Source organism: Pagrus pagrus (assembly GCF_965226575.1).
Source record: "Pagrus pagrus genome assembly, chromosome: 2".
Lineage (NCBI taxonomy): Eukaryota > Metazoa > Chordata > Actinopteri > Spariformes > Sparidae > Pagrus > Pagrus pagrus.
In genome coordinates this window covers 13,977,411-14,118,522 of record NC_140186.1, presented here as the reverse complement: position 1 = coordinate 14,118,522, position 141,112 = coordinate 13,977,411, and the positions used below count along the sequence as shown (strand labels likewise).

General features: G+C 38.5%; 13 protein-coding genes and 3 long non-coding RNA genes across 21 annotated transcripts in view; 9 read left to right on the top strand and 7 right to left on the bottom strand.

The window, feature by feature from the left end:
- The window catches only part of LOC311273863 (uncharacterized protein), a 10,409-nt gene extending 7,658 nt beyond the window's left edge, over positions 1–2,751 (top strand). The window contains exons 6-7 of the mRNA XM_084381148.1: positions 665–680; positions 2,416–2,751. Coding sequence (XP_084237274.1) covers positions 665–680; positions 2,416–2,604 — 205 coding nt within the window. The 3' untranslated portion in view covers positions 2,605–2,751. The remainder of the gene's footprint in view (positions 1–664; positions 681–2,415) is intronic.
- Positions 2,752–5,235: 2,484 nt separating this feature from the next.
- LOC311265116 lies at positions 5,236–5,970 on the bottom strand. The gene is made up of 3 exons (XR_014623541.1): positions 5,908–5,970; positions 5,770–5,820; positions 5,236–5,645 (listed from the first exon to the last, which is right to left on the bottom strand). It is a non-coding gene; the product is annotated as an uncharacterized lncRNA (long non-coding RNA).
- Positions 5,971–23,711: 17,741 nt separating this feature from the next.
- LOC311252009 lies at positions 23,712–24,832 on the top strand. The gene is made up of 3 exons (XR_014621479.1): positions 23,712–23,762; positions 24,502–24,588; positions 24,810–24,832. It is a non-coding gene; the product is annotated as an uncharacterized lncRNA (long non-coding RNA).
- Positions 24,833–25,580: 748 nt separating this feature from the next.
- LOC311265051 (uncharacterized protein) lies at positions 25,581–28,131 on the top strand. The gene is made up of 16 exons (XM_084366363.1): positions 25,581–25,614; positions 25,723–25,749; positions 25,874–25,909; positions 26,115–26,144; positions 26,239–26,274; positions 26,380–26,484; positions 26,579–26,599; positions 26,692–26,712; positions 26,836–26,868; positions 26,976–27,002; positions 27,105–27,137; positions 27,221–27,250; positions 27,370–27,405; positions 27,499–27,534; positions 27,863–27,928; positions 28,014–28,131. The coding sequence occupies exons 2-15, from the start codon at positions 25,741–25,743 to the stop codon at positions 27,914–27,916; spliced, it is 507 nt and encodes a 168-aa protein (XP_084222489.1). The 5' UTR covers positions 25,581–25,614; positions 25,723–25,740; the 3' UTR covers positions 27,917–27,928; positions 28,014–28,131.
- A 4,913-nt stretch (positions 28,132–33,044) lies between these two features.
- Positions 33,045–35,006, bottom strand: scpp9 (secretory calcium-binding phosphoprotein 9; the record flags this gene model as incomplete). Its single annotated transcript, XM_084381114.1, has 6 exons — positions 33,045–33,257; positions 33,348–33,398; positions 33,474–33,539; positions 33,654–33,713; positions 33,805–33,879; positions 34,932–35,006. The coding sequence occupies 6 exons, from the start codon at positions 35,004–35,006 to the stop codon at positions 33,189–33,191; spliced, it is 396 nt and encodes a 131-aa protein (XP_084237240.1). The 3' UTR covers positions 33,045–33,188.
- Positions 35,007–35,025: 19 nt separating this feature from the next.
- On the bottom strand, positions 35,026–35,461 carry LOC311270392. Its single transcript, XR_014624255.1, has 3 exons — positions 35,398–35,461; positions 35,263–35,280; positions 35,026–35,177 (listed from the first exon to the last, which is right to left on the bottom strand). It is a non-coding gene; the product is annotated as an uncharacterized lncRNA (long non-coding RNA).
- A 2,744-nt stretch (positions 35,462–38,205) lies between these two features.
- On the bottom strand, positions 38,206–45,060 carry sparcl1 (SPARC-like 1). The gene is made up of 11 exons (XM_084372874.1): positions 44,915–45,060; positions 43,869–43,924; positions 43,650–43,715; positions 42,442–43,563; positions 41,544–41,652; positions 41,073–41,194; positions 40,878–40,998; positions 40,649–40,785; positions 39,915–40,063; positions 39,131–39,279; positions 38,206–38,763 (listed from the first exon to the last, which is right to left on the bottom strand). The coding sequence occupies exons 2-11, from the start codon at positions 43,920–43,922 to the stop codon at positions 38,735–38,737; spliced, it is 2,058 nt and encodes a 685-aa protein (XP_084229000.1). The 5' UTR covers positions 43,923–43,924; positions 44,915–45,060; the 3' UTR covers positions 38,206–38,734.
- Positions 45,061–48,994: 3,934 nt separating this feature from the next.
- scpp1 (secretory calcium-binding phosphoprotein 1) lies at positions 48,995–52,310 on the top strand. The gene is made up of 9 exons (XM_084373223.1): positions 48,995–49,102; positions 49,408–49,462; positions 49,820–49,867; positions 50,189–50,242; positions 50,369–50,395; positions 50,490–50,537; positions 51,276–51,329; positions 51,445–51,504; positions 51,593–52,310. Exons 2-9 carry the CDS (start codon positions 49,409–49,411, stop codon positions 52,091–52,093), a joined length of 846 nt encoding a protein of 281 aa, XP_084229349.1. The 5' UTR covers positions 48,995–49,102; position 49,408; the 3' UTR covers positions 52,094–52,310.
- Positions 52,311–54,008: 1,698 nt separating this feature from the next.
- On the bottom strand, positions 54,009–57,162 carry aptx (aprataxin). Of its 4 annotated transcripts, none has more exons than XM_084377568.1 (7): positions 56,948–57,162; positions 56,193–56,239; positions 55,797–56,084; positions 55,598–55,657; positions 55,267–55,493; positions 54,415–54,518; positions 54,009–54,300 (listed from the first exon to the last, which is right to left on the bottom strand). In XM_084377568.1, the coding sequence occupies exons 1-7, from the start codon at positions 57,075–57,077 to the stop codon at positions 54,146–54,148; spliced, it is 1,011 nt and encodes a 336-aa protein (XP_084233694.1). In that variant the 5' UTR covers positions 57,078–57,162; the 3' UTR covers positions 54,009–54,145. The 4 variants fall into 4 exon arrangements, with proteins under 4 accessions (XP_084233694.1, XP_084233695.1, XP_084233696.1 ...); XM_084377569.1 differs by having other exon boundaries at positions 55,806–56,084; XM_084377570.1 differs by lacking the exon at positions 56,193–56,239 and having other exon boundaries at positions 55,797–55,967.
- A 17-nt stretch (positions 57,163–57,179) lies between these two features.
- On the top strand, positions 57,180–65,125 carry dnaja1 (DnaJ heat shock protein family (Hsp40) member A1). The gene is made up of 9 exons (XM_084377561.1): positions 57,180–57,277; positions 58,974–59,125; positions 59,556–59,748; positions 60,949–61,053; positions 61,308–61,535; positions 61,642–61,756; positions 62,018–62,133; positions 62,736–62,836; positions 63,240–65,125. Exons 2-9 carry the CDS (start codon positions 58,994–58,996, stop codon positions 63,465–63,467), a joined length of 1,218 nt encoding a protein of 405 aa, XP_084233687.1. The 5' UTR covers positions 57,180–57,277; positions 58,974–58,993; the 3' UTR covers positions 63,468–65,125.
- A 1,568-nt stretch (positions 65,126–66,693) lies between these two features.
- Positions 66,694–78,286, bottom strand: LOC311269371 (WD40 repeat-containing protein SMU1-like). The gene is made up of 12 exons (XM_084373489.1): positions 78,170–78,286; positions 75,534–75,744; positions 75,304–75,456; positions 75,102–75,218; positions 73,097–73,219; positions 72,306–72,425; positions 71,998–72,114; positions 71,755–71,882; positions 69,755–69,881; positions 69,496–69,657; positions 68,541–68,693; positions 66,694–68,295 (listed from the first exon to the last, which is right to left on the bottom strand). Exons 1-12 carry the CDS (start codon positions 78,193–78,195, stop codon positions 68,197–68,199), a joined length of 1,536 nt encoding a protein of 511 aa, XP_084229615.1. The 5' UTR covers positions 78,196–78,286; the 3' UTR covers positions 66,694–68,196.
- A 1,738-nt stretch (positions 78,287–80,024) lies between these two features.
- On the top strand, positions 80,025–82,853 carry LOC311264143 (perilipin-2-like). 3 transcript variants are annotated; one of them, XM_084364757.1, is made up of 7 exons: positions 80,025–80,043; positions 80,189–80,219; positions 80,529–80,712; positions 81,386–81,468; positions 81,548–81,785; positions 81,883–82,019; positions 82,429–82,853. In XM_084364757.1, exons 2-7 carry the CDS (start codon positions 80,199–80,201, stop codon positions 82,768–82,770), a joined length of 1,005 nt encoding a protein of 334 aa, XP_084220883.1. In that variant the 5' UTR covers positions 80,025–80,043; positions 80,189–80,198; the 3' UTR covers positions 82,771–82,853. The 3 variants fall into 3 exon arrangements, with proteins under 3 accessions (XP_084220883.1, XP_084220882.1, XP_084220884.1); XM_084364756.1 differs by having other exon boundaries at positions 80,032–80,102; XM_084364758.1 differs by lacking the exon at positions 80,025–80,043 and having other exon boundaries at positions 80,050–80,219; positions 81,883–82,026; positions 82,429–82,659.
- Positions 82,854–83,381: 528 nt separating this feature from the next.
- Positions 83,382–87,998, bottom strand: rps6 (ribosomal protein S6). The gene is made up of 6 exons (XM_084364785.1): positions 87,867–87,998; positions 87,077–87,208; positions 86,306–86,516; positions 85,490–85,636; positions 84,210–84,367; positions 83,382–83,517 (listed from the first exon to the last, which is right to left on the bottom strand). Exons 1-6 carry the CDS (start codon positions 87,870–87,872, stop codon positions 83,422–83,424), a joined length of 750 nt encoding a protein of 249 aa, XP_084220911.1. The 5' UTR covers positions 87,873–87,998; the 3' UTR covers positions 83,382–83,421.
- Positions 87,999–89,840: 1,842 nt separating this feature from the next.
- acer2 (alkaline ceramidase 2) lies at positions 89,841–105,501 on the top strand. Its single transcript, XM_084366782.1, has 6 exons — positions 89,841–90,212; positions 90,583–90,697; positions 94,455–94,596; positions 95,638–95,775; positions 101,609–101,746; positions 102,493–105,501. Exons 1-6 carry the CDS (start codon positions 90,099–90,101, stop codon positions 102,677–102,679), a joined length of 834 nt encoding a protein of 277 aa, XP_084222908.1. The 5' UTR covers positions 89,841–90,098; the 3' UTR covers positions 102,680–105,501.
- A 2,041-nt stretch (positions 105,502–107,542) lies between these two features.
- Positions 107,543–122,967, top strand: LOC311250822 (tetraspanin-5). The gene is made up of 10 exons (XM_084342892.1): positions 107,543–107,989; positions 113,143–113,193; positions 115,547–115,693; positions 115,785–115,955; positions 116,091–116,216; positions 118,408–118,455; positions 119,127–119,243; positions 119,335–119,396; positions 121,109–121,161; positions 121,255–122,967. Exons 1-9 carry the CDS (start codon positions 107,906–107,908, stop codon positions 121,119–121,121), a joined length of 819 nt encoding a protein of 272 aa, XP_084199018.1. The 5' UTR covers positions 107,543–107,905; the 3' UTR covers positions 121,122–121,161; positions 121,255–122,967.
- A 3,962-nt stretch (positions 122,968–126,929) lies between these two features.
- Positions 126,930–140,879, top strand: mttp (microsomal triglyceride transfer protein). The gene is made up of 18 exons (XM_084373543.1): positions 126,930–127,189; positions 128,955–129,142; positions 129,322–129,465; positions 131,590–131,697; positions 131,793–131,909; positions 132,008–132,147; positions 132,232–132,382; positions 133,074–133,231; positions 133,385–133,553; positions 133,926–134,033; positions 134,191–134,403; positions 134,496–134,707; positions 134,842–134,939; positions 135,071–135,192; positions 135,456–135,683; positions 136,456–136,580; positions 139,635–139,805; positions 139,891–140,879. Exons 1-18 carry the CDS (start codon positions 127,129–127,131, stop codon positions 140,036–140,038), a joined length of 2,661 nt encoding a protein of 886 aa, XP_084229669.1. The 5' UTR covers positions 126,930–127,128; the 3' UTR covers positions 140,039–140,879.
- Positions 140,880–141,112: the final 233 nt, after the last annotated feature.

The following is a 141,112-nucleotide window of genomic DNA, read 5'->3' as shown; positions in this document are numbered from 1 at the left end:
AATCAAACAACATGTATGTTGTCTTTCTGTGTCTCTCACTGTTTGTTTTTTTGTTTTGTTTGTTTTTTATTTTGACTTTCTCAGAGACTTCCTTTGTCTTCTGCTAATGCCACTATATTCCTTTTTACATTTATTCCATTCTTGCACCTGTTATTATAAAATGTTATTAACTGTCATGACAAAAAGTAATAATTGCACAGCTTCAAACTTCAAACAACTTGATTTCTTGTCATTAGGACACTGCCACTTTTGTTTTCTTTTAGTGTTCCTTTGTTAATTCAACCCGGAAAAATTTAAATGATGGTGATTTTCATCCTTGTGTGAAATTGAGGTAAGAGACGCATAACCAGAGAAAAAACAACTTTATAGAAACACATTTTAATACAATACCAGAAACAGCTGCTGACAGACTGCAGAAGATCAATGTAGCAATGCAAAAGGTGTAAATAAGTCAGAGACAGATTCAGTCAAAGCATGATGTGTTCATATGAGTATTGATTTAATGGATTTTCATTGTGAACTCTGACAATGTGCCTCAGTAAAAATGAAGTGAATATCTGACTTTTGTAAGCAGCACACACGTTATACATTAAATCAAGCTGAACATATCTGGAGGATAACAACATAAGCTGCTCATTTTTGATTGTATTTTTGTGTCTTTTAGCTCATTGAATTTCCAGGTAGACTTGCAGGATCAGACAGAAAGAGTCGTTACTGTGACACTTATTGAACATTTTTGAAATACATTTATTTCCTGCAGTGGGTTGCTATGGCAGTCCTTGTCTGTGCTTGAACCCCTGAGTGGTATCACCTAACTTTAACTGCCTCGGCTCAGTGGTGGTGTTGTTTCCTTAATCCTCTGGAGTCACGGCTCATTTCAGTTTATTCACCTTTTAAACTGTCCTTACCCCACCTGCATGATATCCTTTGGTCAGAACAAACGCAGTTGTTAGACTGTCCTGTCATTTTTTGTCAATTTAGCAAAGTATAAAGCTGCCAGGACCCAAAACTGAAGATGAAAACTGACACAGGTATTTCATGTGATTAAAAGCTATAGTGTGGGTAATGTATTTTAGAAGCAATCTTTTGTTATATGTAAAAAATCTATTACATTCCAACAGCTATCAATAAATCAATTTATCCATGTATCTGTTCACTTTACTGGAAAATCACTTTTCTACACGGCTTCACTAATGTTTCTCAGACAGATCAAGTTTAAAAAACACAAACATACTGTATTTGTTTTGCATGCTTTGTATTAATAAAGTTTATTGAGCAGATACTACTGAGAATACAGTGGTTTTGATCCACATGTTTAATTTAAATAAACTGATTTATCCGTCTAAAGATTGCAATTTTAGCCTGAAATGGGGACCACAACATAAAAAAACTGCAGCATGGGTGCTGAAATGAGCGGACAGCGTTATTTTACGCCAGAGTAAAATGGAAAAGTTTCAGTATCGGCCCACTTAAAGCACCAACCACAGACTGGTCTGGACATGAATCTGCACCCTGGTGCTACAGTCCTGCACTTTGTACGCAATCCACCCAAGCCACCTCCTTGTGACTCCACGGTACATTTTATCCCCTCAAAGAAACATAATCCAGACAGTGATTAAATTGTTCAGCACACTGTAATTATGAAGACAAAGTAATATGCAAATAATTTCTAGACAGAGTTGTGATCCATGAGAGGAAATATTAAATATGTTGCACCTATTATAATGACCAGCTGTGTCTCTGATCCTGACCTGACCTGCCTATTATTTCACATTAAAATGTGGAGGTGGAAGATTTCCTAATAATAAAATTTTCCCAACAATGCAATATGCTGATGAGATTACAGCTGCTCCTGTAACTGTATATAAGAAAAGCTCAACATTCAGAGCAACACGACAACAACCTCCTCGACCATCTGCGAGACAGTCTGCTGAAGTTCTGAAGATTCGAAGGTAATTATATGAATCTGCTGTTTATTTTCTATGTGAGGTTGATGGAATATAGATTTCACTGATATTCTGGAAGAAGTGTTCATCTGCTCAAGTCTTCATTATTTTCTTTCAACAGGTCTAATCACTGTAACCATGCTGAAGGTAGCACTTGTGCTTGGATGCCTCCTGAGCATCGCTCTGGCTCAGCCTGTAAGTGAAACATTCTCATACTCAATATCAACACTAGTATAAGCAATAGGCAATATCAATCGTGTGACTTGTGGATTTTTTTACAGATGGAGGTAGCACACAAACGATTTGCTCGGTCGGACTCTGACTCTAACTCTAACTCTGACTCCAATGAGGTGAGTGCTTTCTCTATCCACTAGCCTTCAACATTTAGCACACCTGAATGTCAACTACTGTAAAAAATTAGAAACTCCTCTTTGACAACTCACGTTTCTGATTTTCCACCACCACCCAGACTACAACTACAACGACAGCTGCAACAACAACCACTACAACTGCACCAACAACTACAACAGCAGCTGGAGCAACAACCACTACAGCTGCAACAACAACTACAGCTGCAACAACAACTACAGCAGCACCACTGACTCCACAACAGATCCAGTTGATCCAGTTACTTCTTCAGATCCTCCTGCAACAATAAACTACCACAGCATCGCTGCTGCAACTACCAGTGCATCAGCTTCTATTAGTGCTACAAAATGAAATGTGAAATTAACCTCTCGCCAATAAGTGAATGACAACCACTTTTGAATGACGTCTGTTGTTAACATCAGCTTTGTTTGGTGCCAGTTTCACTCCAACTGCTTCTTTCTCTTTTCAAATTTCAACATGTTTTACTATTAATTGTTATAGCTCAAATTAACATGTGGATCATAATCACTGTATTCTCTGCACTATCTGCTTAATAAACTTCATCAATGCAAAACATGGAACAAATGTGTTTTTCTTCGAATCCGTATGTATAATAATAATTAATGAAGCTGTGTCGATAAAAAGGTGATTTTCAAGTGTCAGATAGATAGATAGATAGATAGATAGATAGATAGATAGATAGATAGATAGATAGAATAGAAATATAAAGACATCCACTATTTTTTATTTTGTGTGATTGTGCAGCATTAAAAAACACAAGGTGGAAACATATCATTGTGTAAAATTTGTAAATAGCTTTATTAAGAAAATGTAATAACAGCAGTGAGGGTGGGGAAAGGTTTTGCAGTTTTAATAGAAAACCCTGAAAATGATGAAGTTGGTGGAAGGTTTCTATTCTATAAAACATTTCTTGATTTTTTTCTGTGAACTGCTCCTTTAGAGCTCAGTCAAGAGGAATTTTAGGGTAAATCTGTGTTTAAGATTTGAATCTATGTTAGGTGTATTTTTTACTGTGTTCATTTGCAAAGGATTGTCTATAGATCCCAATTCTTCCCAATCAAACAACATGTATGTTGTCTTTCTGTGTCTCTCACTGTTTGTTTTTCTGTTTTGTTTTGTTTTGTTTTCTATTTTGACTACTTGGAGACTTCCTTTAACATCTGTTTATGTCACTACATTTCTTACATTTATTCCAGTCTTGCACCTGGTATTATAAAATGTTATAAACTATCATGACAAAAAGTAACAATTGCATATAGCTTCAAAGGACACTGCCACTTTTGTTTAGTTTTTTAGAGTTCCTTTGTTAACCCAATACATTTTAATCCATTCCTCGTAGATAGATTCAGGCTGAATTTGTGAGGGCACTCAATCTTTCAGCCCTGTGAGCGTGGTGAGAGAATCAACTCACTGCAATCACGTGTGTGTGGCACTGATTGGCTTTGATTAAGCCCAGGTGTGGGGAGCTTTCATATACCCTGAGTCTCTAGTGCCCTGTGCTGACTCATTATCTCACCTTCAGAGGTAGTGAGAGGTTCACCCTGTGGCTTCTCAAGTTGTCGGTGTATCTATAAACACCACCTCTGAACTTTGTGTGTATTGGCTGTTTCCCAGTGTATGACTTGGGGTGCTGGAGAGTTTGTTGTGACTCCAGCCTTTTGGGTTATCAAAGGTCTCCTGGGCAGCCTTTGCCTCTCATTTCATGTTTTCTGGGTCTCCTGGATAATTTTGGTTTTGAGTCAGATGCTTGGCAGCGGTGGTCTGGTTTTTTTTCGCCTTTCCAATCTATCACTACTGCATTTTGTGGTTATCCCTCTGGGATAACTTTGAGACACCCCTGGGTCCGCACCTGAGTCCCAAACGACCCCCCCACTTTCCTGACAGAATTAAATAACATGAGTGAGGAAACTAAAGATTTTTTTAGTTTTAAAGAAACCACAAAATGAAAGGCAGTTGAAGTTATTCCACAAAACATTTGCTGGATTTGGGTGAACTGTTCCTTGAAAGCTTAGTAGGGAGAAATTGTAGGGTTAATCTGTGTTTAAGATTAAAATCTATGTTAGATTAATCTATGTTAATCTATTTTTTAAGATCATTATTTTTGTATAGTATTTTCAATTGATCCTTTCTCAATCAAGCAAAGTTTATGTTGCCCTCCTATCTCTGTCTATTTGTTTTTTGTTTTGTTCTTTTGTTTGTTTTTTTGGAAATATGACTTTGTGTGGAATGTATTATTTCCTGCAGTGGGTTTCTATGGCAGTCCTTGTCTGTGCTATAACCCCGGTGTGGTATCACCTAACTTTAACTGCCCTGTGCTCAGTGGTGGTGTTGTTTAGCTGATGCATTGGCAGTAGTAGTAGTAGCAGTTGCTGCAGTAGTAGATCATTGCATCTGCCCAAGGCTGGTTACGGATAATGGATGGATTGTTTGTTTGATTTTACGTCATGTATATATCAGTACTTAACAGCAGTTGTTTACCCCCACCTCATGTTCATTTTACCCCCACCTTAGAGAGGGGTCTTGCCACCTTAGGGCAAGTTGTGCCATAGGACCATAGGACTTTTTTTTTGAAACCATAACAAATACATAACTTGTTTTAATTTCCATGGCTACACAACATCCTGAGGTGTGTGTGTGTGTGTGTATATATACAGTAACTATTATTTGAAACAAATACAGATTTTTTCAGTAAAGTCATCAAATGTAATAAGCGGCTCATCTTACACGATTCTGCCCTACATTATATGAAATACTTCATAATAAATGTATTATAGTCAAATGGTTTAGTATCTATCTTGATTTTTAACTATTTATTGTATGATATTGTTTCTCATACATATGGATTTGAAGAAAAACAAACACATTTGTTCCATGTTTTGCATTGATGAAGTTTATTAAGCAGATAGTGCAGAGAATACAGTGGTTTTGATCCACATGTTAATTTGAGCTATAACAATTAGTAATAAAACATGTTGAAATTTGAAAAGAGAAAGAAGCAGTTGGAGTGAAACTGGCACCAAACAAAGCTGATGTTAACAACAGACATCATTCAGAAGTGGTTGTCATTCACTTATTGGCGAGAGGTTATTTTCGTATTTCATTTTGTAGCACTAACAGAAGTTGATGCACTGGTAGTGGCAGCAGTGATGCTGTGGTAGTTTATTGTTGCAGGAGGATCTGAAGAAGTAACTGGATCAACTGGATCTGTTGTGGAGTCAGTGGTGCTGCTGTAGTTGCTGGTGCAGCTGTAGTGGTTGTTGCTCCGGCTGCTGTTGGAGTTGTTGGTGCAGCTGTCATTGTAGTTGAGGTCTGGGTGGTGGTAAAAGAAAATCAGAAACATGAGTTGTCAAAGAGGAGTTTCTAAGGATTTTTACAGTAGTTGACATTCAGGTGTGTTAAATGTTAAAGGCTAGTGGATAGAGAAAGCACTCACCTCATTGGAGCGACAGTCCGACCGAGCAAATCGTTTGTGTGCTACCTCCATCTGTAGAAAATCCACAAGTCACACGTTTGATATTGCCTATTGCTACTATACTAGTGTTGATATTGAGTATGAGAATGTTTCACTTACAGGCTGAGCCAGAGCGACGCTCAGGAGGCATCCAAGTACAAGTGCTACCTTCAGCATGGTTACAGTGATTAGACCTGTTGAAAGAAAATAATGAAGACTTGAGCAGATGAACACTTCTTCCAGAATATCAGTGAAATCTGTATTCCATCAACCTCATATAGAAAATAAACAGCAGATTCATATAATTACCTTCGAGTCTTTAGAACTTCAGCAGATGGTTGCGGAGGTTGTTGTCGTGTTGGTCTGAATGTTGAGCTTTTCTTATATACAGTTACAGGAGCGACTGTAATCTCATCAGCATATTGCATTGTTGGGAAAATTTTATTATTAGGAAATCTTCCACCTCCACATTTTAATGTGAAATAATAGGCAGGTCAGGTCAGGATCAGAGACACAGCTGGTCATTATAATAGGTGCAACATATTTAATATTTCCTCTCATGGATCACAACTCTGTCTAGAAATTATTTGCATATTACTTTGTCTTCATAATTACAGTGTGCTGAACAATTTAATCACTGTCTGGATTATGTTTCTTTGAGGGGATAAAAACGTACCGTGGAGTCACAAGGAGGGGGCTTGGGTGGATTGCGTACAAAGTGCAGGACTGTAGCACCAGGGTGCAGGGTTCATGTCCAGACCAGTCTGTGGTTGGTGCTTGAAGTGGGCCGATACTGACACTTTTCCATTTTACTCTGGCGTAAAATAACGTTGTCCGCTCATTTCAGCACCCATGCTGCAGTTTCTTGATGTTGTGGTCCCCATTTCAGGCTAAAATTTGCAATCTTTAGACGGATGAATCAGTTTATTTAAATTAAACATGTGGATCAAAACCAGTGTATTCTCAGTATCTGCTTAATAAACTTTATTAATACAAAGCATGCAAAACAAATGCAGTATGTTTGTGTTTTTTAAACTTGATCTGTCTGAGAAACATTAATGAAGCTGTGTAGAAAATTGATTTTCAAATAAAGTGAACAGATACATGGATACATTGATTTATTGATAGCTGTTAGATTTAGATAGATTAGATAGATTTTCTACGTATAAAAAAAGACTGCTTTCTGAAATACATTACCCACCCTAAATTAAATACCTGTGTCAGTTTTCATCTTCGTTTTTGGTTCCTGGCAGCTTTATACTTTGCTAAATTGACAAAATGACACAACAGTCTCACAACTACGTATGTTCTGACCAAAGGATATCATGCAGGTGGGGTAAGGACAGTTTTAAAGGCGAATAAACTGAAATGAGTCGTGACTCCAGAGGATTAAGGAAACAACACCACCACTGAGCACAGGGCAGTTAAAGTTAGGTGATACCACTCAGGGGTTCGAGCACAGACAAGGACTGCCATAGCAACCCACTGCAGGAAATACATGTATTTCAAAAATGTTCAATAAGTGTCACAGTAACGACTCTTTCTGTCTGATCCCGCAAGTCTACCTGTAAATTCAATGAGCTAAAAGACACAAAAATACAATCAAAAATGAGCAGCTTATGTTGTTATCCTCCAGATCTGTTCAGCTTGATTTAATGTATAACGTGTGTGCTGCTTACAAAAGTCAGATATTCACTTCATTTTCACTGAGGCACATTGTCAGAGTTCACAATGAAAATCCATTAAATCAATCTTCATATGAACACAGTCATGCTTTGACTGACTCTGTCTCTGACTTATTTACACCTTTTGCATTGCTACATTGATCTTCTGCAGTCTGTCAGCAGCTGTTTCTGGTATTGTATTAAAATGTGTTTCTGTAAAGTTGTTTTTCCTCTGGTTATGCGTCTCTTACCTCAATTTCACACAAGGATGAAAATCACCATCATTATAATTTTTCTAGGTTGTATTAACAAAGGAACACTAAAAAAAAAACAAAAGTGGCAGTGTCCTTATGACAAGAAATCAAGTTGTTTGAAGCTGTGCAATTATTACTTTTTGCCATGATAGTTAATAACATTGTATAATACCAGGTGTAAGAATGGAGTAAATGTAAAAGGAAATAGTGGCATAGAGGAAGTCTCCGAGAAAGTCAAAATAAAAAACAAACAAAAAAAACAAACAGTGAGAGACACAGACAACATACATGTTGTTTGATCGGGAGGAATTTGGATCTTTAGACAGTCCTTTGCAAAAGAACACAGTAAAAAACACATCTAACATAGATTCAAATCTTAAACACAGATTTACCCTCAAATTCCTCTTGACCGAGCTTTTAAAGGAACACTTCACAGAAAAAAATCAAGAAATGATTTGAGGAATACGATCCTTCCAGCAACTTTTATTGTCATTTTTTTTTAAAACTGCAAAACCTTTTCCCACCCTCACTGGTGTTATTAAATTTTTTTTAATAAAGCTATTTACAAATTTTACAAATTGCCATGTAAATACCTTGTGTTTTTTAATGCTGCACAATCACACAAAATGAAAAATAGTAGATGTCTTTACATTTCTGTTCTATTCCTCATTTAAAGTGATTTTAAGCTAGGGTAGATATTTTTGAAGATGTTTTTGTTACATAATTAGAATATCCATTAACTCTATCTATCTATCTATCACTTGAAAATCACCTTTTTTTCGACACAGCTTTATTAATTATTATTATACATACGGATTCTAAGAAAAACACATTTGATCCATGTTTTGCATTGATGAAGTTTATTGAGCAGATAGTGCAGAGAATACAGTGATTATGATCCACATGTTAATGTGAACTAGAACGATGAGTAATAAAACTCTGGTTAAAACAACGTTGTTGAAATTTTAAAAGAGGAGGAAGCAGTTGAAATGACACTGACATCAAGCTGATGTCAACAATAGACGTCATTCAAGAGTAATTGTTATTCCTCAGATATATTTAAGATGTTATTTTATAGTAGTGGTAGTAGAGGCTGATGCAGTGGTAGATGTAGCAGTTGCTTCAGTTGTAGTTCATCACAGCCCAAGGAGTTGACGAAGGAGCTGGAGTATCAGTTGCTGTTGTGGATTTAAAGTTGCAGCTGCTGCAGTTGTAGTTGTTGCACCTGCAACTGTAGTTGTTGCAGCTGTAGTTGTAGTCTGGGTGGTGGTACAGTTAAAGAAAATCAGAAAGATGAATTGTCAAATATGAGTTTTTAAGCAACTTTACAGAAGCTGACACTCAGGTGTGTTTAATGTTGAATTATGGTGGATGGAGAAAGCACTCACCTCTTCGGAGCTAGAGCTAGAGCTTGCCAGAGCAAGGCTCAGGAGGCATCCAAGTACAAGTGCTACCTTCAGCATGGTTACAGTGATCAGACCTGTTGAAAATAATAAAGACTTGATCAGATGAAGAGTTTTTTTTCCAAAATATCAGTGAAATCACCCTTCCACAAACCTCAAATACAGTAACAAAAGACTCATATAATTACCTTCAGAACTTCAGCAAACTGCCTGGTCAAGGAGGTTGTTGTCATGTTTCTCTGAATGTTGAGCTATTCTTATATACAGTTACAGGATCTGATGTCATCTCATCAGCATATTGCAGTAGTTGTTGCAACTATTAGGAAATCTTCCACCTCCACATTTTAACGTGAGGAAATGGGATGGTCATGTCAGGATCAGAGGCACACTTGGTAAATATGTGCAATGAATTTATTATTTAATCTCAGGGATAACTCTGTCGCCTAGAAACTATTTGTATATTGCTTTATTGTCTTCATAATTACAGTACGCTGAACAATGCAATCGTTGTCTGGATAATGTTTCGAGACAATGTTTCTTTGAGTGGATAAAATGTAACGTAGTGGAGTCACAAGGAGGGGGCTGGGAGTGCAGGACGGCCACACCAGGGTCTATGATTCATGTCCAGACCAATCTGTGGGTAAGTTTACGCAACAAAAGCACTTTGCTTAAGGTTAGATTTGTGTTTTCAGTTAAATGTTAACAGAAAAAATCTTATGTCTCAGATCACAGCTGACTTTTTCTGTATGTGATTTTTGCAAATGACAGTTCATTTTGATTTAGTTTAGTATTTTTCAATACATTGTGTTAAACTATCCTCACCCGACCTGCATGATTTCTTTTTCAGCATAAACCAAGCTATGAGTCTAACTTGTCATCTTGTTATTTTAACAAAGTATAAAGCTGTCAGGACCCCAATTTTATAATATAAATATTACCAAAGTACTGTAATGTAGTTTAAGGTCATGGAAAAAATCTTTTCATTGTTTAAACACAAAAACACTAATAAAGCTATAAAACAGACTATTTATATGTGAGGTGATTTAATTTTTTTCTAATTCTTTTTTGTGTCTGCATTCTTTAGTTTATGTATAAATAATTCACAGTTTTAAAATGTTTTTAGAAGAAACATATTTATATTGTACAACATGCTGAAATTGGTGCTCTGCATTGAACCATCCTGAGGGGCCAGTGGGCAGCGTAAACGTCTGGGGACCAACTCCAGATCTTAGCCAGTGCCTTGCTCAATAGCTCAAGGGCACTGACTGGAGAATCAACATAATGTATATGTTTTGATCATGGGGTGAAAACGTATTACCTGGAGGAAACCCACACAAGCACAGCGAGGACATATAAATTCCCCAGTGGGATTCAAAGACAGGACCTTCTTCTTGCTAAGAGGAAACAGGGATAATCACTGTGCCACTGAATACAGAAATATACAGATGGGCCAAAACATTAAAACCATCGACAGGTGATGTGAATAACATTGGCTATCTCATTACAATCAATTGTTCTGCTGCTCAATTGGTATAGCATGTTGTGTCCTTGCTGTCCAGGGTTCTAATTCGGCCTGTGACCATTTGCTGCATGTCATCCTCTCTCTCTCTCTCTCTCTCTCATCCTACTCCCTGTCACTCTCAAGCTCTTCTGTCAAGTAAAGCTGCAAAAAGCCAAAATAAAATATATTAACAAAAAAATCTTCCGGGGAAATTGTGGGTCCTGGCACACATATGGATGCCACGTGACAGGCACCATTTAGCCAAACACCAATGCAGACCAAGTACAAACCCTTAGCCGAAGATATACCTGCTTTAAACAACGCAAATGCATGGGACACGGAGGGCTGGCTCGCGTATCCTGCGTCTATTTGGAGCAATAATAATAATAAAAATAATAATAACACACTTTATTTATATAGCACTTTTTTTAAAACAGTTTACAAAGTCCTTTGACAAAACAAAGCAAAATTGCAGAGGACAAACGAAATAAATGGCATTTATAGTTAAACAATTTGAAACAAATAACTGAGAACAGAAGTATTGAAAAAAATATATAAATAAGCTAAATAAAGAAATGGAAATAAATCAAATAGGTAAAATAAACAGAACAAATAAATATAATAAACTCAAACGGTAGGAGCAAAAGCAAAAGGATGACATCACATAAAGGCCTTATCTCCTTAGGCAGGGAACTCCAAAGCCGAGGGGCCTTGATGGCAAAGGCACGATCACCTTTGGTTTTTAGCCTCAACTTTGGAACAGTTAGAAGGGCCCAGCCCCTGCCCGAGGATCTAAGGCTGCGAGCTGGCTCATAGGGAATTAAAATGTCTGCTTTATAGGTCAGAGCCAGACCCACAAGTGCTTTAAAAGTGATCAGTAAAATCTTAAAATCAATTCTAAAACGGATGGGGAGCCAATGAAGGGAAGCTAGGACTGGGGTAACGTGATGTCATCTGTTAAAACCAGTTAGAGGCCTAGCTGCTGAATTCTGTACCAGTTGGAGGCGATAGTGATTTTTGATTGATGCCGGAGAGAAGGGAGTTGCAGAAATCTAATCTGGAAAAGATGAAAGCATGAATGACTTGTTCCAGGTCGGGGGGTGAGAGCATGTGTTTGATTTTTTAAATGGATCTTAGTTGGTAAAAACAGGACTGGACCCGTTTGCTGACGTGAGGGATGAAAGTGAGCTCTGAGTCAAATTGGACACCAAGATTTCGTGCAGTGTGGTTTTGGGGGCTGAACAGTATGATTTCAGTTTTTGAGTTATTGAGTTGTAGGAAATTTAGAGCCATCCAACAGTCGATATCTTTAAGACAGTCTAAGACAGCACCTAGGCTTCTTGGGTCACCGGGCCTCAGCGGAAAGTATATTTGTGTGTCGTCTGCATAGCAGTGGAAAGAAACATTATGGTGGTCGATAATCTGGCCGAGTGGGAGAATATAAATAGAAAATATAATCGGACCTAAAATAGAACCTTGCGGTACACCAGTTGTACTTGTCCTCAGAAATTAATGCTACACATGTGCAATATGCCAATGTGACAGGTTCAGGAGTCAATAAGCACATCAGCAGCAGAAGGGACAACAAGCTAACATGTCTAGTGGTTCCTCCAGTAACATGCGTAATATATAGGCAAGTATGTGAACTACCCTCACTATGCAGCCAGTTGTCTACGTGAATGTGTGGTTCAAAAGTAAGATTATCTCTGGCCTAATATTAATCGCATTTCCCAATGTCAGTGCCAGAGGAACGTAACAAAGAGCTCAAGGTGTCAACCTGGCCTCCAAATTCCCCAGATCACATTCAGATCAAGCAATCCCTGGGATGTGCCAGAACAAGTCAGGAAGGATCCAAGAAGGCCCCACCTCTCAAGCCCACAATACTCAAAGGATCCACCACCAATGCTCTGGCGCCCGGCACAACAGGAGCCCCCCCAGAGGTCCTTTGTGGGGCCTCCATTTGACCTTGTTAGCAAAGTTCAACTAAACCCACTGTATGCTACCTGTCCAGAACCATCTAGGTCAGGGAGTCTGAGCAAATACCTGGCAACGTCTGACAGACACTGTTTGTTCAACTCAACAGCTGATGTGTTAGTCATCTTTGTAGCATTCAGCTCTGCAGACAACAGGAGGTGTTGTATGTATGCCAATTTGTTGTCTGTGATGACATTGTGCTAGTGTGGTTTTTGTGTGAGGTTGTAGGGTCATCCTTAATACTATTAATATATATATAAGAGGAAACAGGGCTTTATCACTCTATATATATATATATATATAGTACAAACGGGTGAATGCAACCATGAATAAATGCAATAACAATTAATGATGGTCGACCAGTATGTACCAGATGAAGATGTGTTTGGAGATCAGTAATACTACTTTCACACTGGACATAAAACCCACTAACAACCACCAACATCTGGCTTTTGTCTTTAGTGGCAAAGGCTCAAATCAGTTGAGAGAATCTAACTTTGTGAAGATTAGGCTTGGGTGCTTTTGACATTTGATCCGATATGGTAGCAGCAGTACCTTTTTTTGGTACCTTACCCTCTCTGTAATAACAACAATGTAATATCAGTTGAAAAATACAAGATGCTAAATCGGGCATATCACCGGAATTTCTTCCAAAGAGGACAAAGACCTGGAAATGGCTGGACAAACTGGTTTTACTCTGTGAACTCAATCTGGATTACAAGACTAAAATGAAGAAACTGTTGGAATATAAGCACAGTATTAGACTAAACTATACATAAATGAACCATCCAAAGTAGAAGGAACGGCACCATCATCGTCTGGTAGTTTGTTGTTGTTGTCACTATTGCAGTGCTTGCATACTAGAGTATTTGCCATTACATACTATGCAACTCACGTACTATTTGTTGTTTCTTACTAAGGTTTCGGACATACCATAGCATGGCAAACTTAACAGCATGTTAGTAAGGAATTTTGGATGCAGCCAAAGGGTAAGGTGACCAGATTTATGAAATGAAAACCGGGGACAGTTGAGTGGCCAATTTATCATTAAAATATCCAGGGTTGTTATCTAAGAAATGAAAAAAGGGGACCGTTCTGATTTCATGTGTTTTAACCATGGTAATTGTTGTACTGGATGTTGTTGTGTTGTGTCGCCATGGTAAGCTTTCCATTTTTCATTACAAATATTGGAGTGTGTCTTGACTTTTTGCAGGGGTGACATCTTGTCCTCGCTCTCTTCCTTTCTGTACTCTAAAGATGAGCTATGAGGTACCAGAATTTGGCACTGTTTGATTTATTGTGTATTAGTACTCGGAAGTACTGATTTAATTAAATAAGTTCCCTTAAAAGTACAGCGTTCAGCATCAAACCCTAGTGAAGAAGCATTCAAATGTTTACAAGGGTATTTATCTTTCTTAAAAGGCAGCAGTTTCAACCACTAAAAGTTCTAAAAACACCCACAGAGATTTGTAAAGTCCAAGATTTTTATGAAAAAAAAAGATTTTATTTAACAGTTTCCAGTTAGTAAGTACTTAATAGTTTTTAACAGCATGGTATGGGAGTGGTAGTTGTAGCAGGGGCAGGGGTGGTAACAGCTGTAGTAGTAGTTGTAGTAGTCGTTGTAGTGGTGGTTGTAGGTGCAGCAGTGGTCGTTGTAGTTGCTTGTAAGATGGCAAGAAGGAGCTGGAGCAACTGGTTTTGTACACATGTAATAGCGTAGTAATGACTACTGAGTCATTGGTCAGAACATCAACATGTTGACAGGTTTCAGGCTGCTGTAATCCCATAGTAAGATGGTCTCTTGTCTAGTATTGCTGTTGCCATTTGTTAATGCAAGTATTTGAGATCAATCAGGTCCTGCTGCTGTCTTCTAACATCTAAAGAAATGGAGGTCTGCTGTAACTTGAGACCTATTTGGGTTTTATTCCATCATTTGTGATTTGGGACACTGTAGCGATCAAATAATTTCTCAACACTTGCAAGAAGTTATTGTTGAATTCCAGCAGGTGTGTGTCATTAATCGTAGCTGTTATTTGGAAAAAGTTATTATATTTTTTTCCAGAAGGTTATACTCATTTCAGTGCTTAAATTTTTCCACAAAAGCTGTCATGACATTGTGCTAGTGTGGTTCCTGTCGGGCGTGGAGGGACGTCCTCAATACTTATTGAGTATTGTTAACATGTCCAAACACTGAGCTGCTTGGTGGACAGCTTAGTTGGCTTATCGCATGTACATGTGCATTCTTCATATAAAGTGTTCCTCACTTACCCTGTTATTGATTCCTATATTGTACACTGTGTCAAACAGTAAACAGCACAAGTACTTTCAGTTACACAATGAAAATGTGATAATAAATAAGTATAGATTTAAGAAAGATACCTTGATAATTTTTCAGTATAGTTTCAATGACTTGTTTTTTCCTTTTTAGAGAAAATGCATGAATGTCCAGAAGTAATAAGCATATATTGAATTCAGCTTTAACCAAAAACCCAAAAAGTAACCAAAAATTGTTCTTTACTTTTTAATAATTTAACAATATTAACATGTTTGCTCTTTAATGTTTACTTGGATTTGAAATTGCCTACTTTTATCTAAGGACTTTTTAGTACAATTAGTAGTTGAATTAAATTATCCTAAAGAAACATTACTTAAACTTGAGGGTAATATTCTTGTACTCTTTCCATCCCTGTAAAAAAATCTGACATATGTGCCACTGAGATGTAGACTGTTACATATGTGAAAGACCTTTTTCCTGCTCAGTAACAATGTGTCTAACATGTCAACCATTTCTTTTTTCTTTTTTTTCAGAAGATGTCAATAAAAGTAGAGTTGCAAAAGAAAATCATATAATATTTGTAATAGCCAGCAAAACTGGCTCATATTGACCACAGTCCTCACAAGACAGACACAGACGCAGTCAGGTAAAACTGTCTAATATGTTATAATTTCTATGATGCACACCTTTCTACACAGCTTTATCAATGTGTCTCATACATATGAAAAACAAGACAAACAAACGTACTCGGTTGCAATTATGAAATGTATTAAGCAGGCAGTATAGAGAATACAGAGAAAGAAAACAGCTGTCATGACAAAGTGGCCGTAAAACAAAGCTGTGGTTAAAAATCAACGTTATTGAAAACTGGTTGTCATTGACTTATTGATCACTGGATGAATTTAAGATTTTATTATGTGGTAGTAGTAGCTGATTCAGTGGTGTAATAGCCAGCGCTGCAGTAGTAGTTTATTGCCGTAAGCGCTGAAGAATGAGCTGGATCAACTGTTGTGGAAGCAGTGTTGAACCAGCTGCTGTTGCAACTGAACACTCAGGTTAAAATGGCATCATAACAACTTGACCCAAAACAAAGCTGATGTTAAAAAGTCAATGCCATTAAACACTATTTTTAGATTCATTTTGTGACTATGCGGGAGTTGTAGCTACAGTGGTGGTTGTAGTTGGTGCTGCAGTGGTGGTTGTAGGTGCAGCAGTGGTGGTTGCAGCAGTTGCTTGTAAGAGCTGAAAAATGAGCTGGAGCAGGTTTGGCGGTATTGTTGCAGGTGCTGTTGTTGTTGTAGCTGTAGTTGTAGCCTGGGTGGTGGTACAGGTCAAGAAAATAAGAAACACTGATTGTCAAAAATACAGCAGAGGAGTTTTAAGGATTTTTAAGGATCGTTGTCGTTCAGGTGTGTTGAATGTCGAGTTCTAGAGGATAGAGAAAGCACTCACCTCATTGGAGTCAGAGCCAGAGCTAGAGCTGGAGCTTGACCGAGCAACTCGTTTGTGTGCTGCCTCCATCTGCAGAAAATCCACAAGTCACATGTTTGATATTGCCCACATTATACTATTACAATAACAGTAATTGTATCAACATATAAAGACACCTGTGTTGATACTGAGTATGAGAGTGTTTCACTTACAGGCTGAGCCAGAGCGAGGCTCAGGAGGCATCCAAGCACAAGTACTTCCTTCAGCATGTTTACAGTGATCAGTCCTGTTGAAAAGAAAATAATATAGACTTGATCAGATGAACAGTTTTTCCAAAATGTAAGCGAGGGTACCCTTCGACCAACCTCACATAGAAAAAACACAAACAGAAGACTCATGTAATTACCTTCAGATCTTCAGAACTTCAGCAGACTGTCTCACAGATGGTCGAGGGTTTGTTGTGTTTCTCTGAATGTTGAGTGTTTCTTTTATACAGTTCCCATTGTTGGGAAATTGCAATTGTTATGAAATCTTCCACCTCCACATTTTAAGGTAAGGAAATAGGTTGGGTAGTTGTAAGAGACACACCTGTACAGTATGATGGATACAGTGTGTTTACTGTTATAATCCTTGTAAATAATTGATGGTAGCCAGTTGGATTTGTCTCAGATTGTTATCCATCTTTTTTTTTTTTTTTTTTGCTAATTTAAAACTGTCCTTAACCCTCCTGCATGATATCATTTTGTTCAGTATACACCCAGCTATAAAACCGACTTTTCATTTTGTCAGTTTGTCAAAGTGTAAAGTTGCCTGAGACGGCCGGGATTTTATCAGATCTCAAAAGTATGTACAGTATGTGGTGCTCACAAGAGTCAGACACAATAGTTCTGGGAAATGGTGAATGTGTTTCTTCCATCCTTCCTTTCTTCTATCTACAACACACCTTTCTACACAGCTTCATTAATGTCCGTCATACATATGGATTTTAATAACAACACATTTGGTCCATGTTTTCAATTTATGAAGTTTATTTAGCACATACTGCAGAGAATACAGTGTTGATCCACAAGTCTAAACAAACTAAAATAATGTGTATGAGAACACTCAGGTTAAAACAGCTTCATGACAACTTGACCCAAAACAAAGCTGATTAAAAAGTCAATGCCATTAAATACTATTTTAAGATTTATTTTGTGACTATGCAGTAGTTGTAGCTACAGTGGTGGTTGTAGTAGGTGCTGCAGTGGTGGTTGTAGGTGCTGCAGTGGTAGTTTGTAAGAGGGCAAGAAGGAGCTGGAGCAGTTGGGCATTCACTGTTGCAGCTGCTGTTGTAGTTGTAGCCTGGATGGTGGTACAGTTCAAGAAAATCAGAAACATTCATTGTCGAACACACAGCATGGGAGTTTTGAGGGATATTTACGGGAGTTGACGTTCAGGTGTGTTGAATGCTGAATTCTAGAGGATAGAGAAAGCACTCACCTCATTAGAGTTCGAGTCCGAGTCAGAGCCGGAGCTTGAGCGAGCAACTCGTTTGTGTGCTGCCTCCATCTGCAGAAAATCCACAAGTAACACATTTGATATTGCCCACATCATACTATTACAATAACAGTAACTGTATCAAAATATAAGACTGGTGTTCATATTCATTATACACTTACAGGATGAGTCAGAGCGATGCTCAGGAGGCATCCAAGCACAAGAGCTACCTTCAGCATGGTTACAGTGATCAGACCTGTTGAAAAGAAAAGAATAAAGACTTGATCAGATGAACAGCTTTGGAAAGAAAATCTGCAAAATTACCTTTCAACTGCACAGAAAATACAAAAACAAAAGACCAATAATTACCTTCAAGTCAGCTTCAGCAGACTGTCTCGCAGAGGATGCTGTTGTCGTATTGCTCTGAATGTTGAGTTTCTCTTATATACAGTTACAGGAGCTGTTTACATTTCATCAGCATGTAAAGATATTGGGAAATTGCAATTATTATGAAATCTTTAACCTACACATTTTAAGGTGTGGACATAGGCAGGCCAGGTAATGTCTCTTTTTTTGTTTAGCAACTTTTAAACTGCCCTTACTCCACGTGCATGATGTGCTTTTGTTCAGCAAAAAAAACAGCTATGAAATGGACTTATCATTTTGTCAATTTATCAAAGTATAGAGCTGACAGGGAACCTGGTATGTAAATGAAAAATGACAGGGACCAATAAAAATGTACAAATAATTGGAGATTGTCACTCAGAAAATTGCTCAACCTTCATCAAGAATGTAAAAAATATTGTTTTGCTGTTTTTACATACAAACAAGGCAGAAAAGGCTGTACACTCTATATACATGTATAATGATTTGATCCAAACTCTTTTATTTTTTTTAGTGCCTGCTTCATTGAAAGCTTAAGTACAGTATGTATAGAAAATCTGCCCAATCAGCTGTCAAAGGTGTTTTGACATTTGTCCCAGTTTGAAGTGTGATGAAATGATGTCTTTGGGGGGATTATCCTAATCTCTGAACTAATCTAATAGCTGTTAGGAAACAGTGAAGTGCTGTTGCTCTCGACATGATTCATGTGAAAGGCTTTATGTTGTTTGTGCACGCTCCTTTTCGTGCAACTTTTTCCATCTACTATTCAGGGTATTTTGTTTGAATATCTTCTTGTTAAATGGACAAAGTCTCATGTTGGTGGATTACCATTGATAGATTTTGAATTTGACATCTCTTATACTATTTTGGCTTTTGTAAACTTAAATGCTACAGTGTCAAAATACTTAAAAAAAATACATTCAACAATTACAAAAATATGCTAAATCCAGGGTACGCTGCAGTACCTGCCCTAGTACCGTATGACCTCGTCTGACAGGAAGACACTATGGATAATATACTCATCAGCTGATGTCTGAGTCATCTTTGTAGGATTTCAGCTCTGAAGTCAGAAGGAGGTGTTGTGTTTCTGCCAGCTTATTGTCTCAAATTTTGGGATTTGGTGGGGCTGTAACAAATGTTGGGATTTAGAGTGTGTCAGGGAGGAAATGAGTCCCAAAGCTTTCATTTCTCATTTCCCATGGCTTTTTATGTGTGTGTGTGTGTGTGTGTGTGTGTGTGTGTGTGTGTGTGTGTGTGTGTGTGTGTGTGTGTGTGTGTGTGTGTCCTCGCAGTAAAATGTGATCCTGAAGACAACTTTTGTAGCGGGAACTGTCACAGAAGCAACTGAGTGTTTACTGTATGTGTTGCTGTCTGTGGACAGATATTTGTCAGCATGATAATGTCACAACTGTGCAAGATGCAGTCACAAAACATTACAGCTGTGTGGTTCAGATCAAAATAAATGTCATGTTTGGAGATGGGTGTGGTTTGACCTATCAAAACTGAGTACACATGTAAAAGCGTAGTAAAGACTACTGAGTCATTGGTCAGAACATCAACATGTTGACAGGCTTCAGGCTGCTGTGATCCCATAGCAAGATGGTCTCTCGTCTACTATTGTCTAGTATTGCCATTTTTTCCCCCAAATTAAATTAATCACGTCCTGCTGCTGTCTTCTGACATCTAAAGAAACGGAGGTCTGCTGTAACTTGAGTCGTATTTTTTTTTCCAGAAGGTTATTTTAATTTTTCATGACATTGTGCTAGTGTGGTTCCTGTCGGGCGTGGAATGAAGTCTCAATACTTAGTGTCTGGACATGTTAACAATACTCAATGAGCTGAATGGTGGACAGCTTAGTTGGCTTATCGCATGTACATGTGCTTTCTTGTACAGTGTTCCTCACTTACGCTGTTATTGATTCCTATATTGTACACTGTGTCAAACAGTAAACAGCACAGGATTTTTTTATTTTTATTTAAAAAACTAAATTGATGAGGTATAAGAATAAAAAAAATCTAATTCTTTCAGTTACACAATGAAAGTGCGATAATAAATAAGTATAAGAGAGATAGCTTGATCATTTTTCAGAATAGTTTCAATGTTTATTCCCTTTTTAATTACTGAACATGAATGTCCAGAAATAATAAGCATATATTGAATTCAGCATTTGTCTGTCTGCCAGTTTGTTGTCTAATTTTCCTGCTGAAAGAGGAGAAGGAGCAGCTTCATGTGCAACACTTGCCAGTTTGTTGTCTAATTTTCCTGCTGAAAGAGGAGAAGGAGCAGCTTCATGTGCAACACTTGCAAGCAGAAATTGAAGCAACACTGTCAATAGGTTCGGTTTATAGCTGGCAAAGTTTGGTTCATCTGAAATAAAATCCCTTCATTTTAAGACTATGATTAGATCAATATCGAAAAGGTGGACCTTACAATTACATTAACTCTTTTGACTGTGACAGCAGCATGATCCTCTGTGTTTATACTTTCATGAGTATTTTTTAAAATGGGTGATTTTTACTTTTTAATCAAAAGTATTGTACTTCACTACATTTCAACTCATGTGCATCACAGAGTAAAAACAAAAGTCATATGAAAAGGTCTAAACTGTGCAATGTAACGAAAGAATCTAATCAACAGGAGAAGCTACTGGTGTTGGCTGCAGGACTCGACTCGACTCAACCTCGACTGGTTGGCAAATATGTGCCACTGAGATATAGACTATTACATATGTGAAAGACCTTTTTCCTGTTCAACAGCAATGTTTCTAACATGTCAACCATTTTTTTTCCTTTTTTTTTTTCAGAAGATGACAATAAAAGGAGAGTTGCAAAGGAAAATCATATAATATTTGTAATAGCCAGTAGAACTGGCTCATGATCACAGTCCTCACAAAACAGGCACAGACGCAGTCAGGTGAAACTGTCTAACTGTTATAATTTCTATGATGCACACCTTTTACACGGCTTTATCAATGTGTCTCATATATATGAAAAACAAGACAAACAAACGTACTCGATTCAGGTTTTGCAATTATGAAATGTATTAAGCAGGCAGTATAGAGCATACAGAGAAAGAAAACAGCTGTCATGACAAACTGGCTGAAAACTTATTGATCACTGGATGAATTTAAGATTTTATTATGTCGTAGTAGTAGCTGATTCAGTGGTTTATTGCCATAAGAGCTGAAGAATGAGCTGGATCAACTGTTGTTGAAGCAGTGTTGAACCAGCTGCTGTTGCAACTGAACCAAAACAGCATCATGACAACTTGACCCAAAACAAAGCTGATGTTAAAAAGTCAATGCCATTAAATACTATTTTTCGATTCATTTTGTGACTATGCAGTAGTTGTAGCTACAGTGGTGGTTGTAGTAGGTGCTGCAGTGGTGGTTGTAGGTGCTGCAGTGGTGGTTGCAGCAGCTGCTTGTAAGAGCTGAAGAATGAGCTGGAGCAGGTTTGGCGGTATTGTTGCAGGTGCTGTTGTAGTTGTAGTTGTAGCCTGGGTGGTGGTACAGGTCAAGAAAATAAGAAACACTGATTGTCAAAAACACAGCAGAGGAGTTTTAGGGATTTTTAAGTATCATTGTCGTTCAGGTGTGTTGAATGTCGAGTTCTAGAGGATAGAGAAAGCACTCACCTCCTCCGAGCTAGAGCTGGAGCTTGACCGAGCAACTCGTTTGTGTGCTGCCTCCATCTGCAGAAAATCCACAAGTCACATGTTTGATATTGCCCACATTACACTATTACAATAACAGTAATTGTACCAACATATAAAGACACCTGTGTTGATACTGATTTTGAGAATGTTTGACTTACAGGCTGAGCCAGAGCGAGGCTCAGGAGGCATCCAAGCACAATTGCTACCTTCAGCATTGTTACAGTGATCAGTCCTGTTGAAAAGAAAATAATAAAGACTTTTTATCAGCAAAATCTGCAAGCCACCTGCCTCACACAGAAAATACAGAAACAAAAATGAATATAGTTACCTTCAAGTCTTTACGATGTCAGCTGCAGAATCTCTTGCAGATAGTCAAGGTTGTTGTCGTGTTACTCTGGATGTTGAACCTTATATATCTACCTCTTATATACGGTCACAGGAGCAGATGTAAACTAATCCGCATATAGCATTGTTGGGACATTGCAAAAATTAGGAAATCTTCCACCTCTACATAACAAGGTGCGGCTAATTATCAGAGACAGAAACCACACCTGGATCGGATGATATATGGCTTTCATTTAATGGCTCACTTCAGAAATAATGTACTATAGTGTGATGGATTTGTCTAAAATTAAATTTTAAATATGACTAGAATAGTCAGAAAACATTTAATATTACCACTGTTAAGGTTCACATGCTTTATCCTCCAACTATCTGTATTGGCAAATCAGGAAAGAGACGACACACATGGGAACACCTGGTCTTAACATTACAAATGAAGTGACTTAGTGGCTTAGGCAGGTAACAGGCAACACCTGTACAGCACACCCACTTAAAACGGTCTTCAGAGGTTCTCTATTTCCACTTTTTTATGTTATTTAATCATTGCCAGTCATCGTTGGCTACATTTACACACACAAAATATTCTGGGTTTTGTGATAAAAAGACAATATTCCTATTAAGCGGTTGGCATGGCAAATGAAATTCAATGTTCTACTAATATTGCCATGTAAAACAATAACTTTGGAGAGAAACAACCTCATCAGTGCTTTTTGAGATGTGAAACATTCAACATAAAGCAAACCCAAACAAATAAAGCTGTACAGACAAATAAGGCATGCATAAAAGATCAGTGGATAATCCAATTAATGTGTCCTTACATATTTTTTTATCATGACAAAATATAGATGCATTTAAATAGTATTCCACCAGTAGTGGACAGCCTCCTTCTTTAATTTATTTTTGAACCACGGTCTGCATTGTCATATTTGCTCATATTCACAAACCTGTTGTTATCCAAGTCTTTCATGATGTCTTAAAGTAGGTGTGTTGCTAAATCAGACCGGAAACGTGGGCTTCTCTTTTGGATGTGAACATTATCCCCACCCCAGCCATGCAAACTGTTGGCCAAGCAACTCACAGAGCAGACTGTAAACAGGCAACAGGCAGTGTGTCGCAAGCTGCCATAAAAACCTCAATAGAGCACTGTAGGGATGACTTGTTTTTATAGGCTAACCCAGGCATTAGCATCAACCTGGTTCCCCCGTCAAAAAACCTATGGGAATTTTCCATAGGATTTTCGAATATTGCAGAAAATAAGCTCTGTGTCATCATGAGTAGTTATCAGGTAGACATTACCAAACAAGGTGTGAAGTTGCACATGATTAAGTGTGACTAAGCTGTGTCATTTTGAGAAATCTGAGGTGTGTCTTAATGATTGATACTTAAGTATCGATGCATGATGAGCCACACACATACTTGTACAGCACAGGTGAGTGATACAGTTGGTGCTAAGAGACTATGTGAAATGTCCTGATCTGTTTTAAAGCATAAACAAGTATGGTTCACTTATTTAGTTCAGTGTAATATCAATAATGCCATTTTCTTACAGGTTCTTCAGAAACAATGCAGTTCTTGTGTATTGCGGCTTTATTTTTGTCAGCAGTTGCTGCTCATGTGAGTATTATTTTTGATGATAAAAATTAAAAAACACAGGAGAAGTTTTTAGTTTTAAACTGGTCATTCATAATGTTTTTTGTTCTCATTGAATTACCTATTCCCACCTTTAGCGTGGTGACAAGGCCCCAGACGTTGGAGGGTCAGTCTTGTTTTCTGTTTAGAAATGTGCTTGTAGTCTAGATACATAGAAATTTGCTGTGATGTTTTGTTGATCAGTGGCTTCTATGTTTTGTTGGTTAGTAATGAAGACACCTTGACACCAGGATCTCTTGGTTGATTGCTGTATGTTTACCTTAGCTTACTTTACCTTTAAGCTGGCTGTCTAGCCTTTAAAAACAACAAATGTGTAAGTATCTTAAGCCTGTGATAACCACAGACCTTATTTGGGGCATTTAACCAAAGATCAATAATAAAAAAAAACAGATGCGATTGAAGAAGAGCTTTGTTGCCTATGCATATTGATCTTGGAGGCCATCACGTAGGATTTTAACTGATTTGGTGATATGTGTTAACAAACAAGATGTAAATTTGACCCGGTTACACTAAGCTATAGGCAAATCACGTTGTGGCTGCAAAATTCATTTCAGAAAGAAAACAATGGGCTATAGCAAAATTTCAACCTTCTTTAACATATTTATTATATAAAGAGGTTAACAAGACCCGCTGCGATACCGGTACCTAACCGTTTTTAGACAGTCATTTACTGTACTAAACATTTTATCTGTGCTTCACTCAGGTTCCTGGTGGCTCAACTGGACATCATGGGCCCAGCAAGCATTTTTGGAGACGTCATGGACCTTCAAGACCTTCAAGCGGTTCATTTGTAAGCTCACAATTAAATGCAGTGCCACTTTAGTTGTATTGAAATTTAAATGTTTAATTCTAAAAAGTGTAGAAAGTGTAAAGTCTGTTGCTTTTGAATTGTATTGTGAAGCACTATTTGATACCTACTTTCAAAAGGTGCTTAAAATTGTTACTGACTTAAACATCACAGACAAATTATGTATTATTGCAAAAATATAATATACCTCTCTCTTGTTTCAGGAGTGTTCCCCTGTTTTCAAGGTAGGCCCACCCATCTCTCTCCACTGTAAACCCAGGTTTAGTTTAAATTAAACTTTTGTTAAATGATAGTAAAAACTCTCCAGAGACCTTTCTTTTTCATAGTTTGAAGAAAAGATATATGATTGAAACTTGATATGTCTTTAATATAATATATATATTTAATATAAGGCATGTTATTATTTTATTTGTATTTGTTTTGTATAATAATATTAATGAAGACATTGCTAACCATGATAAAGGTTATTATTGAATTCAGTCTTGACCCAATCACATTTATACAATAATATGTCAAACAGAAAAGTATTAGTATTACTTGTGCTGAAATAGTAGCATAGTAATTGATTCTTCAAGAGACTTCAGTGGTTACTTACATCAAGACAGCTGTTTATTTAAAGCTTAGACTCCTGAAAAGAAACAATTTCTATGAACTAATGATTTTGAGTAAAGCCTAATTATGTGTCTAACTTTGTACAACTGAACCTGTTTAGTCCTCTTGTAAAAGCACGTCTGATTTCTAGTCAACTAAGTCAACTTATTCAGGATAAGAGTGTATGTGATATTAACAGTTAACATTTGGCAAAAACTCTTATTTTCTTTTAATTTGTCTTTTTTTTCAGGTTGACGACATGACTTTTCAGGTAAGATCACGAGTTAAAAAGAACTATTATGTACAATAAAGTGTATGTTTGAAGTAGCAGAACAGTAGTTTTGCTGATTATTACACATTTTTAAACAAACATGTTGCTTTCATCCACAGAATGTCTCTGGTGTTACCCTGAAGGAGGTAAGCAAGATGATTTAATTTCATTAAAAACCTTTTAACTTGATGTTGTAAATTACATCATCTTATTAAGTGTTATGATTCCACTGACCCTGTTTGACACTCTTGCAGGGGGAGAACAAATTTGTGATGCTGGAGGTAGGTGACTGAAGAATCAATTTAGAAATATCAAGTTTTATCACAGTTAAAGAATCAAAAGAAAGACATTAAAGATTACTTATAATATTAATGAATACTAATGGCAGACCATCTCTATCCACAGGCTGGTGAAAGAGGACATCGTCATCATCTTAAAAAAGTAACTTAACTCTTTGTAGTGATTATCACAGTAACACTGAACTACGTCTGATATTCACTATTTTACAGGGAGGAAAATCTGGCATGTTATTTGTTGTTTTTTCTACCTGGTTATATGGTTTACAGACAATTTTGATTGGTTGGACATTTTATTTTATTTTAAGACAACTGCCCTGTGATTTTGTTTCTCTTCATTTCAATTTCAGCAATATGTGAAGCTCAACTACACCGAACCGGTAATCTCCTCACCCACTACAGATTGAAGATGATGTCTGTGTTTACCTTGTTTCTCCTCAAGAATAACCCAAATTTCTCTTTTTCCATTTGAAGAACCAAGTCTCCGTTGAGTATGGGGTTGTGAAATTTGTGAGTACAGACAATTTGTCAGTATATATCAGTATATATCATGTATATGTCTGAATCCATTTCCCATATAATATTTGGCATTTAAATTTGAAATGTGTCACACAGGTTCCTGCTGCCATGCTTGGAGTCCCTCGTCGTGGGCCCAGCAAGCATTTTGGGAGACCTCAAGGAGCTTCAAGAGGCAAGTGGCAGCCCAAGAAGAGGAACTTTGTAAGCTCACATTGACACTTAAGCTTTATTTAAATAGAAGACAGGTGATAAACAAAATATGATGAATTTGACAATTGCTTTCTTCTTGTCTTAGGTGTTTTCCCCTGTTTTCAAGGTAGGTCCACTGTCATCTGTCTCTGTGATATTAACACTCTTTTAACAGTTGGCAAAAACTCTGATTTTCTTGCATTTGTGATATTTTTTCAGGTTAACAACATGACATTTCAGGTAAGATCATGAGTAGAAAAAATATATATCATATGCAATACCAGTACACTGTATGTATGACCTGACCGAGGAAGTGGCTTCACTGAATATTACAATTTTGTCAACCCATCATGTTGCTTTCAGCCACAGAACGGCACTGATGTAACCCTGAAGGAGGTAAACAATATCATTTATTCACTTCTATCAAGCAACTTTTAACTTCATTTTTTAATTACACCCTCGTATGTTGTGAGTCAAGTGACCTTCTGTGTGAAATCTTGCAGGGGGACAACGTATTTCTGATGCCAAAGGTAGGTGACTGAAGAGTCATTTTTCTTTTTCTTTTTTTTTTTATCATAGATGAAGACTTTTAAGACTAATGAATACTAATGACTGACAAAATTTGTCCATAGCTTGTTGGAAGAGGACCTCATCATCCCCAGATGGTATAAAAAGTCATTTAACTTTTAGTTGCACTTATTACAGTGTCACTCAGCTGGTTTGATTTTCGCTGTTGCTTTTTACACAGAGAGAATTGCGCGGGCGTCCAAAGAGTCGGGTATGTTGATGTTAATTTCTGTCAAATGTTTTTTTAAAAGACTTATTTTTTACTCAATCATATGGTTTGAAGATAATTATTCTGAGTTTGATCTTTGTTACTCTTCATCTCAATCTCAGCAATATGTGAAGCTCAACTACACCGCCACACAGCCGGTAATCTCCTCGCCTACTAAAGTATGAAGATGATGTCTGTGCTGACCGCTTGTCCTCCATAATAACCATGATTTCTCACTTTTTCAATTCAAGAACCAAGTCTCCATTGAGTATGGGCTTGTGAAATGTGTAAGTACAGTAAGCACATGGCACCATGTATATGTCTGAATCTATTTTCTATATAACATTTGTCACTAAGATGTGAAATTATTGCTTCCCATCACCAATCTCCTGCAGCCGTTCTTAAAGGCCCTTTCTGGTTGTGTGCAGTTATTTAATCACCAGTAAATCTTTCAGTCATATACCTTCTACTTCATGTTACATTGAAATGAGATAGTGTGTACATTTTTTTAGAATCAGCCTATTAATAGAAGTAATTTTTAGCACATTTACTGACATTTCTTTAACTTGAAATTGGGCTTGTGTGGTTAATTTGACCAACTTTCTTACCTTCAAGATGGACCCCGTTGAGCTCGTTGAAGAGGAAGACTATTCAGAAGATGATAACTGACAACTATAAAAGGTGAGGGTGGTAATGGCAATACTAACTGTGATTAATAACCCTGATGCTGCTGCTGACACATTTTCTTCCGTCACTATTTCCCTAGGAAGACACCAACATCTACAAGTTGGATGAGCAAACTTTAAAGAAGATTATGGCTTTCTTTCCTGTGGTTTATCCTGGGAAATGACTCATGTAATTCGGCATCTTCCTGTAAAAGCATAACTTCTGTGTACCACAATAAAATTCTTGAACAAATGAATTTGGCAAACATCTTTATTTGTCGCATTGTGAAAGTGTGGAGCAGATTCCTGAAATGAGCAAGACAGTTTCAATGTAATACAAAAATAATTGAGTCCAAATAAATTGCATTTAGAAGAATCACACAATCCAGCACATTTTGCAGAAGAATGAGCGACTGTGGCCAAATATAATGTAATTAATGTTTGCCTGATCACGTTGTTATTTCCCAGGTGAGGTCTAAGGCTCGAACAGGAAGGGGAAGTTAGCAGTACCCTAGAGAAAAGAAAGAAACAGTTGTTTAAAAAAATGTCAGTGACATGAAACTGAAACCAACATTTTGTGTTAGTCTGCATACACATGATTGTACGAAAGCTTTAATGGTTGAGCATCATTATATTAAATGATACCTCATCAATCCCTGGGCCGGATGCATCTCCACGAGGATCAGGAGGGATTGTAGTCGACTCTTTGTGTGTCCCCTGTGGCCACGTCTGATATAGAAAGTTATAGAAAGTTACAAAAACATAGAAATTCAACTTAACTGGTTCACACATGTCTCTTCCATTGGTATTCATAATATAGTACACAGAGTTGGATTGCACAGGATACAAGCAGGAATTTGTACAGGATTGTTGCACAGTCTAAATATTTTCTTATACATGTTATCCTTTATATGCACTTAGTCTACTCACTTTTTCTGTTTGCACCTTAGGCTGCGAAGCTTGCTAAAATGGGAAGATACGCAGGAAAATTACATCACAAAAGTAAAAAGTAAATACATAATAAGTGTTTTCCTCTTATTCATTCAAAACTTGCTTTTTTATTCATTTATTAGTTATGGGTTTTATTTATGTTTATCGTTATTTTGCTTTCCCTTTTGCTGCTGCAACAATGCAAATTTCTAATAAAAGATTATCTTATCTAAAAACATGCAGTATGTGCAAATAAACCACACCTATGACATGCATGTTAAATGCACCGTCTGCACAAAACTGACAAACAATAAATTAGACTTAATTAACAGCCTTACTGAACAATGAACCTTATAAGCTGTGACAGGTATCAGTTAGCAGTGCAGATACTTTACAATTACTTAACACTTATTTATTGATGAAATGACTGAGGTGACATGATTTCAGCAGTTCACAGCTAAAGCAGACAGACAGCTGTGGTTAATATGGGAGACTGTCGACATTGCATCACAGTCGCCGCACATGAATCAACAGCCGCAGCTGTGTTATTATAATTAAGTCTTTAGCCATTACAGTCTGCTGCTTCGGCTCTTAACCTTAGTTCAAAGAGGCAAAGGGAAGGTTATATGTACTGAACACTTATATGCCGACAAATCTTCATAAAAAATAAGAACAGAATCACAATTGTTGAGCAACACACAAAACGGCCCCTTCTTCTCTTTACTTCATGTCATCTTGCATGTCTCACCTGCAGAGGGAGCTGTGGTCTCTGCGTGGTTCTCTCCAGAGTTTGCTGGCCGTTGTTGGGCTGCAGCACCGCAGTGTTCCTCTGCTGAGGATACGCGTAAGGAGGCACAAAGTAATTGAAGCCCTGTGGATGATAGAATTCATTTAAATCTGCAGTGAGTGTCTCAATAAACCCATTGAGACTTGCCAACAGGTAAATATGTTTTACTTCATACCTGCTGTCTGGGGAACTGAGGATATCCATATGGGAACTGGAAATGTGGAAACATCTAAAAGACATTCACAAACAATCGTTTATTTCTCCACATGACCTATGGGAGAGCACTATCACTGTATCTCCATGCTGCTTTGTTGTACCTGAACAGGGTTTTGGGCCTGCTGAGGGGTATTAGGAGCATTGGGGTCCTGTGGAGGCCCGAACTGCTCTTGCTGGCCATTGGGGAAGATCATCGGCGTTAGCTGGTTGCCCTGGTTGGGGAATAACATCTGGGGCCCCTGGGGGCCAAAGGGACCGGCCATTTGAGGGTTCAAGTTCACCATCTGTGGAGTGAGCAGCACCTCAGGCTGCTGCTGCAGCACAAACTGGGGTAGTAGTGAAGACCCCTGGAGAAGAAGGGATTCGGTTCAGTTTGCATTTTCTTTTTTGTGCACATATTAGTCATGTTGATAAACGTCCAGTACCTGTGCTTGTCCAAGAGCTGCGAGAGTCAATGCATTCAGTCTTAGGATCTGAGCACACAAAACGGTTTGCATTAAATTTAGTAAGATTATTCCTGGAGTTTCACTTTACAACCACAAACATGAAAGTTTTAACAGCTATATTTACCTCGTTACTGTTGCTTGCAAGAATTCCAATCTGAACCTGTAAAACAAACATTAAAACATAAGACATCTTACTCGTCTCAGCCACTTAAAAAGATATGAGAATCATGTATTTTAGCGAACTTACTGGAAGAGCAAAGCTTGTCCTGAATAGACAGACCAACAGAAGGGCAGTCTGGAGCTTCATGATGTCCTACAGGCTGTAGAAATAAGCTCCATGAATTCATATACTTTCATCAAGCTTTGGAAAATACATTTTACCATTTCACTTCACTGAAACAATGAGCGTTAGAAAATGATTTTACCGTTTCTTTGCTTCTTGCTTTCACTGTCTGTGTGCCTCCTCACCTTGTCCAGGTCCCTTTTAAACCCTGTCCATGTGAGCTGTTGTAGTCCACTGCCAACCGATCCAGACAATGTGTGGTCAGTATGACAGACATTTCTCATGGCAACAGACTCAGACACTTACAACACAGAACAGCTAAGTATGTCATTAGGTGTAAGTCATGTCTCTAAACGCCGTGGCATGGTCTGCGTCAAGTCATTAACAAATCTCTAAAGAATATGAATTCAAAATATTTTGCGTTTAAGACGTTCATTATATGCCAGATTTTCGTTGACTGTTTTGCTTTTATGGATCAGAACCAAATGGCATTCAGTTTAGCAGGCCTGTGTATATATTTCACTCCTTATATCTCTACTTAAGCAAATTTTATGTGTGTATGTTAAAGTGCAGCGTTTCAGGGTGTAATTACAGATGTTAAGGCTGGCAGGATTTTTGTCTCTGTCATGAGAAAAAAAAAAGGAAAACAGGAGCTGAGAGCTTATAATCAGACATTTGTCACGACTTGTTTATCTTGCTCTGACTGATGTTGGCATCTAATTGGTCAATCATTGCGCTTCATTTTTTAATGAGTTAGGATTGATGCTGAGGGCAAAAAATGGAAAGATGTGTGTTTTTGTGAGTCTGTCTGGAGAAGCTGGACTGCAGTTTGTGCAAATGACAGCAGGCACTTTATTTTAAAATGGATTTTTTTCGGCAATCTGTTTTTGGATGCACCTATGCACTTTTGATGATTTTCTGTTTTATGTGCTCACTTGCCCTTGTTTTTAAACCTGAACTGTGACCAATAGACCTATTTCCCAGCAGATATTTTGAAACTGAAATTCATGCAGGCCTGCTATCAGTAAAACAGCCAATAAGGCAAGAAACTCTCTCTCTACTAGTAACTAGTCTCTCTATCTAGTATATATATATATATATATATATATATATATATATATATATATAGTTATATCTAGTATATATATAAAAAAGAAATGCAGTTACTCAAATACAGTGTTGTAAAAAGTACCCAAAAGTCATATTTAAGTAAAAGTAAAGATATCATGGTAAGATATGCCTTTGATAAAAGTTAATGTCACCTATATAATAATAATGATAATAATAATAATAATCTTCATGTATATAGCACGTTTTTTAAAAAGGTTACAAAGTGCTTGTTCAAATGAATAAAATTCTATACAGATAAGTTAAAAAGCAATTGAACCAACATAATGCAAAATACATGATTCATATAAATGGTACTTGAGCAAAAGTCTTAAAGTATCTGATATTAAATGTAGTGTATCAGTATCAAAAATAATTTTCGGGCATCAAATGTACTTACGTATCAAAAGTACAAGTAAAAGTAAATGGCTGATTAACGGATCCCAAATATAGCATTTTTAATGTTATCTATGTTTTTGTTTTGTTTTTTAATCTGATTTCCAATCAAATAAATACAACATCACATCTGCAAACTAGCTAAAATATTTAGACAAATGTAGTGAAGTAAAGGTACAATATGTGCTTAAAAATACCACTGTTGGAAACTACACAACACAATAATTATTATTAAATGTAAAGATTGAGACGGGTAGAGGCCAAAGCAACAGTTTGTTATACCTACTCTCTTTACAACAGGTACAACCCCGATTGCAAAAAACTGAGAAAATATGAATAACACAGAATGTGATCATTTGCTAATCCTCTTTGACATATACTTTAATTGAAAACAGTACAAAAACAATATATTTAACTATAACTATAACTTAATAGATTTTGTCAAATTTTGCTTATTCTGATTTTCTGCTAACAACTGGGAAAAAACACCTGTTTGGAATGATGCTTCCACTCTATTCAAGTGTCCCAGGAAGCCCCAGCGGTGTGACGGTTACTTACACCTGTCCTTTTCCTACTGTGACATGTCAAAATTTCTTTCCCAAAGAAAGATTTATATCTGACAGATCTTTCATGTCGCAACAACGCAGCCCACATCTGTCCTCAGCCTGCCTCATGAGATAGGAATTCACTTCAACTGCAGTGAGTGAGAGCCAGAAAAGCTCCTGTTGCTTTGGATACTTCAGCCCAGTAATCCAGCTAACTTCTTTTATTGTATCCTCTATATGAAAATGTGGTTTCATGTTGTTTTTTGTGATGTGTGTTTGTATACACATTATCCTTTAGATGGCAGCAGAGGTCCACCATAAATCACGAAGATGTTTACATTCAGTACATTGATGTAAAGTCAGAGAGTTTCCACAAAAAATGTTAATCTTAATATCTTTTTATTGGACAATTAACACACAATACAATCAAAAGTTTTCTACTTAGATTTATTCTAAAGTGAGTTTCAAAATTATACAAAACACACAAAGCTTCCTTGATCATCAAGTTTCATTATCACTGATAATTCTTCCATATTTGCTTCAATGCTGTTTGTAACAGTGCCATCTTAATTGGCTGCCTGACGACCTCCTTTGTCACAGGGAGTTGGTGTCATTACTTCAGTCGGAGCTGGGATCTGAGGGAATTAAGTGGGAACAGCAAGTGAATAAATAAGACCTCACACACTCATATCAGACAGCGTTGATGTTGTTAGCAATCCTATTACCTGAGTATCCACAGGGGTCTTCAAGGTGTCGCCCTGATTCACAGTTTGACGCTGCCGAGTCAAAGAACAACAGTTATTCTGTCATCAGTATTCACAGACAATCGATGTAAATTACGGTTTACTTACCCTGAATCTTCTCAGTGGATCAGGCTGAACAGGAGGCTGCTGTTGGACGATGCCACCTGGGACTCCCTAAACAAAGACAGCAAGGTTTAGTGATTCATGATTTGTTTCTACAAATCATCATGTAGCCTGCAATAAAAGTTTGTTGTAGGCTGATAATCTGCGATGAAGGTGAGAGATTACCATGAGAGGCTGCTGAGGAGGATTCACTGGAGCCATTTGAGGGAGTCCCATGAAGGGAATCTACCAATGAACAAGCGAGACAGACATCAGTGTTGTGTGGCAGTTTGAAGCCTGAAACAATATCTTGCGAGTTTTGAAGTTCAACACTCACCCCATTCACTGCAGGGACAGCGTACACATTGGGAACAGGGGCCGGTACAGCGAAAGCAGGAAATCTGGGAACAAACTTTGAGAGGGAGAGGGAGGGTGTAAATGTGACTGTTCACATCAGGGTTATTGTAGTTTAGTATTAGGCCTACTGTGAGATTGTTTATATGAAAGATCTGATCAGATATTTTGTATCTGATTGATTTATTTTGTATTTTATATTGTTTTGTAATGCAGAGTTATCACAGTTTTGTATTTTTCATTGCTTTTTATTTTGTCTTTAATCCAACAGTGTTTTGTTTTCAATTGAGTTTAGTTTCAAGAGTGGGTTTAGTCTTTTGAGTTTAGTTTTTATTATGTAAACTGGCAAAACACTTTTTTCAAGTTTTTTGCCTTAGCTTATCATTATCAAGCAAATGTTCATTGCATAATGTAATGGCTATAAAACAATGACACCATCTGCATTTAAATAAGTGCCCTATAAACCTTGATTTCATGATGCAGTATTGTTTTTCACCAGGTTCGAAAATCAGTCAGGCAACCTGTCACCATTTCTAGCAGCATAATAAACTAAATAAATGATTAAACTCATGTTTAGTTTTTATTAATTCCAGTATTTGTTTTATTTTGTTGTTTCAGTTAGTTTTCATTTTTGCTAAAGTCTAGTTTTTTATTTGTATTTTAGTTTCTAAAATGTGTTTTACACCCTTTTTAATTTAAGTTAGCTGTAATTACTTTGGTGTAATTATTATTATCTGTCTTAACAGCAATCAAGCTGAAAGTATTTTCTATCTGCTAATAATGAAGATTTCAGGGACCGACAGCAGGAGAGCACCATCTTGTGGTGTGAATTAGCACTCAAAGAAAACAAGCAATCTTTACCAAAGTAATGTAAAGCACATACTGTACTTCTGTGAATTACTAGTTCTCTTTTCTGTCACAATGTCAATGTCAATGTGTTGTTATTTCTGGTTTCACACCCAGTTTTAATGTTGGTTTACACTTATAACCTATGATTAATGCAGAGCTGTATGAAAAGACACTTCATTAGTTTGAAACACAGTGTTGAGATCTACAATGTATTTTTTTCCAGTTAGATTAAGGCAATCAAAATGACAACCTGATACTGACCTGAGCATACTGCGGCTGCCCAAAGATACCTGCCCCGCCACCAGCTACCATGGGTGGGTTCAGGCCTCCAGCCATCATCCCAGGGATTACAGCGTTTGGCAGTCCTCTGTTCATACCTGCCAATCCTCCATTCATACCTGCCAATCCCCCGTTTAAACCAACCAATCCTCCGTTCATACCAGCCAATCCTGCCATCGGTGCTCCGTTACCTCCTAACAGTCCTGCAGCCGCCAACAACCTCAGTGTCTGTGTGATAGGGGAGAAAGAGCATTTGTTATAAACCATGATTTAGTTCAAATTGGTGCACTAATAATACATAAATGGTTCTTACCTTGCCTCCCGCATTGACCTGCAATAAGCAAAGACAGCAGAAGTTACATGGTTTATATGTAAGATACAGTAGATAGATAGATAGATAGATAGATAGATAGATAGATAGATAGATAGATAGATAGACTGTACTCACATAGCAGACAGTTGTAACAATTGTTGTGAGGAGGAGAAGTTTCATTTTGCAGCCTGGAATCTGAAAAACACTGGAATTTATGCATCAAACTCATAAAATCAGACTGCTTTTGGCAAAAAATGCCAAAATATGACATAATATATTGATATTTATCAATCATTGCATAGAAAATATCAATTGTGCAATACATACCTGATATTTTCTGTTCTTCTCTCAAATATGTGCCAAGGTGGACTCTACTGTAGTTGCTCTCTGAATTTAGAGCACCTTTTATCAGTCCCACAGATTATTATGAGCCAATTAGAGAGAAGAACACCGGTCTGTTCATATACTATATTTGTCACCCAGGTGTCATGCTCCCGCCTGATGTGACATCTTCTTTTTTTCTTCTGTTTTTCTAAGATTTTAAGAAATGTAGAACGGTGAGTTGCTTATTTTCAAAGACTTGTGACCCCGTTCAACCTTCTGACATTGTTCCTGATAAAGCCGAGCGACCGCAAACAATAACAGAGTGATTCAGTCTCTTGGGGAGGGTTTGCGGAGGCTTCTGGAAGCTACTGACTCAAAACCAGCGTGTGAAACATCGGAGTGTTGCGGGTTATGGTCACAGGGGGAAAACAAGTGACATCAGCATCGAGCACTTTGATGGAGAAATCATGAAAAACATGTATGCAGCTTCAGCTTAATTAAACATTTACAGAGGAGGCAGTCCAGTGTGCATAAGAAGATGGTTGTTACTTCAGAAAAACAGCTAAGTGAGAATGACAGCTTCTGATTTGTTTGTGTCTGTGTTTTCTGCTTCTATATTATCATACAAAGTTAAAATACTCGCCTCAGGCATGTCTGGAGGCCTTACTGTAATTTGCGATGAGTCTATATTTGTCTCAAGCTGATTTTTACTCAAACCAGCCCTTAAATAACCACTCACGAACAACTCATGACTATCAAAATGTCTTTTAATTAGTAAAACCTCTGATATTACAAGTAAACAGGAACAGATATTTGTCTGTCATGTTTCATCAGCATATTTTCTCAAGATGTTTAAAGCGATTACATTCATTCCCAGTGTGGCTGGCTGGGTATGCTGTCACACATGCTGTCTGTTTTTTTGGCTGCTGACTGAGCAGCCCACAGACAACCAGGTAAACACCCTCTGTGGAAGTCTGGTCTGGAGCTTTGTACTAATTACACACTGTCATGCAGCTCAAATTAGGTAACATTTTCTTCCTGTTTGCAGTTTAATGTTGTGGCAAATGGTATTTCCCAATTTACTTATGTCAATGTGTTTTTGTTTGTGTGATTCATGAATTTATAGAGATTGACCTTTTTTTACAGGCTTTATAAACAAGAATCTGTTACTCCAGGAACTAGGCCTTGATATGAGTAATGTATGAGGGATGTTTTTCATATTTAGAGAACCAAACCACTATGTTGTAAGTAGTTGCAAGCAGTGTACTGTAAATAGATATTTGTGCATATTTGTAACATTCTCTTACACAAAAATAAAACCTGTCAGAGGAGCCACACCCATGACCCTAGCTGATGTTTTTGAGAGACATATTTTGGGCTCCAGATGTCAAATCAGACATGTTTTATATTGTTTTGTTGGAACAAAGAGTCAGCAAAGATTCAACATTTGACTTCAATCATTTATTGGTTATTAGATATGATAACAGTGATTAATAAAGGTAACATTTGAGCTTTAACAGCTAATAATGAGACATTTATCATGATATCTGCGATGTCGTCTCATTCTGCTTGCTTCTCCTCCGGCTCCATCCCAGAGCACTCTTCCTCCTCTTCAGCTGCCATCACCTTCATCACCGGAGCCTGTGTCCTCCTGAGGCGAGCTGCCACCGAACGTTGAAACCTCAATCTGCCGGCTACCTGCCCACCAGTAGCAGCAATGCCCGCCTGTTGCGGGTTGCTCAGCCCGGCCAGCGGGATCAGATGCACTTGGCCGGGAGTCAACAGGCCGCCCTGTGCCACACTCTGTGGCAGCACAGCAAACAGTGAGGCACCCTGTGCCCCGCCTGTCTGCCCAACAAGAAATGCCCCAGGTTGTTGGAGAGCTCCGATGGGAATCAGCTGCTGCAGGGGACGCTGACCTACTTGGTTTCCGACTGGCTGGAGAAAAAACGAGCCACCAAGTTGGACTAAACGTACCACAAGAGGTTCACCGTTTAGTGGGAGCCCATTTTGAACCCCAGCATTGGCATTGTTGCCAGCTGCTCCTCCATTATCATTCACTCCCCCATTGGCGAGTGCTTCAGCACTCCCTGAAGACACACCACCCTCCACCACAACAGCCAAAATCTGAAAGATAACCCACAGTGTGCAGAACATGTTTGATCTCAGCCACAGCAGACAGACGACAGGTGAAGGGCTGCGTCTTTGCTGCGCTTATATAGAGAGCGTCAATGATCACCAAGAAAGGTCCAATCAGAGTCGAGCACTTTCTCTCAAAACAACGAGTCACTGTAATCATCATGACCGTGCGAAGTGCAGGCTATTTTTTGCTTTGTTACCTTACAGAGGGCCATTATTCAGGATTATGTGGCAAACCAGGTGGGAGTGACTTGCATTCTCACAGCCATTGTTGCAGAGGTCATACTTTCATGTCACGGTGGCACCAGGAAACTTGACCAACGGATCAAACATGATATTAGAGCATGAACTGATGTCTCCCAGAGCCTTTTTGGGGTCGACTGGGATCCACCAATATGATGCAATAACTTTATTTCAGTACTGTGAAGAATCAAAAGTCAGCTTTAACAACAGGGTGCAGTGAAATATTCTCTGTCATGATATTGTGAAGTCCATAAAGCTTTAATGAAACATAGGAGGCAAAGACAAACATTTACAGCATTTTCTACTAAGATAAGAAACACAGGTATTGTTTTACATGTCCTACAAAAACACAAGCGTGTGAAATTATCTACTTAGCCTTGATTTAAAGAGTAATTCTGCCCTAAATCACTCTAACATACAAACCACAGTTCTATATACAACACCTTTTCTACCAATGAGCTGATGTAAACTTTCCCCCGGTTTGGAATGCATTAGAAAACAGTTTCTGGATAAAACCAGCTAAAAAATAACTCCTTCTTATACTCTAATAAAATTACTCTAACAGTTTAGTCTAAATAACAGAGCAAAGATCCAAATGTCTGAGCTTAGCCCGACACAAAACAACAGCATCGACCGCCTACACTTGCCCTCTACAGCAGGAGGTAAAGTGGGTTTCTGTACGTGTCAGAGTTCTTTATATTACAGAGGTTCATGGAGGCTTCCTGCTTCAACAAGCTCGTGTAGGAGAAGAGGAACAAAATGAAGCTCAGAATAACTGGTTGACATCCATATCCTCTGTGGAGAAAATAAATAGCAAGGATTGATATGATGAAAATGAATAAAATGACAAACAGTATAATTACAGGACTACAGCCAGAACATTGTTGTGAAGAATGAAGTTTATAATAATGACACATGAAAATGAAACTTGTGGCTGAATAGTTAACTAACTTCTTTCGAAAAATCATCAAATTCATCTGAGATATTTAACAGTCAGCGATCTGAAACCAAGCTCCACCATTATACTGAACGTGTTTATTAAAGCATTATTCACATGGGGATGATAACAAAGTTAAGGCGTAAATGTTAAAGCCATCATCAATGCTGAGAGAAGTGTTTGAGGTACAGTGAGAGTGTGTTAGTGAGAAGTTGTTGCTCTTACCATTCTTGATACCAAAACAGGAAGTCCACTCTTTGAAGGACACCTGCTTGTCCTTGTCAGCGTCACACTCTTGGAAGAAGCGAGAGGTGCAGTGCTCCATCGGGACCAGAGGCACTCGAAGTGGAGCGAGCTCTGAGTGGGACAAGAATCTGCAAAGGATGGATGAACATCAAATTTCTATAACTGTGCATGTTTGCTTATGATTTGACTCATGACCGGGTTTTAAAATATACGCTGTGAGAACTGGTTGGGGTTTGATTTGATTTTAGCCGATCCTTTCGTCAAACACCAGCATGACACAGGTTCATCCAGGATCAGAACTTTATATTATATCATATCAAAAAAGTACCTTCTCTGTGCAGAATATCATTCCATTTAATTGTTCACTTAAGTTGTTAGTATATAATACTCTTTAATGTAATATATCCAGCCATTTTAAATGCAGATTGGTCACCCTTTTCTGTTTATGCTGGTTTATAATGTAAATAGGAGAAATAAAAGGATGCCGGGGTTATCTATGAAAAGGCTACTGACTCAGCAAATCATAAATATTTCCGTTACACTTTATCTGTTATAATTTTGAGGCAAAAGTGAAATACATACAAAATGAACACCATATGCAAAAATACTGGCTATCTGTGACTTCAGTGTATGTAGCGTAGTATTGGCTTCCAAACCCATACTGGTAAACACCTACAGAAAGTACTCTATGAGCATTTTTCAATGTAATCTAAAGGTTGAGCAAAATGTAAGTTTACTATAAGCACAGAGATGTAAAATGTACCTGTCAGAGGGGTGTTGGTCCAGTTGAGCAAACTGCCAGTGCACTGGGTAGATGTACATGTTGTAGTTCTTCTCAAAGTCCTGTGCAAGCAGCTCAACAGAGTGATCACCAGCATGAAGACGCCTCTCACTCTCAAAGATTTTCTTCACCTGCAGAAAACAGAACACCACACTTTGATTTAAAACATACATTTTAATATAATTTGTTCTTTTCCCAAAGATACTATGCATCTTTCTTGGCAGACTCACTCGTTGACCAACTGAACGGATACAAATAACACAACAAATTGCAGAGATATAATATTGCTTTAAAGGTGCCCTGTGAGGTTTTCTTGTTAACAAATGAAGTTACTGAAGTTATGCACTGTCTATCATCGAGACATGACAAAGTTGTTGAATTAATTTGCCTCCTATATTTACATCCATGTTTGCCAGCTGGAAGTTTTGCTGCATTTTTTGCCTATTGTTACCATAATATTCACATTACCGCAGCCGATTACGTAAAAACAGGCAGGAATGCGTCTTGAATCAACCACATGTTCATGCCTGTGCACAAAGCAAACACAATTGGGGTTTGATGGTATTGCTTTGTAGCGCTACTATTGGTCAAAAACTCCACAGGGTACCTTTAACTTGTGGAAAATACACTGGGGTTTTTTTTTTATGAAGATTACAATATTTTTGCAGGAAGCCTGAAAATCACAGTTTTATCAATACATTGTCAGCACATCTTACTCTAAAACGCTGTTTAGGGGTGAGGAAGCCAGGAGACATGGAGTCATGTTCGTAGAGCTGCAGCAGCACATTTTTCAGCCAGTCCCTCATTCGTAGAGGGAACTGGACCAGCTCGGTGTCCACACATGCAGGTATCACTGAGAGAGAAACAGAGAGAAAGATCAGTGCCAAACAAATATTTCCTGAACCATATGTCAACTAAAATGTTGGTTTTAATGTATGTATTCACGTTTGCATGGCCCGGTGTAGTCCAGATGAAGTCTGTGTCCTCTCTTTGTGCCCTCCAGGTTGCATTTAGTAGCAAAGAGTTCACATGATGTATCATATGTTTTGTTGTCTGTCCCACAAACCTACAAAACAACAAAAGCATTAATGCAACAATCAAATGCAAGCAGTTGTTAAAAACTAGATCACCCGTACTTACATGATCAAACTCATTCACACTGGGAGGACATTCTGACGGCGTTTGACACACACAGGCTGGCTTATTGTCTGAACCAAGTTTGCACGTCTTTCCACGTTTGCAGGGAAAGTTATCACATGGATCTGCGAGAAAAGACAAGCACTGTGATGACCTTTGACTCATACTTAAAACCAGTAATCAAGAATCATTTTCGCGAGTAGTTTGGTTTTATTTTATAGTGTGATAACTGGAAACCAGTGAGCTCTAACCACGACACAACACTCCCTACATTCCTCCAGCATTTGAGTTTGCACAGTGATTAAATTCAACTTGATCTCTATTATTCACTCCTTAAGCCTGCAGAGCTGTGTTTTGGTAGTGACTGTGAAGCAGAGTGACACTATTCATGCGGAAGTTTCAGCAAAATGAGCCAGTCAGCAGATTCCCCTGTGAGGCTGTTGGCATAGTGCTTTAGACAGTATGTTGACTAACCAGCAGGGGCTTCTGGGCGATGTGCGCCTCCACCAAGAGAGGACCTGGAACTGGGGTAGAGATCCACTGTGGCTCTGATCTGCACTGGGTTCATTCCGACTAAAGGACCCTGGAAATGTACACAGGAAGCATGAAAAGGCAATTACTTAAGATATGGGGAACATAGTTAGAGCATCACAGCTGAAGCGCGTCACATTTCCTCTAAAAAACCTGCAATAACAGATGTTTGGCCACTGGGGAGCAGCAGAAAGTTTCATTAAGACTGACATATAACCTTTATTTGGAAAGGCTAACTTGTTACTAACTGTTGCCTATTTACCTGACTGTCCTCACCAGTTAATGACCGTATAGGCCATCTGTGCTAGTGGCTTATTACGACTCATATATACATTTATGACTAAGGTGGTGGCCATAGTAATTACGAAGGGAGCAGATTTCTTTGGGTTTGAACAAACACTAGTAATTGTAGTGCCTAAACCTAACCAAACTGCAACCATTTCACAACATTAACCAGGTGGCGACTAAGTCATGTAGGGTATGTGGATTTGGGAATGGTCATACATATTTTGGTAAACTTTGGAAATCAACCTATTCAGTCGTTGAGGTATTACAATCTATAGCTGTTTATCCACCCGACAGAAGCAACATTGGGGTCGTGTCCTCTCCTTTTAGCTCTGTTTTTGGTCTACACCAACTACACCGAGCTTTCTGGCTCTGTAGCTACTGAATGCCCCACTATGTTCACCATTAAGATGATAACTTGGTCCATCTGCGTTGGAGTTAACCAAAACATTAAAGTTCTGGGCCGTAAAAACCACCACCTAAAATACACGTAATCTATTGTACATTTAAAAATATTGATTATAGGTGCTTTGAAAAGAGTAAATGGACAGATTACCCATTTTCCTGCCCTTCTCCTCTTTGCCTTGTGGACTGTATTGTCAATGCTGCTGCCCTCAGACTCAGTAGGCTCCTGCTGGTTCTGTTCCCGTCCAGATGGGGTGGTTTCCTCACTCTGTGGAGAGTGCTTCCTTGCCCTCTGGTTCTTCTTTTGCTTCCTTGTCTTTCCCTTGGTGTGACTTCCGCTGTCGTTCTTACTCTTCTCTTCCTCCTTTCCGGCCCCCCTGGACCCTGATTCAAGCTCTGTACCACCAGTTGGTTCTTGCGGTTCATCATTTGCCTCGGGTTCTTCCTTATCAACACTCATCTCTTTAGACTTGGCCTCTGAATCTTTGTCCTTGTCCTGATCAGACACTTCGTCACTGTCCATTGCTTGAGTGTTTTGTACATCTTGGTCATAGTAATCTGCAATGGTTGGAAGCTCTTTCTCACTGGTTTCCTTCTCTTTAACATCTGGTTTTAAAAGAGGCTGGGAGTCTGCAGCAGTGTGGGGGTGTTTTTTAGCGGATACAATCTTCAGAGGTTGTAGGATGCCACTATCAGCTGCATAGTCGAGATCAACAGGGATCTCTGAGTCTGTGCTACCATCTGTTTCCTCCAGCAGTGGCCCCTGCTCCTCTCTCTCTGCTATTTTCTCAACAGATTTTTCCTCCTTTCCCTCGAGTGGCGTCTGTTCCACCACCACCTCTTCTTTCTCCAGCATTTCAGCATCTTCAGCACTCTCCTCCTTTACCTCTTCTTCCTCATTTGTCACCTCTATTTCTGGTTTGTCATCCAGCTTCTTCTCTTCCACCTCAGCCTCCTCATCCTCAGTGATCTCACCGGACTCCATCTTGCCTTTCTTCATCTCCGCTTCTTCTTCTTCCTCCATCGCTCTTTCCTCTGCTTCCTGCTCTTCTTCTGCTTCTTTCTTCAGGAGGTCCACCAGTTCCTCTTCACTCAGCAGGACTGCGGTGCTCTTGTCACCCTTTTCGGTCACCTCAAATTCTCCCTCTTCCTTGTTAGCGTTAGCATTGCCTTCGGAGCTCAGTTCCTCATCTTCCTGCTCGTGGCTGATGGCCTCAAATGGCACTAAAGTGGGTAAGATCTGTGGCTTGTTGTTCTCCTCTGTGATGATGTCCTTGTTCAGAAGAAAAGAAGAATCTTCATTTTACAACATTAAAATTACTTTACTTTTCAAATACATTTGAAAGAGTCCTGTAGTACCTTTTCTTTGGCTGTATGTGGAGTCTTACGCAATCCATGATGTTTTCCATGAGGTTTACTTTTTACCTAAACATAATGGGGATACTTAATAATGTACATCATTTCAGTTAATGCCAAAACTGCAGTAAACACATTTCACATCACATCTTTTGTTTGGAAGTTCTCTCATGGTTTAGTTCAGTGTCAATTAAGAGGAATATAAACATCTTTGCTACTCACAGACATGGCAAATGTTGCTGCCAGTAAGCACAGGAATACTAAGCAGGCCCTCATACCTGAAACGTTGAAATGAATAAAGCAAAATTTAATTACATGTGCTAATTTGCATGAAAATTGATTTCACAGAAAGGACTGAACAAACCTCAAAAACACTCAACGCATTATAATCTGACTTCTAACTGGTCACAACAGAGACGTGAACTTGGCACACATTTCAAAGTCAAAACAGATGAGAGCATCTGTGCTGCCAACACTTTCATGACAGGCAGAGCGGCGGGATTGGCCTCCACTGTTGTCAAGGTTACAGGCCTCTGAGATGCGCCTCTCTCTCAAAAGTCACATTCAGAGCTAAAGTAAACATCAGAAGCTACCAGACTGGAAAAAAGTTGACTAAGTCCACAAACTTGTCTCTCGGGACGGAAACAAAACAGACACTACTGAGCCTGTCCAGTGGAACAATAGCTCACTGGTTCAGACCAGTAAACCCCAGATAGGTGCAGACTGGGGGGGGGGAATGTGCATGAAAGTTCATCAAAGGCAATTAATCAGACGTTTTTATTTGATTGTTACAATACGGAGAATAAATTAAACATTCTAACTTCATATAATCCTTTAATTTAATACCTGTGTAACAATATAGTCAAAAATGTAGCTTTCGAAACAAACTATTTAATCTCTTTGAGGATGTTTCATATAAAGTATAAAGTACATGCTGTTATATAAATGATGCATAGCTGTCAATAAGCATCACTTGAATGTGCCTATATCATTTACAGTGTACAACTTAGTAGAGACAGAAAAGTATTTATATTCACTATCACGCTCTATGTATAAAAATAATTAAGTCATCAACATTAGCATGGGGCATCTTGGCAAAGTTTTGGCTATATATCACAAAAGAGGCTGCAGTATAACCGAGCCAACTGTCCACACAACAAGTTCAAGTGTTAACTAATTAGAAAGCAAGATGTCACACACATTTCTGTTTGATCAATAACAAATTACCCTTCAAAACAATAAAAAGGTCACAGTAATTAGGATTTTACCTGAGGCTGGCGGTTGCAAGAGAAATGAGAATCCCGCACAAACACCAGTATGTGCCTGTGTTGAACCTGTGAAGATGTCCTTTTGTATTCCCGACAGCGCTCACACCGTCCACACAAACACACACACACAGACAGTTTTTTCTGGGTCTCTGGTGCCAATGCTTTTCTAACTTTGGGAGGGTCTCTGTGGGCTGCAGAGTGTGGTGAGAATTATTGTTTTTCCCTGTTGAGACGTGAACGAATAAAAGGTGGATCAACAAAAGGTTGTATTATTCAATTGAATGATAAAACAGAATAACAGAGTCAATTTATTTTGGCTGAGAGGGCAGAGTGAACTTGGTGAGTCTCACACAGACGTACAGATAGATAAAACATAGAAAAGGGAGAGCTAGGAAGGACAATTAGATGGCATTGAGCACAATCATAGCACCTGCTTTGAGCTGATAAGTTTCATGAGAAACTGTCGCCCCACACAGCAAAGCAAGTTTCTTTCGCACAAATGAAATGTACCAAGGACACCAGTTTACTTCAGGTTAGATGAAAACTTACACAAGTACAAATAATAATAATAGTAATAATAAATTACTGAACCTCATGGGTGCTCTGCCTCAGAAAATTGCTATATCTAAAAGCAAACAGCAAATAATCCACTTGTGATTCTATTCATACTGATTTTATAACATTTATCCTGACAACACATTTAAGCACATTACTGAGAATAACCATATAATAGATCCATAGTATCTTCACACATATATGATATTGGACTGGAAGTAGTAGGCTATGAGTAATGGAAACTAAAAGGCAATTAAGGTTGCTTTATTGCTGTTTAGCTATACTTCTCAGTACTGTCTGTAATCCAGGTCCAGGTCCCATGTTGGATTTATTTTTTGTTGTTTGCCTTTTCTTTATTTTCAGGAATATGTGAACAGGTATATTATGTGTAGGTTGTTGGTAAAGGTTAAAACCGAACCTCTGTGTGATACTTGTCACATGAAACATGGCTTTAAGAAGAGAAATAATGTATACATTTGGCCACTAGATGTCTCTCTGTCCCAAGTCTTAAAGCAACTAATACAACGTGTTGTATGTGTTAATATTTTGTTGTGATGAGTCATACAGTACCAAAGCCAGGAAGATACAGTATGTTTGACATCATTGTAAATATTTATCAGCAGCTGCTTGTAAGACATCATCAAACTTATCCACTGATCATGTCAGCAGGAAGAGTTGTATCACATATTAGTTCAATCATATGTACATTTTAGTGTAAATTTACATTTATTCCTTACAGCTCTGTTGGGCAAACTCTATCCGCTGATTAAGATTATGTGGTATGACTGAAAGCTCCAGAACAGTTACTAAATGGACCTCGAGGTGAGATTGTTTATCAACTACTGACTTCACTACGATTCATGATATATATCAATGCCACAATGGCTTTTAGTAATAGCAGAATATACCTGTCGTACTTTTATTATAACAATTGTGACAACATTAGCACTTTGTACTATTCATGGTTTTAAAATGTATTCCACAGTTAATAATTATCTTTTCTGTTTCCTGTTTTGTTTGTAGATTGCGTCCTCATGTGTCATATTTTACTCTCCATTTCCTATCTTTTTGTCTCATTTCAAACCCCTGTCCTCTTTGTCCTCCTGTCAGTCCAGTGTTTCTCGTCTGTTCTGTGGTCATGTCTTCTCGTGTTTTGCCTGTGTCCTCATGTTATCCTGATTTGTCCTTAGTTAAGTTTTGTGGTCTGTGGTTGGTTTGGTTTTTCGCTCTGGATTACTCTTGTTTTGTTGTCAGCCTTTAGTTGCTTGCATTTTGGATTATAGATGTATGGACTACAGTTTCTGATTATTAAAGCTCGTTTTTTGTTTTTTCTAGCTGCCTGTCTTGGTGTTTCTCTTTTGGGTCATTTTGTGTAAAATCTGACATTTTTTGGTATCTAATTTACATAATCCCACTACATTTATTCCATAACTCCACAAGCATGGTTACATTCAAGCAAAAAGGTAAAGGTGTTGATACCACAATGTACAAATACTCTGTTACAAGTCCTGCATTCATATCTTTACTTGAGTAGAAGCACCAAAGTATTTGCAAAATGTATTTACGTAACAAGAGTAAAAGTACTCATTATATAGACTGGCCCATTTCAGAAAAATACACATATAATTGGATTATAATTATTGATGCATTAATGTGTAAGCATCACTTTAATTTAAGATCCCTGTGCAGTTATTTTGGACAAACAAGACCAAGCCCCTATATAATTAATGGGGAGAGAGCCAGAACTTCACTTTAAATAGTCACCTGGACATAAAAACAACATAATCACCAGTCAAATCTGATAAAAACTGCTTAAAAAGTTTGCTGACTTTGCCCCAAAACAAAGTTTTGAATGCCTTTTTCCCCACAGGTTATACTTCTACTTTTCCTACTACTTTACTTTATATACCTCTGGATAGCACCTAACACATAAATCAAAACATGTTGTTGATTGGGCTTCAGCTTTTATCTAGTAATCACGTGAATCTACATAGCAACTAGTAACTAAACTTATAAAATAGTAGTGGAATAAGTGGTATAATCTTTCCCCTCTGAAATGTAGTGAAGTAGAGGTACAAAGAAGCTTTAAATGGTTATAGCCAAGTTAAATACATCACAAGTGTTCAGTACTTGAATAAATGTACTTGGTTACATTCCACTGCAGCCTATAGCTGAGGTCAAAACACTTTGTCCTGCAGGTTTCTGTTCCTCATTGATTAGATACTCTAATAATCTATAATTGACCCAGTTGCAACAAAAGCCTGCTTTAATCAGGCCCTTGAGGATCAGATTACTAATTGTGCTTCTGTAAATGGCCAGTTGCATTAAAGAAAACCGATGCACCAAATGCCTGTCTGAAAGGGTCGATCCATCATAAAACTTAAGTAACCTGAGGGCAGACGTTGTTGACTGGCGGTCAGTGAGCCACAACACGCATCAATCGTCCTCTCCTCCCTCGTTCTAAAGTAGGAACTTACAACAACGAGTAGCTGCGGTTTTGGCAAACAGCTCCAGACTGGTGAACATCCAGTCTAATTACACGTTGCTTATGCACAGCTGAAATCCAAAGTGAGGTTAAACAAGAAATTCTCTCATCTTATTCTAGGCGCGACCATATATGGACATCCTGGAAGCAATTACGAGGCACGGGGAGGAAATACAGAAGTCTTTATTTAGGATTTCTACTGTACATGCCCTATTTTTCCAAGAATGAAGCCCTGTTTCCAATTACAGCATGTAAAACTGAGGACGAAAGGTTGCACAACGTGGTTTTCTTTTATTGTTTTTGATCGTCTCATTAGTGTATTTAGCCTTAAAGGTCCTATTTGTCAGAAAAGTTGATATTTGAATCTCATTCCCATCAGTAATTGATGAGTTGGGAATGAGACTCAAAAATCAACTTTTCTTACAAATAGGACCTACAGTGTGTGACTACAGCTGTCACAAGCTTCCTTGTTATTAAGATAAGTTCATCTTTCCATTTGATGTTCTCTGGACAAGTATTTGGAATCTTCCCTTGAGCAAGGCACCACCTCTAACTCCTTTTAATCAATTATTATTCAACAACTAAACTCTGATTATTCGTAGAGTAGACAGCGAAGAAAACATCCATTTCACCGGAAACAAGCATGACCCTGTCTGGCCCTCCTTTCCTCTCTGAGTGGGTGAGAGTTTGTTTTTTCACCAGACCACAAACCCTATGGTTTAGTGTGCTGAACTATATTTCACTGAAGACATGAGAGGGGGTGGAGGAAATTCAGTGACTGAATGAAACAACTTTATGTGTGTGTATGTGTGTGTATTTGTGGTGTGTGTGTTCAATCATTATCATGCCAGAGTGTGTTTGTTTTGAGCTGCAACTCCCCAGGAAAAAAAATACACCTTGGCGTGTCGACAGCAGAGAGACCTCCGGAAGGAAGTGATGCAATCATTTCAATTAAGATGACTTATATACAGTCGTGCTCGGAGTTTCCTACAGCATATCCACACATCGAGCTTTTACAGCCTCAACTGCCAGCTTCCACCCGTGGCTCAGAATAGACACCGGGCTCTCCTGTTTGCTGCTGCATCCACTGAACAAGGACCACCGACAGAAGATTTGTCACATTAGCTCTGACACTAACGGACAAAAAGGTAATTGATCATATATTGGCTTATTTATCATTTAACTTTTTCCAGCATGTAGTCTGACTTGCTGATTTTTTTCACATTAATCCAAACTTTCTTGGCTATTGTACTGTAAGCAAAACAAGTTTTTAAGTACAAAATCAATCTTAGATAACTGCTATATAAAGAGAGCTGCTATTTACATAGGTATGTTTTGCATTTTTACAGTGTTTATTCATCTTTGGTGTAATTTTGTGTTTTCATGTTTGCAAAACCAGCTAACTTAAGTTGGAGTAAATCAACATTAATCATATACTGTATGTCTGTTACAGAATGAAGGTTACCATAATTATGTTTTGCCTGATTGGAGCACTTTTTGCCAACCCAGTAAGTATGAGATTGAGAAAATAAAACTCTTAAGACATGCTTATAAATTCTTATAAACATTGTGCAAATTAAAATGTTTGCCTCATTCTGCAGATGAATTTATATAATATGTTAATGGTATATCATGTTGAAGAAACTAAAACGCTAAACAGCATCAGATTCTCACTAGTACTGTCTAGACTCTAATAGCATGTGAACAATCCTCTTTGTGCTGCTCTCTTTCTTTTAGTTGTTTTTTTAATTGTTAGCATTGTTTGTCAGCAAAGCAAGAAGGCAAATAACTTCAAATGGATAAAGAAACACTAGGAATAAAAATGATTCTAGTTTTGTCCTTGACCTTTGATTCCTTTCTTTCAGATTTCATATAACGTCGTTTTGGAATCAAGTGAGCTTGATCCAAACACGGTGAGTGCTTTTTAAAAATCAGTCCTCCCCGTGGAGCGTTACAATGCACTTGTAACTTTTTACACATAAATCATTTGACTGCAGACAGGTTGAGTTCCTCTGACACAGTCAGCAAAAAAATTCAACAATAGGTGTGGTTACTCAAAGAGCATTTCAGACTGTTGTTTACTATACTCTATGTCTGGAGTCATTCACGAAGCGAGGGCTTGCCCAGGCAACGGTTGACAGAATCTTAAATCAATGTGATGATTGTTGGTGTTGCAGTCATATGGTGTAATTAAATACACTGTGGTGTGTGCTAACTTTGTTTTTCTTTCTCAGACTGAAAGTATGTCTGTTTCACAATCATCTGAAAATGACACTTCAGAGATGAAGGTAATATATGTGTGTCTTCAAGTAATGAGGAAATAGTTATTTTATGATGCCTTGATGACTTTTTGCATCACTTTTGATTGCTGATTTTTATCTAAATGGATGTTTATACTTATATTTCTGTTGCAGAGCTCTGAAGAAAATTCCTCAAGCCAAGTAAGTTATTTACTGACTCACTGAAAATATTTTAAAAATATAATGATGTGATGTCAATGTGTCTAAATCCCCTTTTTAAATGTCGTCTTTACAGAGTCAGAGTTCAGAGTCAGAATCTTCAGAAACCACATCAGAGGACACGGTGAGTTTTATCATCGCTCTTTTTTTTTACTTTACTGTCATTAGTAGACTGCATTAAGCTTCTAATTGCTGCGTTCATAAGCTGTGTAGTGCAAACTCGAATAATAAACAGTGAAGAGACAGAATTTAAGTAAAAGAAAGAATGACAGAAAGAAAGAAAAACCACATCCTTGGTGCAGAGAAGCCCAGTAAGCATTCAGATTAATAAAACAAAAGAAATACTCTAGTGTGCTTATCCTTTTACAAGCTCGTCACTGAATGAAGGGGGGCCATTGGGAAGGCAAGGGAGTAATAAGTGGTCTTATAAAAAGAGAATAAAAAACTAAAAAAGAAAATTAGGGGGAAATGGTCAGCATGTTATGAGACTTTCACAAGACCTTTAAAATTGTTTAGACCCCCGAAGCTCCCCTGACAAGTAATCACAAGTTCAGGATTAATTTGACAGCGTACTTGTGTGCTCAGTATTATTTTAAAGGAATGAATTTGGTTGTTGGTGCACATTAGAGAAAAAAGGTCCACACTGGTACTTATGGAACGACAGGACTCCACTGTTAGCTCATATTTTATGGTCCTTCTTGGATAGCATGGATCGATAGTCACACTCCAACATGGATGAATAGAAAGAAATAGCTACATTAAATGCTCACTGTACACACCTGTTGCTGCATTTAACTGTTGTAGAAATTAAGCTGCAAACACTGCATCATTTTCTAAAAGGATTATTCTTTTCCACAAACAGACTTCAGAGGAGAGTGAGAGTGACAGCGACAGTCAATCAGTTGAGGATGATGAGGTAAGACTAATGAAATCAAGTACTTTATTAGACCTATAATGTTTTCCAACTCTTAATGTGTGCACAACATCCCTCTGTTCCCCACTTAGCTCTTGTATTCTCTGTATTTCCACAGGCAGACTCATTTGCTGAAACCAGAGATGACAGCATGGGCAGTGAGGAGAACGTTCGACAGGTGAGATAAACATTTTTGCACTTTAAACTGTCCCGCTTTCGCTGAGATGAAAGTTTTAATGACACTATCTGCTTATTCTCTGCATCAGAGTTGGGTTCGAGTGTTTGCAAGTGTCATCAAAGCCCTGAGTGCAGAGGACAACAGCACAGAGGTCACCGGAGGTCAGTCGGATGATCTGACTGAGAAACAACCCACTCAAACCTCTGCCGCTTCCCAGGGTGACACAAACCTTCAGCTGGTGGACAAGCCCGCTGGCAGCAGTGACACCACGAGCGAAAGCTCAGACACCAGTGAAGTAACTGCTGTAACAGCTGCCTCCAGTGACAGCAGTGAGAGCAACAGCAGCGAAAGCAACGAGACCAGTGAGACCAGTGACAGCAGTGACGCCAGCAACAGCACAGAGGACAGTAACGCCAGTGACAGCAGTGAGCTGGAGCAAATCAAAACCCCAGGCTGTGTGAATGGAACTGAGAGCTGTGAAAGTGAAGAGTATTTCTTCCAGGATATTGGAGACGACGGTCATCATCACTCAGTGGACAATCTGATGGTGCCAGACGAAGATGAAAGGGAGTTATTTCTAAGGAGATGATGACCTGCTCTTGTGCAGCTCCACTATGAACTACAACAACATTTAATGACGTTCCTGATGAGCTCAGGATGACAGATTTGCTCTTGCCCATCACTTCTGAATGTTGATTTGGGCATTATAATGTTATCTACAGCTGATTTTTGTGTGTGTATGTGTGTGTGTGATTATTACTGTGATGAATATAGCCTCAGCATTTACACTGTTTTGGTAATAATAAACAAATACTATAACCATCATATTGGGTGCCTGTGTGTTTTTAAATAATCATTCAGACAAAGGCCACAAAACATTTCTGGAGCTTCACAGCAAAACAGTGTGCAGCGTTCTCCTACACAACTGAAGTGAATGGGGGCTTGTTTTAAAATGTACAAAAACAACCAGAAAAATGAAATGTAAATGTAAAAGTCTACGGAAGCCCAGAGATACCAAATGCTTTGAAAATATGTTACTTTCACCCTTTTTAAAGCTGAAATCTTCACTGTAGCAGCTTAGCTAATAGCAAGCAAGCAAACCAATAACGTCATATAGCCTGCAGGAAAGCTCTTGATATAACGAATGAATGCAGTACTCACTGTGGTATTGATCCATTGACGTCTGCAAGAAGAGAGAACACCATGTTAACTTGGGTGTATGAACTGTGATATTTATCTACTTCTGTTTCCTTGACAAACATGGCCGGTTAGCTCAGTTGGTTAGAGCGTGGTGCTAATAACGCCAAGGTCGCGGGTTCGATCCCCGTACGGGCCATCGCTTCCTTTTCTTTTTGTGAAGTAACGTGCCACACCTGAGCTTATCATGAAACACTTTATGCGGGAACATAATGTTAAAAGTCAATTTGTCAGAGCTTTATTAATGCAGGTCTGCTTATATATTTATAAAAATACAAAAACCAAAGAAAACACTAGATGGCGACAAAGTCAGCAGCTCTTGCTGCAGTGTTTCCTGATACCTGCATACCCTCCCTGGTGTTTTCCCTTATTCTGGATGATTAGACCACTCTCCTCTACTTACAATTAAACAGAAATATACTGGGAATTACGTAATGTCATAAAAATGATGAAGTTCAAGTTGCACCATCCTAACATAACAAAACATAAGGGAGATGTAAACACCCACACAGTCCAGTCCAATAAGTAATGCTACGAGTGTGGGTGGACTATGAGTGTACAGGGGTTACTCTCTTTCCTCCTCATAACATTATAGACAGATTCAACCTCTGTAAATCTTTGGCAGTCACTCAGTTAGCAAACTTAAGCCATCATTAGGTAAAAACTGTATTTGTATAGTGTATTTTAAGCAGTCCAACACTTGTAAATGTCTTAAATACTATTTTGTTTTTCAAAGCATCATATCTGACAGCAAAACAGAACAAGATGGATGATCTTCAAACTCAGTAAACCCACTAACTAATCGTTCCAGATGTAATAACACAAGTTTTGTAGTTGCCACCTGCAGCTCTGTGACTATTGACTGACAACTATTTGATGAAGGCCATTTCATCATCAAGACAGGGGGCTCTTTTGTTGCTGTAGTTTTGCTACAGCACAGAGCTCATACAGCTGCAACAAATAAAAGCATCATAATAATCTTCCATAATCTTCCAAACAAGCTAAAAAATATATACACATATTACTGGGTCAGATGTAGGCTAAAGGAAACACCGGTATTGTACTGTCAGGGAAGATATTCAAGAATTTTCAATGAAAAATAAATCAGTATTTCGTTTTTAGAAAACATTTAATACAACATATTAAATCGTGTTTGATAATGTTGGAACAATAGATGCAATGTGACAATTTCCCCCCCCCCCAAAAATGAAATCAAAGTTGCATCTGCACGGTGACCCTCCTCTTAAATCTACCAACAAACCACAAGCTGAAAATGCAGCTCAACATAAACGAACATTGTGTTTCGGTCACATTATTTAAATCTTTATTGAAACAGTTTCATGAATTCAGAAATCAGAATTAACAGGCAAAAATAATGCCCAACACGCTACAGTCCTATGTTGAACCCATAAACATCTGCGGTATCCACTTTGAGGTCACTTTCTTAGCTGGGAAAGTGAGACTTGAGGTGTTCCTTCAGAGCTGGTATTGTGGGAAGCTCTCTGCGACACACGTGACAACGGAGAGGTAGTTTCAACAACTCACTGGTTCCTTCTTTGACACTGACGCTTCCATTTCTTTCAAGCATCTCAATGACATCTGCAGATAAGAAAAAAGAGAACGAAAACTACAAATTAGCAGTAAGAAACACTGTGTAATACTGCAGAACTTCAAGTTAAAACACATGACAAAAAACATGAAGTTTGCTTTCACCTTGAGACTCGATGAAATAGTCCGTTGTGAATGAGTTCCAGTGCTTTTTGTTCTTTAAACAAGGAGAGTCAAAGTCTTGGCTGATCACATGGAGGTGAACATGACTGGAAACAAACATACACGTAAATTGTTATTACTTGTGTATCTACATCAAATAAATGTTGATCCTCCTGATGAACAGGCTTGAATTTGTGTCATACTGCCAGAGTTTATTTGCATTTACCAATCAATTTATTATAAATTGTGTATACTTTACATTGCTGCCAACCATTTTTCAAAGCTTTTTTTAATTTTTAATTTTTAGACTGGTGTATTGGGGTATTGGGTTTCTTTCTTGAGGAAGAAAATAATAATAATAATGGATTTTTCCTGTCACCACATTTTCTCTGATTTATTACTACGCCTATAACCCTCACCATTAATCGACAGTTGTTAAATGTAAAGTTCAAAGTTGCAAAATACAACACAGACAAGAATGAGGCAGTGTTGAGCTCTGGGTAGACGTTTTTCATTTTGGTTCTCAAGCTACAGTAGGTGACTTTATTTGGCTGTACTGTGTATGATAGAACAAGGTAAGTGTGTTTTATAGCACATTTCCTACACAAATACATTTTAAAGTTTCTTATACAATCCATCAATAGCAAGAAGAAAATACAGAATAAAACCTTCAAACACAAATTTAAAAAGAAAGAAACAATTTTAAAGAAGAAATAAATACTAGACAGGTACAGATGTACAAGTGAGGTGGTGATGAGTACACAAGTTTCAATCAAAGGACCTTTGACTTTATTTCAAAAGTTGGACTCCAGCATTCGCATTAAATGCTGCACCATCCAGACAGTGATTACTTACCTCATACTGGGGATGGCGTGGTACCCTGAGCGGAAATGTAGCGAGCTAGCATCTGGACACTGCTGAACCATCTGGTTGCCGACTTCCTGCATGTGTTTCAGCAGGTCACAGTGCTCCTCACGTAAGGCCTTCAGGCTGGAAATGGACTGCCACGGGAGGACGAGCCAGTGGTAGCGAGCTTTAGGGTATTTATCTTTGATTACGACTACTTTATCGTCCTTGTACACCTAGAAAAGAGGAGACAATGATTTGTTTTTAATTCTCTGTCACACATCCATGATTCAGATCAAGCATCACACCAACTGTCTTTCCTTTTTTTTTCAACAGCTACCTGCATTTTTGGGTCTTGCATTGAGGCCTTGAGACCTTGGCTCCAATGTCCAACATTTTCCTGCAACAAATTTAAGGTGACATGTTTTTTATCTGATAAAACAATACTCATACCAGCTCTAAAGAAAATCCATACAAGAGAAAAACATGGGGAATTCATAAAAACAACATCTTGAATACATGCAACCCCTTTCTCTTACATCTCTTACACTGGGTTTTGCCGTTTCTCCAGGGCTGACTGACACAGACACCTTTTCTGTCTGTTTGGCTGCTTTCATACTCGAAGCCTCTCTGTGGCTCTCTCTGTCCTCTGAAGCCGGTTCTCGTTGTCTTTTGATGCCGACGCGGTCCCCGCTGGGATCCTCCTTGAACTGTACAGTGTATGAGTAGAGCTGATTGACAATATGAAGCTGCTGTCCTGGCTTCATTTTGACCTCATTGTCTTTCCCCACCACCACAGAGTCTACGGAGGTGGGGTTCAGGCCCAGCTTTGGAATTAAGACAGGAGATGAGACAGTGTCACATTCAGTGATCATTACTGATTCAATAGCAGATTAGATTCGATTATTTAAATCAATGTTCTTTATGTTTCTTACCTGTTTAACTTTGACATAACCTTTGTTGCATTCTGCTTTCAGTTCAACTGGTTGAGAAGGGATAACATTAGCACAGGTTAAAGCATGTGTTTATACATTTTAAGATTTTATTTTACTTTAAGATTGTTTTAACTTCAAAACAAAATATATGAAAGATATTCGAACATAGATAAAAAAAAGAATAGAACAATCAAAATATAATCATTACAGACAAATATGATATGTATATAATAAGGATTTTGTTAATAGACTGAACTGCAGCTGCTCTAATGTAAAGTTTGAAATCCTTAACAACACATAAGACAGGCTAAGTTAAAAAAAAGTATCTTGAGATTTTTATGAAATAAATACAGTATACATCGAAGTGTAAAGCATAAAATGTGTGCAATATATGAAATTAACTTCTGCTTCTGGCCATAGTGATTTTAAATCAGACTGGATGTACATAGACATAAGATAAATAATATATAGTATATTAACTAAATGTTCACTGTTTAGTCATTTTCTTTTACAAGCAGTTCATATGATGATCTCCATTGTTCCCTTTCTTTTGGTCACCATTTTCTTTTAAACGCTTTTCCAACAAACACTATATAAAAAGCCGTTTTAACGTCATGTTATTATACGTAACTGGGTATTTAAATAAAACTTTATATAAACTTTTGTGACATTTTCTTATATGTTCCCTTATTGATGTTGGAGGCTACTTTGCTAACGCAGCCAGTGGACGAAACAGAGAGGTATCGTTATATTACCTTGCTGCCGAGAGCATTTTTTGTCTTTAATAGTCGTTTCTGGACCTCGACCCAGGACAACTGTCTGTAGGTGAGGGAGACGAATGGGTTTATGATTACCCTCCTCGCTGATAAGCCAGCAAATTGGCATTTTATCATGTTATGAGGCTATTTTAACCAACAGAACTGCAAACCTGTTTGCAGCCCACGCTTTTGTTTTGGTTAACTCCTCGTCGCAGGAGTTTGACGTCACTGTAGCAGGTTTTTGCCCCTGGTAGAGGCGGGTTAGAAGATTCTGGAAGAGTGAGCCGAGGTTTTGCTCTGAACTTCAACATATTCTCTTCATATAAGGTAAGAAACTGATAATTCAACTGTACATGTTTTGTTTGTACCTGTGTCATATTTAATTTTTTTAGCTTAACGTAAAAAAACAAAACATCCTAGCTAGCGTGTTAGCACTAGCCAGGCTAGCAGTGGTTTAGCTAAGTAACGCTAGCTAAAGTACGTAGGGCCTCGTAGAATCGAAACCTTACTGTTTTCATCATGAGCAGGGTAACAGGTAGTTGCTAACATGTTAGCATCCTCGTGTCAACCAAGAATAGGCCGGTGGTGGTGATTTATTTCGTGTTTCTATGTAATTAACACAAGTAAACAAAATAGACAAGGCGTGTAACGTTAACAAATATTACATTTGAACCTCTTTGTATGATTATTTCCCCGTGTCTACAGTTTTAATGTTACATTTCATGTCAGTGTCATGGTCCAAATATTAAATAAACCAAATAAAGTAAAATTTAAGAAATGAACTGTGTTGGAATCTAGCTAAGTACAGTAACTCAAATACTTAAAGTATTTGTACTTTACTTGCGTATTTCTGTTTTGTGCTAGTTTACACTTCTACAGAGGGAAATATTAGCTACTTTTAACGTTATATTTATCTGACAGTAATAAATACTAGTTACATTTCGGAACAAAGCTGTACACACAGACGAGTATTTAATTAGTTTTATAAAATATGACTTGTCATAGATGAAAGTACCCAACACTAGTTATTAGCTCTGCCTTGTCAACATTCAGATGTTGATTGATAAGATGGTAATGAATCAGGAATAACACGCTGATAACAAATATTTAATAAATGTGACTTTAAATCTGGCCATTGTGCATAATGAGGACTTTTCCTTTCCTCCTTTTACTCTGATGTGTCTTTCAGTGACAGTCTTAATATCTTCGTCCTTTTTTTTTTACAGACATTTTTTTTAATGCTGATAGTTTCTATCCAGTAACAGTGGTTTTCAGTTTCAGTTCTCTGTCAGCATTCTGACGTGGAGGGGTGGGGTCAAAGAGCATGTTTGCCTTATAACCTGCATACTAAGGAGAGTATGTCACTCTTCCTGAACCTGATCAAGGAGCCTATAATATATTTGATTGGTTCCTTGAACCTGTCATCTGCGAAGCCACTGACGTGACCGCACATGTATGACGGTGGCTTCCATGAGTTCAACTGAAACACCTAGACCACAAATATGTAAAGTCTTACTTAGACTTAGTTTTATTACATAGAAGGAATCCACTGGAACAAATCTTGACGTTAGCGAATGCTGATGGAGATCCAGTTGAACTTGTGTAAGCTGCTGTAGTAAAAGACTGACATGAAGGAAAAGATCATAAGATTGCCATAGGAAAAACACATCAGAGTCCAAAAAATATCGACATTAAATGCGATAAGATTATAAGTGTGTTACAATCATATTTAATGGAGGGCTCTGTTCTTTTTTCCCTGTCTAAATCGAGTCTATTTTGGAATGAAACAATGTCCCATGTCTAACATTTACACAACCAACAAGATAAAGACTGCTCTCACAGTTAAGCCACATGATGATACGCTTTATTTTTGGATTTAATTTGCTCTATTTTCTGTTGTGACAATGACACATTATATTCATAATCACTTAGCAACACATTAAATTTAATTTAAATAATCTCTCTTAGTTTAGAGACTGCTAGTAAATACTAATGTGTTTTACTTTTCTTTTACTTTTCGAAGGTTATCTGTCAAAGACAAACATGGTTAAAGAAACAGGCTTCTATGACACATTGGGTGTGAAACCCAGTGCAACTCCTGACGAACTGAAAAGAGCCTATCGCAAACTAGCCTTGAAATATCACCCTGACAAAAATCCGACAGAGGGAGAGAAGGTGAGTTCCTTTCATTACACTCATAAACATTAACATTAGCAAGTGTATTTAATTTTCCTTTGGAATAGCACATTTTGTGAATTTTAGGAATTTTCTGAACAGATTAAATGGATTGTATTTATAGTCAAATTACAATTTTAATAATATTCAACATCTTAAAATCCAGGCTAAAATCTATCTATCAGATATTACTGAATTGAATTATATAATGGGTCGGATGAAACCGGGTATGAGTAGTTTTTGTTTAATCGATTTTCATTGCTCTTTTTCATCTACAGTTTCATTTGTATAAGTGATATAAAATTAATACTTGAATGGAGTCGTTATTTGGCACATAATGTGAAAAGACTTTTTTAAGGAGCTTTACAGCCAGATTTTGCTTTTGGACTGTTCTTAAACAAGTATGTGTTTTTGTTTCTTCTCTTTGTAGTTCAAGCAGATCTCACAGGCGTATGAGGTGCTGTCAGATGCCAAGAAGAGAGAGGTCTATGACCGTGGAGGTGAAAAGGCTATAAAGGAAGGAGGAACTGGTGGTGGTGGAGGCAGTGGGGGCTTTGCCTCACCTATGGATATCTTTGACCTGTTTTTTGGTGGCGGCAGTCGGATGCACAGAGAGAGAAAAGGTACGTAAATATTAGAGAAATAATCCCTAAACTGAAATGATGTGTGAAGTTTGTAAAGTATTTATATTTATGGTTTGAAAGTTTTGAGGCCTGATTGAGTTACATAAAGAAAGAGCAAGAGTTCTGTTGACGAGGAAGTTGCTTTTGAACATTTAGTTGTGGCAATAGGGCTGCATCTAGCTGTTACTTCCTTTTTTGATTAGTATGTGTCTTGTTATTGCTGAGCAACAGTCCAAACAACAAACATGTAATTTATTGTAATATAAGACCAAGAAAAGCAGAAAAGTCTCACACTTGAGAAAATGACCAATAATTGAGTAATCAGTGCTGCTCTTCTAAAGCCCCTGATATTAGCTCTTTGCAGATATCGATATATTGTTATCAGCCGATAAATGGCAAGAAATAAAAGTACAGAAATGAAATGTTTTGAAACGGTGCCATTATTATTTACAAGTTTATTTTTCAACTGAAAATTTGTCCAGCCCAGTAAATTTCTTGGTCTCTGTTGTTGAAATCAAATCTAAGAAAACCTAATGCCAAATGTGTATTCATAGTAAAGGACTGTGAAAGTAAAACTAGTATTGTTTGATATTGTACTATCATTTTGTTTTTCTTTGGGGTTGTTTTTTTTTGTTTTTTGACTATCAACAGCAGTGTCACACTCAAAGATCTTGTATGAGTTTGGTCGTAAGCTCTGCTGTGCATCATGTTTGACACGGGCTTGTCAGTTTAATTTTCTCCCTGCAGAAAACAAAACATGATTTTCTCATGCTGTAATGAATTGGCTCCTCATTCCTGCTGCAGCTGGTGTTTGTTAGCAAACACATTAAAGCCAACACACATACAAGACTGTTGAACAAGCTTGATAAATGTATGAGAGATCATGTTTTCTGGCTGTACATCAAGTGTCTTACTTGTGACTTTGCAGTTTGGCTAGAAAAGGAAAACTATTCTGAGCCTCAAGTAAAGAAGTAAACACATAGCTGATACCCGTCTACAGCCCAGTGTCATCTTCCAGCTTCCACATTTTTTTTGTTGTGATTTAGGATTTGGTAGCAGAAGTTTAGGCTTGTTTATTTCAACATGTATAGTATGTAATATGAAATGACAGTGATATAAAAAGGAATCACACATGTGTATTGATTTCCAACTATTTCCAAGAAACAGTACTATTAAAATCTCTGATTTGTCTCACCTCAGGTAAGAACATCGTTCATCAGATTTCAGTGACGTTGGAAGATCTTTATAATGGAGCTACAAGGAAACTTGCTCTCCAGAAGAACATTATTTGTGAGAGATGTGAAGGTACGTGTTTTGCTATGCGAGTTATTTTTTACATGCTCTTGTTAGCGTCCGTCACTGGACTTGTTAAGTAATCCGAGCAGGCTTTTCAGCACACACAGGTCATGAAAAGGCTCTTTGTCCAAAACCAAAATTAATCTGTCTTGTAAATGTTATCCAGTCCGTGCACCCACAGTTTTATACAAGGAGCCAAACATAAAACAAAAATAGCTTCTATCTTTGTTAACAAAGAGCTGACCGTTGATTATTCTTGGCAGGTCGTGGGAGTCGGAAAGGAGCTGCGCAGATGTGCATGACTTGCCATGGCACAGGCATGCAGGTCCGCATGCACCAGCTAGTACCAGGTATGGTTCAGCAAGTGTCCACGGTGTGCCACAGCTGTCAGGGCCAAGGACAGAGAATCAGCCACAAGGACCGCTGCAAAGGATGCGGAGGCAGAAAGATCCTGCGGCAGAAGAAGATTTTGGAGGTCCACATTGACAAAGGTGAGAGCGACGGGAGGGTTTATCCAAATGCATGTGTGACTGGGTGAAGACTGAACCAGAAGACCAAATATTGTCCATGAATCACCTGTTCACTTACCTGCTACAGGTATGAGAGATGGCCAGAAGATTGTTTTCCATGGAGAGGGAGACCAGGAGCCAGGAATAGAGCCAGGTGACATCATCATCGTCTTGGACCAGCGAGAACATCCACATTTCACCCGGTAATAAATATGTTCTCTGTTATCAAGTATCTTTAGACAACATATACAGTATATATGGTGAATATAAAGTCTTTCACTGGAAATTTAAGTGGTACATGAGCTAAAGTAGAAGCACCAATTCTGGTCACTAGAGGGCAATAAAAATCTAAATTAATACTCAAAGTCCTATTTGACTTTGCACCCTGTTGATTGAATTTTAACTAGAAGTGTTATATTTTATTAAATCACCTCTGCTTTTCTTGTTCTTACTCATGTCCTCAGGCGAGGAGAAGACCTGGTCAGGTCAATGGAGTTGCAGCTGGTCGAGGCTCTGTGTGGTTTCAAAAAGCCCATTGAGACACTGGACGACAGAACTCTCCTCATCATCTCACATCCAGGTAAACCAAGTTATTAAATGCACAGCTACATTTTAAAATGTCAAATGTTTAGTTGGCATTCAGACTAAATGCCTGTTGGCGTCCTTGACAGTGTGATTAGATGATTTATATTGACCGTCAGTAAGTTGAGGGGCAAACCTCTCCAACCTCTCCTTTGGAAGATATGAAATGCAAAGCATTTGTTTTACATTTAAAAATGTTTGACCCAGCACGTCCTGGTGAACAGTCACTGGCCAAGAATTGTTTTACTAGTCAATGTTTTTTTTGCATATGATTTGAGAAACAAAGTATATTATGGTCCACTGTGTTACCAAGAGAGAATAGAGCCAATATTATATTTATATAAATGCAATAAAATGTGTTTGGTAGTGGTATTTGTTTTAGACCTAATTTATTACTAGAAAACAAATGGCTTGCATTTATTTTAAGGTGCTAAGTTTATAAAAAACTAGCATTTTTTTAATTAATAAATACACGATAACCCAAGTCCTTCGATTTTTACCGGGCATTGGCCAGATTATTTCAAACAACAAGAGGATGTAGAATTTAATTTTCAGTTCTTCATTTCACTAACATGGCCAATGTTTTTCATCATATTTTAGGGGAATTGATCAAACCTGGAGACACAAAGTGCGTCTTGAATGAGGGGATGCCCATGCATCGCAGGCCGTTTGAGAAGGGACGCCTTATTATTCACTTCTCGGTAAGATGTTTTTCAGTATCCACTCCTTTTTAATGTTTTTTTTTTTTTTTTTTTTTCACTCCCTTTCACTTATCTATTCTATTTTTACTATACACACACTTTCCCCTCTGTAAAAGGAAAACATATCTACATCGGCCTCACACACAAATGCACAAAAATACCCATCCAATAATGTCAGCACCGTATCAACCTCTGTCTTGCACCTATGTCCTCTTCTCTGTCTGAGTCTTTGTAATGTAAAATGTGTTAAATCGCCTGTTATGTTTTGTCTTTGAAAATGACAACAAACAAATAGACGTCAGCACTTTTGCACATGGTCATCAAATTGTTACACTGACACGGTCACACTGCAGGGTGCTGAATTGTTTAATGGTTGTTGAAATCCGTGTGTTGAATCTTTTAGGTGGTGTTCCCACAACCCAACTTCCTCCCCGAACAGAAGCTGAAGGAGCTGGAGCGCTACCTCCCAGGAAAGCTGGAGGCAGAGCAGCCGGACAGAATGGATGAAGACCTGTACATCTACGCCAACCTGGAGGAGTGTGACTTTGAGAACAGAAGAAGAAGCAACCATCAATACTACTACATGGATGAAGACGACTGCACTGGGGGTGTTCAGTGTCAGACATCTTAAATAACATCTGACCTGTTCTTACACCAGAGGCCCATACCCTCATCTCTTAAAGCACCTTTATTTTGAATTTTGTGCACTTTTTTATTTAATTATTACTCTTTTTTTTTTTTCTTTCAAGCTGAATCATAAAACTGTGTCCCAACACCCTCCTGATTTATTCTAATACATTTTGGACAGATTAACTTTTAAGTTACAGGACTAAACTTGGATCTGGGTGAATGGGATGCCTTGTCATCTTTGGGACCTTTTTTTTTTTTTTTTTGCAAGATTTAGTTTTTTTTATTTTTCCAGTCACACTGTGATGAGAGATGAGAGGGCTGGTTCTACAGGGGCTTCAGAAGAAAGAAAAACTTCTTTGTCTAAGCAAAGACTGCCTGCTTTTACATGCAGTAACACTAAAACGGATGCCAATGTTAATATGAAAATAACCTTTTTTATAGTGTTACTAAATCAGCTGTTGTTGTGGACCACTTGTTGGTGACTTGTTCAATAAGTTGTGTGTGTGTGTGTGAAGACCTAGTGTTCAGATAGGCGTGGAGAGGCTTGTGCATTTAGACTTGAGTTTAAACATTTCTGCTGTTTTACCCTTTCAAGGGCTATTTTCTAGACAGTCTTAAACAATCATAAAATGTGACAAAAGGTAATAATGATGCAGGCGTGGCAGTACATAGGTTCAAGCCACTAAATTGTAGAGTATTCAAACTAATATTTATATTTAGTTTAATATGTTGCTGCAATCAGTTTTCTGTGGTGATGCCGCACATTTCATTATGTTTTGGACACCTCATGTGGAACATTTCATGTATATACAGCACAGTCTGATATGGGCAAAAGGTCAAAGATGAGTAAGAAGGCACTTTATTTTAGTACAGTTAACAGATCAGGGAGGGTTTAGAAGAACTTAACATGATTTTATCATTCTGTCTTAATGCGGTTTGGGGTTTTATTTAAAGTTATTTAGAGAAATCGGTAAACCTGCTTGTTGTAACAGGCCCCTAATGCCTTGATGCTTTCCCTCTCTCTAAAAAGTGCCAAGCTGCACCCAAGTTATACACAAACAGAGTGGCTTATGTCTAGGATGTTGTTTTAAAGGTTGAATCGATTATTTCAGGTATGTGATTTTAAAATCATTAGAATAATTTAGATTTGCTTCATTTATAATTTCAATTACAAATTTTAATCAATTTGCAAGATAAACTTGTTGATGGGTTTTTGCTCGTGTTGGCCCACAAGCTATTAATGGTGTCTTTTGTCATGCCTCATATTTCGGAAATGTTAAATGCCAAATGGGTCGGTGGGAGGTTATGGAGGGACTTAAAATCGCCACACCTGATACCTCATTGAAGTGTCTGCCTATTTGAAGGCCTTATCATGACTTTAACTTGATGCTACGTTTCTTTCTGTGGTGACTTTGCCTTTGGTTATTGTGAGAAAAAAAAGAAGAAAAAAAACACGACTATGCTCACCAGAAGTGAGATCCCTTGAATGGACAACTGTTCTTGATGCAAAGTTATGGGTACTCATAATGTCAGGGGAACTCGACTCGAAGTTCAGCTCAAATAAGTGTCGTCAAGTTCTTAATTTGACTGTATGCGTGTTAGGACCAATGATCTACTTGTTCATGCTCATGTTTTCTAATTAAATTCAGTTTTATGGTCTCTGTAAGTTGTAGAATTACTTTGTGTGATTGATGTTTACTTTTCTAAGCACTGATATTTTCAAACATTTAAGAGTAGAGTTACAGATGACTTTTTTTCGTAAACAATCTGATTTTAATGTTAAGCAGCCTTTTATTTTGTACTAAAGATAATTTTAATTATCTCAAATGTAAAAAAAAAAAATATTGCTGTAATTCTCTTTCAGCCATGCCACGGGACATTCGACAATTAATCTACGCCAGAGCTGAAATGATAAGTCGAAAATGAACAGGCAACTATTTGATAATCGGTTAACCTGTCAGTTATTTTTGAAGCAAAACTGCCAAACACATCACTGTTCCCAGACTCTAAATGTGAATTTTTACTGGTTTCAGTCAGATACATACAGTAAGGGCAGATGTATAAAATAGTATGTATATGAAGCTGGTCCATTGAGAGGCAGGAGGGATACAATAGTTATTGTTTGAAACTAAAGATTACCAATTCTCACTATCATTTATGAAATTTTTTTGTAGCTACTACTACTGTAAAATAACAAGACACTGTGTTTTTTTCCCTCCTGTCCTCCCCACATTTTTGAGTCACCAGCCACCACCGAGAGAATGTGAGTACATACAGTATATAGTACAAGTTAGTGTATGTGCAGCAGTGAGTGAGTAGGAGGTATCACTGTGGTGCAGAGCTCATCAAGGTGACAGCTGAGGGGAAGAAAGTGTTCCTAAGCCTGAGATGGTCCTGGAACAGAGTCCTGTGCTCATAGATGGAGAACAGGAGATGTGACAGTACTGAAAACTAGAGAGAGAGAGAGAGAGAGAGAACTGTCCACCATCTTACCTTCTTACCATGGTGTTGTTGTATGCCGATGATCTTTGGGTTTTGGACTGTTGGTTGGACAAACATAATACTTTGAAAACATCACTTTTGGACATTGTTTGTTGACCAAACGGTCAATCATTTTAGATTAATCAATATTTTTTTTTTAAATTGTTAGAGACATAGTCTTCAAAATAAAAGCATATGAAGATAAAGAAGTGACGTCTGAAGGTAAATGTACAAATAGTTGTCAATAACTTCTTGATTTACATGTTGCAGTTATGTGGAGATGTTATGTTGACAAAATTTGGAAACATTTCAATGTAAAGAAATTTGTTTCAGATTTCATACTTTTTCAATCACTCACTTTTTGGAACCTCAAGTGAAATATGTATTTGTTTTTAGTCGGGAACTATGGAAGCGTACTGCTGCCACACCAGAAAGAGAGAAACGGATCACTATCATGTTATAACATGACATTTTTTATAATTATAACAGATCACTTTCAGTTTCTATCAAGAAATGTTCACATTATATCAAGATATTTTCAAGTTTTTACGACATACAAACTTATCACAAAACTTCTCTTGCGATAACAGCATTGTTATAAAGTTTTACATTCAAACTTCCTTGATATAAGGTGAAAATTATCCTCTTACAACAATAACATTTTCATGTTATAACGTGATGGTGAGCCATTTTTGTTTTTCTGCTGTTACTTACTGTATAATAGCACACAAACACCGGCAACTGTAAAGGTTTTTGAATTTTATTGATAATCATGTATGACATGACTGGCAATATATACAACATAATGAATATAGAAAATAGAGTGTAATGTCTTAACATCATTTTGCAACAGTGATATATGGATGATAGTTCAGAGACAGGTGATAGGTAGAACCAGATACTGCAGTACAAATAATAAATAGTTCTCTTTCTTGCAGGCATATTGATGCACAAGAACATTTATTACAGTCAGTGCAACAAACTAACAATAATGTGACCACGTTAAAATACACTTACTATATACACACAGGATACAGAATGTGTCACTGGAGCTCCACTGAGGTTTAACTTTAGTCATCATGCATATTTTTAGGGAGTACTAAAATTATCATAGAGCCACATTTAGACAGTGCACTGAGGTAGCATGCAGGGGACGAAGAGGACACAACAGAATCATTACATCTGAATCATAATCATTGAATCAAAGTTACAAAAGTATTATTATAAACCAAAGCTGAACAATCATATACCTGATATTGTTTGTTTATGCCCAAACAAGAGGCGGTGTTAATTATAAATATTTTCACGACAGTTCACCATCATGCATTTTCATGTCTAATAAAGACAGAAGAGATGAAAATGGGGATTCAAACTGCACTGGTGAAGCTGGATCCATGAGGAAGTGTGTGTTTATTGTATGGAGGACCAAGACAGCCCTGCAAAAGTTTATAAAGCAAAGACATTACACATTAATTATTTAAAAAAATATAATTTATAAATGATTTCTATTAAAAATATATTAGCCTGATTAAAATCAAGAAATTCAGGGACACAACACTGAATTGATGCCGCTAACAAGATCTGGAACTTGGGAAGTATAGTTGGTTGTTTTCCTTTAATGGGATTTAATGGATATACAAAATTAAAACAAAAAATATCGATAGCCTTTTTGTTACCTTTTTTTTTTTCTTATTTTTCTTTTTGATTTACCAACTTGCCTCTGGTTCACTTTTACATTTGCCAACTGTATTATTTTTCTACTTTCCCACAATGTAGCAAAATCTATCTAATTCCTCCTCATCACAAACACCCACCTGAACTTGTTGAAATGTTCAAATGATCCGCAAAAATTAAATAATAATTCATTGAAAAAGACCAATTAGTTGCAGAGTTTCCGAGTGTACACTTGACCTTTAAAAGCTACAGTTAAGTAAAAAAAAATCACCCCAGGCTCCATTTAGCAGTTGTTATGGTGCGTTCTGTTATGTATTGTAATTGATTGTTTTCTAACCTGCTGGTTCTGAGTTCAAACCTCAGTTTTTCTTGCCAACATTGACAAGAAGTCCTTAAAGAGCTCTGATCCAGCTCTCAATCAATGAACTGTTTCAGAATTTACTGACGGATTACTGTATCCACTTGAAAAAATGTTTCATTGATCCATGTTTTTTTACTACATAAAAATAAATGAATTGCTTCGTAACCATGCGTAGGGCTCTCTGGGTCCTCCATATTGCAATGCAGGCGACAGTTTACGGTTTCCATAGCCTTAGGAGGCCATCCTCGCTGTATGTGGCAATCAGATTCTCATGTGGGTGGTGAGCGATGCCAATTACATCTTTCTCGTGAACCTGTGGGTGCAGAATAACACAGATCACCACACATTCTCAGTTTCCCATCAGCCATACTGTTACCTTGTTAGCCCCCGCTAAGATTGCTACACAGCAGCAGTGACATAGTCAGAGTGTCAAGTGAGGCAAAAATAACTGGATAAATACTCAGTGTTTTTTTTAATAAATCGCATTTCACATGGGTGTGGATGAGCTGCCGCCTCTCACAAACTTGATAATGAGTGAATATTAGCAGCAGAGCTTACGGTCAGCGTTTTCTGCAGCCTTCCCGTCGTGTAGTTGAAGCAGTACAGCACTAAGTCCTCTCCCACACAGTAAATCCACTCCCCGCGGGGTGACAGGGTGCAACACACAAAGTCGGCTCCCTCCTTTCTGTCTGAGCTGAATGTCTTCACAGTCTGAGGCGGAAGAGGAGAAGACATTTAGCCGATACGCAGACGTTCAGGCATTGTGTTGGTGTTATCACTAAAATACTACAAAATGAAGGAAAAAATGGTGGAAAGAACAATGAAAGTTGGCGCTAGGGATGGCAGCTATTGGTTGATCAGTCATTTGGTCGACCACTTTGCTCCAGACTGAATTATCTCAGCAGCTTTTGTACATTCTGTACAGACATTCATGGTCTCCAGAGGATGAATCTCCTTGGACTTTGGTGACATTTTCTCTAGCGACACCATATTGGCTGACATTTTCTGGGTTGATAAGTTTTGTGTGAGCGATTCGACAGTGATTGGATGTATTGCATTAAAATTTGGCACAGGTATTCATGTTCCTCACAGGATAAGTTGTAATAACTGTGGTGATCACTTATCTTTTCATCTGGCTGTATCTTGAGGTCAAAACTTTAATTTGTCAAATACCATGGAAACTAATGAAATTCCCTAATGAGCTAATTAGTAAATGTTAGCATGCTAACACCCTAAATTAAGATTGTGAACATGGTAAACATTATACCTGCTAAACATAGGCAGGTTAGCATTGTCATTTTGAGCATGTTAGCATGCTGATGTTAGCAGTAAGCTAAAGATCATCGCTTTGCCAAAGTCCAGCATCACAGAGCTGTTAGCATGATGTGGAATTTTGTTTTGTTATTAGTAATATAAATTTAACACATAGGCAGATTCTAGCCTATTGCAAACAATCCTGATATGAAAGTACCTGATGTTCATTAGATCAGATGATACGCCAGAGAGCTCTCACCTGACCGTGCATGTTCATGACGACCACCGTGTTGGAGTGGTTACAAACCACAAAGTGCTCTGGATTTTGGGGCAGGGGAATCACATTGTTGACGGGGACTTCTGATGTCCTGGACAGAGATTTGAAAGTGTTGATGCAGTCGCCGGATTTTGTGTTCCAAATCTGAAACATGACATAAAATGAATATTATAAAATATATAAATATTACTGAACTTGCAGCACAGACATGAATTATATCCATATAATTTGCTCATTGTACCTTGACTGTGCCATCGGATGAAGCACTGATGATGTGAAGTCCATCTTGCGTGAAAGATGCATCATTTACAAATGACGAATGGCCATTTAACTCCTTTAGTGTCTTGCCTGACCTCAGTTCATGGATTCTGAAAATGAAATTGTGGAAAATTTGAAAAGTTGTAAAAAAATAAAAGAGCAGCCATGACTTATTAACAAGTCTACGTCTATTCAGCTAAAGAGGAGATTTTTTTTTGCTGGCAGGATAATACTGAGGAAGGACCCAGATGCAGATGACTGAGGTGGATGTGGTGCAGTTCAGTGATTTAATGCACAGGTGTGTGGATGGGTGGGGCAGTGAGGTGATGACAAGTGGAGGGAAAGTCCGTGGACATCTGCTGGACAGCTAGAGGACGGCAGGTCTGAGGAGTTGAAGGAAAGCACATGGCCTGTGAGAAAGTGGTTGAAAAGGGAAACCGAGGAGCAGATTACGACACAGCCGACGTGTTATTTATAGCTCACTTGAAGAGACTGGGTGCAGATTAGCTAAAGCATGACAAAATGCCTATTGCTTGCTGATTCACTCTGTCTCTGGGAGGATAATATTGCGTATGTAAACAAGTTAGACTCCCAGCTCGTGGAATCGCAAGTGAAGAAACACGTTGCAGCTTTGTGCCCGAGCACATGGTCTCCCTCAGTTACACCCACGCAGCACATGTGCTTCCAACACAGCGGAGAGGCTCAGCCCACACCCCCCAGGAGTCAGAAATAGATATTCAACTCCTCAGCTATGACGGGGAATCTGTGTGTGTGTGTGTGTGTGTGTGTGTGTGTGTGTGTGAGAGAGAGAGAGAGAGAGAGAGAGAGAGACATCCTTGTTTCAACATATTTACATTCAGGTGCACCACTTGCACCAACTGTTGATGACTAATATCTGAGTTGAACTATGGAGCTTTTCAAAGGTTATAAAGCAAACAAGAAACAAAATAAACAGCAGAATTTGATAATACAGCTCATGATAGTCTCTTTTCTTCTAACAAAATGCCTATTTTCTTTATAATGGACCCACGTTTTATGATCACGAGCCTCTAATGTTCGTTATTTCGATTTACAGCAAAAATATCTCTCTAGATTTACCCAAAGAATCACTGGATTTTCATTTCAAATCTCCTACGAGTTTCTCAAGACTTGTACTATTTTTCATTGTGGACACCTAAGTGCATCCTGGGGATTTTTCGGTTTAAGTGCAACTAATTTTGCAGCAGAATATCACAACTCTAATGTGCTCTGTATGCTGAGAGAACTATTAAACGATTAAAAAGAGAAATAAACTGCCAAATAAAACAGAAAAACAATTAAAAGAATTGAAAGCTGCATTAAAACATTAATCTTTTTGTTTGGTTTTGTTGCCAATTCCCTTCTCCCATCTACTTTGCTATAAGACAGTTCTGTTATGATTTATGCGGCTTGTTGTGGCAACATTTAGCTAATTCAACGTGGGCTGTAAAAAGCCTTCGCCGCCTCCCAGCTGAACTCACATTCATGTGTGCGCATTTGAAACTTTTATGAATCATGTCTGAGGTCAGTGGACGCTCTCACTTCCACCTCCCACAGTAGACAAGCAAAGTTTTGCCACAACAAGGCTCCCACCATGTTGTTTCCCTTGTAAAATGACTGGTACAGCCTTGACTTCACATACTTAAATCCCTTTTAAAGACTTAAAATGAATTTACTGTATTAGGTATTAATCTACCATGTATAGATCTATTTATAATGAAGCATTTATCTATATATTGACTGATTTATTGTTAGACTTCCATTGATCTTACAGTTTAATCCATTTCAATTTCCAGTCATTTTTGCTATTTGCAAAGCATTCTGAGTTATATTATATGAATAATCTTACTAGTAATGATATCAGTCAGTGTCTGTGTGTCAGCCAACCAAATATGAATTTCTTTCCTCAACAGCTGCGGCGGCCTGCGGTGTGTTCAGTGTGTGCAAGAGAGCGTTACATCCCACCTGATGGTTTGGTTGAAGGAGGCACTGAGGACCTGGTTGTTGTCCTTGGAGAAGCTCAGACAGGTCACACCTTTGCTGTGGGCGTGCTCAAACCTGCGCAGGCACAAGCCGCTCTGGATCTTCCACACCTTCCGCAACAGCACACAAATTTCAGGAGATAAGATGATGAGACTTCGACTTGAATAACATCATTGACTCAGACGTCAACACGCATTATTGTAAGACAGCATTTTAAGAGCCAACCTTTATTTTGCCGTTCTGAGCTCCAGTTGCCAGCAGATCTGTGTCCTGGCTGAAGCACATGCACAGCACAGCTTCATCCATCATCATGAAGCTGTCCTGGGCCTGGTACTTTAGCTCCTAATTCATCCATGCAGACACACACAGATAAGAAAGGCCAAGACGGCAGCATTAAAACATTGTTATAACAATAAATACAAACAGACTAACACTACATGCTCCAAACTAGTACATAATGTATACAATTAAAACTCTCTAAGAATATAAGAAGTCTCTGTATATTTAAGTGTCATGATATAAAATAAGCTCACCTTACTGATTTTTCCAGTGTTAAAGTTCCACACCTCAATGAACCCGTCCACCGACCCACTGATTAAGTACTTGCCATCAGGAGAGAAACGGGCGCACTCCACATGTGACCGCCGTCCAAACTGCAGAGACACACAGTAACACAGTAACCTATTTGGTTTACTGCGTTTTATCCAGATGCACAGAGAAATAAAGCACAAAGTAACATCAGGCGACCTCAGGGAGGCATTAAGATTTCCACCGTGCTGCAGTCTGAAGTTGAGTAGGCTGACCATTTTAACCTTGGGCAGAAAAAAGCAAGGATGAGCATCTCTGGCAGCTCCATCTGGATACAAGTGATGAAAGCACAGCCAGAGACTAACGCGAGTGCCTTCAGGTGAGTAAAGTAATTAGTTTTGTGTGTGTGTGTGTGTGTGTGTGTGTGTGTGTGTGTGTGTGTGCAAGCATTATCTTGCCAGCGTGCATCTGTTTTGAGCTTTATCACAGGAAAAAAAGACACCTTGGCGTGTCGACAGTATAAAAATATCTATCAGATTACTTATGAGCGGTACGTGCTTTCCAGATATATTGTGGGGTTCATGAAGAAGGGGATGCACTCTAAATTTGGATTCATTAATAAAAAGAGAAGAGTATTTTATTACTGTAAATAAACTGTAATGTGCTGCCAATATTGCCTCGACTCATAATTACCAAACCAAACTCTGAATGTGCAAAACACCTACGTCCTTAACATTGAGTGTATGTAGTAAATTGGTGGACTGAGTTTATCAGAACCTGTGGTGGTCTTCAGTACCTTGATGTGGCGGTACAGCTGAGTTGGAAAGCTTTCTTTCTCCGTAAGTCTCTCCCTGTTGCCAGAAGTCTCAATGGTCATGTCGGGGGAGAGATGATCCGGAAACTGCTGTATTCTCATAGACTGTGGATCAGACATGATGAACAGTCAGCAGAAAACATCATGAAGTTGTGGCTATTTCACTCCATCAATGTCAGGGGCTCAATAAAGATCAAGAATGCTAAGAAGTGTCAACTTGAATATTCAAATTGTTGAGCTGTTATCCCTCAATGTAACACGTGATGGAAATCAAGCAACTACTTGCAGCTTGAGAGTGTGAAAACACACTGCGAATGGAAACTGGAAATATACTTTTAGTCGCTTATTGACACATTTTCACATTTCAAATTGGCAGGAGATGTCCTGTTGCAGTTTGACTCAGCAGCTTTATAAATGAGTACAATAATATCTGATATACTGCAGCCAAAACACTATCAACATTTTAGTATTGCATTAAACAAGCCAATTCTGCCGCTTGATACATTTTACTGGCTGCATAAGCAACATGGGCATCACCAAGAACCTTCCCATAGGGAAAATGTACCTCTCTTAATACCATAATAGCAGAAAAAAAAAAACCACAGAAAAACAGTAGGATGTATTTCTTTAAGACGTTTTTGGAATCACTACAAGGTTTGACAGTCGCATGTTTAGTGTTAAATACACAGCCACACAAGAAACCGAACATTGCTTACTTTTTCAAACCCAAAGAGCCGACGAAATAGCTAATAATAAAATATTAAAAACAAATAAAATTGATGGTTTAGGACTCATTTCATGGCTGAATTTTCTTCTGATGTGCTGCTCCATCTATTTAAGAATTAAGGACAGCAATAAAACTTTAAAGCTCCTGAAAAAGTACTTTCAGATCCTAAGAATTTCTCTTTATGATTAAATATTCATACTAAATGAAAAAAATATCCTCAGTTCTTATGCAAGAGTTTAACTCAGCTTAAACTCTGCTAGTCAGCTTCGTCAGTTTGTGTGGGTGTGGTTTCATCTTGGAGTTTCTATGCAAATTTAGTGCAGACTCGAGAATTATCAGCGAAAGAAAGCGTATATTAAAGTGTGTTTCCATCCACTACCACAATGCAAAAATAAGGAGTTTGGTGTATTGAGACGAACAGAAGGTGGCGCTAATTCTCCAGTCAGGTGCATTAAATCACTACAGAGGAAGATGTGATTAAAACAGTGCCAGTCAAACCTCTGATGAAACAAAACTGTGAAAACTTTGATGAAAATATGACATTTATGTTTTGTTGTTTGATGTTTTTTTATTAATTGAAGAAAAAAAACACAAGAGGGCTGTTTTTATGAGTCAGAAGTGAGCACATTTGGACGAGAGGGTGAAGCTGGGGAAGATATCTGGATTGGATACGCTGTGGTAGCGACTTCTCAGTCTCAAGGTAGCCGCACCCTCAATCATACCCTGCTTTATCATCTATTTTACTCTCATGCTGTGTTGAAGAAGACTTGAAACTACAGATTGAGACTCAAAAAACTCAATAGAAAACTGTTCACTGAGGTAATAAATCAAGTGAGAAGTAGGGTCTTTTTCTCATAAGCTTACATACAGTTCTCTTTGAAACCAGTGGAGTTGCCCCGTGCTGGCCATTAGAAATAACGCAGGTTTAAGGGACATTTTATACAGACAATGGACATGACCTTTTCCTAACTGAGCCCCGCCCACTTCAAACCACTGAGAAGAGCTCAAATAAAATAAAAAATACAGAAAATCTCTCCTGTGATTTCACCAAAACTTCTCTGTCTTTGGCAGAAACATGTGTTCATGTATAACATCATCACTAGGAAGGTGATTTAGAAATAATATGTTTTCAGGTGAGAATTGAGGGAGATCATTATTGTATCTTTCATTCATAATGACAGAGTGCTTTATTGATTAGTTGGCTTCCCTTGTCACATAATTAGAGCGAGTTTTGAGAGGGATATTGATCGGTATACTTACGCCAACTTGTTCCAGGAGTCCCATGAGGCGAGAAGGAGGCACCACGCTGACCTCCCTCACCAGCGCCTCGGCTATCGCTCTGCGCCGCTTCTCCTTGCTGCTGCCTTTTGGGTACGCCTGCGACGAGAAGCAGAGGAGGTTATAATTTATAAAGTGCTTACTGGTGCAGTTGTTTTAAAACTAAAAAACTTAATCTTCTCACCTCACGAGGGTCAAAGTAGGAGCATGTTAGCAGGTTCTCCAAATGGATGTACCTCTCCGGCTGCGTCTGCTTCAACATGATCATGGGGTCAGTTTGTCTGAGGAGTGAGCGAGCCGCTCCCACCTCCCTCATTTCAATGAGCTCCATTACGACCTGTTAAAGAGATAAGTGCTCATGAGATGCTGCTAATTAAAAACTCAAGCCAAGAACAGCACTGAGGCAAGGCTCACCTGCTCATAAAGATCAATAAGTGTGTTGTCGGGCAACCTGAGGGACTCGATGGCCAGCAGGACGGAGTCCCAGTGGCCGTTCTTTATGTCTGCAATGAAACTGTCGATGCTTTCCACCGTGTTGAGTGACACAGTGGTTTCCTCCTGTAGGGTGGTCAGCGTTCGGTAGAGATTGTTCTCCTTCAGGTACTGCATGATCAGGCGGATCACACTAGAGAATAAGGTTAGAGCAAAATTATGTAAATGTTTTCCTTTAGATTAACAGGTTCAAAATCATGTTGATGGTACAGTGTCTTGTAGCAGGGTGAGGGGTGTCTCCATCTCAGCCACCCTGCCCCCATCACATGTTTCTGCACTATGTAACTTTAGTGAGAGGGCAGGATCACAGCGGGATGATTTGTATTTACGACAGTGGTGTTGCACTCAGACACTGTGGGGGGCGCCAGATCACACAAAATGCTAATTCCTACATAATGAGGCTTTGAAACAGTGATGAAATGTAACTAAGTGCATTTACTCAAGTACCATTTTGAGGTACTTGAGTATTTCCACTTTCTGCTACTTTATACCTTCACTTCACTCGATTTCATTTATCAGATACCTTTAGTTACTTGTTACTTTGCAGACTGCACCAGAGCACATTTTTTAAATTAATTTATTTTTATCAGCAATCAGATAAAAAAACCCTGACTCTGATCATCAGATAAATGCTGACTATCATATCTGATAATCAGCCAGGCCGGTAGTTGGTCAACTCATAGTATACAGTATATATATATACATGTAAATATATTTACTTTTAAGATTAAAAAATACTTTTCATACTTAAAGATGCACAATGTAGTTTTTAGGAAAGACATTTTAACAAGAAGGATACATCATTTTTATACCTAAACAAACTCAATAAACAAGCTCTTTGTTTTCATGACTGAATAAACAAACTGACCTTAAAGGACAACACAGTTTCATACGGGTTTACTTTGTTTATATGTGGCGGACCCTGCCACCATTCTAGCTTCAAACAGTGTTCTGGGGACCTTATCTTTCCTCTGAGAACAGCTTGTTTATTAATTTGTGGAAAAAATAGATATTTCTGAGTTTGTTTTATTACCTCATGTAAATATTAAAATTCTGAGTTTGAATTTCTTCTCCAAAACTACATAGTGCTCCTTTAAGTATGTTTACCCTTACAGTACACGAGACAATTTCAGACCATTTACTCAAGTGCTGTTTTACTGCAGTAATGTTATAACATTATCTCTTTACTTTGACTGAAGTATGACTTTTTGTTATACAGCACTGCTTTTAAATGCAATTGAAAAATGTCCTTGATGTCTTACGTTTAACGTATTTCTATGTCTCTTGTAGAGCACTTTGAATTGCCTCGTGTCTGAATGGTGCTATATAAATAAACTCGCCTTGCCATTGTTTCTGTGACAGTTAAATTACCGGGAGCGATAACATTTCTCTGTGGAAGTGATTCAGTATCAGCACATCTCCTCTGGCGTATAAATGCCAGCGTTTATCACTTCTGCCACACTCTTCTGATTCTGAGTGATCAACTGGACACTGAAACACTGTTTTATTTTCAAAATGCTGCCACAGATTGACTGCTGTTCCCATCAAAACAAGACAAGAGCAGGAATCGTGCTTCACGTGGAGGTTTTGTCCCAAAGCTGTGCCATGTGCAGGTCATTTTCACAACTCTCAGTTGCATCCCACCTTCCCATCTGTTGTCACTCCATCAGCAATCACCCTGCAGGAAAGTTTTGTGGTCTTTTCACGTGCGCTTTTGTCCACAGACATGGAGACTGGATAAACATCACCCGCTGATTCTCCATTTATGCTACAATTTCACCTCCCACCATAAGACGGTGAGTTTGACAACAAATGTGTAGGCTTCTCCATCCCCACGTTTCCCCACAGGATGCCTGAATATCCAACCAATGAAAAAGGGGCACAGTCGCATCTGAGCGAGGGGAGGAGAGCCTATTAAATCAACAGGCACATGTGGATGAAACAGACAGACACCGTGTGTGTATAGTGGCATGCAAAACAGCCCGGACCCGCCTCTTTCTCAGCTTAATCAGCGAGAACAGCGGGCTAAATGGCTCAAAGCGGGCGTTTGAGCAGCCTCACAGGGGACACTGGCCATATGTGCCACAGTATATTAAAAATTAAAGAGGCTACACGGGCGATTAAACAAACGCCACATGGGTGCAGAAAAAGCGTGCGCAGAACATAAATAACAGCAGTAGTAGTGGAAGAAGAAGACAGATTTACAGGCTGCATTGGTGCGTGTTTGTGTTGTTTATTTCTTTAAATGACACATCCAGGCACGCATGTAATAGTCTAAGAAATGATATAATTTTATTATAAGAAGGAACTTTAAGAAAGATGCAAAAAACGCAGCAAAATCCCCCAAAATGAACATCATGCAGTCTCCCAGATGAATGCGTAATTTACAACTCAGTCATCATAACAGAGCCAGACACCTCTCATTCAGCAGAACTGATGTTTTCTTTTAATCACACAGGTGGTCATATCATTATTAATGCTTGTATGTTCCACATCTATCACCACACTTGTTAATCACAATTAGAAATTAAAAACACAACAAGGAGAAGCGCACTTACTCTGAGGGCTCCATCTCCGCGGCCATGCTGATGTTGTCTCCTGCTGTTGCAGCACCGGACTGACGGCTCGGCGGCTCGGGCTCGGGCTCTGCGCTCGCTAGAGCCACGTGAAAGTCGTCTGCTGAGGACCACCCACTACACGTGCTCTCTCCTGTGTCTCTCGTTTTTTTTTTTTTTTGCGGCGGGCAGCAAACCCAAACTTGTGACTGCCGCCGCCACACAAACGTCTTGGCGCTACACACACCCACTTTCCCCTTCCCCTCTCCTGACGCACGCCGATATATAGAAGGAGCATTTGTGGGCACGTTGCGTGCAGGAGACGAGATGCTGCGGCGGCAGTCAGCCACGACATCAGCATCAGCAGCATCAGCACCGCGGACAGGAGCTCGTGGCTCAGAGCGTGCTCGCCTGTAGGAACCGTTGTGCACGAGCCATAACATCGCTGTAAACGTCCTCAGTGCTCATCAATATGCACACCCAGAGCTGGGTGCGTCTGCGTATTCATCCCTGTGATTACCACCCATTAATGTCCTCCTGTAATCACACACTGCGGGTATGATGCTGGAGCTGCACTCAGCGGGCTGGGAGTGTTAGTCAGCTGGGATGTTTGACCCTTCAGTGAGAGTGTGTGTTTAATCTGAGGCCCACACGAGCAAATAAACCTGTTGGTAAAGTCGTTAATCCAGAACAGAGGTTTCATCACTATGAAACGACCTTGTAAAGGCTTTATTGTCTGGATGCAAAGAAAAAGACTATCCTCCACTGTGCTGCATTATCTATATTTAGGCGTAGCTGCAGGATGAATACTTGTAAAGACTAATAACACATACAAGATTTAAAAATAGTCATTAATCGTTTTTAATAAATAACAAAATCTGACCATAGCTATTTTGCAGCTATTCGTGTGACGATAGGTTGGTTTAAATACTCTGCAGACCAGCAGCAGCAGCAATGCACCTATGGAAGATTTATGTGACCCGTGTTTCATTGAGGACTCCAACATCAGGATCAGAAATCAACGTGGATCACAAAGGTGCTGCAGAAATCAGACGCAATTTGGCGGCCAGTGTTGTCTGACGTAAGGAAGGTTGTGTTTTGTGTTCCTGAAATGTATGACAATGCAACAAGATGACCTTTGTTTCACTGTCTGAAGCAACATCCTCATGATCATGTCACATTTCTCAGTTGCAAAATCTAAATAAACAACATTAGGACTCAGATACATTTGGCGATGAGTCCTCGTAATATTTATAAGATCTTTCACAGCTGTGATGGCCGAGTGGTTAAGGCGTTGGATTCGAAATCCAATGGGGTTTCCCCGCGCAGGTTCAAATCCTGCTCACAGCGATGGAGTCAGCTTTAATCAATGAATGTGATCAGTAAGTGAATCGATACAGTAAAGGTGCTCCCGTCGAAATATATATACATATATAACCTGAAAAATTCACCGTGCCATCAATATGATGTAAAATAAATCCCTATTATGATAAAAAGATGACACTGTCTGAAATGACTCTATAAAATCTTTTTCATTACACTTTTTATTTATTTACTATTTATTAAATACACCCATCAACGAATCCTTAATTTCACAATAATTTACAAATGGGATTAGTAGTTTAGGAAAGTAATTTGGTTGCCTATTAATAATAGGGAAAATAGTGTTTAATTAATGACAATTAATATAATATATAATATTACTATATTCCCATTCATTGCAAAAATAACCTAGAGAGTATTTCAGTCATTGATAACAGGTCAGATAAACGTGCAATTAATGTGAAATTCGTTAACAGAAACTTACAGAATATATGCGCAGTACGTGTTGAGATATCGCGAGAACAGCCCGAGAGCTTCTGAGCGGTTCAGCACAGGTGAGCGCTAATTGAAGACGCGACCACGCGATGTAACTTCTGAAGCAGCGCTCTGCAGGGTGAGAGTGGTCAGTTCAAATACAGTCTGAAAGGAAGGCTGTATTTTAAACGTTTACTCGTATAAAGGGTTGTTTTTTTATTCCAGTGTACGAAACATGCCGATGAACAACAACCAGGTGAGAACAATCCAGCTGGATTACCTGTACATGCAACACATCAACACCTCCTCATCGACTTCTCTTTCTCCTGTTTTTTCCCAAGTGTGTTTCTAGAGATGTTTCCTGTTGTAAACAGCCTGGATGGCAGGTTCTTATCAATTAAACGTCCCCTAAATCATATATGTGGGACTGAGGGCTTCCATTTTTGGGCTTCAGATTACTAATTTGATGAAAAAAAATCACATAATCATATAATATCAAGTAAACCGGTTAATTAATAAACATGGACTGTACCTGTAACTCCTTGTGTCTTCTGATTTCTCGCAGAAGGGACAGAGTGTAGCTGCCAGACTGGCCAAGCTGCCAGTGGTTCGCTCAGCCTGTGCCAAGCTGTCAGTCTTGTACATGGACACTAAATGCAGCCACCCCAGCCTGATGTCTGTGTGTGAGGGTCTGGAGAGCAGGGTGACAGCTCTGGCCTCACCTGTCATTGTTAAACTGGAGCCACAGAGTAAGTACTGTCAGGGCTCACATGTTAGGCCTACCTGTGAAATACAGACACTGCAGTCTGCCCTTTGATAATCCATCCAGGATGCTGAGAGAAACTTCAACACAGTCGCACAGCGACTAAAATAATGTGTTCACTCTTTCTCATCCATTTAAAGGAGTTTGTTTAAAAAATGAACTTTTTGTTTTATTATTTAAAGTCCATGGTGCATAGATTCTGTGTTTGGTTGAGTTTCTGTCTGTCTGAGTAGCCTACTATTAATATTTTTGCTTTCTTTAAATAAATATAATACATCCATTTACAGTGTAATGAATCCAAGAAGGCAAAATGTTGCATAACCACCAAATCAAATGAAATCCACAAGTCAATAGTGAATAGGTCAATTCATTTGTTTTTTCAGCTCAAATGTATATTAAGGTTTGATTTATAATTCATAATAAATAACTATTTACTGAAAACTATCAATAATATACGTAAACTCATACATAATCATGAATGTGCAAATGTGTACATGCATAAATAATTTTTTATATTGGCTCAAAATCAAGTGCTGACGGGAAATAAAGTTGTATTTATAGGGTCAACATCTCTGCTAAATGAAGACTGCAGGTGTCACTTATTGTAGAAATTTGACAACTTTTCAGTAATGGCTTCGTTGCCTGGATTATTTCCACAGTTTCCATTGCAAATGACGTTGCATGTAAAAGTCTTGACTGGCTGGAGATGAGGTTCCCGGTGCTGCACACACCCACAGAGCAGGTACGTTTTCTTTTTCAAATCAATATGAGCCTCATAAATCTCTCCATCAACCATCTCTGGCTTTCTTGGTTTTATTCAGATTGTTGCCACTGCTAAGACCAAGATGCATGAGATCCAGGATGTGGTGAGCATTGCAGCTAATGGGACTGTGGACTGTGTCACGTGGCTGATGGACATGATGCAGCAGGGTGATGACCGGGCCGACCAGCCACTTGTGGACAGAGCCATCAGTGTGGCCTGTGTGGGACTGGACTCTGCTCTGATCATGTCAGAGGCTCTGGTGGACCGAATGCTTCCTCCCACTGAACAAGATAAAGGTGCGTAGCTTAATGAAGAGTTACTGATGTAAAAGAAGTCACATTCAGAACCTAAACTTCTCTTGTCACTTAAAATATCTCCTTGCTGACTTTACAGAAGTAGAAGCTCACTTGTTGGAGGGTTTTGATGTGGCGACACCCAGGAGAAGTTACCCTGTGCGGCTGGTTTCACTCACTGCCAAGCTGTGCAGGAGGACCTACAGCATGGTGGGGTCCAGGATTCAATCTGTTCAGGTGTGCTGTGAGTACAGTTTATGAAACATGTTGGAAAGCGCACAAGACCACCAACGCCTCCCTATGTTCATTAATCCATTAATAACCAACACCTACATTTAGTATGTTACTGAAAAGCCCCACTTTTGTCTCTGTTAGAGGTAGAAACACACATTTTGCCATTGAAACTGTCAAGACATGTGGCTACACATGGAATTTTTTATTTTTTTATTTCACATATTTATCATGACTGAAAGAAGTAGAGAAAGCCCATTACAATAAGTGGTTTTACATCCATTTGAATGTTAGGAAAAAATGTAATTCCACAAATCCATTTAACTTGTTTTTTTCTTGGCTCAAAAGAAGATGGCTTTTATGAATCAAATCAAGCTGCTCTTAATAAAAGTATTTGTTGTGCTCTACTCAACAGGTCATGGAGAACTTATCCATCTCTTCAGGTCTGGTCCAGGACCTTCAGACCAGCTGGCAGACCTTGGCCTGCAGTATCCAGGGGCTGCCTCAGTATGTGCAGCATCAGCTTGTGTCTACCTTGTTCTTTATCTGCCAGATGTATGACTTGAGCTGCCCACCATCCCAACGCCACCAGGTGAACCAAGAGAGACGTTGTCTCAATGCTGCCGAGACCCCAACTCAGAAGGACGTGGTCCAGGTTCACCATCGAGCTACACCACCACCCGTCCGAATGAGGCGGCCAACCAAGACATCTCCATTTGATAACGGGTGTAATGTTAAAGGGTGTATTAGTCGCTGATAGAATAGTGTGCTGAATTTACGTCCCACTGCTTTCAGGTGCAGCTGAATATTGGCCTAAAATAAAAGTTGAAGATTCATGAACTTTGATTCTTTGTGCTTTGAATCTGGTAACTGTCACAGCAGACAAGCCACTACAATTACAATGTGTACTGTGTAGTGCAAACAGGGCAGGAAATGCAGCGTTGTTAATCATGTAGTTATAGAACAAAGACCTTCGATGCTAAATTTGTCTGTGGTTGAGTATAGAGACTGACACGTCTCTCTTCCATGTGAGAACTGAAGAGCTCCTTAAATAGTAACTGCTCAAACTGCATCAACTTCTATACTGAGTTTTAAGTAAAATGTTTAACTCAGTGTAGCAGGAGTGTCTCCTTGTATCTAAGCTAGAAAAACAGACTAATTTCACATTTTCATATTCTTACAGTATGATCAGCAAAGTGTTTCTGTTGAGTAGTATCCCACTGACTTTATCCTGGCCACTCCTTACTAATTTCTCATTTCAGTCTTTATTGCCTACTATAACTCAACTGGCAAACCTACTATTATACCTTTCAATTATCTAGTCTATGGGACTCAATGTATTGAAATGAATGAATTGCAATACAAAGGCATTTTTCAGCAAAACATGAGTTTATTTGACTTTTTGATTTCACTTTTGGCTGGACTCTGACTTGGATGTGGATGCTCTCAGAGAAGAAAGGCGGCGCCTCTTGGCGATCTGTTCCTGGCGCTTCTCCTTGGCCTCCTGTTGCAGGAACAAAATGTGTGTCAGTAAAATGCTCAACACATCAAACAAGCAGCTATTCAAGTCCTCCACTGCAGAGCAACATCACAAGGGATTCCCCTCAACCGGACCCTTTTCACAATATTGGTTTACTGCTGAAGGCAATTCTTTCAAAAAGGTAGCAAATAAATGAAAAACATGGCCCTATACTTGGATTTGACTTTGTTAATTTTATGTTTTAAGATTAATTGTACTAACTTTTTGGTGAAAATATAATCCGACCATATTAGTCAAAAATGTATTGGAAACTTTTAAAAATGAGGAATCCAAACAAAACGACAGTTTTAGTAACTCAACATACAAAACAGTACAGAAACTGTTGCAAAGACGACCTCTGAAAATAACATTTCTGTGCAGCAATGAACCTTAAACTTCAGTTTAATAGTTTCACTGTGTGAAGGACTTTTCACCATGACTAAAAGTTCACATCAATATATGATGCAATTTAGAGCTGCTTAAAGTTCAGTCGCCTCAAGCTCTTTATACTTTAGGGAAAAACTATACTGTGTTAATTAAAAAAAAAGTATATCCGAGTCATTTATTGATCTTAAACCACCTAGAAATGTTTGTCAGCTGAATGATTCAAATATTACAAGAGCTGCTTCAGTTCATAGCGGCTAAACACTTGGAAGAGAGGGGAAAAACAAAATTACCTTCATCCTCTTGGCCAGCAGCTTGGCGTACTCGGAGGCCTCCTCCTTGTTCTTCTGGGTGCGCTGTCTCTTCAGGGCAATGCGGCGGCGCTTGTGCTGCAGCACACGGGGCGTCACCAGTCTCTGGATCCTGGGAGCCTTAGTTCTGGGCTTCTTGCCTACCAGACAGAGGACATCCGGTTATTATAATGTGAATAAATGCCAAGTGTGGTAGATAGAGTTGGGTGATGATGCATGATATTCCCATTCACTCTAATAGCTCAAGTTGTTTTACAGATGCATTCACGTTATCTTTTTTTAATCCCATCAAACAGTGATCCGATTCCTACAATCATAATCAGCACCAACCAATTATACTGTGAGCCTACAAGGCTCTAAATCGAAGTTTATCTGGTGTTTTGTTTTCCTGACTCAAGTTTAGTATCCAGTACTCCTCTGTTCCTGATCCCAGCTTGTACAGCAGACTTTGTACGACCACAGAAAGGCCAACAACTTTGTCACCATCCCATGTGCTGAAAGCTTTGTTGCTACAAAATGCATAGTAAGTAGAGCAGCTGACTTTAACACTGCAAACATGTATTGTGGTTACTGGCACAATGTACTTAACAAATGCTGATGAGGCAGTAAAGTAAAAGGGCTTTTACTCTGGCATAGCATCAGCTCGTCACCAACACCCAGTGTATTTGACCTACTGCTCTACCTTCAGAGTAAAGACGATCCAAGGATGCCATAGACCAACATGTTTGTCTCCATCATTACACCTGCATTGTCACTAATGTTTGTATGCATAATGAATTTTTACTCAAAGTAAATCCAGACACGCAGAGAGGCAGCAAGAAAGATTAATGTTCTTGGTGACCAAAGTTTTTCTGGAAAGGAAGTATTCAGCCTCTGATTGCATCATGTGTGTACATTTATAACACTGATAAATAGTTAAGCTGAAAATTGGCGCAGTTATCTTTACACATAACCAAAAAGCTTAGACACAAAGCCTTGCAATATTACCCAAAGAGCCAAGCCATTTATAAAATATTTATATTCACACTGCTTTGAGCTCATCCCAGGTATTGTAAATCAATATTTTAGCCTAAGCCTTATATCCTTGGTCCCCATTTTTACCTTGAAGGGACCCACTTCCCCCATTAACTCATGTTTAACTGGCACACAGTCTTGTTCTCAAGCTTTATCGACGGATAAATCAACACCCAGTAAAGAGCTACACTCGGATCACTAGGAGGCTTAAATAAAAACTGTCAGTGGGAAAACAGTTCTATTCTTACCTTCTTTAGTCAGGGGTCTCCTCACAACATACTGCCTAACATCATCCTCCTTGGCCAGGTTGAAGAGCTTGCGGATCTTGCTGGCCCTCTTGGGACCAAGACGGCGAGGGACGGTGCTGTCGGTCAGCCCGGGAATGTCCTTCTCACCTGAGGGTAACCAGACCAGGAGAAGATGAGTCAAACAATCAAGATGATTTAAGTCAAGTTCACTTTATAAATTGCACTGCGTACATCTCAAGTACTTGCATAATTTCAACAATCTTGAAAAATAAATTCAGTCAAAAGCACACAATAAAAAGGTCTAGGGTACAGACAAAGATGCAGCTGCCTGCGGCCTCAAGCAGCAGAATGACTAGAGACTGTACACTTTGTGGAAATCTCGCCACGCTTCAAACGGTTTCTCATGAGTGCCAGACTCTCCGACAAACTGAACCAGCATTAAAAAAAAAAAACTTACTCTGCTTCATTTTGGTCGTATTATAAAAGAGCAACAGCTCTAGTGTCATTATGATACTGGTGTAGACAAGTCAATGACAGAGCAATGCAGTTCAACCATCCACTGATCCAGGATCTGGTTGCATCTGGTGAAGCAGCTCCACAGTTACTTTGGCAACACGCTGTCCCCCCTTAATGACTACAGACCAGTCAAAAAGGGTCTACTGGTGTGCCATAAACATTTACAACTGACAGAGTTTTAGTCATCGGAAATAAATCTGCACTGTGTAGCCACCAAGAATTACCTGCAGGTTAACCGTTTCTGAATCAAATTTACCATTTCCATAAATGAGTTCTTATAAGCCAGACGGAGAACGTTACCTTTCTTGACGATGACCAAGTTGAGAACGCTGAGATTGGCATCAACGATGCAACCACGGACAGACTTGCGCTTGCGCTCGCCGGTCCTGCGGGGACGGTAGCAGGAGTGTCCCTTGCTGAGCAGCAGGCGCACACGGCCGTGGGTCAGCACACCCTGCTTCATGGGGAAGCCCTGCTTGTCGTTGCCTCCGCTGATGCGCACCACATAACCCTGCAGGAGTAGAGAAAACCAGTCGTTACTTCTCCACTTAAGATACCTGGTACAGAGAGGGGGCTTCTCATTATGCTTCCTTGCATCTTCTCTCATCCCATGACCTGGAAATTACAATCACTGAGGACCTTCAAATCTATTAAATGCACTGAGGAGAGAGGAGCTTCAGCAAGGAAACACTGATGCCCCATCACTTCCCTTAATCATGTCTCTCCTTGCAACTCGCTCTCATCCTCGCTTGGAAGAGGAAGATGAAAACTATGGATGCGAGGATACAAAACCTGCTGCATTTTAGTCATCGTCGGAGAAAAACAGCTTAAGTGTCTGATAGTGTACACAAGTTGAATGAGAGAGCATTGCAGTTCAACCATCCACTGATTCAGGCCCTGGTTGCATCTGGTAAAGCAGCTCCACAGTTACTTTGGCAACACGCTGTCCCCCCTTAATGACTACAGACCAGTCAGAAAGGGTCTACTGGTTTGCCACAGTCTGCATCATGAGTATACAACACTTTCACAGCAAGTCACATCAGGTACAAAGAGTAAATATCATCACATTACCTTCCACTCATCTCCCAGAGGGTCAGCGGACACCTCAGTGGCCATACGCTTCTCGTAAAAAGTACGCAGCTTACGCTCATCATCAACTTCAATCAGCTTCTGGCAGCCAGTAGCGGGGAATGAGATGTTCAGCTGAAAAAGAGTTGCAATGTGATTGTTACTACATGAATTTAATCATGTTGGGGTACACACAGGTCATGACAGGTTACCAAAAGTCCTCATGGGGGCAGGTGTAGCAGGTAATGTTAGATCAGAGAGTTGTAAAGCACATTTGGCATTACAGGGGGCTTGTGGCACCTGACACAACCCCGAACTTCTAACCGTAACAATTATAGATTAGCATATTCGCGCTAAAGCTAGACTTAAGAGATTCAATGGCTCGGAGGCCTGTTAGCTTCTCTGCCGGCTAACTGATAGCACGCTAACATTAGCCCTATGTACACTGCTAGCGTTAATAAAAACAGTGAAACGGCTAAAACTGACAACGCGGATACCACAGAAAGTTTAACTGAAGTCGGCTAAAAAGTTTGAAAGCTCTTTATTGCAGTTAACTGACACTTGAGCTCGGTGCACATTTCTCTCAGTGTGCGGCCATGTTTCCACAACCACTAGCCGACAGAATCCTCAGCGCTGGATGCTATCATAATCAAAGCTCATCCTTCGTGTATGACCCGCGAACGTAACATTTAACAACTCCGCTTTAAAGTTCAGAACCATGGCATCCACAACACGGGAGTATTTTAAAGAAAATAGCCTTCAATAGAGATTTATAGTTCGGGAAACATTGTACCTTCATTTTGCCAAACCGGCCCTACGACGGTCCGCCACGGAAAAGAGAACGGATATCCGCTTCGTGGTCTCACATAGGCCTGAAATGTTCTCGCGATAACTGGCTGAGTGCAACGTTCTCATCAGACTCCAGCTGAAGGTTATTAAACAAATTCACACCAAAAAGCTCAAGCGAGCAAACAAAACATGCATTTAACGATTAATCAAATTAAACATGTATGTTCTCATCTTTAATTTGATTATCTGTGGCAATTAAAAGGAATGTTTCAGGTAAAAAGAGCCATATTCCAATAATGTTGTCCAAATAACTTGCTTCTCAAAAAAGCATATATCTCATTTATTTATTTATTTATTTACTTGTCTCATCTTCTTTACACTATAAACATGATCAAGCTAACCCCCGCGCACGAGTGTGCAACTTTAGCAGACTTGTACAAAGTCTCCTCTGAAAACTGACAGCAAGAAAAAACAAATCACATTATCAAACTGATCACAATAATCGATGGTTATCATGTAAGTAGCCTAAATTACATCAACACAATGAGGGCATTATGGAGTCACTGAGCATGCGTCGGCCAGAGGGCGCCAGAGAGTATCTGAGCAGCTGTGATGACAAGATAATAACCATCCCAGTCCAGACAGAGAAAAACCCTTGGCACACTGCACAACTAATGTCTAAATATACACACCACCTTGAGTGTTTAGCAGTTCACTGATACAGAACTGGTGACATGTCATACACTACTTTAGCCTGAAAGCAACTGTTGAACTTAGTTCCTCATTTCACAGTGTGAGAAACAGACCAAAAATGACTTCTTCCCTTAATTCTGTTACATCGAGAATTAATTCTAGAAAACTAACATTATGTGGGTGGCCTCTGTCAGTGGTACAAAATATATCAAAGTATCTTATTATTATTGATGCATAAATGTTTGCAGTATTTTAACAATGCTGGTTGAGATGGAGCTTATTATCCTACTAGTCTTTATACCACTGGTTATCTAAATGTACTGTAAAACAAATAATTGTACTTTACACACTCATGTAGGATCTTAGAATCTGAAAAGTGGCTGCAGAGTAAATGTACTAACGAGTGCAAAGAAATCCAATTAAGTAGAAGTGTGAAATATCATGAAATGGAGATAAGATGAGATATTTATCCCCAGCAAAATTGTTGTGCACGATAGATATAAGTATAATTTATATAAACATACATTTAAACTCATATATAACTAGATAGATGGCCACAAAATTCAAAATGTACGCAATACAAAAAAATATAAACAAGGATTATAAGTTGCTCATATCCCAAGATGCTTCTTAGTAAGGTGTGCAGATATTTAGTCTATGTCAAGTGGCATTCAACTATGTATGTACAATTATAAGTCTCTATAAGAAGGACAGTTAACTGTATATGTTTAATTCAAAATACTCAAATAAAGCACAAGTACATCCAAATTATACTAAAGTGTACACTACACAAAATTAGTCAGTGATATTAGCATATGGGTTCATATATGCATGTGCGTGGATATGCAATAAAAGTCCAATGAAATGATTATTTTGGGGGACCAAAAATATTCATAAGGATAAAAATTCAGATATGTCACAGAATAAACAATCAGTAGTGTGCTTAGTTACTCTACACAACTACAAACAAATGTTATTGTCACACAACTAGAAGAATGCATTAAGGTGAAAACAAAAGCATATAAACATGTGCTTTAATCCCTGAAACAAACAAAAGTTGGCTTTGACGTGTTTAATCATGACGTTTGTTTAAAGTTAATCAATCACCTCTCCATTTGCTGGTTTGTTTAGGTTATATATTAGAAGATAAAAACAAAAATAAACGAGGACTTCCGGAGCCGAGGCCGCTGTGGTCTCATTTCACCGAAGACGGAAGCAGACGGGAGGGAACCCTCCCGCCGCGCTCGAACACTCTTTGGCCAGCGACGGAGCAGCTGTCAATGCACAGCACAGCGCGTCACGACAGGCTGGACAGGACGCTTTGTGGACGGACAGAGGCTTTAAAAATGCAGCGCAGCGACGATTTATGTACTCTGTCACATTGGTGGATGTGCAATACGTGTCAGGTCTCAAACGATAACATCTAGCGAGGGATAGTGACTTTTCCTCCTCGAGTGTTTTTTTTCTTCTTCTTCTTTTCTTCTGATCTTCGCAGTGTTGTCTGCTCGGCTCTCACTGTACATCCGACAGAACTAGTCCAGACATGAGTAACGTTAATCTGATTTTTTGGGACCAGTTGCAGGCTGGCAGCTCCGAGGTGGACTGGTGTGAAGGCAATTACCTAATATACCCCAGCATCGCAGAGTTTTACAACACGGTCGGTGTGAAGGACTCATTGTGATTGGTTTTGTTTTTGTTTACAGCTGGTAGACAGACCGCAGCTTCTCTGGCTTTGTTTTTCTTTTGTGATGCACTGCTTTCTTATAGCTTTTATATGACTCCCAGGTTAGCCACAGCTAGCTTTAAGTTACACCTGACTGTGGGCTGCTTTAGCAGCATGATGTGTTTCCTTTTTACTGTTAGCCTCAGGTTACAGATCCTCCTTTTCTTCATTTGCTCTGGCTGACAGTTTGTTATAAAACACTGATCGACTTCTGACGAGCACGTTGTCACTGAGCCACACGATCAGTCCAAGTGTGATGTATTGGTTTTTTGCTCATAGCTTTTCCTTTTGTTTATCATTTCAGATCAGCAACATTTTGTTTTTTGTTTTGCCGCCCATATTAATGTGCTTGTTCCGCCAATATGCAACACATTTCAACAGTGGGATTTACCTCATATGGATTCTGCTGGTTGTGGTTGGTAAGTTGGCTGGCTGTCTGTCTGTGTGGTGACCTTTTAACCTTTCATGTTTTCTGCTCAGTTTTCTAACTTCACTCAGCTCAACAAGCAGAAAACAATAACTAGTACTTATCCATGTGTATATGAAATGTTTATATTTTGTTAAAGGTGCATTATGTAGTTTTGGGGAAGAAATTTTAATCAGAAGAGAAAAACCTTTTTTTAATGCAAACTAAAACAAACTCTTTGTTTCCTGACTGAATAGACAAACTGACCTTAAAGGACAATTGTTTTACTTTTTCCGCTTTTCCACCAAAATTAGCAGGTCTACGCTGTTTTTTTCTGACGTGTCACGTTGTACGTCACTGACATCAAGTTTTGTGTCACGAATGCACTGGAAACAAAACAACAAAACAACAATAAACCCATGGACCTATATCTAATGGACACAGCCTTTGAGGTGGAGCCCCGTTTATTCCTATGAAAGCTCCTCAGTGGTGCATGAAGCCAAAAACACTCGACTTCTGGCCGCGCTAGAACTTCCTAGCTTCCTGCTTAGTGCCCGGCTAACTTGAATGAGGTTAAAATAATTTAATCGTGCGGCTCTTCTAGACTTTCCAAATGCTATTGGACTGAATAGCTCAGATTATGACGGTGAAACGAGGTTGTGACGCTCAAAAACATATCCACAATGTTAGCCTATGGGAACATTTCTTTTTGGGCCGTAGGGCATCACGTGACGTTGTAGTTACATGGTTCAGCCACTACGGAAATTGGCTTCCTTGGGTTTTGAATAGACCGCACGCATCCCAAATTCCTTCCTTAATTACGCGCCACCACAGGAAGTCGATAACGCGTCATCACTTTGCATGGGGGAATTCGACCCGGGTGTAAATGCCGAGTGTACGCATTCCCATTGCACACAAAAGATCTTAGTGGGTTTAAGTGGGATTTTTGACCAGTGGAAAAGGGGTATTTGTTTATATATGGCCTGTGCTATTTGTAAGAAAAGTAGATTTTTGAGTCTTTCTTTCAAATGGCACCTTAAGTGTTGGGCTAGTATTACATGTGTTTGTTTATATGACCGTGAATCTGATATTAAAACGTGCTTTATATCTGCTGTAGGCTTAAATATACAAAGCATGTGTCAGAGTGAGGTCTGCCACAAGAGAAGAGAAAATGCACTACTTAACCTTGACCTTGACCTTGACTTATGAAACAATTAGCAGATTAGAGTAATCAATTTGTCATAATTATCTAAGATGGCAATCATTTAGATAAAAGATAAATTGCTCAAGTCACATTGAAGCAACAAGTGACTGGTTTTAGCTTCGAAAAATGTGAATATTTGCTGGTTTTCTTGGTCTTCTATGAGAGTAAACTGAATATTTCCTGGGGGTTTTTGGACTGTTTTCAACTAAAAAGCAGAAATGTTGGCTCTGTATTTAAAGACAGGAAATTACTTGGCAAGGATTTTGATTGATTTGATAGGATTTGGTAACGATTTGATAAAAGGAAGAACTTTTAAAGTCATTTTTTTAGCAAAAAATCACAGATTTCAGCTTCTCAGATGTAAATATTTGCTGTTATTTTTTAGTCTTACATGAAAGTAAACGTAATATTTGGGAGGTTTTGACAGTTTGCTGCGGATCATTTGAAAATGAAAATAATCTGTACTTGCAGCCCAATTTAGCTGCCATGATTAATTGATTAGCTTTCAGCCATTAAATGAATCGCTATGTTGTGAAACATTTTCATCACTTTGAACCATTCTTTCAAAAGAATGAATGCCTTAGGAGGAGTTTATTCAAGTATGACCCCTGGAGATGTCCCAACTACGCAAACAAATCAAAATTCCTGACTCTTAAAACATTTTAATGGACTGATTTTTATGGACATGTTTGCAAAGTTTTGTTGCAAACTGAATATTAGGCTTTGGTAAACACTGCTCGACATTTTTACACCATTTTTTTTACATTTTAGAGACAAAACAACTTAACGATTACAACATAAGCACTTACATACATACTGTAAGTTGTATGTAAGTGAACCAACAAAAACAAAACAAAAACACTGCTAGGACGTGTTCCCTCAGCTGTAGCCTCCCTCACTGTTCTCAGTTATAGCTTTAGGGTACCCTGAATCATTTTTACCCTCTTGTACAGACTATGACTGGGCTCATTCATTGGTGGGATGAATAAGCCCATTGCCTAAAGTTTCATTTGATTTGACACAGTAAATTCAGTCTTTAATGGTGCTGCTGTATGTAAATGACAGTCCTGAAGAGATTACAGTTGTTCCCTCACTGCAGCGAGGGAACATCGGGCTGCAGCGTCAGCAGAGATAACCTGACAGACCTCCCTCTGTTCCTGACAGGTGACCTCAGTAGACGACAGAAAACAACTGCAGCCGATTTGCATAACTGACTCAGCCACAAGAACTCGAACAATGGCTCAGATGTAAAAGAGGTCATTAACTGTCGTTCTGCTCGGTCTGATATTGTATTAAACTTGTCTTTTCACATAAGAGTCGTCCCATCAGTGAACTAACTGAAGGGAAATGAAAGCAGCCTTCTAATTTCAGTCGTTCTTGTTCCATAACACAGCAGCTCTGACTACATTTTCAGGAATCTGAAGGCGGGTAAAACTTCAAAACACAGCTTGCAAGGGGTTACATGGTTTCATCTCTCCTCCACTGTCTCTGCAGTTGGGATGGACTTTGACATGAGCAGAAAAACAAACCTATATGTTCTCGTATGACAACAACAACATTCAGCTTCCCTTCTTTGGTTTTGGCCTCAGCTGTGTGTGTCTGTCATACAGTTTGGGATGACTGCTACCAATACCAATTGTAGACATTTGCTATATTCTCTCATAATTTAATAGTTTGGTTATAAAATGTCAGAAAGTTGTGAAAAATGGTCACAATTTCCCGGTCCAAACAGTCCAAAAATCCCAAATATTTTGTTTAGACTAAGAAAAAGCAGCTAATATTTACACTTTACATCTTGGAACCGATTAATGTTTGGCATTTTTTGGTTGACAAAATGACTCTACTTCCATGAGAAAGTTAAGAGTCTGTATACGTTCGGTCCCTTTTTAGAAAAGAAGTTTGTTGAACTGTAGGAATCTCCTGCAGAGCCTGTTCTCAAAACAGATTGTGCTGATAAAAGAAGGTCTGTTGGACCGAGATAACAAACGGGCACCAACCGAGCCGTCCCTCTGCAGCACTTTAAAACTCACAGTGACACCACTTCCTATTTTTAACTATTTGTAAAGGTTTTGCGTGTTTTTTTGGCCTAAAACTGCAGGTGTTTCTCAGTGTTAGAGGCACAAAGTGAGTGACTTTATGAGGATGACTGATGGTTGGGCCTCTGTGTGGTCTCATTTAGAGGTGACATTTGCAACTTTTTCATCACGTTGGTCACATTTGACAACTGGAAATGAGAACATGTCAGCTGTGCACTTAGTAAAATAAACACAGTTTTGCAGTTTCAGCAAAGTTTGTAGTTCCTGACACAAAGATTATAAGGTTACAAGGTTCATTTATTTATCATTTCACAACATTAAAGTTGCAAAACTAAAGAGGTTGTGTCCTTTCAGCTACATTTTTAGACACAAACTGTCAAGTCTTGATTTTTTTAATGTCTTTGACCTTCCTTTTTTATTTAAAAAAATTGACAATATAAGCATTTTTTAAAAGGATCTCATAAACACACTGTTGACATCTCTCTTTCCTGACAAACGTATTTTCTGCTTCCGCGTCTCTTGTCTTTCAGGCATCGGATCGACATATTTTCACGCCACCCTAAGCTTCCTCGGTCAGATGCTGGATGAGTTGGCGATTCTCTGGGTGCTAATGTGTGCCATCGCCATGTGGTTTCCCAAGAGATACCTGCCCAGGATGTTCAGGAGGGATCGGTATGTTGACCAGTGTAACGAGGCATCAGAATAATTACCTTCTGAGGCTTAAAGGGACAGCATAGTTTTCCTCTTACCTGTAGAGTCTTTTCTTTAATCCATCCAGATTGTTTCGGTGTGAGCTGTTTTGGAGATAGAGGCTGTAAAGATGTCTGCCCTCCCTCGCAAATCACGTTCATTTTCAAGAGCCTACACCAAACATGATTGTCTTGTCCTATTTTGCTGTCCCGACCATGTCAGGAAGTTACTTAAACAAGACTAAAAGAGACACACAAAAGGGTGATGGCTTCTGACACATCTCCTGACACATCTGTTATTTTTCTGTAATCATCTGATTTAATCTAATTTCATGTGTGTGCAAACAAAGTAAATAAAAGAAAAAGCTTAGTTGCATTTTATACAAGAGAAGGCAGACATCTTTATAGCTGATACCTGCAAAAGTGGACAACTTGCACCAAAACAATCTAGATTGATAAACTGCACTACAGACAAGAGGAAAAATATATAATTTAGATTTTTGGGGTGAACTGTCCCTTTAAAACTGGCACACGCTTGCAGGTTTTCATCCAATAGCAGTTAGTTTACAGGCCTTCAGCTGATCAGTGAATTCAGGGGGAACTTCTCTCTGCATTGTGTTACTTTTCTCTAGTATTTCCGGTCGACATACAGGATGTTCTCATATGTGAGTGCTGAGCAGGTTTGTCTGTGCAGCTCACTGTTGGCAACCGTGCTGTCATATGATGTTTCCACTGCCATGACTCCCTGTTTAATAATCGGCCTGTCTGAGATAGCTGACACCGGTAAAAGCTGCATCACATGTCTTTACTTCTCTTTCCATTGTCGCAGAGTCGTCGTGGTTGCTCTTTCACTTCAGCCTGTCACTTTAAATATTCCCCATGTTTTTTTTTTATTATATCTGGTTGTTAGTGTGTTAAAGTGCTTTCTGTCAAAGAGCCAATGTTCCATCTGAATTTCACCACGCTGTTTATAGAGTGCAAAATTCTGCGGTTTTGACTTTTTTTTTTTTGCTCTTCAATCTAGGTCAAGGTTTAAAGTGGTCATCGGCATCTTGTCAGGGATCACCACTGGGCTGGCCTTTGTCAAACCTGTGGTCAACTCATTGTCACTCATGACCCTTGGCATCCCCTGCACCGCACTGCTCATCACTGAGCTGAAAAGGTTTGTGAAAATGTTTTTTTAAACGACACAGGTGATTGAGGTCAGCCCTGATCCATCATACTATGTATGCACCTATGTTTCTTCATTAGGAGTTAAAAAGGGGAAAAAAATATGTCGGACTAAAAAACAAAATCAAGGGTGGCACAGGATTTCGTCCTCATTCACCAGCTTGACTCAAGTTCTAGGGAGTGAGTCTTAAATTTTGAATAGTTATTTAATTAACTTTAAAGAAAAAGCCCTTTCTCAGTTTGAGTAACTTTTCCATTTGATGTTTTTATGTACCCACATCATCCCTGATCAAGGTTCAGGAATGTGGGATGATTGATTGTCTGCATGTTTAAGCAATACAGTTTATTCAACAAGAGTGGGTTGCATCACTATTTTGAAATCCATTGCAGTTTGTGTATAAAGTCCCTCCAAAGTTTGATTTAAATTCTAAACTCAAGGTTGACTTAATTAGCCATGGAGCCTGTGAAAGAAGACCGTGGGATGTGTTCCTTAACTGCTAGCTAGTGATGCACTAAATCAGGTTACATTATTAAAACTTAAGAAATGTCTTAGTAAAGACTTTAGAAAAAGAAATCAATCAGTTGCTATCGGGAAAATCTGAAGTATGTCCGATCAAATGCATTCAGCTCTGGTAGCTCCACAGGCCGCAAAATAACTTCCAAGTTTTATATAGTTTTAGGAGGCAAATGATAAATTAAAACTTACCACACAACTTTGTCTTGTTTATTTTTACAGAGATGTAAAGTACTATTTATGCAGTTTAGAGTAAGTGGTAATTATCACATTTTATGAACTTAACAGAGGTTATCCTCTCATTGGTTTATTGACCCTTTTTATATTACCGCTTTTACTCTATACAGGTTACATGTATTTGCAAGTTAACATTAGCTGTAGCTAACATTAGCATTAGCAGCAGTTACACCTGGCAGTTAGTATTTCTTAAAGTAGAGATGAGTTAGTTGAAATTCGTAAGAATGCAACTCGTTTGAATTTTCTGATGCGTAAATCTCTACCATTTAAACATTCATGCTGTTACTACCCTACGCTGGACTCACAGCGATACAGCAGCAGATACAAATGACCATGTCTGTGTTTCAAAGTCGCCTAGCCATTTAGAAATCAGCTGTTGTGATGTTAATTTATTAAGCAATAAAAAGAAAACAGTGTCAGGGTGTCGTCTCTGTGGTCTACAGTACATTAACACGTCACCTTTGCCCCTTTGTACCCCAACGTCTGATGACATGTTGTCTGTTCCTAGCTAATTATAGGGCGTTATGATGTGAAAGAATGTTCCTGAAAACACACAACAAACCGCTCATGCCCTTTTTTGTGCGTGTGCCTCTAAAGCCTTCTTTCGTCACAGTAATGTGGAGCTGCTCCTTTGTTTCCGTTTCCCACGTCCCTTCCTCACCACCGTCACTCTTTTAACCTTCAGTCATCTATTGTTCAACCTGTTAGCAATTCTTGACATTTCTGCAAGTGCCAGTCATCTACAGAGGCTGCCTGTTTTTGTTCTGCTAAGTGGGAGAGAATTCCTGTGGCCCTGGCTGATGGACTTTTGCCCTTAGAAACGACAGACTGCTTTGTTGTTGTTTGTTTTTTTTACAGTACGCCTGTTGGCACCCATTCAAGTCACTTCCAGTTGGACAAAAACAACTTGTCTGATGTACAGGACATCCATTACAAAGATTACATATATTATTATTACTAGGAAGTTTTGAAGCAATAATACCAGTCATAGTTTTGCAATAATTGCTGAGTTACTGATAAAGGTCAGGTAGGATACGTGGCAGCCAAATGTGCTTATGTCTGAAAAATGAGCAAAGTTCATCTTCACACAGCAAAGTAATGGTTGGATAACACCCGCAGACTGTATCATACCAGCTGTGTATTATTTAAAGCTTTAATTGAAACAGCAGATGTTGTTCTTGACTGAAGGCCCACTCATGTTTTAACCCTTTGCTGTCTCGCAGGGCTTTAAAAATACACAACTTGATAAGGAAGTAGCCTCAAAGTACAAACAAATTTATAAAAATACTGTATCTAAAATTATATGTAGGGGAAAAGACTTGTGTATCCTTACATATGAGCATGTATAAATACAATCTTTTGAAAAACCATCAATTTAATCTGCCCAGTAGAGAATAATGAATAAAAAATACAGTATAGAATAATTCAGTTTTATTACTGCTTGCGTCTTATTTTCCTAGTTTTTGCCATTGTTTCCTGTCTGCAACAGCAACATTGTACATTGTTTAGGTTAATTTCTCAGATTTGTAAATGCACAACCAGTCAGATGGTAATTTTGAAAATATTTGGAAATAAAACTTTATTTTGTCATTTAAAACTGCAGCGTCACTAGTTCAATACTCACCAAGGTCCTTTCTTATTCAACATTTTCTGTAATGTGCCCTTTAGTACAAGTACAGATACTTGTGTAAATAAAAGACTCTGGTAAAAGTATAAATGTAAAACAGTATCCCCCTGAAGGACATTTCTGTGTAAAGCTACCTGAACCTCACGTCATATTAATATTATTATAATAATATTCTTAATGTGAAATACCGACATCTTGAGTTGGTAAAGCCTCCTGCGCACAGCAACAAATAAAGAAAATAAGAAAATCCAGGCAGACGGCTGCATGGTCTCTGCAGATACAAGTCACTAACACGTCTTTTATCTCCCTCCCTGTCTGTTTTTGTCATGTTACATCATTTAGTCTCGCTACGTCTGCCGTGCGTCATGACACTGATAGGTTGAAATCAGCCGTGTGATGTTGGGACTAAGTACAGCAATGAAGTATTTGTACTTCATTACCATGCAGCTGCGTGTAAACACATTTTCCAGTGCAGTGAGTGATCATTAGAAACAATATGCGTATGCTCACTTTACCTCAGAATAAAGTAATTTAGATAATCTGGCTTGTTTACATCCAGTCTGATTGTCTGACGGCTCGTTTCCTGCCCTGTCAGACTTACGTCACCATGTTTACACTTTGAAAATATCAACAATACTGTATGATGTGCTGTGATTAATTAATCCAGTCTGACATTCTTTAAAGTGTAGACATCTAGTATGTATCTTTGCCTTTACACCATTGAAACCAGTGCATGAAGACTTATCTCCAGTGTCTTTGATAAATATTTGACAGATCTGGTGGTGCCTCTTCCTTTCTTCTCCCCTGAGTGAGCGAAGCCTCTCAGCAGTGCTTCACCTCAGATAGACAGACCGGCCTTTCCTTCACTTATCTATGCCTCCAACAGTCAAACTCTCCATCAAGCTGCGTCTCTCAGGAGAAGTCCTGGTTTCACATCATGTTTCTTATCTGCCACGCTTCTGTTTGAGCTGATAGGCTCAGTATCCCAGATATCCGGCCATGTGGTGATGGTTCTGTCGGTGTACTTTTGTTAACAGGAAGGGGTGTTGACCAGCTTATGGCAGTTGTACTGTATGTACAGTACATTAAAGCAGATACTGAGCCTATAGCTACTGTACTTTATGCATTGTCAGGATTTGCTGCCACTTGAAAATAATGGATCAAAATACTTACAGTATAATACAATATTGATGACAAGTTAATGGCCTATTTCCTTCTGGGAGGACCCATCAATGGACATCTATTATTGTACTTCCTGTTGCCCGTGAGCAGCCTTGACACCACTTTTTTTCTGCTCCTTTTCTGGACCAATTATGTAACATACTGTACAGTTTGCTAGTTTGATTCACTAATTGACTCACTTAAAGCGAGACTTTTGAAAGAAGAAACTTGCTTTTAACAAATTAAAATTGAATCCATAATCATTCAAACGTTCCCTTCTACATTTAAATACACTCGGAGGTTTTGCTGCCCTATTAGGTGCATTATGAACAGTAGTTTATGGAGGTTACATTTAGTTACACAGCAATATCTACTGTAACATTTGCTTACATGTCTGAGACACTTCACAGACTTAATGACTCCATTTGTAGTACTGTTGCAGCGGTATACTGTTGTCAAGGAATACAATGGTATGAAAATGTGCAATTATTATACCATGTACATTTGCTTATCTACAGTTTTGAATTCTACTGTGTTAGTATTATTAGGATATATATATATTTCAAGTGTATAAAAGTTTTTGTCAGGACACAACATTTTTTAAAATTATAATAAATCATTTTACAAACTCCACTCTCATCAACTTTGTTTGAATCTGCAGCAGCCAGCTTTTTGTAGAAAGAAAGCTCTGATAAAACTACTTTATGCTACCAGTCCAGCACCAGACAGCAGTCAGAAACAGTTAGCAACTACCTAGTGGACATAGCGGAGCACCTCAGGAGGTGGAGACCAAAACAGAGCTAAAAGAGTATGAATGGCAAACTCGCATTCATCAGGTGGCCAAGAATAAATGCTGATCATTTTGGTAGTAAATTTTAATTAACAACGTGATAGGATGATACCATCAGGATTCCCATTGTACTGTAATAACAACAGGCAGCCACTGCAAAAGTTACATAAGCTAGCTTTAAAGTGGTCTTACATATAAAATTTCCATGGCGTCTGCAGCTGAATGATGCTTGTTGTTTATCTGAATGTTATTGCGTTGTTGTTGTGCCGTAGTCCTTTCTGGAAATGCTGTTTCATCCCAACATTCCTGGCTCCTTGAAACAATGGCAACCCAAATGAAGTGCTTGTAAACTGATATGACTTTATCAAATGTTCTGACTTGAGGGAAGGTGACAAACTGTCAAAGTGACTAAGTTGCATCGTCATCACAGTTTAGTCAGGCTTCCTTCCCCCCGTCTTTGTTTTGGCACCCGGTGTTTGCCAGTCAGCTGCACGGCTGTGTCTGTGTGTCTAAGGAGGACAAGACTAAGAATAGTTTATCAGCAGCAGTCTGGATTAGCACATGTCTCTGTAGGTCATTGGTGTGTCCACTGGGAGATATTTGTGCAGAGACATAGAACAGAATGGTCGGGTCGCTGTTCTGTCAGGTCCCGAAAGTAAGATAAAAAATGTGTGTACCTACACTCAAACATACTGCTATGGACATTGTAGGTGTGAATGTAAAAGCACCGAGCTGGAGTGAAAAACACAGCCTGTTAAACACAAAGCCCAGTGTATTCTGAGAAAGACCTCCCACAAACAATTCAAACAATAAATAAAACGTTTTTATTTACTTTTAAAAAGTTTTTCCATGCCCCCACTTGTATCAGCTGACACTCTTAATAGAAGACATCCCAATTTGTCTGTGTTTCCACAACATAAAATTGTGTTTTGCTGCCTTTTTAGTAATACAATGATCATAATCATCAACTCCATGACAGATTTACAAAATATAATAGATATTAAATTATTACAATAAATATGTTTGTATTGACAAATTATTAAATAACTATATAAGGGGTCGACTCTGCAGTTCCTCTCAGCCCAACAGAAGGTTTGAGCGTCGTTAGCTAACAGCAGCTGAATGTATAAAGAGGCAGCTGTTTGCCAACAAGTTCACCCTATCAGTTTAAAAGGTGATAATGTGTTTACAACTTGTTTCTACTGCCAAATAGAGGCCTCAAGTAAAAAAGAAACCAAATAAGTGAATTTGAATGACATGTATTTCATGTTTTAGGTCATGTTGTTTTGTATTTGCACAGATCATACACACAATAAAGCTTGCGTGGACAAGACTTAGCACATTTAATGATATCAAATGTAAAAATACAAGCAGCTGCTGTTGGTCTGATGATATTGGCAATATGTAAGAATGAACAACATTGTAGGTCGCAGTTTATTTATGTGTGTGTTTTCACAGTTGTACACACTCCTCAGTGCTGTGTTTGGTTTTTGCAGGTGTGAAAACCCCCGTGTGTTCAAGCTCGGCCTGGTCTCAGGGATCTGGTGGGCACTGGCTCTGCTCTGTTGGATCAGTGACAGGATATTCTGTGAAATGTGGTCATCTGTCAACTTTCCCTACTTACACTGTGCTTGGTAAGATCAAACACAACTCAGAAGAGGTAGTCCTGTCTGAACTATTGTTAAGTTTATTTTTTTATACACAGTTTATGCACTCTTGTGACATTAAAGTGTAATTGACTTAAGCACTACATAACATTTCCATCTTATAAGTCCTAAAAGTCTTTTAATCTTTCAATTTTAATGCAGTTTTATTCATTTTCAAGTGAAAAAATCCACCGGTGTAGTGAGACAACTCAACTTGCTTCCATTAGATCAGTCAGCAGTCAGACTTTTCCAGACACTAGGGTCTGGATCATGAAACTGAAAGAGTAATGGAGATTGCTGCACTAGAATCAAGAAAAGTGAAAAGTTAATCCAAGGTTTTTTATTGCAAAATACCTGAGTAGCAGAATGAGGGTTATTGCCAAATAGGTATTTTAGTGCTTAACAATAAACACAGTGAAGAACAGGAAAAATAAGAAGGAAGTCAACAAAAGTCAAGAATCATAAATGCTGGATGATGATAATGAAAATATGTAAGAATGAACAATGTTATAGGTCAGACTATATATGTGAGTTACAGTGTATTACTTGTGTTTTCACAGTTGCAGAAAAGTTTACAAGTAAAATATATGAAAAATATACAAAAAATATGTAAAAAATATATGTTTTAAAAGAGCCATTCGGTGTTTGAAATGAAGCGTTGGACTGTCCAAAATATATATGTATTAATATATAATATGTTTGTTGGTTCATTCTAACTCCTCTCTCTCTCACAGGCACATCCTCATTTGTCTGGCTTCCTACTTGGGTTGCGTCTGCTTCGCCTACTTTGACGTTGCGACCGAGGCCCCGGAGCGAGGACCCGTCATCATGTTCTGGCCCAACGAGAAATGGGCCTTCATCGGCGTGCCCTATGTTTCTTTTCTCTGCGTCCACAAGAAATCTGCCATCAAGGTGACTTAAGCCTGCTGCCCAACGCTTCTCACCAGGATGTGTCCAAACAGTCAGGTTGTGTCCACCGGTGCTCTCGTGACTGGGTGATGTAGCACATAGAGGCTAATCGTGAGGATTTAGCTTTTCCTTTTTCTGTCCCTGGTCTGGTTTTCACTACACAACAGTGTTTATGCAACTCTGTCAAAGAACAGAAGGTGTCGTGAATTTGTCTAACACGACACAGAGTGACTTTTTAAATAGTCACAGTATCAAAGCCAAGAAACCTTTACAGTGTACTCAGGCTTTCCACAGGCGATCTTGTCAGTATTAGTATTATGCATTTCAGGCTTCTCTCAAGAGAAGATTTTGTACATTTTGTAGTAATTCAAAAAACCTCATTATAAAAGCATTGTACTGCCTTTATAAACATAAAAAACAGCATCTCATAGGTGCAGTCTGGCCATCATGAAACCAGAAACAACAAAGCACTGGATTCATTAACTGTGATCAATGCATTCAGCATCAAAGCTTCATGTTATGTTACATATCCGATCTTACTATGCTCAACACGCTGAGAAGAAGGTATTTCACACCAAGCCTTATGTGTTTGAAAAAATACATAATGGAGTCATTTAATTTAAACCATCGGAAACACTATAGGTTTCTTTCTGTTATGGGTGTGCTGTGTTTCACTCCCAGCATGCCATTGTGATTGTTCAAGATAGTATATGAGAAATGTGTTTTAATATATTCCTGTATATATTTAGTTAACTAACAATGTAATATGCAGTTATTTTCTGTATCATTCATATGTTATTGAATGAATAGGTACCCTTTGATATTGGCCAAAACCAAAAGTAAAAACACAGAATGTGAAATTAAGATGCGTTGAAATATTCAAGGAAATAATTACTTATTTTGCACAAAATGAAGAATGGTTCGCAAAGCCTTTGGCTGAATACGTGCTGCGTAGCATTTCAGAACATGATAAGTACAATTATAACTCAAATATCTGCTTGCTTATGTACGGCCTTTAATGCTTAATTTTTTTCTCACCCAGGTGTCTCAACTCTTAAAGGATAAGTTCACCCAAAAATGAAAAAAATCAGTCATTATCTACTCACCTTCATGCCGATGGGAAGTCAGACGAAGGTTTGTAGTCAGGTGAAGGTTTCTGGAGCTTCACAGCAAAACAGCGTTGCAGCATTCTCCTATAAAAGGGAAGTAGATGGGGTCTGTGACAGAAAAAAAAAAACATAAAATAGCTTGATACAGCTTGTCCGGCGTAATCCAGGTCTCCAGAAGCTTCGAGGTCCCATATTGATTTGAAAAGACGTTATTTACACCCTTTTCTAAGCCAAATTCTTCACTGTAGCTGCTAAGCTAGAAGTGTTAGCGTGCACCCCGTCTGAAGTGGGTGCACAAGCTCAACATTTGGGTGTTCTGGAGAATTGTATTAATGACGGACAAGCTGTATGGAGCCATTTTATATAATTATTTTTTCTTTTGTTGTTTTTTGTGTTTTTTTTAATTTTAAAAACAAGTCCCCATCTACTTCAGTTGTTTAGAAGACTGCTGCAATGCTGTTTCACTGTGAAGCTCCAGAAATGTTTTGTGGACTAACAAACTTCACCCGACTTTCCATCGCAGTGAGAGTTAGAAGTGAATGACTGAATTTTCATTTTTGGATGAACTTGCTCTTTATATTTCTATCAGGGTTATTTATTTTAGGTTCAGTATTTTAGACTTTGTGCTAAATTTCATCAAAACTATAAAAACTGTGCAAAAAAAGCCTTAATCAAACAGGACAGTGGACTTCAAAAGCAAAAGAAAGAAGGTTGTATCCTTCTGTGATGTGTCATAAACTCTTAAACTGGAAATGCAGTGTAATGATTGCATTAAATAACAAATAGAGAAAATAGATTTGTGGTTGTGGTTGCGGGACATATAAGGTTTGATTACTGTGTTCATGTCACTGAAATGAACAGAAATTCTGCGTGCAGAATATAAAAGGGAAGTATATTGCAAAGCTCAACAAGAGGGAGCACCAAAGCTTTTTTTCACCACAAACCATTGTTGTAAATGTTCTTGAAAACTGCCTCAAGCTGTTTGACTAATATTGTTTTACTCGTGTCCTCCTGCAGAGGCTTCTGGGAACTCAAACTGCTAAAATAACTAAAAGGGTCAAATGAAGGATCATGATTTACAGAGAAATAAAACAACTATTTTTTTTTGTGATTCTGAAGTGGTATTTTTTAATAACAAGTATTTTGTGAAATCCAAAACCATTTATATTTTTGTAAATGATGTGTAGCCAAATTTGAAGGGTGAATGATTTTTGATATTGCATGATTACTACCTTTGTATTGCCAAACATTCTTTAAAAAAAGTTGTTTTTTTTTATGTTATCTTCAGGAGAAACTTTCCGAACAGTATTGACAATGTGAACAAAACTGTTGCTGTGCCCAAGAATGCTTGCATTGTGCTGCAAATCCTATTGAATCATGCATCTGATCCATGATGATGGATTGTTGGTAAGAATTTAGTGAGTCATCCTCAGATCGAAGGAGTTCGTGTGAACAGGACAGCCGGTCCGATGCTGCCCTCTGCATCGTGATATTTGTCTTGGCATGAGGTTTGATTATGATCTCATAACAGTGAGTAATGTCCTATTTATGGACTTACATGTGTATATTAATCTCAGTTTGTTTTTTCTCTGCTTGCATTGACAATACAGACAAACTGCACAGAGGTATTTATTTTCATAATTTATCCTGTTTTGTAAACAAATGTTTGTAATAGATTAGAACATTAGTACTTTATTTTATTTTATGCAATAAACCAAGTTAATGCTCAAACTGATCACTGGTGTTTATTTTACATAAAAGATGCATTAAAAATGTTTTTTCCCATTCAGTGGTGAAGTAACTATATTTACTCAAGTACTGAACTTTGGCACAATTTTGAGGTACTGAAGTATAACTTTATGCTACTTCTATGATGCATTGTTGAAGCTCAAAGCTTGTGTTTACAAATTATTGTATTAAGATTAAAATTCAGATTTTCTTTTGGGACCTTAAATGCTCCATAAATGAAAATCTAACGGGACAATTTTGCATTGTGAGGTAATACTGAGCTGTACTTTTACTCGTGTAGAACTTCTACTGCAGAACTTTTACTTGTATTTATACACCATAGTATTGATACTTTTGCTTATGTAAAGGACCTGAGTACTTCCTCCACACTGTTCACATTCATGATATTATATTTTATAGCTTCATGTGTCTTACATGTGTTGAGCAGTCAGACTGAGACTCCCAATGATGCAGGAGACACGTTTTGCCACCAGGAGGCAACATTTTTCACCATCCGCTTCATTTCATTTCTCTCAGCCACCTCAGCAGCATCTCAGAGACCCTTTTGAACTAGTTTTTACTAAAACTTAGAAGGAAATTGTAATAGTTAAAAAAATATGTGATTGAATTCATATACAGATCTTCCTTAGTCCTCCACTGCGATTTTACCAAAACAATTTAGAAATTACTGTATGTTTGGGCATAATTCCTGTATGCATCATAAAAGCATAAAAACAAGCAACTGTATGTGTAACTGTGTAGCCAACTTAAGTACAGGTAATGATACGGTTAATAAAAACACAAGAAGGGGCAATTAATATATGATGTGTTACAATTTCTTCTCTTTAGGCAGACTTATAATGAGATTGTGTGTTTAATATTATATAAATAAATACAACATTATGAAATTCTATGAATTAATGCAGTAAAAAAATATAACTACAAAAGTGTGAAATAAACCAATAACATTTTGATTTTATTTATTTTTTCATTATTATGAAATGTACGGAAGCCCTAAAGGGGCCTCCATTTTCCTGTTATAACGAGTTAATTTCATTTGTTTTCTCGAGTTAATAACTCGAGATCTCGAGAAAACAAATGAAATTAGCTCGTTATTCTCGAGTTATTAACTCGGAATAACAACTGCTGTTTTCCCGAGATAACAGGAAAATTTTCTCGAGATCTCGAGATAAAGAAACTTTGTTTTCCCGAGATAACAATAAAATTAATTTGAGATCTCGAGATAATGACTGATATGATAGGCCTGAGATTATTCAGTAATTAAAAGATATGTGACACGGTGATCAATATGCTCCTGCTCCTCTGACATTGCCACACTGAATGATGTTTTCTGCAATGATTTGATATACTACACTATCGTTTTGTTTTCTCAAGATCTCAAATTAATTATATCGTTATCTCGGGAAAACAAAGTTTCGTTATCTCGAGATCTCGAGAAAACAAATGAAATTAACTCGTTATCACGGGAAAACAGAGGAAATATAATATGAATGAATGCATATGGCATATGCATATTGTATACCAGCATTTTCTTAAATTATTATCTCAAATTGTCCATTTTTCAAAATCAGTATTGACAGACTTTGTGTTAAAAAAATATTATGAAATTATATGAATTATTACTGTCAAAAATATAACCATGAAAGTGTGAAATAACCCAATAACATTTTCATTATCATGAAATGCCTCCCAATTTACTTATTTTATACTGAAAGATTTTTTTTGTGACTGTCAGTGTTAATTTATATTTTCCATAAATTATAATTTTAATTTTTAATTTTTATCTAATTGATTCATTAAATATTGACAGCTTTGGGACTCCATAGCCCAACACGTCTAATGAGGTGTAATTTCATCACCGTAATTTCTTTGATAAGTCAAATTAATGAAAAATAGATCATAATGGTCATATAAGGGGAGTGACGCCCTCTGCTGGAGGAAGTCCCGCCTCCTGTGACCACCAAAGCCTCTCATTGGTTCCCGCACATGCCACTCAAAACAAACAACCATGTCTAGATTATGGGTCAGATAGAAGACCATCGGCTATAATCTGGTTGACTTCAGCGGGTTTATTTCACTGCTGTACCGTGTGGAGATACATATCTGGAATAAACAGATATCTTCAGTGACAGTCAGTGAACGACCGGTCGCTCCTCTGCGGCTCCTTCTGCGCCTTTTGTCAGCGGAAACACGGCAGGATGTTTATAATTAGACGCTGAAACAACTGACGGCGCGTTTGTCGAGCCGTGGAAAAATTACCAAAAAAAAAAAAAAAGGTGTTTCCACAAGCGGTGCTGTCAAAACACAAGAGGACCATAGATGTGAGTCCTTCTCACTGCGAGCTTCGATTGAGACAACAAGAAAAAGAAACATCTTAAAAATGATGTCAGGGAAGCATTTCAAGGCTCATGAAGTGAGCTGCTGCATCAAGTATTTCATCTTCGGATTCAACATCATATTCTGGGTAAGTCCCCGCATTTATTTGCTGTTACTTCAGGCCTGCGATCAGCTTAATGCACTTGACATGACAGGTTTTTTCACACCAAGCATAATAAGCTTTGGTTTCTATCTGTGAGAGCCGAGGCGTTTTCTTTCTTTTCTTTGTCACTGCTTTTAATAGCAGACATGGATGATTTCATCCCTGCAATAGGCTCCCTGCTCCTGTGCACTTGTTCCCCGCTGTCACCTATCAGCACGCTTTTGTTTTTGTGTAGAGAAGAGCTCTCCTCACTGAGAAATCACTTGTTTACATCGAGCTGTCTGAGGACATTTTTACTGTCAGTGTCACTGATGTTAGGGCAGCTGTTGTCAGAGTGGTCATCTTCGCCAGCCACCATCCTCTAAAGTCAAGTTTATTTATAGAGCACATTTAAAAACAACAGATGTTGACCAAGAGCTATACAGCTGTGTGCAGGGAAACAAGACACCTCCTCTTGGGTTTAGTAATGGTTTTCATTAGGTGTTGAAGATCAGGAGATGAAATGACTGTTTGACTAATCATTCAGTCACTTGAAAGGAAACTAGAGTCGATTAATTGTTTAATTTTTAAGCTAAAATGTCAAACTTTCAGTGGTTCCAGCCAGGGGTGTTTCATCAAGATACGATATTACACCGATTCTTTGGACAATGATACGATATTTGCCGATATCGTATCATTAATAATTACTAAACTCTTCCTTGGAAATATTATTTTAAAATGGTTTCCGACATTGAAATGAAAAACAATCTGTTCTTTTTCATTAAAAGAAAGCACTGTTTAGAAAGGAGAAAGGAGCCCATGGACGGAAATGGTGACACGGACGCGCCATGGGAATTTCAAAATACAGGCGTATCTTAACGATATGGATCGATGTTTTCACTTTGCATCGCTGCTATTGGATCGTTGATCACTGAATTGATATATCGATCCGGATTGATGTATCATTACACCCCTAGTTCCAGCCTTACTAATGTGTGGAGCCACTTCTTTTTCCAGGTTTTACATGGAAAATTAATACAGTAATTTTTGGTTATGTGGAAGGTGTGTTGAGAATTTTTCACCATTTTCTGATGATCCATTGACAAGACATTAATCTCTAATCTGACTACTTGATTTTTGGGGCCGATGATACTGATATTGGGGAGTAAATAAAAAGTCTATTGATAAATCGGCCGATATTCTCATTTACACAGAATATGATAAACACCAGGGGCCTTGCTTTCTGTTGAAAAGTGGTAGGGACATAAAAGCTGGTGACAAAAGCATTTTTTAGGTTAGTCTTCAGAATATACGAGGCAGTGTAATGAGGGGATTGTAATAGGTCAGAGTAGATAATTATGGCAGGAATACAGATGGCATAATAGCACTTCAAAATTAATTTCATCTCATTTGTTAGTTAACATTCTCAATGAATTACACTTTTAAAAAGCGATAGGGCCAAATTGGTGATTTCAAAAAGTGGTTGTATGTCCCCAGTGTCTCCAGTGTAAATGACACCTGTGTTTTTTGCAATGATCCTTCAAAAGTAGCTGTCAAACACGTGGTAAAAATTTGTGAATAAGGCAGGTTATTTTACAGTTTAACAATAAACTTTATTGTCCAAAATGACATCAGAGCACTGAAACAGTTGACTCCACTGGGACTTTATTAACCTACACCAAGCATCTTTTCTGCATTGTGTTCTGTAAAAACATAGAAATTGATAGTGGAACATATGGGACAACATATACACGACTTCCAATGCATCTACAATATCGGCCGATCAGTATATCTGTTGACATCTGTTAATCTCTTAATCAAATAGGTCTTTATTTGACATACTGGAATCACACAACTTTATATGTAGAAAACGTGAAAAACAGCCAAACAATATTAAATAAGGTAACAAGAAATCATACTCTTAGTAGCCATGCATAAAGAAAGGATAAATAAACAGTGGGCACATCCCTCCCTGTTTTGTATCCATGGTATATCCTCACATCCGATTTAACATTTTGCTAATGGGCAAGCTGAACCTTCCGCCATGTTGACAGGCTTAGCAGCCTGCAGACTCCATGTTGTGGCAGTGTAAAATAAATCAGGAAATTAATATCAGAATGTATGTCAGCTAGCTAGACAGCTTTTTTAACTCACTTATGTGGGGATATTCATGATTATCCTGATTCCTGATGATCCTGATGATGGATCCACCATGATCTGCTTATCATCAGTGTTTTTATAGAGATCCGTGATAGAATTTTTTATCCCCATATTCCTCTCGGATACAAAAATATTTAGCATTTTTCCTTCAGAATTGACTGTAATCAATATTCAGTTATCAGAACTGTTGCTAGTTCATTGACTAATTGATAAATCAACTAAGCGGTGCAGCTCTAATCGTGATATTTCTCGAAAATACACTGAGAAATTGTCATGAGAGTGTAATACAGTACCAAAAAATGTTTGACAAATGACAGATTTATATTGACATGACATCTATCATCATGTCGTCTATCCCATTTTGAACACTGTTCCATAACTGGAGCCAGTGTGTTTGTGGCCCCTCACTGACCTCAGAGTGATGAAGAGGAAGGCCACCTGTCAGGCCCTGCAGAGGCTCTCAGCCAACCGCGCAGTCTTTCAGTGACCCCTCTGACACCTACACCATTCATATATCATAAGAGGTAGCTGTGTCAAAAGCATCTGTTCCTCCTTCCACTACAGCTGTTTCACTAATAAGTTAATCTGCAAAGTGCTTTGGATATTACACGAGAAAGGCTCCAATCTGTAAATGGGTCTAATAAATGGTCTTGAGTTAACAACACATCGTTGATGTGCACCGTTATGTGTTAGTGTTACTTTGTCCTGTTAGTTTGACAAATTATGAACAAGAGGTCCACTAATGAGCTAATTCAAGCGTTTAACCAAATGAGTCACTGGAGTTTGCTCAGTTACTAATGGAGAGTTGTCATGTCAATATGCTCAGACATCTTACAGTTTTCTATCAATAAAAGCCACCATGTCAGTGTTGCAGTGGTACATTATACAAATAACCCAAGAGATACTGACCTACAGTAAAATGTTAGGTATCAAGAGCAGAGGCTTATGTCATTGAGTTCTATCTAATCTCAATTTCTGTGGTCGGTAACTAAGTATTAAGGTTTTTTTTTATTGATTCACAAATCATTGACTCTGTAGATGAGGTTGTGATTGGTTTCAGAAAGATTTCAATGAGAGACTCAGTGAGTGTCCACTCCACATAAAACAAAAAGGTGTCCCGCAAGGTTCAGTGTTTGGTCCTGTACTTTTTGCCATAAATATTAAAGATACTGTCTCATCTTCATTCTTATTCATTTAAAACAAATACTTAATGCAAATAGAAGAACATTTGTGCTGTTTACCGGAGCCAGAGATATTCGTAATAATAGAATGAATAAATCCACCGAGAATTTACATGTCAATACCATATAGACAATCTTGTCAGCAAACTGTGCCAAAAAGTGCCTCTTTTATATATATATATGACAAGGGTGGAATTTATATAAATGCTGCTCCTATCATCTAAACCAATAAACACGGTCTTTCATTCTGCCCTCAGATTTATTACCGGTGATAGCTGTAGTACTTTCCATTGTATCCTGTTTGATAAGGTGGGTAGGTCTTCTCTGACACAGAGATGTAATAAATATTGTTTTTTGTTTATCAAGCCTTCAAAGACCTGATTGGAGAGCTACCAACTTAAATCTCGATAACGCTGGACTCGAACTTTGGACCTGATCAAACTCGTTCAAATGATCAGCTCATGCTTGAGGTTACCAGAGCACAGTCTAGATCTGGAAAGTACGCCTTTTCCTTTGGGAATGATCTTCAACACACATTAAAATTCAATACTCTTTTTATGTTCTTCTTCAATGGACAATTTAAAATCATGATCACAAATGTCTATGCTTTAATGTGTAGCTGTAACTGATTAATTTTTTATATATAAGATTTTATTTAGATTTTTCAATATGCAATGTACACCTAAAAATCAACAAAGACAAACAAAACAAAAATAACATACAACTACAACAACACACACATCAAACAAATAAACTCAACTCAACCTCAATATGTATCTGGTCAACATAAATTAAATATACTGAATATAAATAAATATACATATAAATCATGTATTGTTATTTTAAGACCCTTTTATGCAACTGATATAATGATAATATCCTGTAAAAGCTTAATAATGCAGTACACCTTTTCAAAGAGCAATGAGCTTTTAGTTTTTAAGCATATTCATATTAATAATTGGAATGTCATACACATAATTACAATAAATATCCTTAAAAAATAAAGCATAAATAAAAAAAAAAGAAACCACTCAATCAAAACAATAAATAAAACGGAATCCGGACTCTGTTAGCAAAAATTGCATTTAACACAACAGGCAAAAATGATCGATAAGTTGATAAGATACGTAGGATAAGTTGACAAAAAGTATTGTGAAAGGCCATGTTACTTTAGTTTAAATAAAGATTTGAATTCAATTTGAATTGAAAATCAGAACATGAAATGTACACAGTGACGAAATGCTCATCGTAGTTGCCACCGCCAGAAGTGATGCCTTTTAAGGTGCTTGAAAATTGCAAGTATTCATGAATTAATTCATATAATTATATGAAACGATGTGTAAACCAGCAAATGAGTGTTTACAAATGAGGTGTAACGAGCACATTACTATTTTCCATGCCTGGAAATAGGCATTGAAGATAGTAATGTGCTGGTTACACCTTGTAATTATAATGGATTATAATTACAAGTCTAATTCTGTTCTCTTTTTCCAAATACAAGGCTATCAACTGGTTACAAAATGCCATCAGCGAATGATTACAAACCTTCTGAATCCTGAAATGTGGTTTTAAACTTTTACGCTGGAGGTGGAAACTTGTTCAGTCATAATGTCTTCAAGCTGTTAAAAGATGCTTTCTAATGTGGGAGCCTCTCCTGCTGATACTGCAGACAGAGAGGAGAAATATTAACTAATGGAGCGCTGCCAGGAAAATCTCTCCGTGGTTTCTCTCTGGTAGTGCTTCTGTGTGATGACTACATGTTGTAGTCACAGCGAAATAATCCTGCCCTTGTGTGTTTCTTCTTTGTCTGTCTCTTAGTTCCTTGGAGTGGCGTTCCTTGGCATTGGATTGTGGGCATGGAACGAAAAGGTGAGTTTACTGCTCACAGCAATGAGTGGAATTAATTTATTGTGTGAATCTTTCCGCTAATGGACACCAACAAATAATCCACAACCAACAAATCATTTACATTCATCCCCTGTCGTTCACACCCATCTGTCTGCACAAAATGCTCGCAGTGGCTTTACTGAATCAGAAAGGAATGTCATGCTTTCCGGTGGGACGACCCTCTGAACAATAGACAGAAGAGGGAATCTGATGTATTTCACAGATTCCTTCATTGAGATCTCTCAGTTCTGGGGTTGTCAAAGAGGAACAGACATACCAGTGAGAGTTCAAGTGTCTTGACTTTCACTGAAGAACCAGATAGTTCCTATTCATGCTTCACATACGACTGCCACTAACGACTGTTTTCATTCTGCATTAATCTTACTTAATTAATTGTTTGGTCAATGAAATGTCAGAAGATAGCAACAAATGTCCTTCACAGTTTCCTTGGGTAGAGTCTTACAATGTTTTGTCTGACGAAGAGCCAAAAACTCAAAGAGATTCAATTGAATTCAGTTCAAACTTTATTTCAGACTCACAGCAATGAAAAAGAAAATGCAAGAAAATAAAACATACGAGATAAAACCACAAGAGCTCATCCTTCAATTTAAAAACAGTTCATATGTAGTCTTCAGTGGATATACACTGAGAGCAGCTCTTCCTATAGTGTCGGATAATGATGCTGTTCTCTGACTCGTCCAAGCGACACATAAAATTGTTCATCATATGTCTTAAAGGAGACCAGTTGTGCTAATTTTCAGGTTCATGATTTTATTTTGGGTTACTACTAGAATGGGTTAACATGCTTCAATGCTCACAAAACACATCGGTTTTCTCAAACTGTCCAGTGCAGCAGCAGTGTTCAGCTTGCACAAGCTTGACCCAGCACCACTAACAACAACAGAGCAGCTGTGCTAAATCAATTCTTACGTGCCAAACTAGTTGCTGGGTACAAATTATTCAAATGAATGACATGGTGACCTTGTGTGATGTCACAGACAGCAGAATTAAAGGCAGGACTACTGATGAGGCATTTCAGGAGCAGTGTTTTCTTTGGGAGAGAGCAGCTTCTGTTGGTGCGGACTTTGACCTTTTTAACTTTCAAGATGTTTTGCATGCACAAGAACCTTTGAAACAACTGAAGGAAAAACAAAAAAGCTTATAATGCCACCTTTAAGTGTGCCTCACATGTTTGAGTACCAGAGAACACAAACCGTTGACTGGCTGAATATCCTCTCTACTACTTGTTGGCATTAAATTTAATATCTTAATCTTTGCTGTCTGTGAGCACAGCTGCAGTATTTGCAGCAGCGCAGCACTATAAGGACTAAAAATAATCAGCATACCATACCATATCAGCATAAGATGATTGATAACAGTTTACAACAACACTGCCTGTGTTTCACCAATTTAGTTGTTTGCATACATCATCCATATATACATTTAACAGAATGGAGTCCCACCATAATGTACATGAAATGGGGCAGATACAACATGGCTGCATTTAACCCTCATTGTCTAATGGGCTTAACAGAAGATTAGTATTCTAGGTTTATACTTTCTAACAAACAATTTCAGGAATAATTTACAATGATATAAAACAGAGAAAGTGGAAATAATCACATGTGCAAAGTTAGAACTCGAGTTCAAAGCATCTCTAAAGCTCATTAATTACAAGTTACAATCTCATTTGTTTCATCCGTACACAGACAAAAATGTCAAAACAACAATTTGCCATTTTACAGGGGTTTATGTGCCAGGAGCGGAGCAGAGCGGAGACGTCACTGCTGCCGCCAAGAAATAATCCAGCTCAAATCCCTCCACTAAACACAACGTTTTTACACGTTGTTTATAGTATCGATCAAACAAAAAAAATATCACACGGTTGATTAGTGAGCTTTAGAAGAGCAGGAAGGTGGATTTTGTTACCTTTGCACAGAGGCAGGCTTGCTGTTTCCACCCCTGATTTCAGTCTTCATGCTAAGCTAAGCTAATCAGCTGTTGGCTCCAGCTTTATATTTACCTTACAGACTTGACAGAGACATCAGTCTCCTCATCTGACTCTTGGCAAGAATGTGAGAGAGAGCATATTTCCAAAAATGTCAGATGGTTCCTTTAAGTTTAATCAGGAAAATGTCTCTGCTCATCTCATTATTCAACTTGGGAACTGAGAGTGCACACTATTGGAAACACGCCAAACTGTATTCCCTTACATAAGATAGATTAGTTTTACTTCCCTTAATGAAGCGCATAGAGACAGTGGACTTCAGTCAGGCTTGAAATGATTTCTCTTGTAATGACTTTAAGCTTCTAACCCCTCACTCTGTTCTCCCAGGGTGTCCTCTCAAACATCTCCTCCATCACAGACCTGGGGGGTTTCGACCCGGTCTGGCTCTTCTTGGTGGTGGGCGGTGTGATGTTCATCCTCGGATTCGCTGGTTGCATCGGCGCACTGCGAGAAAACTCTTTCTTGCTCAAATTTGTACGTTCACTCATCACTCACTAGGTTTCTCAATCCTCCCTCAGTCTCGTAACGATACTTGTTAAATTCTGTGAATGTTTATGTGTTTCAGTTCTCTGTGTTCCTGGGTATCATCTTCTTCCTGGAGCTGACTGCAGGAGTCCTGGCCTTTGTCTTCAAAGACTGGATCAAGGACCAGCTCAACTTTTTCATTAACAACAACATTCGGGCCTACAGAGATGACATTGATCTTCAGAACCTGATAGATTTCACCCAGGAATATGTGAGCTCCATAGTTCATGCTCCACAGTTCACACCGGTGTTGTTTTTACCTTGGGTTAGTCATGGTTGCTCGTTTCTGTGGGACTTTGTTGACATATATATTTGTTTTTTTTTGTGTGTCTGTTTAACCTCACAGTGGGAGTGTTGCGGTGCTTTTGGAGCTGACGACTGGAATTTAAACATCTACTTCAACTGCACCGATTCCAACCCGAGTCGTGAGAAATGTGGCGTGCCCTTTTCCTGCTGCACCAAGGATCCAGCGGTATGTCTTCCAGAAAACATACCACGCTTGAGTTTTTCTGGGTCACAGCCAATTAATTCCCGTTTACGGTAAAACACAAGCCGATGGGTGTAACTTAGGGTTTTGAAAGGTGAGGTACAAATTGAGGAGGACTTTCTAACGTGCTGTAGCCTTTACAGGTCAGGTAACTATGAGAGGAAACTGTGAAGGTCCTCCCTGTGACACATAGCTTGGTTATCTGTGTCCTCCAGAAGGTTGGCTGAAGCTGTCAACTCTCATGGCTGGCTTCCAACAGGACATCCAGGCCTCAGTGTTTAGACTCTGCCAGCACAGCAAAGTCTAGAAGCGGTAGGGAGGAGTTATCTTGACCGAGGCATTTTTTTTGGCAGAAAACTGCTGCTCTCTGTGCAAAGCAGTGACAGCTCTCTGTTTGAGCAAAACAGTCTTGCTTCACTGTAATGAAAGTTGCACAAGAGGCTTTTTTCATTTGCTGACCCGAGGACGTGCACTTCCACCAAGGTCATCCTCTTTGATAGCAACACTTACCAACAGCAAGTGTGAAGATAAAATGGAAGCTGAAAAACACATTTTGAAGGTTATCTTTTCCACTTAAGGCTGGACTCTCAACACTTTTCTGTCTCGTAATTACCAAACAAAGAACATGAAACATTTGCAGTCTGAGCCTTCAAAATGAAAGCACTCAAGACTTTCATACAGAGGTTTATTTTGAGTCTTACTGACCATTAAAATAACACAGCATTTAAAGAACAAGGCTGGTGTTGTTCTTTGTTTTTTTCTTATTGTCATCAAATACCAAAAAAAGACCAAAACCACCACATTTGTTTGTCCTTCTCTCAGTATTTTCTTATTTCCCCAGCTTGTCAGTGACACTCAGGCTTGAGCCTTTTAGTTCCCTCTGAAAATGTTAAAAAATAAAACAAAAAGCATCTTGAATTTCTTAAAGTCCAGGGGGACATCTTCAGATGTCTTGGTCGGTCTGACCAACACAAAGAGATTTAATTTACAATGAAACAGAAAAAAGTGCCCCAAATCCTCACACAATATTTGACATTTTTTAAACAATTGACCTTAAAACAATCAATGTAATAGTTCAACATTTTGGGATGTAAGCTAATATGCTTTCTTGCAAAGAGTCAGCTAGACTCATGTCTTGAATTTGAAGCTGGAACTAGCAGCTGCTGCTTAGCTTATCTTACAAAATCTGACAAAATCTGCCAACCCGCACCTCTAAAGATACTTAATAAACATGTGATAGCCATAGATATTAAATAGAACAAGATAGTAGATCAAAAGATGGTGCCCACGAAGTCCAATGAGAATTGCTCGCCTGGCGCATACGCCAAAACGTTTCTAGCTTCCAGGTTTACTTCCTGGTTATACGCCCCACTGAATATGTGCAGTAGATAGCAGTAGTCTGCTGGCCCCGTTTTACAAATATAGAATCTCCATGGATCAAAAAATCTGAATTTAAAGTGTCATAATTGACCTTTTTTTGTAGTTTTAGGTGTCAACAGTTTTATAGGTGTCTCTTTTAAAATGGTGCTCTAAGAGGAAAATGCATTTTCTGTGATTGGCCACTGGGTAACATTGGAAGCAAAGCTGATCATTTTGCCACGATGACTCACACAGACTAACAAAGTGAAAACAACACGAGCCGACGTTGTTGCGGCTGTTATATATAGCATATTGCCAGATGTTCTCCTTTTACAGTTGTGTTAATAATGTTCGTCATGCATAGGCTTCATATTTAAACATTCAGCCTGTGTGGCCGTGCAATACTTTTCTGTTGCTGTGTATTTTGTGTTTTGATTTTAGGTCAGAACATGAGTCACATCTCACAGCAGTCAAGTTCAAGTCCAAAGTCCCAATTATTGTGACCTCAGTCTGACTCAGATCCGAGTCTCAAGTCGACAGCTCTGGGCTGAGTAGATTTTCTCAGGTTTAGATCACTGTGAGCACTGTTGTCTCATACACATCTGGAGGCCAAACACACTCCGGTAATGCGCTGGACAGCACTTTTCCTGGGGATATAATGGCCCAGTAGTATGTTAATCATGGCAGCGACTGTTTGGTTGGAAACAAGCCGCAATAACCCTTTATACATCTTCCAAGAACATAACCACATTTTCTCTAAATGTCTTGATTTCACCTCTTGGAAAATGTATTAACATGAACCATCTTCTCTCCACAGGAGGATGTCATCAACACTCAGTGTGGCTACGACATCCGAGCAAAAACGGTGAGCTGCTCACAGAAACTTATATCCATGGACATTAAAACTCTCCTCTAAAAGTAAAAGCTGTTGCAATAAAACAGAAAGGAGTAGAGGTTGCTCTTGCTTATTTTGCCTCACGCATGTTTTTTGGCTGCATGATCTCATCAGGTACTCCACCCAGGGCACAATATCCCTCTTTCAGTATGTTTCCCAACTCCTCACTCTACAAAATACAGCAGCTGGCTCCCCATCAGCACTTAGGGCCGTGTGGTATTACTCATGCCGCAGCAATGCACTGGGAATTTAAAAAACCCCTCCCCCATCATTGGCTTTGGCCTGACTCCATAGTAGCATAATGTAAGGAAAAGGCCGTATTTGTTTTTCTGTGTTTGAAAATGTGAGCAAAAAGCCAGAGAGAACTAGTTTTTAATGAGACTCAGAGCAGAGAAAACAGTGGGCTGAGTGTGTGTGTTAACAGCCGGATAACATTGATTCAGAGGGGTTTTATTGTGAAGGGACCACAAGATGAAAAGGAGAATCATGTGCTTCCATTAAAAACAACCAAGTGATGAAAAAGCAAAGTAAAGCCCAACATGATTGCGGACATAATGAAAGTAAAAAGGCAAAAGTTTTTTATGTGCACTTGATTGTCAGGCTTTAATATAATTTTTCTTGTTTTTTACATGTTCTGTCAGGACTCTGAGCAGCGAACTTTCATCTATATTAAAGGCTGCGTTCCTCAGTTTGAAAAGTGGCTTCAAGACAACCTGACGGTGGTGGCAGGCATCTTTATTGGGATTGCATTACTACAGGTGAGGAACAATGTGAATGGTGTGGTTTACTAACTGATCTCTGTCAACCTTTACTTTACCTCATGTAAATTATGTTTGTTTCCTCTCTTAGATTTTTGGCATCTGTTTAGCACAGAATCTCGTCAGCGACATTGAAGCTGTGAGAGAGAGTTGGTAGGTGGCAGTTTGTTCAATTACACTTATTTACCAGTGATTACAGTTGGGAAATAGCTAAATAAGCTAACATTCATCCTATGTGAACTTTGAATGTTTGTGCTAGATTTTGTGCCAGTTCATCCAGGAAAGGTTGAGATATTACACAGAATACATTTAAAAAAAACTTTGAAATATTAATGTAGGTTGGCCAGTGGGATGTAAGGTGTGCAAGAACCAAAGCAAAAAGTGATATGTACATCAACCCTAACGTTTTTTTTTTACTCCTTATTTTAAGATGTCATTTAAACATTATTTAGTATTTGCCTGCCGTCAGTTTTATACAGTACATCAATAGCAGGGTCCTGGTTTTGTTCACAGTAGTTTGGAGTTGTTTCTGCATCCGTAACAGTTACAGCAGCGTCACATCCAGAGGTTGTGGCTGAAGTGGGGCCTGAAAGTCTCGGTCCCTGGGCCGTGGCTGGTGCCGTCTGTTTTGGCTTAGAGGTGCTGGAGCATCCCTGACGTTGGTGTCCGAGTTTTCCCTAAACAGCTTTTTTTTCTGACTGCTATTATCTGTTCCTCTCTCGATGCATGACCTCTTAAAAAGCCACAGAGTAATGATCCGTCACAGGATGAATTGTGATTTGGTAGTCCTTTAACTTTTCATCCAGCGCCATCATGAGGTCAAAGTTTAGTTTATGTGGTGAAATATCTCAACATCTTCTGAATGGATTAGCACAAAATTTAGTCCGAACATTCACGATCCCCAGAGGATGAATCCTACTGACTTTGGTGATCCTGACTTTAGCGCATGAGGTGTATATTTGTGGTTATTATTGAAAGTCACATATTTTGGTTTATCACCGAATAAGATGAGATGAAACCTTTATTAATCCCCAGCAGGGAAATTTGTTTTTTATAGAATCGCAATGACAGGTGAATAGTGAAAGTAAAATAAACGACATAAAACTAAAATGAGAATAGAATAAGAAAGAGGAACAAAAGAGACCATTTGGAGACAAAGATTACAAGCTGAAGTGGCCGAGATGTTATTAATAGCAGCAGAGTTAACAGACTATGTTTTGATCTGTACACCAGACTGACATATCGTATGATTAAGCAATGGAACTTATTAATATAGTATATAAAGGATATGATTTAAAAACCAGTGAGCATATTTGCATAATATAGAAAAATATGGTAAATTAAGATGTAAGAAAGTGTAAGTGCCTGATATGAGACAGAGCATAGGGTGAAAAGTAGTAGTAGTACAACATAATATATAGTACATTATGTACTACACTCTATACAGTCTACAGCAATATTATATAGAATGAAATGTCAAATTTGATGCAGTAAGTATTGGTATAGACTAGAACTGTATAAGTATAGTTTAATATATAACAGAATATCACAACATATAGGGAGGCATATATTCAGTCCAACAGGCCTGCTGACATTGTCCACATCCTCTGCTAACATGCTAAAATGAGACTGTAAACATGGTAAACACTCTACGACTATACTTACATTTCTATTGTGAGTATGTTAGCATGCAGACAGTAGCATCAACCCAAAGTCACTGCACTTGTAAGTACGGCTCAAAGGAACGTCTGTAGCATTTATAACAAATTCATCACGAGTCGATGCATTTCTTGTGGTGCACCTTGTAAAAAGTTGTCCTGATAGTCGTACTACTGTTCTTAAATCTTCCTCTTGTCCGTGTGCAGTTTGTTTACCTAAGACCTCCTCAGAATCTCCAAAGGCAAGACGGATGTACCAGGTAAGCACTATTACTAATGTTGCAGCATATAAATATTTATATTTGTATCGATTGATTCCATTGACTCTCCCCGTGTTTTTTTCCCCCCCTCAGGACTTTGCAGTTTGGACGCAGGCAACGAAGGGAAATAATGAATCAGCTGAGGTGTCCAGAACAAAGTCTCATTCATATGTAAATAGTAAATTTAGAGTTATTTTTAGAGTTATTTGTGGCCCTACTTTTGAATGAAGCACGACCTCTAAAATATACTGTAGCTCTCATACAGTACAATGCCGATTCTTTACAGAATATAGCAGCAGATATGATGGTAAAGTCCCACTTCAGATAAGTCTGTAAGCCTGTAAACGAAGAGTTGAGGGGGTCATAACTTGAAGGTAGATTTCATGTTTTATCAGAGTCGGTGCTTCCTACAGAAAAAGGGCCTCAGTTTTATATGTCTTACAGCTGCAGTTTTTAACACTGCATGTAAGGATTGTGTACAAAGATAAAAGTGATTCTGGAAATGCACTGCATGCCTTTTGTCTACTGGTAGGACACTGGCTCTCCTAAATGTGTTTCATTTATGTTAAGTATTTTAAAATATTTGTAAAATAGTCACTAGTTTAGACCGAATCGGCTGGTTGGCACTTTGTTGAATGTTTAATGGAATCTACTTAAAGCTACGGAGAATTAACTTTAGATTTATTTCCATCTGTGACATCATGCTTATATTAAAAAGTTATATACAATTTGTAAGAAGAAGGATGCAGTAACATGAAGGGGTATGATGGATGTTGCCGGCTTTGCAAAGATGCAGTTTGTTAAAGGTTTTGGCAGAGACGTTAAAAAACGTCTCAATATACTGAACCAAACCAGAAGATGTTGCATCTAAAACAAAACTCAGCCTTAAGCACTTTAATCTGCAGTTTATTTCAGTTATTTTAGTCGAGAGGCTGCCACTAGAGGGGGCACTTTTCCTTAAAAACTGCATCTGTAACTTCATAATTTGTCTGAAAGTAGCTTGACAGAAAATGTGTTTCAACACATTATGAGTGTTGTGCCGTTCCTTGCACATTATCTTATCAGTGTTCATGCATTAATTCATTTCCTGATATTTTCTAAGTGTTTCCAATGTGTTCCTTTGATGAAATCTGCCAATATTGTTGGTTGTGTTTTTTTCTGTTTTGATCTGTAAGTTTTCACTGGAAAATTGGGATACAAGCATACATGTATTTTCAAGGCTTATGAAGAATGGCATGCTCACACTGCTCGAAGGCACTTAACTGAACATAGAAAGGATTTATAGCCTGCATACATACATTACTTGAAAGTAGAGCACACAGGCTCTCTCACCAGCATTATTTTAAATGCAAACTTGGAAGCCGACATACAGCTTAAATGATTTTCTTTCCTAGAGGCATATTATTTTGAGTAATTACCTTTAATCGAACTGTGCAGCATGAAAGTAAAAACTTCATGTGAAGGCAGCGTGACCCTGCAGCAGAGATTTTCCTTTGCAGCCTTGATGAAATGGACAGCCTCACACAGAATATATTAGAAAATGCAGTTCTGCATTTTGAAATCTTAAAAATGTAATACAGCAGTAGCACGTGGGTCAAATTTCCTGTTTTCACTCTAAAAGCTTCATATGATTGTTGTTGACTGATCACACTTTTTCTTACCACTCAGTGCCATAATTGTGATCTCTACTTCTACATACTCTTGATTATAATATTACTTTTGTTTCATCTGTACTCCTGATTCTTGTAAATAACTGGATTGTGACAAGTTGTAAATATATATCTGAATAAATGTGGTTATTTGGTAGGCTTTTGTCAAGTTGATTGAGTTTAGCTCGAGTTATTAATACTCTTAAAGGTAAAGATAGATACATTTAACCTTCAGAACAAGTGATACACAGTTATTACGCTACTTAATTCACAAGAAAAGAAAATACATCAGCCTTTTGTATGATGACAGTGAGTACAATGTCCTTTTCTGCTCAGCCAACATGCTTATTTATGAAGTAGTTAACTTTGTGTGGTCTGATAAAGTCATTGAGCCTTAATGACTCTAAATAACTCAATACCACCACCTAGTGTTTCTTTGAAATTAATATTATCATCGTCAGTATTGAGCTACTGCAAGTCAAAGAACAAAAATAAAAAAGTTGAAAAGTTTCTTAGTAGTTAAACTTTTCCGCACAAAGATATAATTCACAATTTTTTTTGAGTGTTGCATATGATGACTTTTGACCTTAATTTTATGAGGAGCTCTGCATTAAAATACCTCATCTGTAGGATTATCCATCTGGTTCGTTTTGGGGTGATTTGCAGACTCTTTTCAGGGTCCTGATGTTGTGCCTGCTGGCTCACTGTCTCAGTGTCATGGGATACAAAAAGAAATATTTATTTATCTATTTAGATTTAATATATATTTGAGAGAAGGCATCTCTGCGGACAATATTTTAAAAACTTGGCAACTCCCACAAAAACATAATTCATCATCGATTAATAGCACTACAGGTAAGAGGAAAAATATCTTATTTATTTTTGTATTTATTTTGGGGTAAACTGTACCTTTCAGGAAAACAACAGGAGTTACTCATAACATAAGTTTGTTTGTGTTTGTGTGTCACAGCTATCATTATTTTATTATTTACACCTGTGCTTTTCAGACTGTGATGTCAAAATCTCCAGAGGAATCCAGAGGCCATGACCAGAGTGGACAATTCATACTTTCTTTTATTTGTATTATTGTTGTTGTTGTTGTTGTTGTTGTTGTTGTTATTGTTATTATTGTACACACACATGCACACATAAACACACCTAAACCAAGTAGACTTTAGTTCCAATGACAAGAAAAAATGTTTTAAACATGTTTCAGCTCAAAACATTTGGAAAATGTCAAAGTAATGTCAGGTTTTAATATCAAATTCTTCTTCTTGGTTTAATTCACCTCTAAGATGGAGATTGAACCCAGCTTTTATATTACACTCAAAAAAATCATCATCAGATGTTATTTTAAACCAGTTTTTGCTATTATGAAAGGAGATGCTCAAAATCAAACATGCTGACAACAGACATCCATTCAAGAGAACGGTCACAATTTTTATTAAAATAGAACTGAGGTGCATCTTTTCTGAGAAGTAACCAGAGGTTAGTGTTGGATCAGAGCAGGGCTTCGTCTCTGTGCTGTTCAGATGTTGTCTCTGACTGTTTTCACTCCGCTGATTGTGATTCGTTGATTAAACTGAGGTGGAGCAGTCAGGCCACAGTTGGAGAGGAAAAGTCATATTGCTGTTTCCTCTCTTAAAATAAACCTCAGAGCAACAAAGATTAGAGGGTTACACATGAACAAACAGACACTTTTCTTTCAACACAACACAGATTATTTGCAATTTAGATACCCGGCTTCGATAAGAGGATCTGTTTGCGGCTGTGTTATCAGGGATTGATTGCAAACCTATGATCTGACCTTTGGCCAGAAGCCTCAGTGTTTCTGCTTTCTAGTCTCAGTGGAGAACAACAGCAGAGTCGTTCAAACTGATTAAATCAGCCTTTCACACACTCTCCAGTTTAATGCCAAAATGCTTTGATTACCACTACTAAATAATTTGTTTTTGTAACAGGACACATGTAATAAGTTGTAAAATTTGTAAATTTGCTAATGTGCATCCCAAACTGTTAACTAAATATCTTTTTTCCAGCAATAAAATGTGTTTTTAGTTAAAAGTTAATAAAAGTGACGTTCCTGCAGTGTACCACAGGTCATGACATACTTCCTGTCACTTTATCTGTAGGAGATGATCTTTGAGCGATAATGAGACCACTAAAGAAGCACAGCTCCAGGCTTACCCTGCACATATGAGAGCTTTCTAACTACTGGAGACGTCTATCTTCGGGACAGTGAAGGAATCATCAGATAAGGACAGCTGAGATGATGTCTGTGTGCTGGAGGAGGATTTCAGATTCTCCAACAGAAACTCCAAACTAGTGACCAGCTGAGAGGATGAGACCAGTTAGCACACGCAGACAAACACTTACACTGTTTCAGTGTGTCTGTGCCTCAATCTGAATATTTTGTGTTCAGTGATGGCTAGTGAATTTACTCAAGTAGTGACATAGAATAGAGACATTATCATTTTTGCCTTGTAAAATAAAGGCATCTTAATTTTGCAGTTTCTACAGTGTGCCTTGGACTGTTTTTGAATATCTTGCATTTCACAATTTTTTTAATCAAGATTATATTTCACCCATGCAATGAGCCTTTCAGAAGATGGGATGATAACCAAAACATTAGTTGTACTTTACAGAGTGGCATCTTTGTTTTTTATTGAATAAGACTGACTGTTTATCTCATTACAAAAGTGATTTGTTTACATTTATTTGAGGATCTTACTGTATAATAATAATAATGATAATAATAATAATAATAATAATAATAATAATAATAATAATAATAATAAACTTGAGAAACAACTTGAGAACAAAAAGTCTGATCTTAAAAAAAGTGAAGGTGGGTTTATTCACTGTCAAAATCCACAACAATGTAATAATAGAGTTTCGATTTAATCTAAATGAAGACGAGAGTGTGAATGTTAAGTAGCCTCTTGCTGCATATTAATTAAGATTACCCTTGAAGGTCTGCCGACACATCCACACACTCACAACCACTGTATGTAGATTATAAGAACACCTTTACCTATTTCTAATATTTAAATTTTACAGACTGCAACTTTTGTAATTAGCTGTAACACAGTAATTCATAGGTTAAAGGATAAATTCACTCAAAAATGAACTAATTATCTTCTTAGCTCCAAGCCAATGTCAGGGGAAGTTTCGTAGTCCACAAAATGCAGCTTTCTCCAATGAACTGAAGTAGATGGGGATTTGTTTTAAAATGATAAAAAACAACTAAAAGAAAACATTAAATGGCTCCATACAAGTCGCCTGGAGTCCCAATCTTAGTCTCCGGAAGCCCAGAGATCCCAGATTGATTTGAAAAGATGTTATTTACACTCTCGGACCTAGATTTTGCCTAATTTTATGTTTTTGCAGTTGCTTTAAAACAAGTCCCCATCTGATTCAGTTGTTGAGGAGAACGCTGTTTAGCTGTGAAGCTCCAGATTTGTTTTGTGGACTAAGAAACTTCACCTGCATGGGGGTGAGAAGACTGAATTTTCATTTTTTGGGTGAATTTATCCTTTAACGGTGTTTGGACTGCAATAATTGGAGAACTCAGCAGTGGAGTTTGTCAAAAAGCTGGCATCCAATTATGATTTGCTTTACTCTGTGAACTGGTTCCTCTTGTGTAAACACATCACATATTCAGTACTACACACACAGACTGAGACTTCTTGTGTCTCCTGAGATGCTGTAATCTGAGCTCCTGGGCTGGTTTCTCTCAGGGACTGCCCTTTTCCTCCAACCAAGACACACCGACAAAGCTCAGCCTGTTCATCCCGAGAAGAAACGAGGTGAGAGGTGTTGAACATGAGGACGTCTCTCTGCCACGTCTCGGTAAATATACATTTATAAAAATATACCTTTAGAATAATCTTTATGATTATGTTCTGTCAAAAATAACTTTATTGTTTGTTGACAAGTCAGGGCACGCAGCGACAGTGAGTCTCCCTTCTCCCTTGATCAACTGAATCAATCAGATAATCCCATCTCACTGATCAATCGGTCACATGGCCACGCGCAGACTCACCTCCTGCCCCGCTGTATTTAAACCTGAGTGCGTCCATCAGCAGCAGAAGTTCCTGTCAAATCTGTGCTGCTCAGGTTAATGATTGTTTGGTTATCTTGTACTTAGTACTTGAGCGTGGAGTTTGGAGTCTGCCCTCCCCTCCGATAGAACATAATAGGAGAAGCTTGGACTCCCTTTGCCTTTCTTTTTGGCCCTTTAGTGCCTCTTCAGCCGCTGACTCCTTTTTTTCTGTGTCAGTTTTTGACTCTTCTGGCTGCAGAGAGAGGACACACAATGTTAACCCTGGTTGTGTTCTTGATTTGCACAGCCTCCTGTGTCTCAGCTTCTGCCAAAGGTGAGTTGATGAGTTGTTGTGACTTTTGTTATGTCTCATGTGCAGGTATAGCTTGTGGTAGTGGGGTGATTGGGGCTCTACGGGCAGATTTGTCTTATGAAAGTTGAATGAATTTATTTGGGAGGAGAGGAAATGTGTTGCCGAGGCTTTATTTGTTGCTCAAAATGAAGCTTTGCTGCGCTGTGGAAGCTTCTCATCGGGGGAAAAGTTGGGGAATTGTTGATGATCAAACACTGTGGTTTTCAATCTGGGGTCCAAGGACCAACAAGGGTCCTTGAGTGGGTTGTAGGGCGTCCCAAGCAAAAGGTTGAACAGAATATTTTACATTTTATCACATTTTTTTTTAAATTGGAACAACAAGATGAGAAATATGGTTGGTCGTTTTTAGTCATTGATTTACTTTATTAATCTTTTATTCATCTATTTATTGAGAGGTGATTCCTTAAGACACAATCCTGTCATATTTGGGTTCTGTGGTCTAAATTTAATTGCGTAACAGAGACTTTACAAGTCCTCGAATGAATGAATCTTGTCAGGAATCAATGGCCAGTGTCACTCTCCTATTCGCTGTCAGTGGAGTAGCTTCAGATAACGCTGCCTGACGACATCACTGATTGATAAGAGTAAAGTCAAAAAAGACAAAACACAACATTTATCGTTTCTGTTGGTGTTTTGCTTGTGATGTTTCCTCAGAATCTCGGCTAGTCAGTCAGTTGTTGACCCAGAATGCGTATTTGTTGAATTCGGCTCTTCGCTCCTCTGTGACCAACCTCTGATGAAATCAAATACTGACACGTCAGGCTGTCTTTCCTCGTGGCCCTCATGTCATCCTGTCTAACAGAAAAGCTTCTCATTAATAGAGCAGAGGAGGGATTTTTATCTTCTCTCATATTGAACACGCCTCGTTCAATGGCTGCTGGATGAATCACCTTAACGCTATCTCCATAAAGGAAACAAAAAATGAAAGAGGAGAAGGAGTTTTGTTCAGTGGAAGTTGTTTTTTAATGACACTTTTATGACTTTAATTTTACAAAGTGCACTGAAAAATAAAATAAAACCAGACACGGCAGATAAAATGAGAATGAAGGACATGAACACGGAAGAAATGAAAACAATTAAAAGGAATAAGATCATAATAATAATATGAAAAACAGTATAAATGAGGACAACATGTATAAAGATGCCTCAGACTCAAGTGTCTCTGTCCATTTGTTACAAACACATTATATTTATAACACTATTATAATGAATCCAAGACCTTCTTGTCATAAATCACAGTGTGAAGGATGTTTGAAGTATTTTGTTAACAAAGGTTTAATGCCTCAGGGTTTATTCATCGTGTTCAGTATGTTTTATTATTAAAAAGTTACATTATCACTGATAGCAAGGCCTTTAAAAGTGTGGTTTGCCTTGAGAGGGTTCCTATGTAGTGTGGCTGTGTGCTAGCAAGAAGCTCTGACGACAACTTTTTCCACAATACATGTTTGCTTGTTGTTTGTCTCAAAAGACACACAGTATGGCCTTAAAACAATATCCTGATATTTTCAGGCTATTTCGCAGAACACACAAGTTGCAGGTTTTAACTATAACGATAACGATATTTATAAGAAAATAAATACTTTTTTTAGTCTATGACGATAACGATATTTATAAGAAAATAAATACTTTTTTTAGTCTATGACTCTGAATGAAAATCCTTGGCAGTAATGTAAAGCACCCTTCTTCACTCGTTTGCTCACCAGCTGTGTTTCCTGTGTTTCTTCAGGTGGTGCTGCTGGACCCCGGCTGAACAACAACCAGCTGTACAAATTCAGCTACACCACCGAGGTGCTGGTGGACAAGGCCCGGGGGTCAAAAGAGGGCAGCGCCGGCTACAAGATCTCCAGCGATGTGGACGTCAACCTAGTCTGGAGAGACCCCAGCAGCAAGGATGACCAACTGATTCAACTGGCGGTACGTCGGTCCAATCATAGTATAAAGTACATTTACAAAAAGATAGTAAGATTAATCCATATGATATATCTGACTACACACACTTTTGCTCAGATTGGTAGTAAAGCCTGCATGCCTCCTCTTCTTAAGAGTAGATGTTAGTGTGTTTTTGCTGACACGAATTAATCTCTTGTCAACAGATCTCAAACGTGAGGATCGACCCTGCGTCCCATCGATCAGAGAAGAAGAACATCCTCCATGGATCCACAGTTGAAAGTGTGTTGGGCAAGGCCAGACTGGCAGCTCTGACGAAACCCTTCATGGTGCACCTGAAAAATGGAAAGGTAAGAGTATTAGTACTTAACTCAGCTTAACTGCTACTTTAGGCACTTATCATGGACTCCTCTGTACTTAGATCCTTGGTATTAAACAATATGCAATCTAAAGAAAAATGTCCTCATCAGTAGCGCTGCAGGGTTATCCGATTAGCTGTTTTGCTCATGGATTTATTGTTTCAGTCATTTTTCATGCAAAAATGTCAAATATTTTCTGGTGCCAGCCTCTTAATGTGAGGAATTTCCTGCTTTTCTTTGTCATTGATAATAGTAAATGAAAAGTCTTTAAATACAGTTTATAGACTAAATGATTAATCGATTAATTTTTAAAAGAATTGGCTTTGTTGCAGTGAAACTCAGTTGCTTAAGACTGTTTTCTCTGTACAACCTCAGTCTCAGGAATTTAGACCTTATTTGACACACTGTCTAGATAAAAACAACTTTAATCATTATTATTTGTGTTAAAAATGAACATATTTTATATTCACTTCATGTCATGAATAACAGTGGCAATTCCTTAATCGTAAACATGCGAGATATTCTTATAAGTAATGATATGAAGTCAGTAGTTTGCTTCCAGCACTGTTGTTGGACTTGGTGAGCTTGCCTCCATTGTGCTGGAGTGATGATGCTGGCAGGGGAATTACCAGCCAGCCAGATGTGTGTGTGTAGGTGTGTGTGCAAAGGTCAGCACGTTCAGAGGGTCAGTAAATTAATGGTGGATAAGGTTCATACTATCTTCATAGTAAGATGAGTTATTGCATCATTATCACATCATTATCACTGTATGCTATCTAACAATGTGCGTAGATTGTTAGATATCTCATTGAAAGACTCCAGTGAGACTATGAGCAAGGGTAAACTATCTCTTCCCACAATATTTCACGTTTTTGATGTCCGTTGGTCCACATAGAGTAAAGGCCTCGGTATCACATTATAAAGGGTTTATAAGCTTTGACTTTGGGTTTCAGTAATGGTTCCTGAATCATTTACTAATGCTACATAGGTCATTAACAGGACAAACATTTGACAAAAACTCCTTTGACTAATTGTCTTTTATGAACATTTAACATTGGAAAGATGAAGATTTGAACATTTATAATCGTGTTAATATTAAATAAAAAAGTGAAAGTGGGCCCGAGCCACACGACCTCCTCACCACCGTGGTGACCCCAGAGAGAACGGGCCACACAAGTTAATTAGCAGCAAAAAAGAAAAGATCAGAATGAAGAGGCATCAGATTTGACAGAAGTACAGATATAAGGAGATAGTAAAACAGAGGAGAGCAACGAACGATCGGAGCCCAGGGTATGACGACATGTTTGTTGTTCACACAGGTTTCACATAATGCCGGGACTATTGTGTAAAGATGCTTCAACGCCATTCTTAATGTCAGAAAAGTATCTGAAGTGAAGAAAAAGCTGCTCTCTGGATGAACAGTGGTTCACTGTGGAGTAAATGTTGAAAGACAGTGTGAAACCGGATAGCTTATTTATACCGATGGCTGGCTGCGGCAGGAAAAACTACACATAAGAGGAGTGGACAGTCTATTTATGGTGGTCCTGGCTGATGTTGTGACTGAGCGCCACGAATAAATAACATACTGTATAGGAGACAGTGTCGGATGATGTAATCGGCTGCTTTCTCCACTCATGAACAGGATGCACAGTCCTCCATCGAGCCTCGTTGGAAAACTCTGTGGTGTGATATGATATTTCCCAAGATGAGCTAAGCTTATTTGACTGATTGTTTTAATTTGACAGCAGTAAACATAAGACTGACTCATCTTTCATGGTGGCCATTGCTGTGCACTGACGTGTATTCAGGATATAATTAGAGGAAATAAACTGCATGCCAGGTTGAGGTGTTCTTTTTAAACATTTAAAGTGCTAACACCAAAGTATTCTGGCTCTGTTCTTGATGTGCACTTCAAAGAATATATTTTATTTCTGCGTGTAATGTAAATAGTCTCTGATGTCATCACCATGCACGCATGGAAAACTGACACCATGAAACTCTTTGAGCTGCATACAGTACAATCATGTGGGTCCATCAGCTGCTTTATCTGCCTTGGCATCCATTGTTCACAAGCATTGTTTAACAAGTTGCTTTCTTTTTCCGTATCTGCTGTAGGCAAAAGCATTTTACTCCTACTGGGCCGAACCTGCAACCATCAAGAACATTAAAAGAGGGCTGGCCAGCTTGCTGCAAGTACAGCTCAAGACTGGGAAGGTTGTAGAGGTAAATGGCGTGAAAACAACTCCCATTACATGTATTCATGTTTGTAGTATTTCGTTATATGCTGCTAATGTGACAAACTTGATGTGTGGGAACAGAATGACGTGTCTGGAAGGTGCACAGTCGAGTACAAAGCAGCCCAAGGTCAAGTGACGAGAACCAAGATCCTGGAGACGTGTAAGACTGCAGAGAGCGGATTCACCACACACAGTCAGGTATGTCGGCATCCAGACCAGCTCACCGTGCTGAAATATGAACGTTACTAAATCACTGATTTCACTGATCAATCATGCTTCGATGTGTCCTCCTTCAGGTCTTGGGCGTGAGCAAGAAGTCCAGTTCTGTTACAGTGTTCACGCTTGAAGATGGTTTCATCCGCTCCGCCGTGGCTGAAGAGACGCACTCACTGGCCGTCAACTCCCGTAGATCCGCTGCAGCTAAAGTCGTGTCCAGGTACAGTAAATGCCTTAGCAAGGAATGAATGCAATTTGCCATTTCTTTTACAGGCGTGCTCTAAATTCAAAATTTTCTTCTTAGGCAAACCCTCACATTGCTCGGGACAGAGGCCGGACCACTAGAGGCTGCTGGGAAAGACGTGACTGGGGTTGTCAAGTCAATCGATGCCAAATTTGCTGCCGTTGGTATTGTGGCGGAGAAGGTCAAATCCAAGTGCAAGGGATGTCCATCAGTGAGTACCTGTTCACTTTTATTACATTTTTTGCCATGACATTATGTACAGACATTCATGGTCTCCAGAGGATAAATCCTGATGACTTTGGTGATCCCCTGACTTTAATTCTGGCACCATGAGGTTGAATTTTGTTGTTTTAAGTGAAATGTCTTGACTCAACTATCAGATGGATGATAATGGTGTCTATTCTGGGCTGAGACCCATCCTCCATCCAAGTTTCATGGAAATCTATTCAGTAGTTTTTGTGTAATCCTGCTGACGGACACACTAATCAACCAGCCAACAAACCTACAGTATATGGGTGAAAACGCATCTCTCCTCAGTGCTGTTAAAAATCACATAAATGCAGTGTTTGATTCTCATTATTTCCTGGTGGAGGAAATCTGCTTGATATATTTAAAATTGACTAACTTGTATCCATGAGCTTGTACAAGTTCTTATTTCTATGGAGCAGGTTAGGAAAACATGTGCAATCCAACATTTCTCATACAGGTTCATAAAGATCCCTACGCTTATTGAATCAGTACAGCTCCCATTTCTGAGTAAGAAGGTCTGGGTTGAGTCATTATTACAAAACTGATCCAAATAACACTGTATTAGTAAACAGATACGGTATATTTTTGTACAGTAATTACTAACTGAAGACGATCTGTCTCCTAATCCCCTCTCCCCTGTGTTTCCCTCGTAGCTTTTCGAACATTGGCAAACTCAACAGAAGCAGCTGGAGCCAGCGAGCCTGTCCAAAGCCACGGCTCCTCGCAGCTTCCTGGCCCTCATCCAGAGCATTAGGAAGGCGTCCAAGGACGAGATCCTCAAAGTGCTGAAGAGTGCCAGCAAGACATCTCTGTAAACAGGCTCCTCCTTCTTCCCTACATCTTAATTTACCTACTGGCTCCATCACTCTGCTGGTTCTTTGAATTACTCTTAACTTTTAAGGTCGTGACTGTCAGGATCAAATCCCTCACCCTCGTGGTATTATTTTCTTTCTGCTGGGTTCAGACCTCAGGTGGTGGATGCTGTGACCTCCTCCCAGACCGAAGCATCTCTGGACGCCATGCTTGAATTCCTTAACTTCACAGATGCCAAAGGTTTGGTTCTGCAGGAGAGGTTTCTCTATGCATGTGGCTTCGCTTCACATCCCAATGAGAGGATGCTCCAGGCTCTGCTGGTAAGATTATAACAGAACCGGCAACTTTTCTGCCTTAATAAAGGAAAGAGTAAGACCTGCCATCAGCTAGTACGTATCAGTAATTTATGTGAGGAAAAGGTGCTTCCCCTGCAACAACTGTAATTGCAGTCCATTAGTATAAAATGTAATTCCCCAAAATAACCAAGATGTGAAGTAAATGCTGCCTTTTTCTTGAACTTTGTTTGACTTTGTTTGGGCTGAACTAACACAATTCATATCAGTGGTCTCTTCATAAATTACTTTATATGAAAAATATTGCTTTCTGCCCACAGAATACTTTCTATTTTAAATAATATGCCTAATTGTCGAAATGTTTTGTGTGGATTATAATGAGAAGTGTTTCCTTTTCAGGATATTTCAAAGGGAAAGTTCGGCAGCACTGACATTAAGGAGTCTGTGGTGATCATAATGGGAGCCCTGGTCCATAAGCTGTGTCAGAAAGGAGGTTGTGACTTACCGGTAAGTATCAAAGAAGACAATTAATGTAAAGTTACACAAACATGTGGTGGCTGTTTTAATGCGAAACATGTCAAAATGTCAGAAAACATACAATACTCTGGAAATTGAGCTGAATTTGAGCTGACTGATGACCTTCTGCTGTATATTTGCCTCCCAGGCGGTGGTGCAGGCTAAGAAGCTGATTTTAGCCGGTCCTGACAGCACACAGGTGGAGTCCGAGGTCCAGATGTACCTTCTGGCTCTGAAGAACTCGATGCTTGACGAGGCAATTCCCATCTTCACCAAATACGCAGAGTCAGAGGTGGGAGCTTACAGCACCATCGCCCTCACAGCTCTGCAGAGATACGATGTCAAGCTCATGACCGATGAGGTAAGCCGTAATGTACATAACACTTCATTTGAACTGATGCTCTGTGGAGCTGATTAACAGAATCTGAAACCAAATATTTATGTCATTTGTAGGTTAAGCAGACAGTGAACAGGGTTTATCACCAGAATCGACGGATCTATGAGAAAAACGTGAGAGCTGCCGCCGCTGACGTCATCCTCAGTAGCAACCCGTCGTACATAGAGGTCAAAAATCTGCTGCTGTCTATTGGAAACCTGCCCCATGAGATGAACAAGTACATGCTGTCCAAGATCCAGGACATCGTCCGCTTCCAGCTGCCTGCCAGGTTTGTCATGGACCAACAGAAATGACTTTTCCTTCTAAACTTCTTAGTCAAACACTCACAACAAGGAGTATTTTGTGTAACATTAATATTCATATCCAGCCATTTACTGAACAATATTTGTTTTTCATTTTCAGCAAAGTTATACAACAAGCTATGAAGGACATGAATTCCCACAACTATGACCGTTTCTCAAAAGTTGGGTCATCGTCTGCGTACTCAGGATTCATGGCACGTGAGTAAACAAGCCTCATGCCTGAAGTAATCTGCACAATAGCTTGTTGAATCAAAGACACTGCACATTTAAGTCACGTGCATGTTAATGTTATGTGTTGACTGAGTACTGTAAAATCCTCATTCCTGCAGAATCTGCCGATGTGACCTCCACATACAGTTTGGACATCCTGTATTCAGGCTCTGGGATCTTGAGGAGAAGCAACATGAACATTTACGGTGCTAGTAAAGGAGCGATGCTACATGGACTACAGGTAAGGAAACCACACGATGAAGTGAATTATTGTAATATATATAAAACAATCTTTGCAAGACTGTTGCAGGAAGAGGAATTTAGATGTTTTTATGTTTAACTTTCTTTTTTTATTTAACATAAAGTACTTTGAATCACCCTTTGTCTGAAATGTGCTATACAAATAAACTTGCCTCACCTTTCATTATGAATCATGTTGTTTGAAATGTAAGAACAAATAATCATAAAACTGCAATATTTTTCTAATTCCTTCTTATCTTCCAGGTTGCGATTGAAGCCCAGGGTCTGGAGTCACTGATTGCTGCCACACCTGATGAGGGAGAGGGAGACCTGGAGTCGTTTGCTGGGATGTCAGCTTTGCTCTTTGACGTCCAGCTGCGGCCCGTCACCTTCTTCAAGGGTTACAGTGACCTCATGTCCAAAATGTTCTCCATGACCGGGGAGCCCATGAATGTGGTGAAGGGACTGATCCTGCTGACTGACCATTCTGAGGTAATTAATTACTACCGTTTTCAACGTCAGTGCCACATTGACACCACACCTTAAAGCAACATTATGTAGAAATGGGCTTTCTGTGCGATTTGGCACCCCCCCACAGCTTCTGAGTGCAACACCACTGTTGTAAATACAAATCCCAGGTCTGTAACAATTTGTCAGACGTAATGTGGGCGCTGACTACAAACAAAACTCATTACATCATAACAATGTTATGTGTTTGAATAAGTGATGAGGGCAGAGTGGCTGAGAAAGAGACACCATTCATCCTATTACAAGTCACCGTACCATCAAAATGATTTTGAAGCTGTTATTTTAATTGATTTATTCTTAAATTACAGGCTGACAAAATTTGCATGCGTACAAGAATGATTAAATCATTGATCATTTGTGAAAACAGCTTGAAAGACTGTACATAAACTACAGCTGCAAACCAGAAGAAGTGTGATGTGCTGCTACTTTATATTGCCACAAAAGGACTTGTTTACTTGGTCAGATGCATACAGTCTGTGAACACAGCCACAGATAGCGAGTGACTCAAGTTTATAACGTCAGTCGTTAAGCCTAGTGAGTGTGAAAACGGTCTAAATGTGAACAGCTGACACGAGGATTTAGCATTTATTATGCCTTATACAGTTGCTACTTTGAAAGTGCTTTGACAGTTTATGAAACGTGTGCTTCATGACAAAAGAAGTGTTAATCGTGAGACACGACCAAGTCTTTAAATGTGTTTTTTTTTCTTCTCTCCTGCTCCTCTCCGGTCCTCAAGGTGATCACACTGCAGTCTGGTCTGAAAGCTAACGCAGAGTTCCAGGGAGGGTTAGCCATCGACATCTCTGGAGGCATGGAGATCAGTCTGTGGTACAGGGAGTCCAAGACCAGCGTCAACAACAGGTACAGCCCAGAGACAATACACTAAAACAGCTGCTGCAGGTGTTTTTGTCCTGTAGCTAATTTGGGGCATCAGCAGAGCATTTACATAAGTGTCATGTATATGGGTCACAGCCTCACGTACAACCAAGGAGTGATACATTATCTCACTGTTTGTGAAGTACTGTATGTACTGTATGATGTAATACACTTGCAGGGCAAAGGCTGTTGCGAAAGGCAGATAATTCTTAGAAAACAACCTTTGTGACAGAAAGGAAAGTCGTTCCAGACGTCCGAGCAGTGTCAACGCACTGCAAATAGATTTCTGTTGATGTTAGATTCATGTGAACTTTAGATGGTCTATAAGTGTTGTCTGATTCATTTGTTCCACCGCTGCGCTGGACACGCTCCAGCATTGTGCCTCACGCATGTCTCATTTTCAGGTTTGTGTGGCCATGATGTCAGGTCTGTCTGGTTCGCTATTTTAAAACATTACAGTCGAAGCGCAACAGTAGCTGCTGAAAATGGAGCACATCATCATGCTCGTATTAGTTAGCTTGCGGCATCTGGTGATGAAACAGGATTTAAAGTCCAATGCCACAGATTTGTAACATTCAGGTACAGTGGGATTATCGTGTGCAAAACAGGGCTGCATATGAACCTCAGTACTTTTTAAAGTGGAAATAGACATCTTATCTGCTATAACTTATCATTCGGAAATAATTTCAATATGCTACTCAGCCTGAAGGTCGCGTTACGGCACGAAATAAGTGCGTCTGCCATTATGCAACCAAAACAGGAAGAAGCATTGTTTTCCCTGGTCGCTATCCCCAGGTAACAATGAAACTCTACATTGAAAAAGAAAAAAAACCCCACTGATGGCAAAGAAGGAAAACATTGAGAGAGAAACCGAGTTAGAACAAGAGTTAACTGACGGGCATTCACTCAAATGGACAGCACCGGTGTTGTGTCAAAGTCTGTTCCCCTGTTGGTATGTCTTTCCCCTCACCATTGGGACTTGAGATGGTTCAAAACCAGCACTCTTTCTACTAGATCAGTAAGTTACAAAACCATTTATTAATACAACCAGGTGTTTACGCCTTTTCATAGCGAGGAGATCGGGGTTTCAAGGTGATTCTTCTGGTTGTTTTTTGCTTTGATCAGCTGCTAGGCTGCCAGCAGTAGCCATGTTGCTTACGCAGGGGAACGCTAGGAGGGGGGAAGTTGAAAAGTTGTCTATTTCTGTAGACAAGTAGTACCAACCTCATTCTGTCCATGACAGTAAAGTCAAGACACAAAAGTTCACACTGAATTAAGCAGGATTCTTCATCCTGTTCGCTTGCTTTTCTAATTTGAGAAGTCTTACTATTTTGCAAAATATATTTTTACTTAAAGGCTGAAATAGATAACTTTTCAACTTCCCCCCTCCTAGCATTTCCCTGTGATATTACTGTTAGCAACATGGCTACCGCTAGCAGCCTGGCTAGTGTCCAAAGACAAAAAACAGCTGTAAGAATCCCTATTTGACCCAGAAATCCCGATCTCAGTGGTAGGAAACGTTGGTGGTAAGCAAAACAACTTTGTTTAAAGTAAGACCAGAACTCTAGACTCTGAGACTCTAGCCTGTCCTAGGGCCATTAAAACACTTAGTGACACATTTAATCTACAGCTCTCTATGTACATTTCCACTATGACTTACAAAATATGGAAAAGAACAAGGGCGGAGAGAGACATACTACCTCTTTTGCATAGCATCATGGGGAACAAAAATATGTTTTTTATATCTGTTTTGGGATTTTCTTCCTTCCTTTTTTTCGTGACTGTTGAGGGTCACATCTTGAATTCAGTCTTCAGGATGATTTGACCCATGTGTGGAGGGGAATGGCAGAGGCAGGTGAATGGATCAGCATAGTTGTACATCGTCCACTCTGATAATAGACTGGCAGGCTATCTATAGAAGCAGAACAAACCACACTGGCATCTTTGCCAAGGCATGTCTCCGCGGGCAAAGTTACAGAGGTTGGATGTTCAACTAGTTGGCACACACTATGATTTGAAACATAAGGGGAAGTTGTTACATGGTAGTTAAACTGTACTTGTTGGTGTGTGAGCTTAACTGTGCGTTTGAGCCCCTGATACAAAAAGCATGATGCAAATACACAAAAAAGGTCATTTCACATAGTGGTTATGACGAGGCTAAAGAGCATAATCGTTTCCTTACTGGCTGGAAACCGTCCGTTATAATCGTATATTTAACAAGATTTATTTTATCTTTTGGTAAGTGGGTGTGGTGTACGATACTGACCTGTTAGATATCACAATATATTAAAGTATAGACTCCTACAAGAATAATAATTTTCCTTTTTCTTACCCCTTCACCCCACAAATGTGAATTTACAAACAAATGTTTATAATATATGGAACACGTCTTAAAAGTGAAAAAATCACAAAAAGTCATGTGTCTTTGGGACATTTCATATGTAATAAGTTCACATGACTTACACGTGATTTTCACATGTGAAATGTAAGACATTATATGTATAATCAATATAAGTATTAATATAAGTTTAACAAGTAATATTGTATTAGTAACTCCATTTCACAGGTGTTATATTGACATGAAATTAAACTCAAATTGTTTTGGGGCCATTTACCATGTAAAATTAATGGTATTTTCAAATTAAATGATGAAATGTAATATTTCAACTGTAAACTATGACATGTGATGTAAGACATCACATGTAAAAACAACATTCACATGGAATATCACATGTTTAACTCCATTTCACATGTGATGAACTGAAAGAAAGTAAAATAACACTTATTATGGACGTATGAAATTAAATGATGTAGTATTGCACATGTGAAATGTAAGATGTCACATGTAATAACAATACATTTCACACATAATAATAATAATAATAATAATAATAATAACAATAGTAATAATAATAATAATGGCATTTTCATATGAACTTTATCTAAATATAATATTTCACATGGGAAAACATATATTATTATATACTCTTCTATGTAATTTGGGCACATTTTCAACTTTCACTTACTTACGGTTTTCAGGGGAGCATTGGTGGTCACTGGAAACATTACAGTGGACATGGACTTCATGAGAGCGGGTGTGGAGGTCAGCTTTGAAACAGAGGCATCACTGGACTTCATCACCACTGTCCAGTTTTCCGAATATCCCTTCCTGGTGTGCATGCAGATGGACAAAGCTACCTTTCCCTTCAGGTATTGTGAGATTCTTTCACTATTTGGGGTTTTATTGTTAAATCAGCGTATACCAAACCTAATTCCTTGATTTCTTCGCTTTCAGTGAGCACCTGAGCAAGTATGAAAGCTTGTCATCGGGGAAGAGCGTTGTGTCGCACAAGAGCAAGAAGCAGCTCGTCCCTGGCTCTGAATTCCCTCTTCACCAGGAGAACTCAAACATGTGCAAGAAGGTTTTTGACTCCAGCTGGTAGAGGAGACATCATAAACCATCCAGGAACGAGTCGTCATCCTTATTGTCACACAAAGAGGGTTTATTGCATTCAGGGACAGCTATCACACCTCAGCCTCACGTCAGTGAAAGACTGTAGAGAGAAAAGTGGTGTATATTTTTTTCTGTTTTTTTTTTTTTTAACAACACATGCAGTGTTTACATGCCTGTGAGTATTTAAGTCATTTTAATTTGACATTTTGTTTTGAAATCAGGAATTCTTGAATTGTCTTTTTATGGATTTCCTTGAAGATTTATTTATGATGGGCACGCGCAGGATGTATGTTTTATTTGATAGGTGATACTCTGCTGAAAAATACCACTGCAATTTTCCCAACACAGTTATAGTAAAGATGTACATGTAAATATCACACTGGAGACAGTGGACTAACTTCCCCCTTTAATAGAAACGCTCCTCTCTGTCAACATTCCTGTTTTTTAATTAAATGTGTTTACTAAGGAGCAGCAGTTTATTGTTTTATGTCACTGTTCCCACACTTGAAATAACTTATTAAGCAAAGTAATATGAATTAATTCCATTTTTAAGTAATTATTTTTGGTGATGTTTAATATTCCTTACAGAAACTACGAGTGTTCATTGTGTTTACCTTGTTTTTGCAAGATTTAAGTTGGAAATTGAATCATCAAAAATGAATCCATCAATACTTGAATATATTTTTTGTACGTGGGTGTAATTGTTCTGTTTGTCTGAAAACATTTTGGTAGTTTGAAGTTTTTTGAGCTACTTTGAACTTGTGTTTCCATGTTAAGGGAGCAGATTGTTAGATCTGTAATTGGCTGACAATAAATGTGCACTGGAAACACTTTTGACTCGGTTTATGGATTCAAATTCAACAAAAAATTGTATACACACATTTTTACTATATACACAACAGAACTGGATTGACCCGCTGGGGGTAGAATTACACTGTGGGGCTCCTTTTGCCTTTTAAGGGGCACTCCACTAATTTTACATGTCACTTAATGTCTGAGAAAGACAACACCTTACTTAGCTTAAAAACTACAAATTTACATTTCAGATGGATCATAACATACT

Excerpts from the sequence above, each read along its gene's own strand:
- LOC311265051 (XM_084366363.1), top strand. Across the intron at positions 25,910-26,114 it reads ATCGTCATCATCTTAAAAAA|CAATATGTGAAGCTCAACTA; the intron begins GTAACTTAACTC and ends TTTCAATTTCAG. Across the intron at positions 26,600-26,691 it reads TGTTTTCCCCTGTTTTCAAG|GTTAACAACATGACATTTCA; the intron begins GTAGGTCCACTG and ends ATATTTTTTCAG.
- sparcl1 (XM_084372874.1), bottom strand. The coding sequence starts at position 43,922 with ATGAGGGCCTGCTTAGTATTCCTGTGCTTACTGGCAGCAACATTTGCC. Across the intron at positions 43,716-43,868 it reads CAGCAACATTTGCCATGTCT|GTAAAAAGTAAACCTCATGG; the intron begins GTGAGTAGCAAA and ends CATTATGTTTAG. Across the intron at positions 39,280-39,914 it reads GACCAACACCCCTCTGACAG|ATTCTTGTCCCACTCAGAGC; the intron begins GTACATTTTACA and ends CATCCTTTGCAG.
- scpp1 (XM_084373223.1), top strand. The coding sequence starts at position 49,409 with ATGAAGGTTACCATAATTATGTTTTGCCTGATTGGAGCACTTTTTGCC. Across the intron at positions 49,868-50,188 it reads GTGAGCTTGATCCAAACACG|ACTGAAAGTATGTCTGTTTC; the intron begins GTGAGTGCTTTT and ends TTTCTTTCTCAG. Across the intron at positions 51,330-51,444 it reads AATCAGTTGAGGATGATGAG|GCAGACTCATTTGCTGAAAC; the intron begins GTAAGACTAATG and ends GTATTTCCACAG.
- aptx (XM_084377568.1), bottom strand. The coding sequence starts at position 57,077 with ATGCCAATTTGCTGGCTTATCAGCGAGGAGGGTAATCATAAACCCATT. Across the intron at positions 56,085-56,192 it reads GTTATGTCAAAGTTAAACAG|CTGGGCCTGAACCCCACCTC; the intron begins GTAAGAAACATA and ends TTAATTCCAAAG. Across the intron at positions 55,494-55,597 it reads TGCAAGACCCAAAAATGCAG|GTGTACAAGGACGATAAAGT; the intron begins GTAGCTGTTGAA and ends CCTCTTTTCTAG.
- dnaja1 (XM_084377561.1), top strand. The coding sequence starts at position 58,994 with ATGGTTAAAGAAACAGGCTTCTATGACACATTGGGTGTGAAACCCAGT. Across the intron at positions 61,757-62,017 it reads GAACATCCACATTTCACCCG|GCGAGGAGAAGACCTGGTCA; the intron begins GTAATAAATATG and ends TCATGTCCTCAG. Across the intron at positions 62,837-63,239 it reads GCCTTATTATTCACTTCTCG|GTGGTGTTCCCACAACCCAA; the intron begins GTAAGATGTTTT and ends TGAATCTTTTAG.
- LOC311269371 (XM_084373489.1), bottom strand. The coding sequence starts at position 78,195 with ATGGCCGCGGAGATGGAGCCCTCAGA. Across the intron at positions 69,882-71,754 it reads TCCTTCAACCAAACCATCAG|AATCCATGAACTGAGGTCAG; the intron begins GTGGGATGTAAC and ends TTTCATTTTCAG. Across the intron at positions 68,694-69,495 it reads TCATGAACATGCACGGTCAG|ACTGTGAAGACATTCAGCTC; the intron begins GTGAGAGCTCTC and ends CTTCCGCCTCAG.
- LOC311264143 (XM_084364757.1), top strand. The coding sequence starts at position 80,199 with ATGCCGATGAACAACAACCAG. Across the intron at positions 81,786-81,882 it reads TCCCACTGAACAAGATAAAG|AAGTAGAAGCTCACTTGTTG; the intron begins GTGCGTAGCTTA and ends CTGACTTTACAG. Across the intron at positions 82,020-82,428 it reads CCAGGATTCAATCTGTTCAG|GTCATGGAGAACTTATCCAT; the intron begins GTGTGCTGTGAG and ends TCTACTCAACAG.
- rps6 (XM_084364785.1), bottom strand. Across the intron at positions 85,637-86,305 it reads CTTGGTCATCGTCAAGAAAG|GTGAGAAGGACATTCCCGGG; the intron begins GTAACGTTCTCC and ends GGTTACCCTCAG. Across the intron at positions 83,518-84,209 it reads TGCTGGCCAAGAGGATGAAG|GAGGCCAAGGAGAAGCGCCA; the intron begins GTAATTTTGTTT and ends TTCCTGCAACAG.
- acer2 (XM_084366782.1), top strand. The coding sequence starts at position 90,099 with ATGAGTAACGTTAATCTGATTTTTTGGGACCAGTTGCAGGCTGGCAGC. Across the intron at positions 95,776-101,608 it reads CTCATCACTGAGCTGAAAAG|GTGTGAAAACCCCCGTGTGT; the intron begins GTTTGTGAAAAT and ends TGGTTTTTGCAG. Across the intron at positions 101,747-102,492 it reads CCCTACTTACACTGTGCTTG|GCACATCCTCATTTGTCTGG; the intron begins GTAAGATCAAAC and ends TCTCTCTCACAG.
- LOC311250822 (XM_084342892.1), top strand. The coding sequence starts at position 107,906 with ATGATGTCAGGGAAGCATTTCAAGGCTCATGAAGTGAGCTGCTGCATC. Across the intron at positions 113,194-115,546 it reads TGTGGGCATGGAACGAAAAG|GGTGTCCTCTCAAACATCTC; the intron begins GTGAGTTTACTG and ends CTGTTCTCCCAG. Across the intron at positions 119,244-119,334 it reads TTGGGATTGCATTACTACAG|ATTTTTGGCATCTGTTTAGC; the intron begins GTGAGGAACAAT and ends TTCCTCTCTTAG.
- mttp (XM_084373543.1), top strand. The coding sequence starts at position 127,129 with ATGTTAACCCTGGTTGTGTTCTTGATTTGCACAGCCTCCTGTGTCTCA. Across the intron at positions 129,143-129,321 it reads ACCAACTGATTCAACTGGCG|ATCTCAAACGTGAGGATCGA; the intron begins GTACGTCGGTCC and ends TCTTGTCAACAG. Across the intron at positions 133,554-133,925 it reads GGATGCTCCAGGCTCTGCTG|GATATTTCAAAGGGAAAGTT; the intron begins GTAAGATTATAA and ends TTTCCTTTTCAG.